Source organism: Pogona vitticeps, chromosome 1 (genome assembly GCF_051106095.1).
Source record: "Pogona vitticeps strain Pit_001003342236 chromosome 1, PviZW2.1, whole genome shotgun sequence".
Taxonomy (NCBI): domain Eukaryota; kingdom Metazoa; phylum Chordata; class Lepidosauria; order Squamata; family Agamidae; genus Pogona; species Pogona vitticeps.
In genome coordinates, this window is record NC_135783.1 from 305,826 (window position 1) to 439,193 (window position 133,368).

Below are 133,368 nucleotides of genomic sequence, written 5' to 3' on the forward strand. Positions count from 1 at the left end.
GGTTTGGGACCTCAATATTTGGCAGATCGTCTTCTCCCACCCAGATCTACCTGAATCATCTGATATAGCCAGCAGGGATGGCTGAGGGGTCTGACGCCGAGGGAGGCCCGGAAGGAAAAAACAAGAAACCAGGCCTTCTCGGCGGTGGCCCCTCGGCTGTGGAACACCCTACCAACAGAAATTCGGCTGGCACCCTCGCTGGGTGTTTTTAAAAGCCAGCTAAAAACTGGGCTATTCAAGCAGGCCTTCCCTCCAGCCAATTAAGTCTTTCTTATTTTTCTCCCCTTTTATGTCATGACATCTTGGTAATCTTCAAATTATCTGTTCAATTGTAATTCTAATTTTATAGTTTTATAATTTTATAATTTTGTATATTTTATATATTACTGTATACAGTATTGTTCTGTTTTATCAATGTAAGCCACCCCGAGTATACATGATCTAGAGGGGCGGGGTAAAAATCCAGTCAGTCAGTCAATCAATCAATCAATCAATCAATCAATCAATCAATCAATCAATCAATCAATCAATCAATCAATCAATCAACAACAACAACAAAACAACAACAACAATGACGACGACGACGACGACGATGATGATGGCTGGCCAGGTTTCCTTTGCCAGGGCGGATTATCTCACTTTCCAATCTAGATTGGAGAAGCAAAAATTGACCTCCAGCACCTGGACAGCCTCCCTGCACCTTGGAAATATCCTTTTTCATCCAACCTTGTAACCTCTCTGCAAAATAATAAATTGCTTTCCTGTCAGAACAATACAACAATGTAACCATGTATTTCCATAATTGCTATCTGTTGACCCACCCTGTTGTAAAATTCCATCCTTTCTATGATTCCCACTCAGATAAAATTTTGGATTCCTTTGTAACCCCATCCCTTCTGCCAATAGGTCACGAACCACCCATTTCTCCTCCCCTTCCCTTGTGTAACCAATGTTATAATAGTCCTGGTCTTCCTGTGCGTGGCACTGTTGTTCTTGCCTACACTTGGAGGCATGATTTCCATCACGCCTTTTATTTAGCTAAATAAAACAGCAATCATTTGAACTCTCTCTCGAGTCAAGATTTATTGGCGTTAAAGCTTTGACTCGCTATTCCAGTCGTCTAGGTCCTGGTTTCAACATATGGTGCCCAATATGAGGCTGTGAAAGGCTTGCTCTGTATGTTCCCAGGACAGCCCCACACAGCTGCTGGTCAGCATGTGGCCCCCATTTACCCAAACCTCCTCCTTAGGGAAGTAATTAGCCACCTGAAAACCCCTGAGGAAGTTGATTTCCCTCCCCTTTATATTTCCCCTGTGGTAAGACACCCCCCCCCTGCCACAGAACCCTCCACCACCACCCACTCTGGACCTCCAGTTGGGACCGGCAGTGAGTGTGCCCCTTCCTCCAGACCCCATCCCATCCTCATGAAGGTAACCAACCAGTTTTCCTGTCCCACTTAATCCTTATCCACCTCTCAGAGGGAACGGTATCCTTGCCTGGTTCAATCCGCACCTCTCCCCTCCCCACAACCTCTTATACCCTTTCTGGAAAGTCCTGACTCCCCTCTGGAAGTGATTTTCTGCACCGCACCGCAGGAATTCTTGATGGATCTATCTGTGGGAGGGGTGGTGAGAGAAATAGAGGAATCAGTGGTGTTTTTGCAAGTCCCTGTAAGGACAGGATGATTGAGTAAATGGTTATGGTAAAATAGTCAGTACATACTTTTTGTTAATTATTTAGCCAACACAAGGAATTTAAAGAAGTCATGAGAAACTGTAAGATGAAAGTACATATAAGGGAGGTACCCTATTGTACTGACAAGAACATTGAGCAAGTAGGCCTAGGAAAGAAGGAAGGAACTTAATGGGTCAGTTAGAATGACCACAGGGAGGTTAGGAAAAGGGAACATTAATACCAAATAAGGATAGAAATAAATAAGAGGCTGGGTCTAGGCAAAGAGAGGATTGGGGGATGTAGCGACTTCCTGTGATCAGTTTAGGCACACCAGATAGGCTGTATACCTTGGAGTACCTAATCAACTAACAAACTACAGAGGGACCCGGCAGCAGGGAATAGGGGATAAATATCATGCTCCCCGTTTTGATGGATGTGCCTACCCAGCAAGGACACCCGCTTTTGCAAAAGTGCTTTTTAATAAAGGAGAACTGCTTGCAATCGTAGTTGTCTGGTTAGTGCATTTAATTAACCAGGGTGTGAGCATTTCTCATAGGGGGGCCCACAGAAAATTCTTAGTGGACACAGGAGCCGTTTTCAGTGGGGTTAAAGATCCCACCGTTCTGTCCCTTGTCTCTTTCAACCCCACATTGAAGGGGTGGGGGGGCGCAGTCACCCCGTGCCTCAGTCTCCCCTTTTGTGTCTTCTCCTCTGAGGGACCCTCCGGGGAGCTTTCCTCTTGACTCTCTCTCCCGGGCTCCGTCCTCCTGGGAGGCCGACCGTTCGGAAGGCAGCCGCTGAGTCTCCTTGCTTTCTGGGCCGCCTGCTCCGAGGACCCTTGAATAAACTCGGGCCAAGAAGGGGAGCCTTCAGAGCAGGGCGTCCCAGGGCAGACCTTGCCTGCCCGAAATGGTCTGCTCGCTGGGAGTCCACCCCTGCCCTCAGGCGGGGCCCTAAGGAGAGGCTGCAGGAACTGGAGTGGTCAGGGGTAGGAAGGGGGCATGCTCTTCACATTTAGGGGTCCCCAGTCACCCCAATATATTGATTTCTAGAAGAAAACACCAGGGCTGTCTTGAGCAATCAGTCCTTTTCTACGCACTGACTCTTGGCCTCCTTCAGAGAACCCTCCCCCAAACCCTGACCGGCCCTGGACAGAAGGACAAACATCTACTCCCGGGGTTACAGCCAGCGTGAAGAGTTCTGCCCTGGGCCAGACCCACCGTTCACACTTGCAATAGCAGGCCTGTCTGAACTGTGGCCTCCGCCCCGTGTATTTTCTTCTTTATCTTTATATCCGTGATTTATATTTATAGGCAGAGGATAGATTGACTGCCATAAAGCAGCAATGACTGGAAATGACTTCTGATAAAAGTCAAGGAAGAACCTACCCAAGCAGGATTGCAGCTGAACACTAAGAAGATAAAAATCATGACTACAGACCAACTATACAACATGTAATACTGATATAAAAACAAAGAAGAAAAAGATGTGAGCAGGTTTTCCCTCTGGCTGTCGCGTCCCTAACGGCCACGTTAGGATTTCCCCGGTGATGCCTGGTCTCTCTCGCCGTCTTGTCCCTGGTTTTTCATCCTTTTACTTGCTGTTCAAGTGTTCCGTTCCCCCTAAGCAGTCGTTTTTGTTTCCCAATGGATGTTTCTGAATCTTCTTGCTTTCTGTTTTTCTGCCCTACCTGGGAAGGTGACCCCCCTCCCTCCGCCGTCAGACACCAAGATTTGTCTTCCCTCGCCTCATTTTTAGGGACTTTTTTCTTTTTTATAAGGTTGTGTTCTGAAGACGGGTCTCTAGCATTTCCCTCTGCCCTCCTTCGCCTTCGCTGGCTGTGGTTCTGGTTCCCTGGTGCTCTAACCGTTAGGATTCCCGGTTTCCACCCAGGCAGTCCAGGTGAACCGCCGGCCACGAACGATGCTCTGAGCAGGGCCAGGAAGGGGTGGGAGGTCCCTTGCGGCCTCTCTGACATACGACCTTAGTCGGCTCTCCACAGCCAGACTTCACGCCCCTTGTTTCCTGTCTCACTGCTAACGTACCTCCCCTTTCTGAATCGATCTGAATTGATCTCCGTCCTTCCCTGGAGCAGACCTGAGAGTAAGTGGCGGGTTTTTTGGAGGGGTTTTGTTTTTTTTTTTTTGGCCCCTGGTGCATTTTTGCGTGTTTTTTTGTTTTTATTCAAGTTGCGTTGGGTCTAGTACAGTACTGTGTTTACTGAGAGCCTGCCCGGCTCTCTTCAGCCCCTGGAGACACCTGCACGCCGACTCAGTCTGCCCGCGCTGTCGGTCATGCTTTCAAGCGGCTGATCACGTGTAACTGTTCGAACAGAGAAGTCAAAGGGCTCCTTCGCTTCCCCAGCCCACCCCAGATGGTCTTTAATCTGAACTTTTTGCCTTCCTGGAGCTGGACCCTTTGCTTCCATTCAGTTCGTTCTTGCAAATCCGTGTATTCCGGCTTCGTACCCTTAAGGTGCGAAGAGTGCAGCTCTTTTGGCTTCCGGCATTGGAATCCGAGGTGTCCCCAACCGCTTCCCTCTCCCGGCTTTCTTCGCCTCTTCTTGTGTTATTTTCCTCTTCCGCTTGTTGGGGCGAGAGAGATTGAGAAATATTTATGTTCTGTTTTTTCTCTCTCTCTCTTTGCCTGTTTAAAATTCTTGCCTGGTCTTTTTCTTCATTGTTTCAATCAATTATCACAACTTTTACCGTGTTTCGCCCGAATGCGGGAGAGGAACCTGGCGGCGAGAGCTCCGGGCGCCGCTCTCGTCCTTGGCTTCGCTCCGCTTCTTGTTTTCCCCTCTGCCGTAATCTGGAGAGCGGAGCCCCTTTCGAGGCATTGCCGGGCGCGCGCCCGCCCTCAGACCCTCAGCCCGGACAGAATCGGGCCGCTCCTGTTCGGGCGACTTTCTCCGCGTCTCCTTTGCTCCTCTGAGCCCTGTAGGAAGGGCTCCGGTTTCTTTCTGGCTTCTTCCTCCTTTTCGCCTTCCTGCTCATCAAAGCCATGTCTGTCCTGCATGCTTTCCAATCCAATTACTGTACTATTCTCTGCAAACCGCTTAAACTGTTACCGTGACACCACTCCGTTCCCTGTTATTCGTGTCGTCGCGGCCGAAGCCTCTCTTCCACCAGGACGCTTTCTGCCCTGTTTCGTGTTGCCACAGCTCCTTTTGGCCCCGTGTTTCTGGACCAGCTCCCCCGCTCAGCGCCCCAGATTGATGAGCCAAGTGGAGCCACAGCCCACGTGAGTCCTGCGCAAGGGACCGGTGGCTCCCCGTTCCGCTGGACAGGGTTTTCCCGGTGACGTTCTTTAATTCTGTCTCTTGAATGCTGGCAGCTGCTCTCACGGCCCCCTCGGTCCCAGTCCCCGCGGTGATGTTTCCTGATGTCTCTCTTTTCGCCCCCCTCTGACTTTCCCGAGGCTTTGGACAACTTTGCTTCATCTAGCCTGTCTCCTTGGTTCAGCGGTTCCCTGTCCGCGGCTTCGGGGGGGGGGGGCTCTCCTTCTCCCTCCTTCTCCTTCGTTCAGCGAGTCTTCTCCACTTTCTGTGTTTTTGCTCAGCCTGGTTACCCTCCGACCAGAGTCCTCTGCCTTCTCCGATATGCAGTTTTTCTTCTCAGGTCTGTCTTCTTCCCTTCCTTTCCGATCCTCCGCCCTCTTTTGCATCTCTCTACCTTTTCAGACTTGTCTGACTAGCTTCTTGCTCTTTTAATTAAAGAAAAACATAAAATGCGTGTACATAGGTACACACAATACTGCTAACCACCCCCACCCCCCGCCGTGCCACCATCACCTTCTCAGGCTTCATCGACTCTCTGGCTGAGGTCATGCCTGCTTGCTTACCTGCTCCGTCCTGTGCCTCATTCCAGCTCCCCTTTTACTCCTTTCCTGCCCCCCCCTTGACCACAGGATCTGCGCGATCCCCAGCAGCCCCAAATTTTGCCACACCCTTCCCAGGAAGGTCTCCTTCCCGCTCTGTGGGGTCTGTGGCCCAGTCGTTGGCCGGCCTTAAAGGTCATTCCATCCAGGAGGGATTGCAAGGATGGATTGAGTGCTCTTCGTTTATCACAGATTCCTCCTCCTCCTCCTCCTCCTCCTCCTCCTCCTCATTATTATTATTATTATTATTATTATTATTATTATTATTATTATTATTATTATTATTATTATTATTATTATTATTATTATTATTATTATTATTATTATTATTATTAAACTGTCAAAGGTCAGTTCCTCAGTTTTCTTTAGCTGGAGTCCCCTTAGAGGTACGGATAGTTTGCTTCCTTTTTCTCTTTCTACTCAGAGGCTCTGGCTCGTATTTCCTGCCTTCAGAACCACCTTTTGGTTCAAAGGGTTCTGAACATGGTACAAAAGTTTCTCTCTAGCCCCTGTTGAGTTAATATTTCTACACCAAAGTCTATTCTGTGTGTGTGTTTTCACCTTTTCCATTAAAAAAGAAAAAAGAAGAAAAGAGGGCAGAAACATGGTGCTCGGTTTCGAATCCTGCTTCCTTATTGCCCCTTCCCTTTCACGGAGATCCTTCAGTTATCTTTGGTTACTGGTCTGAGCTGCTGCACTGCTAAGCTCCTTGCTCTCAGTGGCCCAAACCAGTGGTTCTTAACCTTTGTTACTCGGATGTTTTTTGAACTGCAACTCCCAGAAACCCCAGCCAGCACAGTTGGTGGTGAAGGCTTCTGAGAGTTGCAGTCCAAAACTCCTGAGTAACCCAAGGTTAAGAACCAGTGGCCCAAACAATTGGCCATTACAAATGCTGCTTTAAAAAAAAGGAAAGGAAAGGAAAAGGTCCCTGGTGCTCAGCTTACAGGCCTTTTTTTCTGCAGCAGGCGGAAGAGTTCAAGTGTCTTTCCTTAAAAAGCAGAATCCAGCTCCCACTATGGCTGAGCTGCCTCCAGTCTGGAGAAGCACACCTGAGTTACAGCTGGCTGGTTTGCAGGCAAGACACCATCTGGAGGAGCTTCAATGATTACACTGTGACTCCTCACTTCTCTGCCCTCTCCAACATGAGGATTCCCATTTCAGGAGCCATGCACAAGGAATGGTCTACCCTTGGTGTTTGAGCACAGGTGTCAGTATCTTGTCCACCAACCTGTATGACTCTGAAGAATAAAGTGAAAATGGCAACAAATCAAGTGACCTCCATTCTGACCTCCATTCAAACCAAACCAGTGCGCACGGTCAAGAGGAGACTCCATGCACACTCCAGCATCATCTCTTCGCATGTTACATTTCCAAGACACCCAAGGTTGGGCCATTGCTGTGCCCTTGTAAAGTGTTTCAGAGATTGTTATTCTCAGGTTGCCTCTGTACTGCCAAAGGAACCCCTCCACCTGTGCCATGAGTCTGCCCTGGGACTTCCCACAACTTTTGCTGATGGCCAACACTGCTTTTAAGTGACTCAGAAGTTCCTGTTTCTCGCTGCCGTAAAGAGCCTCCTCCACCACCTGACAGGACCCCCACTATGTCTGAGACTGAGGCTCAAGCTGGGAGTGAGTAACTTCTGCTCCCCTCTGTCCCCACCGTTTTGGCCTCAAGACAGTCATTTACAGCCTAGGAAGTATCAACGCCAGGCTGGCAACAACACGGAGAGGTTTAGACGGACCTTGGAATGTGTCGCTCCTCTTCCGGAGCATCACCTTCTGAGGTCCCGTGACCCTCTAATCACCTGAACATCTCTTCACTTGGCTGCAACCCGGAAGCACCTCACTGGTTCCCACTGGCAAGGTCCTTCTTAAGTCCTGGGCTCAGAGGGAAGCAGCCAAACCCACCGAAGAGACAGCCATGAAAATTCCTTAAGCTTTGGGTGTGGTTACTGGTTTTTGCCATTACTCCTGTTAAAGTGCCTGACTGCCTGGTTAGATACTGGTTTAACTGGGACCTGATCAACATTCTGTTAATAGCTGTTGTGGGTTTTTCAGGCTCCTTGGCCGTGTTCTGAAGGCTGTTCTTCCTGACGTTTCGCCAGTCTCTGTGGCTGGCATCTTCAGAGGACAGAAGTAGCACTCCTGTCCTCTGAAGATGCCCATGGCCACAGAGACTGGTGAAACGTCGGGAAGAACAGCCTTCAGAACAAAGAGCCAAAGAGCCCGAAAACCCCACAACAACCATTAGATCCCGGCCATGAAAGCCTTCTCGAATACATTCTGTTGATATTTTGATCTCAAAATATATTAAATATAAATGTTGTACAGTTGAAAGTAAAATGGCTGAGTTTACCTGAGTCATGTACTGAGTGTATTCGGGTGTAGGTACCAAGGTTTAGGACTTGATGTTGTACAACCGTTGTACCTGATATAACTTTATGCAAGTAGAAAATGAAGTAATGTAAAGGGGACATTTTATCTGCTGTAAGTCAGATCACTTTTTTCTATGCTGTGTATTGTACCATGTCATGTTATGCTGCCATATGAATATCTATTCTCTCTGTATATTTGTAAATAAACTAAGTTGGTATTTTACTCTCTCATTGTTATAGTGTCTTTGCAACCTGATATCTCCTAACTCTGCTTATGTCCTGAGAATACATATTTAACCAAAATTCTCAACACATTCAAAGATTGTTATTCAAAGATCAGAAGCAGCAGTCACAATCCTGAATGGAATGGGAGGGTGGTTTCCTAATTGGTTTGTTGGCGTAAGTTGGTATATTTTAAATTTTCTGATAATGATTACCCTTACCTTACTAGGATTGTGTTTGCTTTCCAAAAGAAGCTACTGTTGCTTTATGGCAGTACTTACAAAGAGGGGAGCCTTGCCTGAGACTCCTGTCTTTTCCAACACAGACAGGCCAGGAGACAGGAAGTGCTACGTCATGCTATCAAGAGTACTTCTGTACCCCGTGTTGTTTGCTGTGTGGTACTGCAGTCATGTCCAGCCCTACATATGGTGGTGAAACGTATTCAAAGGAGTGTTCCATTCCCAAGTTGGGGATTGCATAGAGGACCCTTAAAGCTTGCAGATGGCGCCAAGAGAAATAGATTGTGTGCCAGTGCCTATGGGTTAATTAAGGGAGATGGCCTTAAGAGTCCTAGGCTGAGGACAAGAAAAAGGAAGCCTTTGCTCAAAGCAAAAAGAAGAGGAGGGATTGTGGGAACATTGTGGAATGTGTAAGGAAAACCATAGGCCTGGGTCAAGAGCAAAAGGCCGAAGAGACTCTTTGGTTGATGAAAAGCAACCTCTGTCAGCAGAACCATCCAGAAAGATGACTCTTGCTGAAGTTGACAACATTATTTAAGAAAGAGGCAGAGAGTTGACAAGCAGTAATTTTTTTTTCAAAAGGCATATTAATATATACTGTATAATGCTGGTGTCATTTAAAAACATCAGGAGAAAAAAGTGGGACTGTGGAATTGCTGAGGTCTGAACATGTCCGGACAGGTCTGGACAAGCCTAACCCGTCTGTTCCAAGCCTCTAACCTGTGTCCCGCCACCTTGGTCCAGCTGCCTTGGCAGGGGGGGGGGGTTCCTGCTAGACACCTGGGGGGACGGGACATTGTGCTGCCCTGTCTACCGACAGATGTTTTACTTTAAGCAAAGCTATCTACCGTTAGAAAGTCTGTGTGCTTAATAAGAGTCTTGAATTTCCTGGCAGATTTGGTGGAACAACCAGAGTACAAACATTTTCCTAACAGGAGGGAGGGGGAGGGGGGGCTGAAGCAGTCTTCCCGGGGGGTGGGTGGGCTCCCCCTCCCCCCATCGAAGCAACAGAAGGAGGCAGCCGGGAAGCGCTGCCGCCTCCAGACAGCAGACTCTGCCCACCCACTGCTCGTCTGGCCCTGGCAGCCGCCAGGGTTCTGGGGGGCAGGTGGGTGCAAAGCCAAGCCGCCGCCAAGCCTGCCAAGGCTCCAGGGAGTGGTTGGAGGCTGTTTGGGGGGGGGGGCTCCCGGGCGGAGAGTGGGGCGAAGAGGAGAGCCTGGGACACCCCCCGCAGAACCCAGCTGCCCCCCCCGGGGGGCCGGCGCTCAGACGGTCTTCGCCTCCCTCCGCAGATGATCCCACCCACGTCCTTCCACGGTGCCTTCCCCCCCCCCCCTTGCAGGTCCCTGCCCGCACCCACCCACAGGCCAGTCCTGGGCGGGGGAGAAATCCGCCCCTCTCTGCTGTGACAGCGCCTGCGGGTGCGGGTCCTACGGGTGCGGCGCTTCCTGACAGTCCCCACGAGGCAGACACTGCGGGGCAGGGCGGTGGGGGGGGTCCCCGGGCGGCAGGGAGGGGCGCTGCCTCACGTCCTGCTGCCGTCTCGCCCTTGATGCAGCGGCCACTGCGGGGCAGGGGGCGCCTCTGGCAGCCGATGAGAACTGGAGCCCCTCAGGAGGAAGAGGCAGAAGGGGTTCGATCCGCACGGACGCAGCCGCGAGAAAACGAGCTGGGAGAATCGAGGCCCTAGAGTCAGGAGGCGGGGGGGGGGAGTCGGCCCCCGACCAGCAAGAGATGCCGCGCCGCCTCCGCTTCCACATCCACGGCGGAACGGCGGACCAGCCGTCCGGGAGAAGGGGTAGCCGAGAGGAAGACCTAGGGGGAGAAACCGGCTCTCCGGTGGCAGAAGCCGGAAAGCGCCCTCTTGCCCCGGCCCTCCCTGAAAGAAGCCGCCAGCTCCCGCGGTGGCCCGGGGGACCGGGCAGGCACCGGAGACCTTGCGGGAATCGCGGAGGGCCGGGCAACGGTAGCGGTTGGCGAGTCAGAAGCCCCTGACCCGAGGAGGGAAGATGGGGGGGGGCTTGCCAGGGTCGGGTGTGCGGGGCGGGGGAGCGAGCGGGACGGTCTGGCGGCTGGAAACACCGGGACCGCAGGGAGGATCGTTCCCAAAGCCTGGAGGGCGCCCCCGAACGGGGCCCAGGAGCTGCAGGCGCTGGAGCGAAAGGATTTTGGGGCGAGGGGACGGTCGAGGAGGGAGCGGGGAAAGCGGGCGGCCAGGACGCGTCCGGGGCTCCCGAGCTGTGCTCGCCGGCCCTCCGGCCGGTTACCTCTTCAGGCGGAGGCTGCTGGCGCTGCGGCTGCCCCGGTTCTCCACCAGACGAGCCCTCTCCGAGGGATCCCCGCCGGTGCCCGCGGGGGGCTCCATCGCGCCGGGAAGGAAGGGTCGCCCGCGGCGCTGAGCTCGGCCGCCGGAAGCTCACTCGAAGGCGCGCCCGGAGCGCTCCATGGCAGGGGAAGAGTCGCTCCGTCGGATGATGCAGCTGTCCAAAGGACCGGCCAAGAGTAGGCGCGGGCGCGGGGGTGGGATGGGGATGGACCAAGTCAGGCCACGCCCTTCGTCACAGGCTCCTCCCCCTGCGGGCAACCGGGTACCACCTCCCACACCCCCATTCAACCGGCCTCAGGGCACGCAAAAGAGCCCCCTTCCCCGAGACTGGGAACCAGAGGATTCCCCGCGCCCAAAGGCGGAAGGGAGACGGTCCCGGGGCTCCGTCCAGGGTGGAAGCGAGATGTCCCTGCGCTGCTGCTTCTTGGGGAGGAGGGTCCCACGGACTCGCTGCAGAAGCCTGCCCGGCAGGCCAGGGACAGGGGTCGCACGCGAGAATCAGCCGGAGCCCTTAACAGCCCTCCCGCCAGGACCGCCAGGAGGGGAAGGGATGCAAGCCGGGCCGTTCCCGAGGAGACCGGGGCGCGCAGGTAGAGGGCGGCCGGGCGCCTCGGCTTCCGCCGGCTTCCAGTGCACCAGCAGCCGAGACAAGCTTCTGGCACTTCCGCTCCCGCTCCGCATCTGCCCTGGGAAGGGAGAAGAGGGGACGTGCCAGGAGGCAGCGGGAGACACCGGCGCCGCCCCCATCCCGAAGGCGAGGGCCCCTCAGCCTCCCAGACCGTCCAGTCCGCCTCTGTTTTTTTTTTTTTAAATTATTAATACAAAATAAACCTACTATTACACAAAAAACCCTATATAAAATACAAAACAATACAATACAATAAAATAGAATTACCCATGTGCACCCGGGGCGCTGCAAAGGAGGCCGGACTGCAGGCGGTCTGCCCGACGGCGGCTCGGAGCGCGGGCGGCCCGGGGCACGCGGAAGGCCGGTCTGGGGTGGATGGCAAAGACCCGGACCTCGAGCCCCGGCAAGGAGCGGGGACGCCGGCCGGCCGAGCCCCGTGCTAAGCATCAGAAACCGCGGGGGCTGAAGGATCGGAGCCGGCGGCGGGAGGCAGACGGAGCCGCCGCCGCCGCCGCCGCCGCCGCCTCCACTACCGGGCGCCCCTCCTCTGGGTCCACTGCCTTTCTGCCCCTCCCGGATGGCTTAGCGCTGAAGAACGGATGGCAGGGTGAAAGATGGCGGGGGCGGAGGTGCCCAGGGATCGCCCGGGCGGGGGTCTCTCGGGAAGTGCAGGAGAGAAACCGGGCCGGAGACCGCCAAAACCCAACCCGGGCTACTGCGGAGAAGGGAGCCGGTCGTCCCCCCTCCCTGCCCGGTCAGGGTCCTTGAGGCGAGCCGACATATTTTCCCGACTCACAAAGGGAGGTCGGTGGGGGCAGGCAGGAAGGCAGGGCAGGGCAGGGCGCGCCGTTGGGAGTGGGGGGGGCGGCGGGGGGGGCGCAGGTGAAGCCGAGCTGAGAATATGGTGACGCGCCAGAGCGAAACGATGCGGATTCCGGCGCCCTCCGAGATCCTGATTTCCAGACGCAATTCACGGAACATCTTGGCTGGAAGGTAGTGGATCGGGGAGAGGGAGGGGGAGGGGGGCACCCGGGGGGCACCCTTTCTTTCTTTCTTTCTTCCTGTGCTCAAGAACAGGTGCTGGCCTGCCGCATTTTCCTTCATAATTTCTCCCGCCCGAATAGCTTGCCTTTCCCCACAAAAACCCGGTGCGGCTTTCCTGCCTGGTTCTTGGGGCCCAGCTTTACAATCCTATGATTCCATGAAGAGGTTTAGGATCCCGGGAGCGCCATTTTATTCCGCTTGGCCATGGTGGGGCCATGATGTGACGGGGGCTCAAACCCCAAGCCTGAACGTGCCGGGAGTGTTTCTCTTAAACCTGGGCTGGCAGAGGATGCTTCCGCCAGGCGTGCGCTTTGGGGGGGGGGGGCGTGTGTGCGGGCGGCGAGGTGTTTGAGCAAACGGCAGCGAAGCCCCTATTCTTTCGGGAGAGACGTCTTGGCACGCTGGTTCCCAACTGGACTCATTCCCGGGGATATATAAAAGGGCGGGGGTTAGGGTTAGGGTTTATTCCAATAATAAAATAAACTGGAATGAATAAACTCCGCAAAGGATCCCACCCACTTCCTTAATGAAAGGTGTCCGGGAAAACAGCGCGGAGGAGACCTTCAAATAAACGCAGGATCCTGCAAAACCTCCCGGCGGCACCTCCAGCCGCTCCTCCCCCCCCGCTCCGAAAACAAAGAAACGGGGAGCCCCTGCTCTTCAGAGGCGACCCAAGCGGGGGTCCTTCCGCCTTGGCTTCGAAAACTGCTTTCTAAGACCGGACTTACTTATGCTGCCTTTCACTAGATATCTTGTTATATATGTCGAGGAAAGCGCTGGTGGGTAGAAGAGCCGCTGGCCAATGCTTTCCTCCAGTAAACGCCAGCGTGCCTTTCTCCCGGGGTGGGGGTGGGGGTGGGGCGCGCTGGATGCGCGTGGCTCTCCTCTGCCCTGCCCGAAAACCATTCGCCCGCCTTGAAGGAAGCTCAGCGCCCGGGGATGGGCGGCGGGCAGGGCCGGGGAGGCGGCGAGGGAGCTTCTTTCTCGTTTCCCTTTCTATAATGTAGTAAGAACAACTACTGAATGATGGGATTCATCATCATTCTTAAATGATTGTACTGGCTTTATAGAGGGTGGAGGGTTACGGTTCGTGGTTTATTGTCGCCTGTGTCTGTTTGCTTGCTTGCTTGCTTGCAAGCCCCTAAGAGTAGTGCTTTGCAGGAAATCGGCTGTATTTAAATTAAATTAAATTATAAATTAAATTAAAATAAAATAATGAAATCGTAGAATGGCAGGGCTGGAAAGGACCTCTCGGGGACCATGGAGTCTGGCCCTTAGGAAGCGCTTCCGGATGTTTAGTCGAAATCTCCTTTCTTGTACGGTCAAACCATTCTTTCTGGCCGCAGCCTCTTAAGCTGCGGAAAATAAGCCTCGGACCGAAGGAAGATGGCTCTCCGGCTGCCTTCTCCTCTCCGGGCTACACGTGTCTGGAGAACCATGAGGAAAAGGGTTGGCGGAGTCTCCCTGCTTTTCTCCGACGCCTTTGGATGCCGCCCTGGCTCTCTTGGCCGGGAGAAAGGGCAGCCGCCACCCGGCGAAAGCGACCGCCGCTCCTCTGCCCGGGGCCGGAGCGCCGCCGAGGCCAGCCTGCGGCGCCCCTTTGCTGGGCCCGAGGGAGACCTGGAGAGGACCCGCCGGCCTCAGCCTCGTTCCCAGGGGCAGGGCGCCCCGGCGGGCTGGCCGCGTTCAGCCGCAGCTCTGGACGGCGGTGGCCCTCCTCGCACCGAACGCGGCGTCTCGGCGCTGGGCCTGGGGAGCGGATCGGCGGGGAGGAAAGGAGGAGGGGGGGAGGAGGGCATCTCCCCCTCCCGCCGGAGCGAGTGCCGGCCTGCCTCAAGGCCAGACTGGCCCGGCGGGAAAAGGACGGAGGGGCCTGGGTCTTGGGGGGGGAACTGGGGAGCGGTCTCCCCCAGCGGCCTCCCTCGCCCGCGCCGCCCCTGCCGTTCTCGGGAAGGGAAGGGAAGGGTCCCGGCGAGAAGCGGAGGCAGCTCGGGCTGACGCCCCCCCCCTCCCCAAGCGGCTTCCGAAGGGCTCGTGGCCCCGGCGCGGCTCGTTTTGTTTTTTCAGGAGCCGAGGAAGCGCGCGTCTGCCTCCCTGCCGCCGGAGGAGCTCCGAGGAGAGGGCCCCCGGTGTTGGGCAGGCGGGAAGCGTGGCCGGAGCGCTGCAGAGAGAGGGGGGGACGCGCTCGGAGGCAGCGGCGAGAAGGTCCGCACACACCCTCGCCTCGGCTCCGGTGCCTGGGGAGGGGGGGAGGGGGGACAAGCAGGTGGAGCAGCTCCCTCCGGCTTCGGGAGGAAGGTGACCCGGAGGTAGCTTTCAACCCACACCGGCTCCCGGCCTGGAAGGATCAAGCCGAGCTCCTTGGAATAGCTTCCTTGGAATAACGGACTGATCCCTCTTCCCTGGGCGGAGGGATCGAGGGGCGGTTGAAGTAACGCCCGTCTCCTCCTCCTCCCTCCCTGGGCATCGAGCCTCAATTTTTCCTTCGCCGCTGACCAAAGAAAGAAAGAAAGAAAGAAAGAAAGAAAGAAAGAAAGAAAGAAAGAAAGAAAGAAAGAAAGAAAGAAAGAAAGAAAGAAAGAAAGAAAGAAAGAAACGGCGGCGGATAGCGGGGGGGGGATGGCGGTGGGGGAGGTCAGCCACAGTTGAAACAGGGGCGCCGAAAGGGATGGGAGGGGGTTCCACTGAATCCTGCTGGACCCTCCCTTCACTGTACCAACCACTCTGGCTGTCAGTCATTTACTAGAAGTCATTAAAAAACAAATCGGTCCGGAAAAGCCGTTGAAGAAGGTCTAAAGTGAGCTCCTGGCCGTGCGACAAAAAACGGGACCGAGATGGCAGCTGCCTCGCGAGGAAGCCTGCCAAGCGCCATGGATCTCAGAACCGGCCTTGACCAGGCCGTTTGTACGCCGTGATCTGTTCTCAGAATTGCTAGGCGGAATGGACGCGGGGAACGTGACCACGGACGACATTTGAAAAAGGGAAAGAAAAGACAGAAGCGCCTGAAATGTGGATTTGTCGCAGAAAGCAAAGAATTTCTTGGATAGAGACGAGCCACCAAGGAAAAGCGCCAAGGTGAATAATTACTGCGGCCCAAAATTATAGCGATCCTACAATGCAGAGAGACGGAACACTCGAGTCCAGTAACGGGAAACGAAAAATAAGGTAAAGGTTCCCCTTGACATTTAGTCCAGTCGTGTCCGACTCTAGGGGGCGGTGCTCATCCCCGTTTCCAAGCCGTAGAGCGAGCGTTGGTCCGCAGACAATCTGCCGTGGTCACATGGCCAGTGCGACTAGACACGGAAAGCCGTGACCTTCCCACCGAGGTGGTCCCTATTTATCATGCTTTCGAACAGCTAGGATGGCAGGAGCTAAGCCACGTCGGGCGGATTCGATGTCACCACGGCTGTTCTTCTGACCATGCAGCACAGAGGCTTCTGCGGTTTAACCCGCAGCGCCGCCACGTCCCTACAACGTACTGTACTGAGCAAATAAATGATGCGCTGGAAGGTGAAGACCTTCTTGGCTGAGGAACCTCGGAGGCCGGTCTGGGAAGCCGCAGAAGGGCCGCCGTGGTTCGGGACCGCGGTGTCCGAAGTTCGGAGAGTGGGCGGGGCAAGCAGTCCCCCCCCCCCCGGGAGGAGAGGACGGAGCAGGAGGCTCTGGAGAGAACCTCTTGCAAAAGTGTCATGTCTTACGTCTGAGGAAGTGGACCGTGTTCCACCAAAAGCTCATATTAAAATCTAACAGTCGGCCTTTAAGGTGCCACCACGTCTTTGCCTTCTTTATATTCAATTGTTCTTTTCTTTTTGACCTGACGTGCGAGGGCAGCCGGGGAGGGCTATGCCTCTTCTCCAAGGTCTGAAACCTGCCTGCACCTGCATTGCACGCCCCTCCACCGACCTCCATTCTGCTTCTGTCCCTCCTTTGACATTACGTTTCCTCCCCCACCCCGCTCCGTTGTGTTTCACTCCCCCCCCTTGGATGTCCTCTTTTTTAACCTCACCGCCTATATTGCTGACCTTTTTTTAAACAATGTTTTCTTCAGGTTGGCACGCTTCCAAAAGCTACCCATCGTCTGCTCATATTTATTTATACCTGCTGTTCCATTAGGAAAGCTCTCACTCCCTCATCCACAAAAAGGGGGAAACCAGTAAAATGAAATAATAACAATGTATTCGCCAAGACTTTCACGGCCAGGATCTAATGGTTGCAAACTATGGCAAGTCCTTAAAGAAATGGGAGTGCCTCACCACCTTATCTACCTCCTGAGAAACATATAGGTGGGACAGAAAGCAACAGTTAGAACTGGATATGGAACAACTGATTGGTTCAAAATTGGGAAAGGAGTACGACAAGGCTGTATATTGTCCCCCAGCTTATTCAATTTATATGCAGAATACATCATGCGGAAGGCTGGACTGGAGGAATCCCAAACCGGAATTAAGATTGCCGGAAGAAATATCAACAACCTCCGATATGCAGATGATACCACTCTGATGGCAGAAAGTGAGGAGGAATTAAGGGACCTTGTAATGAGGGTGAAAGAGGAGAGTGCAAAAAACAGTCTGAAATTCAACATCAAAAAAAACTAAGATCATGGCCACTGGTCCCATCTCCTCCTGGGAAATTGAAGGGGAAGATATGGATACAGTTACAGATTTTACTTTCTTGGGCTCCATGATCACTGCAGATGGAGACAGCAGCCACGAAATTAAAAGACACCTGCTTCTTAGGAGGAAAGCGATGACAAACCTTGACAGCATCTTAAAAAGCAGAGATATCACCTTGCCAACAAAAGTCTGCATAGTCAAAGCTATGGTTTTTCCTGTAGTGATGTATGGAAGTGAGAGCTGGACCACAAAGAAGGCTGACTGCCAAAGAATTGATGCTTTTGAATTGTGGTGCTGGAGGAGGCTCTTGAGAGTCCCCTGGACTGCAAGGAGAACAAACCTATCAATTCTAAAGGAAATCAACCCCGGGTGCTCATTGGAAGGACAGATCCTGAAGTTGAGGCTCCAGTACTTTGGCCATCTCATGAGAAGAGAAGACACCTTGGAAAAGACCTTGATGTTAGGAAAGTGTGAAGGCAAGAGGAGAAGGGGACGACCGAGGATGAGATGGCTGGACAGTGTCATCGAAGCAACTGACATGAATTTGACCCAACTCCGGGAGGCAGTGGAAGACAGGAAAAAGTCCATGGGGGTCACGAAGAGTCGGACACGACTAAACGACGACAAGCTGAATGTGAGACAAAATGTGAGCCAGCCGTATGATGTGGCTAAAAAAAAAAAAAAAAAAAAAAAAGGCCAATGCTATTTTAGGCTGCATTAACAGAAGTATAGTTTCCCAAATCCTGTGAGGTGCTATTTCCCCCTCTATTCAGCCCTGGTTAGGCCTCATCTGGAGTCCTGTGTTCAGTTCTGGTCACTACACTTCAAGAAGGATGCTGGACCAATTGGAACAAGTTCAGAGGGAAGGGCAACAAGGATGATGATCAGGGGGCTGGAAGCCAAGCCTTACGAGGAAAGGCTGAGGGAACAGGGCATGTTTGACCTTGAGAAAAGAAGACCGAGGGGAGATAGGAGAGCACTTTTCAAATATTTGAAAGGCTGTCATCCAGAGGAGGGGCAGGATCTGTTCTTGATCATCCCAGAGTGCAGGACAGGCAACAATGGGCTCAAGCTGGATATATTCAATAGAAATTTAGACAACCACCGGCCAGGTATCCTTTTGATTTGTTTTCCTGTACTGAGCATGGGGTTGGACTTGATGGCCTTACAGGCCCCTTTCAACCTCATGATTCTATGATACTTTGATTCTATGCATAGGAAAGCACAAGGCTAGGCTATTGGTTTGTTTGTTTGTTTTTAAACTATATTGCAAGCCACCTTGGCTTCTGGGAGAAAGGAAGCATGTAAACATATAAAAGTAACGGATAGACAATTGTATTGTTGTGAATCCCTCGCGATCCTGGTTTGTCCAGCGAGACCCTTCCCTCGAAGAGAGCCGCCGGGTTTTCGTCCTAGCTTGCTGGCGCAGCGTGAAGTGGGCATCCGGCCTTCTTCCCTCCTCGCGGCTCTGGTGGTCCCGACACTTCCACCCTCAGCGGCTCTCCCACCCGTGTCATTCAGCCCCAGAGGGGAAGCGGAGGTCGGTGCCGGGTGCCCAGTTCCTCCTGTGCAGCAGAGGCCATGCTGCGCGCTCCTGCCGATGCTGAGGCAGGATGACCCTGAAGCCCAAACTCAGCTTCTCATTGACCCACCCTGCCTTTTACGGCCGCCCCGCCCCCGCCAGAAAACTCCGCTTGCCGGTCTTGTAACGTTGGGCAACCCCCCCCTCCACGGTGATTATCCGACGGCAGCCCGTGCCAATAAGCGGCAGAACCCCCGCCGCCAGGCGACGCCAGGCCCGTCCGGGGCCAAACTCCGCGGCAGGCCGATCGCCACGGACCAGGAGGGCGGCGGGGGGGGAGGACCTCATGCAGGCGTTTCGGTCCCAGGCCGGGCGTGCATGGGCCGCGGGGGGGGGGCGCGAGACCCTCACTCGCCTGCGGCGGCAAGGGAGGGCTATCCTTCCTGGCCGCCTTTTGGCCACAGCCTTCGGCCGCGCCTTGCGGGGAAGACGCGAGAGAAAGCCCAGCCCCGCCTTCCGAAGCAGCCCCGTTCTTCTGACCGCGCTGCCGCCCCGGCCTCCGTCCCCGGAGAGAGGCGAGACCGCGGGGAGTTGGCGAAGGGAAGCGCACGCCGAGCCGCCAGCTTCGCCAGGGAGGCGAGGCCGAGGCGGCTTAGCCCGCTGCCCTCCTGCAGAGGATTCCCTCCCCGCCGGGAAAGCGCAGCCCCGTCGAGGGAAGGGTCCCGCGCTTCGGGAACCCGGCCCGCCACCCTTCGCCGTCCCGGCGGCGCTCGGCTCGCTCTGGTGCCCTTGCTGGGATACCCGGCGGAAGGAAGGAAGGAAGGAAGGAAGGAAGGAAGGAAGGAAGGAAGGAAGGAAGGAAGGAAGGGGATCTCCCTCTCCTTCCCTGCCCGCACCGCCGGCCCGACCTGGAGGAGGAGGACGCGGACCGCTTCTGGCAGAGTTGCGGGCCTTTTCGAGCAGCTTTCTCTAGCGGTGCAGCAGAAGATTCACAGAGATCCACAGCGCAGAATACTGTAGGTCGCTCACTCCTTTCCTCCGAAGCCAGCATTTTTACACTCTCAGTAACTGACTCTGAGGTATTAGGAGGAGGAGGAGAAAGAAGCACTCCTTGTGCTTTCCATGTTTGTGTTTTATGTTGCTCAAAGTGGCATTTGTTTTGTTTTCCATTTTAATATTTGTATACTTTCGTTATTAGCTTTAACATTGCCTTCTAGCGATGTTAACCACCGTTGTATGCTAATGGTTTACAATTTTCAATATTGTAAGCCACCTTGGGTCCTTTTCAAAGAGAAAAGAAATATTTTACATAAATAAATAAATTTAGAGTTCTGAACCGACCGAACAGCAAAGGACTGACTCTGTTGGAGATGTATGCAATTCAGCCTGCAAATGAATGCCCGGAGGTGGCTGCTGTGCTCCTCCCTTCTTTCGACCCCTTCACAAACTCCTTCTCTTTGGCAGGCCTCCCCCTCCCCCTCCCCCCCTCCCCGCAGCCGTTTACCGCCTTGGTTCCGAGGGTGCTTTTCTCTCCCTTCCAGCTGGGTCACCCAAGGCGTGGGTGCTTCTCTGTCTCATGCCCACCATACTTTCCTCCATCGTGTGGGCTGAGAGGGTCGCCTTCCCCGGGCAGGCGGGACTCGGCGCCCCCGGCTGGTCTGCCGAGGGGGGGGGACCCACACCCGGGGAGCGGAGGAGAGGAGAGGGGGGACCGCGAGTATTCAACGGCGCCCCCCCCCCAGCAATAAGGCCGGTTACTTTCTTTTAAAAAAAAATTATTAAGGAAAAAAATAATGACAATATTAACATAATTATATACTGTGCAAAAATATTCCCCCTGTGCCACCATCACCCTTGGGACTAACTAGGTAACCAAATACAGTACTATATACAGTATATCTTTAATCTCTTTTCACCCCATTGCACGCCAAAACTGGAAGCCCCGACCCTGGATCCAGTCCCTCCCTCCCTCCCTCCTCCTTGGCCGGCCCGGGAGGGGCAGAGGGAGGCCGAAGGATGAACCCTAACCCCCTCCACCCCGAGGGAGCTCGGAAGCTCCCCCTCCGGGCCGCGTCTCCGTCCCTCCCACTCTGCATTCTTTCTTCTGAGGCCTCCGGCCGCGGTGCGCGACGGGAAGTGTAGTTTGCCCTGGGCTACGGGGAGGGGGGCGGCGGGGAGGACGTCCGGCGCGCCAGGCGGCGTGGCGCGGCCCCGCCCACCGCGCCTTCCCGGCAGGCCCCGCGCGGCTCCAGGTGGACGAGGGGCGGGTGGCGGGAGCGCGACCGAGATGGCGGCTCCCGGCGGCGCGGCGGAGGCGGAGGCGAGGGCGGCGGCGTTGTTTCCGGGCGCGGGGCGGCGGGGCAACAGGTGAGCAGAGGGCGGGGGCGGGGGCGGGGGCGGGGGCGGGCGTCCTTCGAGGGGCCTCCCGCGGTCTCCTCCGGGCGGAGGCCGGAGCGCCGAGTCGAGCCGAGGCCGCTGTGCCTGGCTCCGCCCGGGGACGCTCTGCCCATGCTCGGGGGCACGCGCGGGGCGAGGGCGAGGGCGCCGTTGTCGTCCCGGGCCTGATGGCTTTGTGTCCCCAGCGGGGCCCGGCCCCCCGCCCTGGAGAGCCGCGCCTGCCGGCTGCCGCTCACGCCCTCCTCGCTCTCCCCGCGGAAGCGGACCACCAGCCAGTCCAAGACGGAGCCGCCGCTGCTGCGGACCAGCAAGCGCACCATCTACACGGCCGGGCGGCCCCCCTGGTACAACGAGGCCGGCACCCCCTTCAAGGAGGCCTTCGTCATCGGTGAGCGGAGGGGAGGGGAAGGGAAGGGAGGGGGGGTCCTCCGCCTGGGCAGCCGCTTCCTCCTCCCCCCGCCCCCGCCCGGGGAGGGATCCCCTATCGGTTACCCACCCCAACCCCAAGCCCCAAGGAGGGCCATGTCGAAAGAGCTTGCCCCCCCTCCCTGTCCCCGCAGGGAGACCGCTCTGCCCTGGCTGCATCACGGGGGTGGGGGTGGGGTGGGGGTGGGCTGCCTCCCCTGAAACAGAGGAGCCTGCAGACCCCACCCTGGACTGCAAGGGCAATGCGGGGTGGGCGGGTGGTCCTGGGCCTCCTGGCCAAGGAGAGAGAGAGAGAGAGAGAGAGAGAGACACACACACACACACACACACACACACACACACCCTGCAGTCTTCCACCCCTCAGAGAGAGAGAGAGAGAGAGAGAGAGAGAGAGAGAGAGACACACACACACACACACACACACACACACACACACACACACACACACACACACACACACACACACACACCCACACCCTGCAGTCTTCCACCCCTCTCTCTGCAGGTGGGACCCCAGGATGCCTCCCCAAGGCCCCTGGGTTTTCTCCGCTTGCCAGTTCTCTGCCTCTCGGGTCTGTCAGCCTGTGATTAGAGAGGGAAGCATAGCTTGGTCCTTCCCGAGAGCCCCCCCCCCCCCGCCGCCTTGCCCTGCCCTCTGGGTCTCCTCCAAAGGGGCAGGCACCAGGCATGCCTGGCGGCCATCCCTTCTCTGCCCCTCCCATCCCCTCCCCTCCCCGTGCCCACCTCCAGGCTTATGTGGCGGCAGCGCCTCCGGCAAGACCACCGTGGCCAACAAGATCATCGAGGCTCTGGACGTCCCCTGGGTGGTTCTCCTCTCCATGGACAGCTTCTACAAGGCAAGGGGCCTCCAAGGGTGATCGGCGGGGTGGGGGGGTGGGTGGTGGTGGTTCCCTGCTCCCTCCTCTCCCTCCAGCTCTTCCGAGGTGTTCCCGAGGAGGAGCGCTGCCCCCCCTGACCCAAGTGACCCCCATGGTGGCCCTCCCCTCTCTGGCGCTCTCCCAGGTACTGAACAAAGAGCAGCAGGAGGCGGCGGCTCGTCACGAGTACAACTTTGACCACCCGGATGCCTTTGATTTTGACCTCCTGATTGGCGTCCTGCGGAAGCTGAAGGAGGGCAAGAGCGTGAAGGTTCCCGTGTACGACTTCACCACTCACAGCCGGCGCAAGGAGTGGGTACGTCGGGGGGGATGGGACTCCCACGCCTCAGGGCCCCGGCTGTGAGGTCGTGTGGCCTCCCAAAGTGGGGTGCACTTGAACCCCCCCCCTTGGCCCGTGTCCTGCAGCAGGAGAGCAGAGTGCCGTTCGGTGCAGCCCAGGGTTGGATTGGGACCTTGTAGGATGACTCCCCTGGTGCCATCTTTACTACTCACTGGCAGAACAAGACAATCCCCTTGCAGGGTTTTTGTTTGTTCGTGTTTTAGTCTAGCAGTCTAGTAACAACTTGGGACAGGGGAAGAGGAAGGCGATGTGCTGCTGTCTAGGAGGAAAAAGTGCCTTTGATTCAGTGGCTGCTAATTTGCAAAGCCAACAAGCGGCTGGCAGGGGAGCCCAGGTTCTCTGCGTGGCCTGTAGGTGAAGGTGGTCTGGGTGTGTCTGTCTTTGGTGGGTTTCCTGCCGCTGGGACCGTTTGCCTGGATACGTTTCGGCCTGTTCCCTTTGCGTTCCTGTATTGTGAGAGGCGTGCCGGGATGGTTGAGGAAGACGGCGGCTCTGCTCTGTCTGCGAGGAAAGGCTCAGCATCTGGCGCTTGCAGGGTGCTTGGCCTTTGGAAGGAAGGGCAAGGTGGGGAGGTCTGGGCAAGGCCTCCCAGAGGAGCTCCCTTGGTGTGGTCTTTGGCCTGACACTGCCAGGAGGGGGGGGGGTTTCCCACCGTCACCACCACCACCACCGCCACGGGCTGGTTTGACATTTGCCTGCCCCGACCCTTCCCTCTTCTGATATCCTTCTCCTAAAGGTGGGCTGGCTAGGCAGGGGCTCAGGGTGGGGTGGGGGCCAAATCAAAGGCTTCCGAAAGGCAAGGTGGGTCCTGTGTGCTGGCCTTGAGGGATCCTCTGTGAGCGGGGGGGGGGGGGATCTTAAAAACCCCACACATCCCCCCCTCTCTCTTCCCTTCCCCCACCTTTGATCTCCGCTCAGGCTTGGTGTCTCTTTTCTGCCTGCCTGAAGTTTACAACAGGACCCTAAAGGGAATAGAGCCCTGGTTCCTGAATGTAATCGAAGGATATTTGGAACGTGAAACTGAGATTTCCCATGCATTTCATTCCATTCCATCTGTTGTTTCCTAACAAAGTGGAGGTGTCCCCTAAAGCTTACATTAAAATAGGTCTTTAAGGAGCCACATGTTTTTGTCCGTTTATTAAATTGTTTCTTTGGATTTTGCCTGATAACGTGTGGTTTCTGTTTGCCTCTTGGGACTGCAGGAGGCAGGGGTGGCCTAGCAGAGGCAGGGCCAGACTTTGTTTCCCCATAGGTTGGAGGCTGATCAGCTGCCCCTGACCCTCCTTTTCTCCTCTTTTGGCAGAAAACTATCTATGGGGCCAATGTGATTGTCTTCGAGGGGATCTTGGCTTTTGCCAACAAGGAGCTGTTGCAGGTACTTCGCTGAGCTGGGTGGGTTGCCTGGCCGGTCTTAGCTTGAGTCAGAATCCAAGGGAAGCCGCTGGGGCTGCCGACTGGGTGGGTGTCCGGGGGAGCCCAGGTGCCTGTGACCAGAGTATCCCCCCCCTTTTTCCTCTCTCACCTCCCCCCCCCGCCGTGCCCCCCCCCCCCCTCCGGTCCAATTGCAGCTCCTGGACATGAAGGTGTTTGTCGACACAGACTCCGACATCCGGCTGGTCCGGCGGCTGAAGCGCGACATCCTGGAGCGTGGCCGGGACGTGGCTGGCGTCATCAAGCAGTACAGCGTGTTTGTGAAGCCGGCCTTTGAGCAATACATCGAGCCCACGATGCAGGCTGCCGACATTGTCGTCCCCCGAGGTGAGCAGGGGAGGAAGGAGGGAGAGGAAGGCTTTCCCGCCTGGCCGCCGCTGCGTGTCCGTGGCCCTGCCTCCAGCCCCACTCTGGGATGCTCCCCACCATCACTGGAGCGCTTGAATTGGGGAAAAACCTCTCGTGGGACTCCCGTGGACGGTGTCCTTGTTGGTGTAGTTGCTGTGCTGGGGGTTCAGGGGTGAGGGAGTCATTGTGAGAGGCCATAAAGGAAGAGGGAGGGTTGATCCTTCTTTCCTTCCTCCCCTCTTCTTTTCCTTTCATCTTTTCCTTCCTTCCTTCTTTTCCTTCTTTCCCTCTTCTTTCTCTTTCTTTCTTCCTTCCTTCTTTTCCTTCCTTCCCTCTTCTTTCTTTCTCTTTCTTTCTTCCTTCCTTCTTGTCCTTCCTTCTTTCCTTCCCCTCCTAAGACTTTGACCCTCAAGTTGCCCTCCCTGCCAGTCTTGCTCTTTTAAAACTAATGGGGGCAGCAAGGAAGGGAGGCTTCCCATCTCCAATTCCTTCTGCAGGAGCAAAGGCCTCAAGGATGTGGTGGGGATTTGGGGGGGAGAGAAACCTTCCACCACCATCCCCCCCCTTTTTGGGGTGGCAAAGGAGGTGAGGAGGGGGGGTGCTTTCAGCAGGAAGACCCTTTAGTGGTGTAATGCCGTGCCCACAGATAAGGAGAGGGTGGCCATTCTCAGTAGGTGGGGGCAGTTCTTTGCATGCAGTGGAGATCTTGCACGTGCATTCTCAGGTCCCCCCCCCCCGCTTGTTTCCCCATCTCATTGGGGGTACCCGTTCCTGATGAAAGATTTCCAGCCTCTCCTCCCCTCCCTCCAATCTCTGTGTATTGGGAGGAGTTAGCCAGCGGATGATTGACAGCCGTTCACCCTTCCTTTCCTTCTTTTCTAGGGGGGGAGAACTTTGTCGCTCTGGACTTGATTGTCCAGCATGTGCACAGCCAGCTGGAGAAGGTGAGGAGGGGGGCCTTCCTGGGCCACAGGACACTCGCTTGCTTGCTCGCCCACCCAGGAGAGACTCCCCTGTGGCTGGTCACTTTTCCCTGGTTCCGGAAAGGCTGGTGCTTATTCCTCAGCCTTCCAGGCCAGAAGCTTGTCCCGTCTTTTGTCACCCTCTCTCCCGAGTCGGTCAGCCTTGGCCAAGGCTGCTAGGAAGCATCCCCGGGGGGGGGGGGGGGGAACTCTGCAGCCTGAACGTCACTCACTCTTGGCCCTGAATGCTGGTGTGGGCATACATTTGGGCACAGAGGGCCACAGGCTGGGCCGTGACTGGCTGTTCTGTGTTTTTCCTCTTCACCCTGTTACTCCCCCCTCCCCGGCCTCGCCTTGGTGTGACTTTTCTGCGTGTGCTGCTTCTGCCACTGCCCAGCGTGAAATCACAGTCAGGTAGGCTGGCTTCCTCTCCCTGCAAGGGACTGTGCTGCGTCCCACCACCCTCACTCCCTGCTTCCCTCTGTGAAAGTCCCTGCAGCAGGGGGGTGGGCTGGGCTTGGCAACTGCATCCCAGAAACTCTTGATCCCCCCCCCCCCGGCCTCATCCCAGACAAAGGGATTGCTCTCTGTTTCTTCAGGAGGGGCAGGTATGGCCCAGCACGGGAGGAGGAGCAGCCCTCCCCAGTTCCATGCTGGAATCTTCTTCAGGCCCACGGCCCCCTCTTGGTGCCAGGGGGGTGGGGAAGGGGGGGGGAAGGATCTTGCGCCTGGAGCTGGGCAGAAGCCCCGGAAGTGCCTTGTGGAAGGGGATTGTCGGTTCTTCTGCTGCCACGGGTCAGGAGAAGCAGACGAGCCTCCTGGTAGACCTTCTGCCAGAAACTGCTCGGAGGATGATTGCTCGGTCCCTTCCTTTCTGCCATGGAGATGGTTCTCCTCTCCACCTGTGCCCCTCGGTCTGTGGCAGGAGGCTGCGGCCTCTTGGCCTGCCGGCCGTGTCGGGGGACCTTTGGCTTCCTCGGGCTGTTCCTTGCCCCCTTCCTCGCTGCCTGTTGCCCTTCACGTGGAGCTGGGAGAGGGAGATGGCAGGGCAGAGCAAGGGTCCCTCCCTGCTCCTTCCAGGCACCGGAGCTGCTCCCACATGGGTGGGGTGGGGTGGGGGGTTTATATATGCAACAACCGATGTCCCTTCCTGTAATGGTCAGAGGGGCCAGGTACCATGAGGGGCCTGGCACCGTGACACGTCCCCCCCTTCTTGGGACAGCAAGGCTGCTGCTCCTCCTGGCGCTGGACTGGGCTGTTTTCCTGGCTCTCTGTGTGCATGCATGTGCGTCTGAGTGCATGTGGGAATTCAGCTTCTGGAGTTTCCAGGGTGAGCGACTCCCGTCGAGGGCTCCCTCTGGGCCCGCGTTTCCTCCTGGCGGGAGCAGAAAGGGCCGCTGCCTGAAGGGCGCCTTCACTCCCGGCTTCTCCGCAGAGCTGCCTTGGCCACAGCCCACCAGGGGCAGCCGCTGCCCAAGAGCCTGAGCGTCCTGGAGAGCACCCCACAGGTGCGTGGGATGCACACCATCATCAGGTGCGTGGCTGTCTGTGGCACAGGTGGAGGGAGGCCCTCTCTGTCTGGGCTCAGGGGGCTGCAGGAGGGCAGAGGGGGAGGGGACACCAGCACTGCCTGGGAACAGGTGGGTGGGTGGGGCTGGGAGTGTTGGCCGGGACTGGCCTTCAGGATCATCTTGGCCTTCGGCCTCTGCGTGCCTCCCCCGTCCAGGAACAAGGACACCAGCAGGGATGAGTTCATTTTCTACTCCAAGCGTCTGATGCGCCTGCTGATTGAACACGCCCTCTCCTTCCTGCCACTCAAGGTGCGCGTGACCTTCATGCGAGGGCGGCCCGGATGCTGCAGGAGGCCGTGGGTTAGGGTGGGGGAGGCGCTTGTGCTCCCTGGGGCGCTGGGTCAGGGTGGTGCTCAGGCATGCCTGGCCTTGCCACATCCCCCCCTCCAGGGTGGTCCCTTTCCTTGGCCCCCTCACTTCCCTCCCCTCCTTGGCTTTTGCAGCCAGTGACAGTGGAGACGCCGCAGGGCACGGTGTACGAGGGGAAGCGGTTCCACCGGCAGCGGGTGAGTGGGGACCCTCCTGGGTGGTCCTTGTCGGGAAAAGAGGGGCAGAGCGCGCAGGCTTGTGGGAGGAGCCCCCGGAGGAGTTCAAGGCAGAAGGGAAGCTGCCAGACAACTCTTCTGCCAGAAACCAGGGCCCTCCGGTCCTCTCCTGCTGAGCTTGCGCAGGGAAGTCCTCGCTTTGCCGAGCAGCACAGCTGGACTGCCTTCGTAACCCTTAAGCCTCGACTGCTTTCTCCTTCCTCAGATCACCGGGGTCTCCATCCTGCGGGCGGGCGAGACCATGGAGCAGGCCCTCACGGCGGTCTGCAAAGACATTCGCCTGGGCAAAATTCTTATCCAGACCAACCACGACACGGGGGAACCAGAGGTAGAGAGCGAAACGATGGGGCGGGTCTCTTGGGGTTCGGGGAGGGAGGAAGCGGCTCAGGAGGCCTGCGTGCTGGACCCGTCTCTCCTTTCTCTCTCCCCAGCTGCACTACCTGCGGCTGCCCAAGGAAATCAGCGAAGACTACGTCATTCTGATGGACAGCACAGTCTCAACCGGGGCGGCTGCCATGATGGCAGTGCGTGTGTTGTTGGTGCGTCAGGGTTGCCGCTGGGCTGGGCTGGGCTGGGGGGCCAGCGGATATTGGGGATGCCAGGTCTAGAGGGGAGGGGCTGCTTACAGGGGTGGATTCCCCCCCCCCCCAGGATCACGATGTGCAAGAGGACAAGATCTTCCTGCTGTCCCTGCTGATGGCGGAGATGGGCGTCCACTCCGTGGCCTATGCCTTCCCCCGCGTGCGTATCATCACCACCGCCGTGGACAAACAAGTCAACGAGGAGTTCCACATCATACCTGGCATTGGTGAGTCAGAGCAGCCCTGCTGAAAAGGCCACCTGCAGCAGCTGCTCCTGCTCCTGGCTGAGGTGGAGGGGGGGGCAGCGACCCCTGGCGGGGGGCGGGCAGGTGGGTTGGCCGGCCGGCAGGCACCCTTTCCTTCCCTGGTGGCATCGGCAGCATGTTCGCTTCATGTTTCTCCAGGGAACTTCGGAGACAGATACTTTGGCACCGACGGGCCCCTGCCCTGGTTTGAGAGCGACACCAGCATGGATTGCTGAGCGGGTCCTGGCGGGCAGGGCCTCCTCTCGGGGGCGGGGGGCAAGGGGGGCAGCTCCTTGCAGAGGGTGTGTCTGCTGCAGCGGCAAGGGTTTGTGGAGGCTGCTGCTGTCATGGCGGCCGCTGTGCCCTACCTAGCTCCTTGACCCAGAAGGGGTCAAGGCTAGGGAGAAGACGCTGCTGGTGACCCCTGCCGGCCCATCACCTCTTCCTGCTGGATATTTATTGGTATTTATTGGGGGGGGGGGCTCCCTGGCTGCTGGCCTTCATAGGGCTGGTTGGTGCGGGCAGGGCTGGCATGCTCTTTCCAGGTTGACCCCGCGGGAAGGGGCCGCTCCCATGACTGACTGAGTGGCTGCCCTTCTCCTCTGCCCACGGCCCGGCTCAGGGACGGAGCACGGAGGGTATCGCACGAGCCTCCCTGCCGGCCAGGCTCCCTGCCCTTCTCTGGGACTCCCTCCCTCCCCCCTCAGGAGCCCCTTGGGCCAAAACCCCCCAAATGGATCGCAAAGGTGTTCGGGACCACGAGGACGGCAAGACGGGCCCTTCCTCCAGAGGCCCGGGGGTGGGGGGGGTGGGGGTCGGCTTGCCCTTAGCCCAGCCTCAGGCTCAGGCTGGCCTGCTGCTTCCACTGCACAGCTGGCCCCCAGCTGCCCCCCCCCCGGCCCCCTTCCTCTTCCTCGGTACTGTACTTGGCTGCCTGCCTTGCTTTTTATATGTGACAATAAAGCTCTACAGCGCCTCTTGCTCGTTCCTTTCTGGGCTGCGTGGGGGTGTGGGTGTGGGTGTGTGGGTGTCCCCGAAGCAGCCGCAGGGACAGCCGGGCAGCAGAGGGGGGGCTGCCCCTCAAAGAGTCTGCCGCCCCCCCCTTCCCGCCGCCGCCGCCCTCCGGTTGCTCAGGAGAGCAGGCTCTTTGTGGCCTGGCCGGCCGTCGACCGCCGGGAGACGAGAGCCTCTGGGCCGGGACCGGGGAGGGTGGGTCGCGGGTGGGGAGCTCCTGGCGCTCTCCCGGGCGGCTAAGGGGCACGCGGTGGGGTTCCCGCTCCGGAGGGCGATGGCCTGCCGTCGCCGAAGCATGCGCAGAGCGCGCCGTGAAGCTCCGAAGCGGCTTCTGCGTGGGGGGGGGCGGGAGGGCGGACGGCTTCCCGGGCAGCCCTCGGCCAAAGTGCCGCCGCGACCGCTCCCGGTGTTGCAGGAAGGAAGCGGGCGGCGACTCGGGCTCCGCGGGGCTTCTCCTCTTCCCGCCCGGGCGGGTCCTCCCGAAGGAACCCGGAAGTCGCGCCCAACGGCGAGTCTACCGACAAGAAGTCTGTGGCCGGGTAAAAGGGGCGGCGCGCATGCTCGGAAGCGGAAGGCCCTGGTTGGGGCCGAAGCACTTCCGCGACTGCGCAGTGGCTGCCGCGTCCGGCCGGTCTGTCGGTGGGTCAGCCAGCCAGTCAGCGCCCGGCAACGGAGGAGGGAAGGAGGGAGGGGGAAGCGGGCCGGGAGCCAGCGAGGCCGCGGCCGGGAAGGTGAGCCCACGGAACCCCCCGCGGGGAGCGGGGCCACGCCAGAGGCGGCCTGTGACGTCATACCCCCACGCCCCGGGCCTTCCCTCGTCGCCTCTGCACGTCACGCGCGCCCCCCCCGGTGGCCGTTCCTGTCGCCGGAAGGAGGGGGGCGGTGGGGGGGGGAGAGAGAGCGCCTTCCCCCTCCCGCGCCCTCTGACCCCGCCTCCCCCCTTCCCCCCCCCCCGCGCGCGGGTCCTCCCTCGCAGGGCGGGCGTTCGTGCGGTTGAGGCCAAGCCGGGGCGGCCTCTGGGGTGGGGGGGGTTTTGGGTCGGTGGGGGGGGTTGGGTCGGTGGGCGGGGCCATCTTTCCAGACCAAAGGTCATCCACCTCGGGTCCTCTCGCTCTGCCCGGTGCGCGCGCGCCCGCGGAGGGGGGGGGGGTCAGAGCAACCTCGGGTGCCAGGCCGGGTGGGGGGCAGCCCAGAGTTTCCCCAGCGCCAGACCTGGAGGCGGGAGAAGCCCCCCCCCCCCACACCCGCTCCTGCCTTCCTCCCGGGTTCCTCTTCTGGGTTTAGGAAGGCAGGGGCGGCACCCTCCAGGAACGGTGGGTGGAGAAGGTGGGCATCCTGCTCCTGGTTTTGCTCTTTTGTGTGTGCGTGTGCGTGTGCGTGTGCGTGTGCATGCTCCTAGGTGATCCCCAGGCTCTGCTGCCAGAGCCCACCCCTTGTCTGGTAACAGTTTCCTTCTCTTGCTGTAGTTGGCTTCCTTTAGATCAAGATGGCAGACCCTACCCGGCCACAGCGGAAGATGTCGCGAGCCGGGGAGAGCCTGTATGGGGTCCTGGGCCTGGAGAAAGGGGCGTCGTCAGAAGACGTCAAGAAGGCCTACCGGTAGGTAGGGAATTTCCTAAGGAAACCGCCCGGCCCCAACCTTCCTGCGGTGCCAGAGTGCCAAGGTGCTTCTCATCTGAAGCTCTTGTGAGGACCCTACAGCGGGGGCAGAGATTAGATGGGGCAGGTGGAGGTTGGGGGAGGCAAGCAAGGAAACCCCTGTGCCAAGATGTTTGCATCCTGAGGTGTCCCCAGGAGGGGGGCTGGCACATGAGCCTCTTTTCAGCAGGGCTTATATGCTCGCCCACCCCCACGCACCCTCTCCTAAGGGAAGTGAGGTTCCTCTGTGTCTGTAGTCTGCACCTTGATGGGCGAAAGTAAACGCCAGCCACGCTGGAAGCAGAGCGGGAGAGAAAGGGACGGCCAGACTCTCCCCCCCAGGAGGCTCTTTCACGGCGTCTCCATTTGTTCAGAAATCTTGCCTGTCTGTTCCTTGACTGTGTGGTGCCCTTGCAAAAGAGGGGCGGAATCACATCACGCAGGCTGCACCTTTGGTGGTTTTGTTTACTATGGGCTTGGAAGCGGGGAGAAAAAGGGAACCTGTATTCTCTAAAGACGAGAAGCAGATTGTGGTAGCAGCGACTAAGAAATGTTGTCGTTGTGTTCCCTCTGGTCACTTAGCTCTTGGCAGCTCTATGAATGTGTGATCTCCCAAACGCTCTGCTCGCCATAGCCCTGCTCAGCTCTTGCAGATTCGAGCCTGTGCTTTCCTTTTGGCAGCCAGCCCATCGTCTATTTGGTCTTCCTCTTTTCCTGCTTCAGGTTTCTGCAAACGGAGGCGGCAGAGTAGGTTTCCTGTGCCTTTTTGCTTGTTTTCCTGCCTGCCTGCAACCTTTTTTCCCCTAGGAAATTGGCCCTGAAGTACCACCCGGACAAGAACCCGGACAACCCAGAAGCTGCAGAGAAGTTCAAGGAAATCAACAGTGCCCACACGACGCTCAATGATGAGAACAAGCGCCGCATCTACGACGCGTACGGGTCGATGGGCCTTTACGTCTCGGAGCAGTTCGGGGAGGAGAGCGTCAAGTACTACTTCCTCATGTCCAAGTGGTGGTTCAAGGTGCGTGGGGGTGGAGGTGGCTGGGCGCTCTTGGCTGGCAGGCGGGGGGGGGGGAGGGGGAAGGGATCCCCCTATAGCGGCCCTGGGCCCTGCCTCTCTGGGACCCGCAGTGGGGCCGCCACTGGGGGAGGCTGAGCTTTGCCTTTCTGCCCTGACGCCTCCAGCCGCTGATGGTGTGCTGCAGTCTCCTCACCTGCTGCTGTTGCTGTTGCTGCTGCTGCTTCTGTTGCGGGAAGTGCCGCCCCCCGGAGGAGGAGGAGGAGTCCTACAAGTACGTCAACCCAGAAGACTTGGAGGCTCAGATCCGTGCTGAGGATGGAGGTGAGTGAGGCTGGGGACTTGCTTGCTCCAGGGGTCGGAGGGGGAAGGCAGCAGAGGCAGCCGGGGTGGTGGTGGTGGTGGTGGTGGTGGTGGTGGTGGGGAGAATCTTACCCTTTCAGGGCCTGGAGGTGTGGCTCTCCCCACAACATTGCAGCTTCCGTTCGGGGGGGGAGGGGAGAGGGGACGAACTCCACCTCTATATGGCCACTGATTGACTTGGTGGCCCACCATGCATTCCAGGTGCCGATGCTATCCGTTTGCAGCCCACCCCCAGCACCTCCCTACACACCAGTGATGAAACTCAAAACCCCAAGCCGTGACCTTGTAAGTAAGGGGCGCCTTTTTTGCTCTGTGAGCCAGCTGGAGGTTGGGTAGGGCACATGATCAGACGGCAAGAGACTGGGCGGAGGAAGGGTCGGCCCAGAGAAGCTATGAGTCTGTGTCTCCAGCTGAGTCATGCACTCCCACAAGCCCCGACCCCCTCCTTTCAGAGCCAGGCCCTTGGTTATGGCCAAGGCCTTTCCCCGAACCGGGCTCGGCCTTTTGGGGGCTGCTTCTCCCCGCTGCAGGAGGAGCTCCTTGGCCAAGGAAGGAGCCGAGGGCCTGCTTTTGGGAACAGCCAGCCTCTTGGATGCCGCCCCTGCTCTGTTCCCCCTTCAACCCTTCCTCTTCAGGGCTACCCTTCCATCTCCTGGCTCTGGGGCGGCCCCTTTCCACGTCTGTCTTGCCAACGCCAGCCGTACTTTGTGCAGTCGCGCCGTCTGGCCTCCTCCTCCTCTGGTCAAAGTTTCTCCCTCTGCGTTCCTCGTATGCTCAGGGTGGGGCCAGGCGGCCTCTGCTTATTCTTGCTTCCTTGTCTTCCTTCCCCCAGAGTCCAGCTGCCGGTCACAGCACAGCCCCCCTTTTTCTACAGCCATTCCAGAGACATTCCGGACCCAAATTGCTGAGGAAGGCTTCCCACTGGACTCAGGGCAGAGAGTGCCCCCCCACTCAAAACTGGGGTGTCTTGCAGTATCTGCCCTGTGTGGCCAAACGGCACAATTTTTCTCAGGGAACACAGCCAAGGACTCGTCTGGATGGTGGAGCTGGCTGGCTTTGGGGGAAGATGGAGAGGCGGGCCGGGGTGTGTGGGGGCGGGGAGGCGCAGCTCGGCTCTTGGGTCCTGGTGCCCCGCTCCCTTCTGTGGGGCGGGGGGGAGGAGGGTCGCTTCTTTTGGGCTGGAGTAGGGTCTGCCCGTCGGCCTTTCTCCAGTCCGAGTGGGTGGGTGGGGAGAGTCAGGTGCATGGTTGTGCGGTGCTCCTCGCCCCTCCCTGCCACGCTGAGGGTTCCCTCCTGTAAGCCAGCCAGCCGTGGCATCTGCCAGGGCGAGAGGATGTACATCACATGGGCCAAGCCCTCCTCCTGGTGCCAAACAACTCCGGAGGGGCCAGCTCGAGGAGCGGAGAGAGGTCCCGGGGGCGCCCGCTCAGAGGACTGGCAGGACTGCCTACCGGCCTCTCCTGGTGCTCGGCTGCTCCAGTGGGCCTCGAGTGCTGTTGGGGAGCCAACCCCCCCCCCCTTTGGGCTCCCCTCACCCACGTCTACGGGGTGGCCCTCCAGAAGGGCCGCTTTTCACACTGTGACAACGGATTTTGTTAGAGACACATCAGCTCAATTAAACATTTCTGAAGGAAGGAGAGCTAGTGCCTGTCTGTTTCCCCCATGGGGGCGGAGGCGGGGGTTGGGGAGGCGTGGAGCTGTCGCGGGAGAGAAGGCCCAGGTCTGCTCCATGTTGGGGCCACTTGGCTTGCGAGACTCGGGCAACTTTGCCTCATAGCAGGAAGCCCCAACTTTGAAGCAGCTCATACGGGAAGGCCTTGGAGGGAGGGAATGGCCACCTGGACAGGAGCCGCCTGGGGGGGGGGAGGGCAGGGACGTGGCAGCCCAGAAAGGTGGCAAGGCATTGCATCCTGGCCACAGAAGGCCATAGTTCTGCTTCGTTCTGTGGCTTCTGGCTGTCCCATTTTAGAAAGGACTCTGGCAAACTGGAACGGCTCCATGGAAAAGTAAGCGGAAGCCGCCTCCTGTGAGGAAGAACGGGGAGCGCTCACTGTGCTTCTTCTTCTGAAGAAGAAGTTACGGGAAACTGTAATTGTGGTTTTCAGAAGCCTGTAGGGCTCAAATATCTCTGCCAACTGTGGAGCTGGTTCAGTCTTTCTTCAGAAATCGGTGCTAGAAAACTGGGAGCGAAAATTCCAGGCTAACAAAGCTTGGCTGGACATGATGAGAGCCAAAGGGGGGCCCTTCCTCAGCAGGGGGATGGCTTTTCTGGGTGGGAGGTGGGAGCAGCCTGTGGAGGGTTGTCTCTCAGGGTTGCTTGTAGCTGCACAGGAGAGGCGGCCCGGCGGCCCGGGGGGGGGGCGGGCTACATGGCCCCTGCGGACCTGTTGGAGCCTTGATTCTCCCGAGGGGCAAGCAACACTCATTTCCAGGGGGGTGCCTGCCCGGTGGCACCTCCCTGTGCACCTGCAAGGCTCAGGGGTGAGCAAGGAGCATCTGTGGACTGTGTCCTCTCGTTCAGGTGCCAGAGCTTAAATGCCGGAAGGATACAGGAGCCTTCGCAGCAGGCAGCGCTTCTTCTATGGGAGCGCCAAGCCCCAAAGAGGCTGGGCTGGCAAGGAGGGCAGCAGCAGGCTAGAAACGTTGAGAAGATTACCATTTCTGCCTCTCTGCGCCCCCAGGAGGATGGGTTGGCAACTCAGGTGTCTCTGGGGCCACCACCTCGGGGGAGGGAGAGACAAATGCTTCAGCATCGCTCTTTCTGTGGCTCCTGGGCCACCAAGAGAGAGAGAGAGAGAAGTGGCAAGCAGAGCACGGTGGGGCTCTGTCCAGAGCTGCCAAACCGTGTGGACGGAGGAGTCTTGTTTCCTCTTGGCGCCAACATAGGAAGAGAGCAGCCGGGCACCTCTGGGTCCAGGAGAAGGGCCCAGGGTGGTACGGATGGAGGACGAGGGGAGTGGAGCTACTGTTGCCTGAAAGGGGGGGGGGAGCGGTGAGAGGACTTAGTAGGAATTGGGAGGTCATGTTGTGCGCCCCCTCCAAACAATGATGGTCATTGCTGGGCGAGGGGGGAGCAACCCAACAGAGGACCAGTCGCGCACTGTTGGGTCTTCAGAGAACAGGGACAGGCGTGGATGTGAAAAACAAGTCCGTTCCTTCCCCCTCCTGTAGCGTTAACTGAAGGAAAGGCAAAAGTCTAGTCTCTGGGCAGGAAGCCTCAGTGGCACATCTCCAGACTGGGTGACGACCGACCGGAGTTGCGAGACCCAAGGGCTGGTGTGGTGCTTGGCGGCAGCAGCCTCTGGAGAAGGACAAGACCTTGGTCCGGGTCCTGGCGGCGTCCTCGTTGCTTCAGCCGGGCTGGTCTTTGGAATCCTGACTCTGAAAGTGATGAGCCGATCGGGCGATGGCACCTTCCAGCGTTTGCAGCATGGACCCGTGGCGGGCGACAGCCGATTGATTTCGGTTCCTCCAGAGGCCAGCATGCAAGTCAAGCAGCTGCTTTGAGGCAAGTCCTGTTGGGAAGGACTCTCCCTGAGAACGGAAGGCGCAGTGCAGCAGAACCTCCTCCCTTGAAAGGGGCTGGATCCTCAGTTTGAGCCCTTTTTCTTTCTCTCTCTAAGCAGAGGTGACCCAGCACAGGTGCTGTGCCAGAGGGTGGCAGATGCACTGGGAGCGGGGCTGGACTAGATCACCTCTGAGGTGCCTTCAGACTCCATCCTATGATCATGGTAACCGATTGGCCGTTTATTTATTAGCTGCTGTGTTTTCAACAGTGGTTGCACATTCGGCCCGGCCTTCGTAGGTGCCCCGACTGCCACGCTCCCTTCCCCTCTGCCAGGAACAAGGTCCTCTTTCCGGCTCTGCATTTGGTGTCCGGCCATGGAGGCCAAGGGCAGCAGCGGGGGGGGGGGGTTAGGGAGCTGACTGCCAAGCACCTCGTAATTTCTGGGACACCCCTCCAGCTCCCTCCTTTCTCCCCCCCTCCTTAGCACCCATCTCTTGTGTGGGGTCTGTTGTGCTTCGTGGCTCAGGCACTTCCCTTGCTTAGAAGCAAAAAGGAATGGGTCGGAGAGGGGCCTGCTCTGTGGCAATGGGCACCCAGTGGGGAGAAGCAGCGCAGGGGGCGGAATGTGGGGGTGGTCTGTAGGCTAACTCATGGTTTGAGAATAAAAGCACCTCCCCCCAAAAAAAAATGTTGCAGTGAGGACGGAGGGAGGAGAAGAGTGCTGTTGGTGTGGCAAGATTGCACCCCTCAAATGCCCCCCTGCTTAGGCAGAAGGGAGAGGATGTTCCTCGCCCTCCTGTCCAGGGGGGGGGGGAGGAAGGGGGGAGGGGGGGCTTATTAGGAGGATCTGCTGGCCACTGCAGGGGAAGCCAGCCAGCTCCTCTTCTCTGCCCTGTTTTCACTTTTCCCCCTTTTTGAGTGAATGTGCGTGACCTCCTGGGACATGACCTCCTGGGACATGACCTCCTGGGACAGTCCTGGGAGTTGCAAGAGGGGTAGCAGTGGTTCTCAGCTAGGGTGGGCAGATGGGTGCCTTTGCAGGATCTGTGCCACCGAGGAGGAAGTGGGTTGGAAAGGGCTGTGGTTCTGTTCTGCTGGGAAGGAATTGGGGCAGCGGGGGGTGGTGTGGGGGGGGGGAATGTGTCTCCAGAAGGGTTGTGGGTCAAGGAAGTGGCTCTGTGGGGATCATGACAAAGCCAGCAGGAGGGGGACATCCCGGTGGCCTGGGAATCCAGCCCCCGCCGTCCGTCCGTCCGTCCTCCACACTTTCTTCTCTGAATGCTTTCTCTGTGTTTTGCTCAAGAAGAGACAGCAGGTTCCACCCAGGATGAAGCCGTTCTCAGGACCCAAAGCATGCCTGTCAGTGACTCCCCCAGCCCAGCCAGGTCCCTCTCCTCACCGCTGGGGGGGGGAAGAAATCCTGGTTGGAAAGCGCCGTTGCTCTCTTGGAGCACAATGACTAAGTGTCACCTGATGCTGGCGACAGCTGCTGCCTTGCCCCCTCCCCACCGCCGCCCCTTTGCAGGGACAAAAATGGCATCTGGGATTCCATAGGGTCCATGTGACAGCCTAAAAATATCCCGGCCGGCCGGTCCAGGGCAGGGGGCGAGGGCTAGAGGCAGCTTCTTGAGCGGTGGTGGAGGGAGAGTCTGGCTGGGCAGGAGGGAGACCCCAAGGGAGGAAGGAGAGAAGTCAGGTGTGAAGAGTTAAAAGAGAGGAGCTGGGGACAGGCAGACACACAGACAGGTGGTCTCTGTGTGTGTGTGTGTGTGTGTGTTGGGGGCCAGAAGAAGCCTTTGGAGGAAGCGGAAGGGCGTGTGGGGTGCAGGGAGGTCATCCGTTGGAGTCCCTCGGAGCCAGTGGACGGGCCAGGGCCAGGGCATCCGCGGGGATGAACTTTGCCGTGGGTTTCAAGCCGATGCTGGGGACCTCGCAGAGCATGGACAACCTGGAGAAGCAGCTGATTTGCCCCATCTGCCTGGAGATGTTCACCAAGCCGGTCGTGATCCTGCCGTGTCAGCACAACCTCTGCCGCAAGTGTGCCAACGACATCTTCCAGGTGAGCCGTTAAGGGCCCCTCCCGCACTGGGCGAGAGCCACCTCTGGAGAGTGGGGGCCCAGTCTGGTCTGGATGGGCCCCAGCCTGTGATGTCTCCGGGGGGGGGGGCTCAGGTCACGGATGCCCCTGTGGTGAGTGGCTCAGACATCCCTTGAGATGGAAAAGGAGCCGTCGCACCCAGGGATAAAGGGGCCACGGACCTCCAGGTGGCGATGTGTGTGTGTGTGTGTGTGTTCACACCGTTCCCTTGTGCCCTGGTTGAAGAAGGAAGCTGGGATCCTGAGCACATACTTGGCCACAGCTTGACACTGAGATCTGCAGTGGTGAAGGTGGGGCAGGGCCGAGGGGGTCTCTGTCCAGTGGGGAGCTCTCGGGGAAGAGACTCGGGTCGCTGGGTTCGGGTGCTGCCAACTGAGCTGCCCGCCTCACCTTCTGGCCACACCTTCAAGGAATGCTCTGGGGAGGGTTGTCCAATCTCCCAGGGAGCGCTGCCTACACACCTTGGCCGCAGGTGGGCTACATGCTTCCTTGAGGTCTTGCCAGGCTCAGGACACACACACACACCTGCCAAAAACCTACCCCTTCAGAAAGCAATGCACGGCTGCACCGAGGAGGAGGTGTGTTCCACCTGTAAAAGGGGAGGGAGGGGCTCCCTGGTCTTTTTTAACACACACACACACACACACACACACACACACACACACACACACACACACACACACACACACGGATGATTTTCCAAACCAGAAGCAGACTTTCTGTGTTGTTCTTGTTCTTCTTGTTGTTGTTACAGTATTGTGTTTGGTGTTCTGGGGGCGCTGCAGGATTCTGAGGGCAGGACACCCGCCTCTGGCCCTTCCTGGTTCTTGAGCCCACAGTGAGCAAAAAAAACCCCTCAGCCTACAAAAGAAATTGTTCTTCAAAGGTTGCCTTCCAGACCCCCCCAATTGCTCGCTGCTGGACTCTCCCACAACATAAAGGCACCCCACTGGACCACCGCAGACACCCAGGTGTGGGGTCACACTGAGCCTACAGCAGCCTCAGTAGCCCTTGGCCCAAAAGCCCCTGGGCCAAACTCTCCACCTGCCCCCCCCAGTACTCACAGGATTTCGTAGTCACCCAGGTGTGCACACACACGTGTGTGTTAAGTGTGGGAGCTCACCATAGGCCAAAGAGCTGGGGGGGGGAATCTGAGGGGCATCTGCTTCTGCCCATGCAGTGCCCCTCGGCCTCCAGACCCCGGCCGGAGGGCGAGGCCCCTGCTGGCCATGAGTGTGGCCTCCTCCTCCTCCTCATTCTCCAGGACTGACTTCAGAGGCTTTGTGGGTGGGGGGCCCATTCCCGGGGGGGAGATGGGGGCAAACACAGTAAAGCTTCGGGGTAGCCTCTTCCAGCCCTTCAAAGGGATGGCCCTCTCATCTGTGCAAGTGAGGGTTGGGGGTGACCAAAGCGATAAGTGGGCTCATGTCACCACCTGGGGAAACCATCAGGAAAAGGACCGGGGCCAAGCCTCACGCAAGGCACCCTTGAGTCTTAGGGGCCCATCTAAAGAAAGGCTCCTGCAGCCCACGGTTTGCCTGGTTAGGGTCTCCAGACCTTAATCGGAACGCGGTCCTTTCCTTGCCCACATATGGAGGGGATGGAGAGGGTTAACAGGCGGCAGCGGCTACACACCCAGGGCTAAACTGTCCGCCCTATCCAAAAATCTAAATGGAGGAATAAAGACCTGGCATGCCAGTTCCTTCCCCCCCACCCCCCCGCCCCGCAGGCCATTTCAGTCCTATAGACAGGAGGGGGCTCCTCCAATCCCCTCCCCTCCACCTACCCAGCCATTCTTTTTTCACCTGAATTCTCCAGTCCCTTCAGCCAAATGAGGCCCTTTCTTAGGAAAGCTTCACTGAGATGGAGTCAGCCACAGAAGAGAAAAAGCTTGGTCTTTTCTCTCCCCCCCACCTTTATTTTGGCTTCTGCTGCTGCTGCCACCCACCGAGGGGCTCAGACGCCAGGCAGCTGCCGGCAGCAGCAGCAGGAGGCCCTTCTCCTAATATCTTGGGCCCCGGGCTGCTGAGGGCCTCCGAGAGCAAACCCACCACCTTGAGCCAAGACCAGAGGCCAATTGGAAGCCAGCACAGGTTAGACGGGCCGCCCCCCCCCCAACTAGGCGACCCCGTTCGGTTTCAGTAGAACAGGGGGTGTCCACACTGGGAAAGGGGATGCAGTCCACTCTCTGTGCTTAAAAGGGTCTACTCTTCAGCGGGATCCATTTCAACTCTCCCCTGAGCGATCCTTCCATTCACACTGGAGTTTGCAGTGCGAGTCAGTTCCATCCAGAGCAAGGCTGACCCCAAGCAAGAATTCTCCAGTTTACTCATAAGTAAAGAGGCTGCAGCCAGGGATAACTGCAGCATGAGGGGAAAAGGTGGGGGGGTGAAGGTTGGGGCCATGCAAGGGAGGTAAACCCACCCACCGGTTCCCCCTTCCCTTCTCCTCAGGTGGGGCTCTGGTGGGTTTAGACTTCCTTGTGGGGGCAGAACTCCTATGAGTCCACCTTCGCCCCCTTCCCTGCCTTCTTTCTTGGCCGTCATTCGCAGGCCGGAGCGACTTCCCTTGGTTGGTGTTGTTCAGTAAAAGAAGTGGCAAAGAACTCACCTGGCCTGGGATTAGAATTTCACTGCATTGATTAGGGAAATATTTTTAAAGAAGACGACGACGAAGATAGAGGAGGAGGGGGCTTCTCTGCCCTCGCTTTCAGGGCCACCCAATATGTCACAAGGGTTGTCACTGCAGTTAACACCGGCCGCCCCCCAGTGCCGTTTTGCTGAAAGGTACCTGTCTGCACAGACAATGAGCTATTTCGGACTGCTCTGCGTCTTGCCAAAAAGAATGCATGCCTGAGCCCTGTGCCAGAGAGGCGTGGGGCTGCTTTTAAAGGGGAAGGGTGGTCTTCCTAAGTAGAAACACAGGTGGATGGGGTGCTCCCCCCCCATCTAAACAGTGCCAACAGCGAGCTATATAAACAGTCTATAGGGCAGTGTGGACAGACTATAAAGGCTGCGGCAGTCTTTCCTGCAGGCGTTCAAACCCACTTTGTTTTCTCTGCTTCCTGGGGCAGTAAAACCAGGCAGAGCCACAGAGGCTGAGCTTAAAGTGAAAAAAGAAAGATGTTCTATTTGGAAAATACAATGATAGGAAAGCCTAAACCTTAATTGAAATAGCTGACCCTGTGTGAGGCTCGAGCATCGGACCCTGGGCAGGGACGGAGAGGGCCGGAAGTGGCAGACTCTTTCTCCCTAGAGAGCAGCTGTGGCCTCCTTCACAAACAAAGAGGCACTCTCTGCACACCTTGTTCAACAGGGTGAGGGGGAGAGCGGCCTTTCTTTGCCATCACCCCCCCCCACACCCCCACACCCCCTCACACACACACACACTGCAGCTGTTAAGGCTGCTGTTTGCTGCTCTAGGCGTGTCTGCCTTTGAAAAGGGCTTAAGTGAAGGATGGGGGGGGCAGACTCCCCTCAGTTGTGGGCTTTAGGAGCCCCGTAACTCCACACTCTTGACCTAACTCCATCAAATTCTGATTGGCTTCCAAATTCAACTGGTTTTGATCTGTCAAACCTGAAACGGCTCCATGCCAGAACAGCTGAAAGGGCCCCCCCTTTCCGGTCTGTTCCTGCCCAGAGCCTGAGATCCCACCAGAGGCCCTCTTGGGCCTGAGAGGAGCCAGAGAAGTTCAGGCCACGCTTCGAGGTGGCTTCTGCGTCCCATGGGGAGGGAAGCCACTCCAGACTTTCAAACGGCCGCGGATGTGCTGGGCTGTCTGCATGGTGCTGGGTTGGGTTGGGGGGGGTCTCTCTGCTACCTCCCTGTGGTTGCTTCAGTCCCATCTGCAGGTCTTTGGGGCAACGCCAAATGAGGAGCTCAGGCTTCTGGTCTCCAGCCCGCTCTCGGGCTTCCTCTGTCTCGCCCACAGGCCTCCAACCCCCTGTGGCAATCCCGCGGATCGACTTCTGTGTCCTCCGGTGGCCGATTCCGGTGCCCCTCCTGCCGGCATGAAGTGGTGCTGGACCGGCACGGCGTCTATGGGCTGCAGAGGAACCTCCTGGTGGAGAACATCATTGACATATACAAGCAAGAGTCCTCCCGGTGAGCAGCTGGCGGTGGAATGGGACCAGCCGCCTCCCTCCCTCAACTGCCCTGACCCTCCTCCCCCAACAGAGACCAGAGCAGGGGATCCACCTGCCCACTGATCACAGGAGCCCTCCTTGGGTCTGGCCCAGCCCTTTCCAGGGAAGGCTTGTCCATCCACAGCAGGCAGCTGTGCTGGGGCTCACCCAACCAGTCAGCCAAACGCAAGAGAAAAGGCAGACCATTCAGCCCCCGCTCCCCGCTCCAAGGAACGTTTCAGAGCAGCCCCCGTTGAGTTCCATGAGGTTGGGTGGCATAGGGTGGGGGCTTCTCCCTCTTTGGGCCCTCATTGTCCCTGAACCCTCACAAGCTCCTGCCAAATAAATTATTTTAGTCATGAAGATGCCACGTGGCCCAGGTGGCTTTGGCTGCAAGGTTATGCACCAGTGCAGGCCAGTCCCACCTTCTGGCCTAGGATCCGGTGCCGGTCTCTGACCAGCCATGGGGCCATCGGACTGGCCGCTGTTTCTTCTCCTGGGCAGACCTGGAACCCCTCAGCTCCCTTCTGCTGCAAGTCAGGGAGACACTCCACCTGTAACCCCGCCTGCTTAATCTGTGGTCTGACGTTCTCCCAGTTGAAAGGTGGGCACACAAGCATTCATTCCACAGTGCAAAGGGGTTTCCTCCTTTGTGAAGCTGTCCTACCCGCCCGCCCCCAATGATGCATGAGAGCTGCATCGGCTCAGGTATTTATTTATTTATTTAATTGTTTTTAAATATGTTTACCTCGCCTTTCTCCTTAAAAGGACCCAAGGCGGCTTACATCAGTTAAAAGACAATATAGAAGCTAAACAAGAGTGAGTACACAAATACTTAAAAGGACGAAACATATACAAATACCATACAAAAAAGAAAACATAAGCAACACCAAAACACATTCAAAGCAGGAAGGCCTAACCATCCATTTAAAACCCCACGCAGGCAGGCAGGCAGGCAGGCGGGCAGGCAGGCAGGCAGGCAGGCAGGCAGGCGGGCGGGCAGGCAGGCAGGCAGAAAGCTGGCCTGAAGAGAAAGCCCTGCCTGTGCCTGCTTGCCTGCAGTCATGCCCTTTCTTTTCTGCCACATGGTTTTGTTGTGGGGGATACCATACATTTTTCCAGCGTGCCATCATTTGCAACTTCTGGGGAAAGCTTTCCATTTACCTATTTACACATTCACCACCATTATCTGAAGCACCTTAAGCTTGTTTTCAGATTTATTCCTCTCTCTGGTAAGGCACTCCTTCAGTTTTGCAATAGCATCGCCCTTGTCTACATATCCAGTAGATCGTGGTGTAAGCTGAGAAATCCCCTGGAAACCTGACAAAATTATCTCCATTTGCTTCCTACCGTTGGAAACAAAGTTTATCATCATGAGTCAACGCTAGAGGGCGCTGCGTGGCTTTTCCTTGGACTGATGGCGAAGTCTCTCTTGATTCCCTTCTTTCGAAGCCAAATTTGGCCACTTCTGGTTCTGGGCATGATTCCGAGTTTACTCCTCTTACACGTAACTAAATGAAGATATATGTGCCTGTACTCATGTCCCAATGTCCTGGGAAGAGACTTGAAGCCGTTTTTGTGAAGGCATCTGTTGGCTTGAGCATGTCGTGAGAATGGCTGAGGGTCGGATTCCCAAAGATCTCCTGGATGGAGAATTAGTGCAGGGAAATCGCCCCAGAGGGAGACCACATCTGCGATACAAAGAGATCTGCAAGCGGGATCTGAAGGCCTTAGGAATGGACCTCAACCGATGGGAAACCTTGACCTCTGAGCGTTCAGCCTGGAGGCAGGCAGTGCATCACGGCCTCTCCCAATTTGAAGAGTCCCTTGTCCAGCAGGCCGAGGCAAAGAAGCAGTCTCGAAAGCAGCAAGGCCAGGGAGCTGGACAGGGGACAGATTGGATTTGTCTTCAGTGTGGAAGGGATGGTCACTCTCAAATTGGCCTTTTCAGCCACACTAGATGCTGTTCCAAGACCTCCATTCAGAGCACTTTACCATAGTCTCTCAAGACTGAAGGATGCCTAATCTATTCTAATCTGTTGCTACACATTGTTGCAATGTGTAACCTGTATAATTAAATTGTAAACCATCCAGAGAGTGCTTGAAGCACTATGGGGCAATATAGAAACAGCACACTTTGCTTTTGCTTTTGGTGGTGGTGGTGGTGGTTCATTTGCGCTGCCTTGGGAAGTAACACGGGATGGCACCTAAGTCTGTTTTCACTAAGCCATACAGAACCACATTTACAGAAATGCAGAACCTACAGACCACCTTGATAAAAAGTAAAGGCAACCACCAGGCTTTCTGACAGGCACCAAGGTATCTCTTTTGTGAATACTGCTGGGAAAATTCTGGCAAGAAGCCTTCTGAATTGCTTCAGAGAGAGACGCCCCCTGCCAGAAGGGCCGGAAGAGGAACTGTGGACATTGGACAGCCACACGCCAAAGTGCCGAGAGCAGCCAGCCAGCCAGCCTCCACATCATGTTCAGGGGTTGGGCTGAAGCTTTTGATACGTTATTACATGAAGAAGGTCAATAGGAAATCCTGAAACCATGCTGAGCTCCTGAGAAATCCACATATACCCTTCAAGAATTCCATGACAAAGCTTTGGATTCTCAACGCAAGATCATGTCATCCTCAACAACCTTTCCCCCTTACAAACGGTGTAAAACAAGGCTGTGTTTCTGCGCTGACATTTTTTTCTAGCCTTCTGTTTTCCACCATATTCTGAGCTGCTTGCAGGGAGGAAAATACTGGTGTCGACCTTCAATATGGAAAGTGGTTCAATCTGAGGCCTTGGCAGGCAGTAACTGAAATCTTCTTTTGCACAGAGTGAAGGCTCTTGTATACCGGATGATTTCATTCTCACTGCAGCCACTCTTCTAGATACACACAGAAATCATGGACGGTCTTTCTCTGCTTGTAACAGTTTTGGCCTGAGGGTCAATCCTAGTAAGACGGTGGTGATAGACCAACCTGCTCCAGTTATATTTTATGAAGCACCAGTCCTGAAGGTATACAAACACACCTTTTCTGCAGTGCTTCTTGTCAGCAGCATCCTCTCCCAGTGTGTTCTCCTTGACCATGAAGTGGCCTCATGAAACTCTAAAGCCAGCATTGCCTTCAGGAGAGGGCAGTCCTCTGTGTTGGAATTGATGTGGAATCAGTCTTTCTGTGAAGCACTGCTCTGTGCTCTCTGCTTTACTTTATACTACATACGGAAGCCCCATCTCTTTCATCTTACCTGTCTTTGGAAAATTCTCAGCATCAAACAGCAGGATACAGTCCCTAAATTCTTGACGTAAACAAAGATCACAAGCATTTTGGCAATCTTGAAACAACCACTTGGGTCAGATGGCCACGTCATGCAGGATGGCCACGTGCCTTCTATGGAGAGCTTGTTGCAGGTGCTCAGGGGCATGGCAGACCAAAGAAACTATTCAAGAATACACTGAAGACCAAAATTAACACGGAGCCTTTTATTTACTTTGCATCATTTATGTATAGGCTGCCTTTCTCTCATGTCAACTGGGAAGCGCTCACTCAAGGCTGAAGCGCTTGGTGAAAGGCTGCCAGACAAGGAGCTAAAGAATTCAAAATAAAAAGAATCAAGGATGCAGAAAGGAAGAGAGAGACTTAAGAAAGCAAGGGTGGAGCTTTTTGAGAGCCCAACAAGCCCAGGATCAGGCTCACTGGTCCCCACTGTTTCTGTGTCTTTCTGAAATCATGCCAGGCTGATTCATCAGCAGCGGGCCCACTGGCGTGCAACTGCTCAACCTTTAGCACCTGCATCTTCTCTCGCCCCCCCCTCACCAGATGGTGAACCGGATGGAGACAAAGGGTGAACTATTGTCATACAGAGGTTTGTCTCCGTTTGGACACCACATAATACAATCTTCATCATCAAATTCTGTTCTGGAAGCTTGCTTCACTTTTTTTTCCTGACAGAGAAAACATGTTAGTATAGATTGTTGTTGTTGTTTAGTTGTGCCCGACTCTTTGTGACCCCACGGACCAGAGCACACCAGGCCCTCCTGTCTTCCACTGCCTCCTGGAGTTGGGTCAAATTGATGTTTGACCCTGTCCATCGATCTCATCCTCTGTCGTCTCCTTCTCCTCTTGGCTTTAAACTTTCCCAACATCAAGGTCTTTTCCAAGGAGTCTTCTTATGAGATGGCCAAAGTACTGGAGCCTCAGCTTCAGGATCTGTCCTTCCAGTGAGCACTCAGGGTTGATTTCCTTCAGAATGGATAGGTTTGTTCTCTTTGCACTCCAGGGGACTCTCAAGAGCCTCCTCCAGCACCACAATTCAAAAGCATCAATTCTTCGGCGGTCAGCTTTCTTTATGGTCCAGCTCTCACTTCCATACGTCACTACAGGAAAAACCATAGCTTTGACTATTTGGACTTTTGTTGGCAAGGTGATGTCTCTGCTTTTTAAGATGCTGTCCAGGTTTGTCATCACTTTTCTCCCAAGAAGCAGGCGTCTTTTAATTTTGTGGCTGCTGTCTCCATCTACAGTGATCATGGAGCCCAAGAAATTAAAATCTGTCACTGCTTCCATATCTTTCCCTTCAATTTCCCAGGAGGTGATGGGACCAGTGGCCATGATCTTAATTTTTTTGATGTTGAGCTTCAGACCGTTTTTTGCACTCTCCTCTTTCACCCTCATTACAAGGTCCCTTAATTCCTCCTCACTTTCTGCCATCAGAGTGGTATCATCTGCATATCGGAGGTTGTTGATATTTCTTCCGGCAATCTTAATTCCGCCTTGGGATTCCTCCAGTCCAGTCTTCCGCATGATGTATTCTGCATATAAATTAAATAAACTGGGGACAATATACAGCCTTGTCGTACTCCTTTCCCAATTTTGAACCAATCAGTTGTTTCATATCCAGTTCTAACTGTTGCTTCCTGTCCCACATATAGATTTTTCAGGAGATAGATAAGATGGTCAGGCACTCCCATTTCTTTAATGACTTGCCATAGTTTGCTGTGGTCCACACAGTCAAAGGCTTTTGCATAGTCAATGAAGCAGAAGTAGATGTTTCTCTGGAACTCTCTGGCTTTCTCCATAATCCAGCACATGTTAGCAATTTGGTCTCTAGCTCCTCTGCCCGTTCGAAATCCAGCTTGGACTTCTGGGAGTTCTCGGTCCACATACTGCTGAAGCCTACCTTGTAGGATTTTGAGCATAACCTTGCTAGCATGTGAAATGAGTGCAATTGTACAATAGTTGGAGGATTCTTTGGCACTGCCTTTCTTTGGGATTGGGATGTAGCCTGATCTTTTCCAATCCTCTGGCCACTGCAGAGTTTTCCAAACATGCTGGAATATTGAGTGAAGCACCTTAACAATGTCACCTTTTAGGATTTTCAATAGTTCAACTGGAATGCCATCACCTCCACTGGCCTCCTTGTTAGCCATGCTGTCTAAAGCCCACTTGACTTCACTCTCCAGGTTGTCTCGCTCAAGGTCAGAAACCACAGTATCTGGGTTGTCCAGGACATTCAGATCGTTCTAGTATAATTCCTCCGTGTATTCTTGCCACCTCTTCTTGATGTCTTCTGCTACGAGATCCCTGCCATTTTTGTCCTTTGTCATGTCCATCTTTGCACAAAATGTTCTTTTAAAACCTCCAATTTTCTTGAACAGATCTCTGGTTTTTCCTTTTCTGTTATTTTCCTCTATTTCTTTGCACTGTTCATTTAAGAAGGCCCTCTTGTCTCTCCTTGCAATTCTTTGGAAGTCTGCATTCCATTTTCTGTAGCTTTCCCTATCTCCCTTGCATTTTGTTTCCCTTCTCTTCTCTGCTATTTGTAAGGCCTCGTTGGACAGCCACTTTGCTTTCTTGCCTTTCCTTTTCTTTGGGTTGGTTTTAGTTGTTGCCTCCTGTACAATAGTTATACTCAAATCTGGAGTATAAAGGCAATGAAAATCATTGCATTCACAGTCATATTTTCTGGTAATAAGGCTGTTCCTTTGCTCTCTACAGTTAGCACTTCCCCACTGGATTTAAAGGTGGGTAATACTTTTTACTGGACCACTGAAAAATCATACCAACTGCATGCTTTCATGGGGGAAAATCCACTTCTTCAGGCTTAACACAACTCCATCATGGATAGTGCACAAAGAATGTGGACATGGGTCCAAAAATGGTGGTATGTGCCTGAGGGGGTGGTCCCAGGCCCCTCAAGGCCATGTTGTCCAGCATCCTTGCAGCATGGTTTGGAATCTTTTACATCCTGCTCTCGAGAACAAAAGGCTGCGGATTTCCCTGTGATTTCTCTCTCTCTCTCTCTCTCTCTCTCTCTCCAGATCCCTTTAAATTTAAATGTGGTTTGTCCCTGTGTGTTGAATTTCCTGTTTTTCTGCATCCCTGTGTTTGCTCCTGATCCTCTGGCAGGATTCCCAGGGCTTCGGCATTTCCAGCCTCTCTGGCGCCACCTAGGGTCATCTTTGCTGAATTACTTGGCACTCTTGGCACATTCTTACTGTACTTTATTGTCATTTCTGGCAATTTCAGTTTCTTAGCTTTGCTATTAGACTCTCCAGTTCAATTTAATCTTCCTACAATAACACAGGATAATATGCAGACTCCTTCCAAATACGGCTCTATCAGATCCTACAAAAGTACATGACTAAGAATTGTTTCACCACAATCAACGCCAAAACATTTAACTTTTGTTGAGATATCTTGGTATCTCTATTGATATAATCAGTAATGGCTTATTCTTTGTCTGATTTTAAAAGCATCCATTCTCTAATAAGCTGCTTCTTCTTCTTCTTCTTCTTCTTCTTCTTCTTCTTCTTCTTCTTCTTCTTCTTCTTCTTCTTCTTCTTCTTCTTCTTCTTTTAAGATTCCAGATTTCCTTTGCCCTGCTTTACCCACAAATTGAATTAATAAGAGAATCAAAAACTGAATTTACAAGATGTCCGGGGTCTAGACTATCTTCTCTTCGCGGCTCCTGCAGGCTTCTTCTTCAGGGTTCTTTTGCAGTTACTTCAAATAAACCACAAGCTTGCAAAAAAAAAGGTCCTCATACCATTCTACGTAGAGAACAACTGGGCTAAATAAAAATGAGAGAGAGAGAGAATAACTGGGCAGTAAAGCGTAGGGCTTCTCCTTCTTCGTAGTCTCAGCAAATGCACACAGATGGGTCTCAGTGCGCTTGTGCAGAGACTCTCAGAAATTGCTAGAGCTTTTACGCATGTGCGCTAGGACCTCCCTCTGGTTGTGCTCAGCCCCCCCCCCCGGGGCACAGAGTGCCTCAGTTCCTTTTTTTTGCCGCTGCAGCAGCAGCAGCACCTCAGCTACAGAGCTATGCTGGTTTCTGAAAGTTTACTTACCTGCCATTCTGGTTCTTCGAGGGGTCCTCTGTGAATCCACACGTCCTGCCCGTCCTCCCTTCCGTCCGTCACCCCTTTCCTTTTTTCCTGCATGCTCAGCAGCGCCGGCTGTCCTTCGGAACTGAGGCACTCTGTGCCATGGGTGAGGCACGGGGGTCCTGATGGACACATGTCAAAGCTCTAGAAGTTTCCGAGAGTCTCTGTGCAAGCACTCTAAAACCCAAGTATGTAAATTCTCAGATGACCCCTCAAAGAACCAGTGACCGATCAGTAACCTCTCTTTTCTGGACTCCATTTTTGAAGAGTGGAGGAAGAAAAGTTTATTTAGACCAGCTTCTTTGAGCTCAGTGGGCTGGGAGGAGGGGGGTTGTGGTTCAAAGTGGTTTTTACTGTGCAAATCTAGCCTTTTTGACTATAGGGGAATGTTCACAAGGTGAGAGAACAGAAGAGGTTCCTCTCAGCAGCAGCAGCATTAGCAGCAGCACTCTAAGGGCTGTGCACCCTCGCAGTCTCCCCCCCCCCATGGCTGTTCATCCCCCATTAAAGCAGGTAGAAGCAGTGAATACAAACCCTTAAGACAGGAAAACCCCACCCCCCCACCCCCACCGGCCTGCTTCTGACTGGAGAAACCTGTGCCTTTGGAGGGAGGGAGCTGGGGAGAGGAGCCACAGAGCCAGGAAAGAGAAGGGAGGCTGCCAGACGGGGCCCTGGGGAGGAGATCTGCCTGGTGACAGGCAGGAGGAAGCCAAGGCCAGGGGGTCCAAAGGGTGGGTTCCCCCACTCTCCAGATCTGGGCTGGGCGGGAGCTTCCAGGCAGGGCTTGGGGGGGGGGTCCAGGCCAATACCTTTTGGGATATGTAAGTGACAGATGTGAGGCTGTAACCTCCAAAATAAATATTAAAGGGTTTACTTTGTTTGTTGGTTCATTTTGGGTGCTCTAAGCATCTTTGGACATGTGAGGGAGGGGTCCGGCTTCACAATGGCTTTATATGACTGTGGTGGCCAGTGTGTGTGTGTGTGTGTGTGTGTGTGAATCCTGGCCCCCACCCTATCCAGAAACCATTCAAAGCAGCCCGTGTGTGGACTCATCCCCTCTCCCTCCCTCCCTTCTCGTCCTCCCTGTGGGCCTCCAGACCTCTGCACACCAAGACGGAGCAGCAGCAGCAGCTGCTGTGTGAGGAGCACGAGGATGAGAAGATCAACATCTACTGCTTGACCTGCGAGACGCCCACCTGCTCCATGTGCAAAGTCTTCGGGGCCCACAAGGACTGTGAGGTGGCCCCCTTGTCCAATATCTACAAGCGGCAGAAGGTACTGCCAGGGCAGCCGGGTGACTTCCTGGGCCCTCTGCCCTATGTCTCTTGGAGGGGGCGGTGACCCCCACCCCCACCCCTGACCACTGGGATGGTTTCCCCTTCCATGTCTGACCTGCCTGCTGATGCCCAAGTCTCAGGTGCAGCTGGGCCGCCTGGTGGGTTCTGGAGAGAGTGACCCCAGGAACGGGGCAGTGCTTTGAAGAGCCCAGGGGCCATGAGGAGCCCCAGTGGGGAAGCCCCCCTGAGCCTCGGCCACCTTTCTTCCTGTGCCTCCAGCCCCCCCCCCCACATCATCTCTCTCTCTCTCTCTCCATCTCTCTCTCTCTGTGCACAGGGGGAGTTGAGTGATGGCATTGCCATGTTGGTGGCAGGGAACGACCGCATCCAGGCCATCATCACCCAGATGGAGGAGATCTGCAAAACCATCGAGGTGAGGCGAGGGAACTTAGGGTTGGGGACTCCCCTCTGTCTCTGGCTCAGCCTGGGGTGGGTGGGCGGCGGGGGGGTGTCTGCCAGGCATCCCAAGGGCTGGAGGTGGTTCCCTGGGCCACCAGCCACCCTCCTCCCTGGTTTGTCCTGAAAGGGGAGGGCTGGGGCTCGGAATCACCCCCCCAACCCTTGGGGGTCCTTCCCCCTCCCTCCCTCCCTCCCCCCCTTGCAGGACAACGCGCGGCGGCAGAAGCAGCACCTTTGCCTGCGCTTCGACTCCCTGTACAGCATCCTGGAGGAGCGCAAGAAGGAGCTGCTGCAGGAGATCGGGCGCGAGCAGGAGGAGAAGCTCCAGCGGGTGCGGGGGCTCATCCGCCAGTACGGGGACCACCTCGAGGTCTCCTCCAAGCTGGTCGAGTCGGCCATCCAGTCCATGGAGGAGCCCCAGATGGCCGTCTACCTCCAGGTGCCTGCCGGGCGGGGCGGCGGACCGGGCTGGGCGCCGCGCGCGAAGAAGCGGAGGAGGCGGCGGGCCAGCCCAGAGGACGCCCGGGCCGTCGGGGACGCGGCGGCGGCGGCGGCGGGGAGGGGCGGTTACAGACCTGGAGGCTTCTGATGGGGGGGGGAGCAAACCAGGGGCTGACGGGGCCTCTCTTCCCTTCCCTTCCTCTCCCTGCAGCAGTCGAAGGAGCTGATCAAGAAGTGAGTCCCCAGAGACGGAGGGGGCAAGTGCTTCGCCAAAGACAAACCCACCCGCCCCCGCGCGCGCTCCTTCATCCCGCGGGGGTTGGCCCAGGGAGGGAGGGAGACAGCTCCAGCCCCCGCGCTCCCCCTTGGTCGGCCTCCGCAGAGGAGGGAGGGGCAGGGGAGAGGCTCCCCTTCGGGAGGGGGCACCCCTGCGGCCCCCCTCCCGCCCGGCCACCTCTCCAGCTCTGGCTTCTCCCTGGGGGCGGGTGGGGGGGCTCTCCCTCCGCAGGATCACGGACATGTCCAAGGTGTCCATGAACAGCCGCCCGGAGCCCGGCTTCGAGAACCTGGACCGCTTCGCCGTCAGCGTCGACCACGTGGCCGAAATGCTGCGAACCATCGACTTCCAGACAGGTGCGGGCCGGCGGGCAGGTGCGGGCGGTCAGGGGCCCGGGAGAAGGGCTTCCGTCGGCCCACCTTCGCTGGGGCCCCAACCGGTCCCGAGAAGCCTCGCCGCGCTCTGCCCCGCCGCCCGGGCAGGGCGGTGCCCTCGGGCAAGGTGGGGACAGAAAGGGGGCGGGAGCGCTGGCGTTTCTTCGCTCCCTCCCCACCACATCCCCGCCACGACTCGGGTTTTTTGGTGCGGGGGGGGTACATTCTAAGTGGCAAGGCTGGGGCGTTTGGGATGATGCTGGAAGGAACCCCCACCCCCGTTTGCCGAACCGGGCGTGGGGTGACCCCCTACCCGGGGTTCCCCTCCCTTCCTGACCGGCTCCCCTTCCTGCCTCCCTCTCAGATCCTGCAGGGGAGGACGGGGAGCCGGAAGGGCCTGGCTCCGAGGGAGGGGGCGACGCAGGCGAGGAAGAACATCCGGAGGGGGCCGCTGGCGTGGAAGGTGAGTGGGGCCGGGAAGGGGAGGGAGAGGGCAGGAACTGGGTGCATGGCTGGCGCGGGGGGGGCAGCCTGGAGGAGCTTCCACGGGGCTCCGCGGATGGACGGGACTCCCTAGCGCCCGCCTGGGCAAGGAAGTCGTTCGCCAATTTAGAGAAGGGGAGAGGGGTGGGAGTGGGGGAGGGGGAGGGGAAACCTCCGTCCGCTCGAGGAATGGGAGGAGGGACAGAAACGGGGGCGAGCTGGTCCAGGAATCTCCTGTGGAAGTGATCCCCGGCCTTCCCCCCTCTCCCCCCTTGGTCTTCGGGCTCCGGCGCCGGGGGCCAAGAGGGCGCACCTCATCAAGACGGCGAGGCGCCTCGGAGCCCTGAGCCTTCCTCGCGGCCTCTTCTGGCCTTCCGCTCCGCTCCTCTTGTGGCGTGGAGCTCCGTAGGCTAAGGACTGCGCCTCAGGTGGAGCAGGCCCCTTCGGGGTCATACCACAGCTGCAGCCCTCCCGTTTCGCCGGGAACTCAACTGCCCGTTTCACGCCCTGCGGGTTGGGCTGCTCCCCTTCTCAGGACCCTGGAGAGTGGCCGGGCTCCGTCAGTCCCTGGCGGGCTTCTTCCTCCTTCACCCGCAGAAGCTTCGCATCCAAAGGAAGGCCAGATGAGGGAGGGAAGCCGAAGGGGGCTGCCCGGAAAGAAGGCCCTCCCAGCTTTGTACAAGTGCCAAGAGAAACTTTTGACAACCACCTGGCAGACATCCTTTGATTTGTATCCCTGCATCGAGCAGGGGCGTTGGGCTTGGTGACCCTTCCAGCTTCACTCTTCTATGATTCTTTCAAGTTCTTTTGTAATCTCCGGGCTTGGACCCTCGTTTCAAGCCCTTCCTCCTTGGCCCACCGGGGAGACAGGTGCGGGAGACTCCTGGGGGCTGGGCTCTCTCCGCCCGCCCCGGCGCTCCTCTCATCGCCGCTTAACCCTCTGCCCGCCCCGTCGGGCCACCCAGCCTCCAGGCTCTGCTCTCAGGCCTCTCTTTCTCCCGTTCCCTAGATGGAGAGAACCTGCCCAAATTCCGGCCCAAGACAGCAGGCTCTCCACGTGGTAAGTCCCCCCCCCAGCTCTGCTCCTACCCAGGGTGGGAGAGGAGGAGTTGAGCAGGGGAGGCGGGAGGGCAGGAATACGAGGCAGAGGCTGGCGGGGCGCGGAGGGGAATTCTTCCAAAAAAAGGAGGCCTGGCGCTTTTCCCCGGGCGCTGGGTGAAGACGGGATCCATCCTGCTGATTCACTTTGCCGCTCCAGGAGCTACAGCCAGCCCTCCCCGCGCCCTCACCTTCCTGTCGGTCACTATCCCAAATTGAAATGGGGGGGGTCTCACCAACAGGAGCAGCTGCAGATAGACCAGGGGGTGGGAGAAGCGGACTCCGCTCTGCCGATCCCGCTCCCTCCCCTAGAATAAAAAGGCTCTTCCTCAGGGGCACCCTATATCTGACCCCAAGGCAGGATCGGGCCTTTGGGGGGGCAGCTGTTCCCTGCGGCCGGCCCCATCGCCCCCTCTGGCCTTCCTTGGGGACCCTTTCACCTGGAGTCACGCCGCGGTCCTTCTGGCGCCGGATCCCGAAGGGCCAGCTACGGGGCGCTGCCGGCTTCTGAGGGCGCCTCTTGTCTCGCCCGCAGGCCAGCACTGAGGCGCGGCTGCCCAGACATCGGGAGAAGGAGCGGCGCCCCCCTTCCCCAGGGGTGGCCGAGGGGTGGCCGAAGCCGCTGCTGCCCCCACCCCTTCGCCGCCCCCTTGCTTTTGAGCTGCTGAGAAGAATAAAGCGGTCCCTTCTTTGCCGAAGGAATGTCGGGCAAATTCCTCTTTTTGTGGGACCCCAGCTTGGAGGGTGGGAGAAACCTGCCGGTGGGGCTTCGGGTGGTGAGGCAGCTTGACGGGGGGGGGGGCGAAGCGGAGGACCAGGGAGCCGGCGGCAAGCAGCCCCACTGACCACCACCCCGGTTTGTGTCCAGGAGAGAGGAGGCTGCGCAAGCGGGAGCTCAGCTACTTCGCCCCGCCTTGCGCCCGCCAAGTAGGCTCCCGCAAGGGCCCGGGGGCCCGTCGAGTTCCTCTGCAAACGCCTCCCTCCCTCAATGAGAAGGAAAAGTGTGTGTGTGTAGGGAAGAGGTGTGAGGGAGACGCGCAGCAGAAGCACAAGAGTAGACCATTGGTCTAGATGGGCGGGTTATAAATCTAATGAAATAAAAATTATTTTATACTCCCAAACAAGGGACTGGGAAGGAGGGTGTGTGTGTGTGTGAATGTGAGTGCGGGCAGCTTAAAGGGACCCCCGGGACGACTCCCCCCTCATTTCATTTCCACGCCTTCCTTTCTTCAGCGTGACCTTAGAGTAGACTGTGGGAGGGCAATGGGGGCGGCTCGCCTCCAATATTTCAAAGGGAGGCCACTCACCCCCGTCCCATCACGAGCCACCCTCGCTTCCGCCTCAAGGCACTTTCTCTCTCCCCCCCCCCCCCCGGCCTCCCTCTGCTTCGCGCAAGACCTCCGGCAGCGATCCCCGGGGTGCTCGCGGCCTTCCACACGGCCCTGGGTCTTGCAACCGTGGGCGCGGGCACGTGCAGGCCACCTTGCCGGCAGCCGGCCGAGCGAGTCGGCTCCCCTCCTTTTCTTAGCCTCGCCCCGAGGCCTTCATGCGGTGTGAGGGGAAGGAGGGGCGGGTGGGGGGGCAGAGCCTGCTTAGGCCAGAGGCTTAGAAGGGGCTCACGGCCGCAGGGACCGGCCGGCCCCTCGAGGGACGCCCAGAGCCGCGGCCGCCCCTTCCTCCCGCTCCCTTCTGCTGGGACGCCCCTGGACTTCATCCCAGTTCTGGAAGGCGGTCGGCAGAGGGTTCGCGAGAACATCCACGGACGCCTTTCGCGCTCTCGCCCGCGGCGCCTGGGGCGCTGGGGACCCGAACTCAGTTCCAGCAGCTGCGGGCGCCTCCCACCGCTGCCTTGCCCACCTTGGGCTGCGGCTCACCTCGCCCACCCACCCCCACGCCCCGTGTTTCCTTTGGGGGGGGAAGTGGAGGCAGTTTCTGACCCCCTCTCTCCCCCCCGCAGCAAACCGCTGCCCTCTCGTTCCCCCCGCCATCGCGCGCGCGCGGGGGGGGGAACCCTTGTGGTTGCTTTTAGCCTCCCTTGGAAGTCTGAGTGTGCCCCTTCCCGCCCGGGGCCCTGATCCCTCCTGGAGCCGGCTGTGCCCTCCTCCATCGGGGCCGCCGCCGCTTTTGCTGCCAGAGGTAGCAGCCTCGGCTGGAGCCGGTTTGGCAGCCCTGGGGCGGGGGGGGGGAGAGGCAATCTGGAGCTCATCCGGTGCCCTGATGGACTAGGGGCCGAAGCCCCACTTCGTCCCCCACCCTTTGCCCCGAGATGCGCTCCAGCCCGTTCAATGCGGGCGGAGGAAAAAGAAGGCAGCCTCTGAGCTCGAAACCCTGTCAAAAGCCCGAGGAGACTGACCCGTCGTTACGATGCCGCCGCACTCCCCGCGACGGTTGCGGCAGGGGTCTTACCTCTGAGGCGGCCACAACCTCCCTTCCCAAACAGCCCCCCCCCCCCCAAGTCTAGCAGTGCAAACCTCTACGGCCTTTTCGACCGAGGAGAGAACGCCTCCCCCAGCTGCAGCCGCCCCAAAGACTGATCCTGAATGCCGACCCGCGGGCAGCCCGGGCGCCCAGCTCCTTCCTTCTCCAGGGTCCCCCGAAGCTAAACCCCGCGCGCACTCAAACAAGTTGGCTTCCGAGATGTTTTATTTCGCAAACCCAGTGTCCCGTCCCGGCCTCTTCCCGGGCGCCGCGGCTCAGTTTCCCCCTCCCTCCCCCGGTCTCTCCACCGCGAAGGAAGCCCCCAGCTGCCCGGAGCAGGCGATCCGCCGGGGCTCGGCCTCACTTGCCCACCGAGTCCAGGAGGAGGCGGTTCTTTTCTGCCTGCGCCTGCTGGCTCTGCGCCCGGGAGATCTCCATCATCTGCCGGAGGAGGTGGAAGGTGAGGTCGATGGACAGGGGCGGGTCCTGACGCTTCTTCAGCCGGTCGCTCAGCTGGGCCAGGCGGCGGCGGCCGAATTCCCACGCGGGACTCGCCGGCGGCAAGTAGCCCACCAGCAGGGCCGCCACGTCGGGCCTCCTCGAACTGGGCAGGGCCCAGGGGGCGCGGGCGGGATCCTGCCCGCGCAGCCGCAGCTTCAGCCAGAGGCTCGCATCATCCTGGGCGCCGACGGCCAGGGCCGGCCGGCCTTGGAGGAGCACCTGGGAGAGCAAAAGGAGCGAAGCCGCAAGCACGGGCAGCCGCGCCCGCCTCATGCCGGGTGCGCGGGTTCTGCCCAGCGAAGCCCGCGGGGGATCGGCTGGAACCCCGACGCCCGCCAAGCCAAGCGGACCTTCCTCCCCTCACGGGAGACGGGGCGGAGCGGGGAGAGGCTGGCCAAGCCGCGGGGCCCGAAATCCTGCAAAGGGGAGGCGGTGGCTCGCCGGCTCCCCCAGTTCGGCCGTTCCGGCCCGACGGCGGAAGGCTGACCGGTTGCCGGGGGGACTCCCCGTCTGTCCGGGCCCTCCGCTCCGCTCCCCGCCCACTCCTTCGCCGCCCGAGGTGTCCTTGCCAACCGGCCGGGAAGGAGGAAGAGGAGGAAGGGTGCGCGGAGTCGCCGCCGCCGCCAGAGGCTTTATATAGCGAGAGGCAGAGCCGGCGGCGGGAACTCCACTGACGTCAGCGCGGGACACGGGCTGCTTGCCGATGGCGGTCCGAGCCCCTCGCGGGCCACCCCCCTCCGCTGCGTCGGGATCTCTGTGCCCCCCCCCGTCTGCGCGCGGAACCTCTAAGGTCCGTCCCCCCCCCCTCGAATCCAAGTCTGCCTCTTTCCGCCCCGGCCAGACTCCCCCTCTCCGGACCCGAGGTGGGGACCGCGCTCTCTCCAGCGCCGGCGCGCCTCTGTCCGAGGTGCTGAAGCCTGGGCTTCCACGCGGGGAGGGCAGGAGAGAGCGCGCACCCGCGGCGGAGGCAGGAGACGGTCCGGGAGCCGCTTTCCCGGGGCCAGTCCGCACGTCCAAGGTAAACGCCAAGAGCCACCGTGCCCTGCCCTCCCTTCTTCGGCTGTGGGAGCGGAGAAGCCTGACCGGCAGGTGGCCTTAGGCTACAAAGCCCCAGCAGCAGGAGGCCCGGAGGAGCCAGGAAACCGCCCTGCAAGCCAAGAGGGGCGATCCACGCGGGCCCGCAGAAATGCAAGGGCGAGGTAGCCTACGGGTGCCCCCTCCCCCGCCCCCGCAGCAATCATCTGACCAGACTGAAGCACTGGCTTCCACCCTGCTCCCTGCCTTAAGTGGTTAATTTACTGGGTCTGGTCTAGCTGGACCTGGCTCCGGCCTTCCTCCCCTCAGCCCGCAAAAGGGCTTTGCCCCTGGCCGGACTGCAGAGCAAACTGGGCAGGCAGTGGGTCAGGGGAGAGGCCCTCACGAACCCCTTGGTCGGAGCAGGGTCCCTGGTAGCTTCTGACCAGTTCCTCAGTGGGAAGAGCAAGGATGACCCTGGCAGGCCCCCCGCCTGGGGGTGGGGAGTGGAGCAGAGAGCCCAAAGGAGGGCCAGGGGACTCCTTCGGCCTCGCCAAGGTGTGTAGGAAACCCGGCCGAAGGCCTCCAGGCCCGCCTTCCGCTCACTCAGCGGCTTCTGGCGAAGGTCTGAGCGGGGAGCAATGGGGCCCCAAGAGGAAGGGTGCAAGAACTGAGGGAAGGCAACGCGGCGTTTGCAGCTGAGCCTCGGCGGTGGGAAAGGACCGTGGGCAAAGCAAACAGCCCCCCCCCCTCGGTCCAATCGCCTGGCCTCTGGGCAGGCCAACGTCAGTGGCACGGCGAGGCCAGGCAGCTGCGGAGACTGGGCAAAGGAAGCCACTGCGTGGCAGCCGCCCTCCTGTGGGAAGGTCAGGGAGGCCGCCCTGCCCAGCTCAGCTGACCCCTGCCTCCCACCGTTAGCATCTCCCTCACAAGGGCCCCACCGCTGGAGAAGCCCCCGGCCGGTCTTGGTCCTATTTCCCCGCCCCCCCCGGGCCCACAGAAGATGGAGCCTGCATTTGACCTGCACCAGAACTCCCTCCCCACCTGATCCTGAGGCGTTTACTCTCCTGGAGGCCTCCTGCACGCAACCCCTTCCTCAACCCCCATCCCGTGGGACAGCATGATAGGTACCTGGGGCCCTTCTGCTCCCCATCGCAGGAGCCCCCCTCCCTCCCTCCCTCCCTCCTGCGGCTGCCATGCAGAGATAACCTGCTTGTGGCTCTCTGGGCCGTGAACAATGCCCCCCCCTCCATGAATTCAGGGAAAACTGGAGAAGACAGCGCACATCCTGAGCCCTCTGGGCCATCCTGACCTCCCAAAGGTGTTCAGGGCGGCAACTGGCTCCCTCCCCAACTCCCCTCTCAGGGGCCCAGGGCACTAGAGGGGCCTGGAAGAAGCAGCACGGGGGGGGGGGCTATGGGGAGTGGGCTCCCCCCCGCACTCCTGAGAAGCACACTGTTGAGGGCAGAGGGGGCTCTGCATGCCAGCTGATGTTGCCAGAGACCCCCCAGGCCCTCGGGATGGTGTACAGGCTCTGGATCCCAGGGAGTGGGAGAGGCAGAAGCCAGCCTCCCCCACTAGTTGCCCACAGTGGGGGAGAAAAGAAAACGGGGGGGGGAGGGAGCTTGCTGCCAGGCCGGGGGGGGGCAAGAATGGCTCAGCCCCTCCCTCCCCTTGCCTGTTCACAGCTGGTTGGCCTTCCAGGAGAGGTAGGCATTCCAAACAATCGCGACACCCTGGACCACAGCCAGCCTGGAGGAGAGACAAGTGGGAGGGGGGGAGAGAGCAAAGGTCAGCCAGCTGAGATGGAGGGGGTGGGGGGGTGCTGCACCTCCACTGCTGGACCGGCAGAAGGAGGGCAGCTGCTTTTACCTGTGGTTCAAGGGGACAAAGTAGAAGTTGGCTACTTGCACCGCTGGCCAGATCTGGAAGAAAAGGAAGAGAGAGAGAGAGAGAGAGAGAGAGAGAGAGGTGTCAAGGGGAGCCTCCAAGGGGGTCCACAGAGCACCACCTTGAAGCAGCTCCCTCTTGGGCGCTCTCGGTGGGGTGAGGTGGTGGTGGGCTCATGCAAGGAAGCGAAGCCCAACACTGGCCTCTGGGACCCAAAAGAGGGAGGCTGACAGGCCAGAGCCCCCTCTCCATCCTCTCCCACCCCCTTGATGGCCGGGGGGGGGAGAGCACCCAAAGCTCCCTCTCTGCCCTCCTGCCAGGAGTGGGGGGGGAGGGGCACTCACGTAGTAGTTGGTGATCAGAGCATCCTTGTAGTCCTGAAAGAGAGCAGAAGAGGTGGTGGGGCTTGAGGGCCCAAGCAGGAGGAGGATGACGACACACACACAAACATACACACACAGCCTGGGACCAGCTGGTTGGGGCCACGACCCCTCGGGAGGTAGGAAGAGCGCCACAGAGAGAGAGGGAAGCTGCCGTGCTCGGGGCGGCCCCGGGGCCTTCTCTCCACATGCTGTTGCCCACCAGACCCAGCCCCCACGGGCAGTGGGAAGGGACGGTCAGAGCTCATTGTCCTGCAAAATCTGGAGGGCTGCAAGCTGTTATCCTCCTCCTCATCATCATCATCTTAGAACTGCAGAGCTGGAAGGGACCTCTGTCAAGGAGGCCCAGGTGGGGGAGTCAAACCCCCAACCCCAACCCCAAGCTCTGCAGCCAGAGACCCAGCTTCCCTGAGCACAGAGATGTGAGGTCTAGATCACCTCACTATGGAAGCATTCTCATTATCATCATCATCATCATCATCATCATCCAACTGCAAAGTTGGGAGGGGCCCTATGTATCTTGGAGTCTAGCCCCAGTCAAGGAGGTACAGGGGAGGAAGGGGGAATCGAACCCCCAACTTAGCCACAGGGACACCCCACTCGAGAGGCCCCTGGAAGGGGAAGGCCAGAATATCCCTCTTCTCCCAGCTGAACAGGGCTGGGCTTTTCCCCCCCTGTTCCAGACAGGAATTCTGCCTTCTTTCCTTTGGGGGCAAAGTGGGGGTGTGTGTAGCGGCAGCAGAGGCCCAGAGAGCAGCATCCAGAAACCCAATCTGGCCAGAATGCTGGCCCCAAAGCGGCACCAGCAAAGACGCAGCACCCCAAATGGAGGTCTTGGGGGGGGGGCAAGGCCACCCTAACTGCTGACCCCCAGGTAGGAGACGTCTTGGTTTAAATGGATCCCAGGGAGAGGCAGCTACATGAACATGGCAGGGCTCCGGCCCCAATTTGAGGGAGGGGGTTCCGCTACATTCCTTCCCTCGGATGACGAGGCCCTCGGAAGCGCCTCTTCCGTGACTCATCTCTGCAAACACGGCAGCCAGCGACGGTTTGGGTCCATGCGGGCAGCCAGCAAGCGAGCGAGCGAGCGAGCGAGCGAGCAAGCAAGCAAGCAAGCGTCTTGACTGGGCAAACAGAGAACAGCTCTGGCAAAGGCACCCGGGGGCTTGCTTGATGCAAGGGAGGGGAGGGGGCCTCAAGCCAGTTGGGGCCCCTCGGCCTGGCCAGCCAGCCGGCCAGCCTCGGGTGAGTCACCTGCACCGAGCAGCGGCAGGCAGGTGCCTCGCGCCGTGGGAGGCAGCAGGCAACGTGCCAAAGCCAGGGGAGGGCGGCCACCGAGGCTTTCCGGAGCAGGAGGAGAGCCCAGACCAAAGGGCTGCCTGGTCCAGGACTCTTTTAGTTTGGAGGCCCGGCAGGGAGCCAGGGAGCCCACGGACCGGGCAAGAGGCTGACACAGTCCCTCCTGCCCCCGCCAAGGGTGTACGTCAGTCTTCCCACATGCTCTGCAGGAAGAGATCCGTAGATCCTTCCTCTGGGAACTGGTCCCGGCCCTAGACTGGCTAGCATCTCTGCACCTTGTGGCAGAGAGTTCCTGGTTTCGCTGTCTACCTGGCAAAGGGCTGCCTTTTCTCTGGCCAGAACCTCTCAAGGTTCCTTTCGGTGGACGTACCCACTGGCGGGTGTCCTTCTGCCTGAGCACGGAGTGGAGGGGAAATCTTACGAGGAGCTCCCCGCACACCCACCCACCCACCCACCTACCCTTGCCTGCAGGCCCCTTGTGGTGTGGTGCGCCTGCTCTGGGTTGGAGATCAGCCGAGGGGGCTGCTTGCGTGGCTTCTCTCCCGTCGTACATGCAAGCAACAGGATCCTGTTTCCTGTTTCCTGCAGGTGGAATCTTCCACACCTCCCCCCCTGCCCCTCCCACTGCCCTTCTTCCCGGCCCTGGGAACAGCTCAGCAGACATTGTGCCAACCAGGAGGGGCCTCTGTCCCGCCAAGAAGGGCTTCGAGGAGGCTCGCAAGGAGGACGGAGGAGTCTGAAAGGTGAGCCAGACGAACCGAGGCCAAGGGAAGGAGGAGGGCCAGAGTCTTCGCAGAGGGACCTGGCCCAGGGGATCAGCCTGACCCAAAGGCAGCAGAAAAGCAGGGCAGCCCCCAAATGGCTGTGACTGCCGGCCGAGAGGTGCAAGGGTCTCCTTGACTCCGCTTCCTCTGGAAATGCCAGGTGTGTGTCCCCCCCCCCCCGCCGCCGCCCCTTCCCCAGCCCTGACAAATCCAGACATCCAGCCTCAGTGGGACTGTGGAGGAGCGAGGCCACGGCAAGCGGCCCCAGCCAGCCCCTGCCTCTGAGGTGCGCTTGCCCTGACTGGGGTGGCCCAGCAAGAGAAGGCAGGCTGCCCGAGGGCAATGCTGAGACCTAGACCCACGGCATCGACCCCCCCCAGCACCCACCCCGACAGGTGGTGAGATGCGGCCCTTCTGCCTGGAAATGGGGTGGGGAGCTCGGGGGGAGGAAGAATCTCAAGCCCCCCCACCCCCCCCAGGCAGCCGAGCAGCTCAGATACCAGAGGTGGCCGAGGAGAGAGAGAGAGAGTGTGTGTGGAGAAGGGCCACTTCCGCCCCCACGAGCGGGGAGCCAAGGCAGGAAGGGCTGGGGCTCACGTATGGAGCCGGGGGGGGGAGAGGAACTCCTGAGTATGCGCACCGCGGCCCCCCCTCCTTTCACAACACCCTCAGGCTCGCCACCGCCCTGCCCCACTGTTTGTGCCCACACTGGTGGCCAGGAGGCACCTCCGTAGGCTTTCCCATTCATGGCCTCGGGAGCTGGGCCCTCTCCAGCTGGGGGAATGGCAGTCGCTTCCTCGGGCTTTGGCTGGCAGCCCCCTCCCTCCTTCCCACACTGGCCTTTCCACCCAGGCCATGGGGTGCCCCACTCACCCGCTTGATCTTGCCCCAGTTCTCTTCCATGGACAACCCATTGAGCACCCCTGCCACAGCCAGAAAACAGCCCAGGAAGCAGGGAGCAAACCCACCCTGTCAGGGTGCGAGGGAGAGAGAGAGAGAGATGTGAGAAAGGGCAACCGCCTCCCTGGAAGCCAAGCAGGAAGGAAAGCCGGGGGGGGGGGGCTTTGAACAAGGTGCCCAGGAACACCGAAGGGACCCTTGCAGGTCTCCTGCCATGGGCACAGCCACCCTCACGAGAGGCGGGGGGGGGGTCAAGGGCTTGGCCAGACCCACCACAGCCTGTGGGAGCCTCCAGGCATCCCCACCCCCACCCCTGGGATCTCTCTGACCTGGTCAAGCAGCATCTTCTGGAGCGCAGCCGCCCGAGTCCTGCCAGGCACCAGGTGGTCCAGCACCTGGTACCATCCTCCAATGACTGGGCCCTGCAGGGGACGAAGGAAGGGTAGGAAACAGATGGGATTACACTTGGACAAGGGGAGCCCCCCCCCCAGTTTTCTTGCCTTCCTGTGCCCAGGCATACTGGGGAGGCCAGAACCTTCCAAAGGACAGAGGCCACGCCGGCCCCAAGGAGAGGGCCAGGACTGGTCCAGGCTGCTCAGGTTGCCCCCCCTCCCCCCCCGCTCACCACAAAGCAAAAGCCGATGGCCATCATCTTCAGAGTCCGGCGCCCACTATGTCCAGCGAGCCCCCGCCTCTCCACCACCTGCTGTGAGATGACGTCTCCAGCACCCACCAAAGTCCCTGCCGAAAAACAACCCTTGAACTGATGTGAATCCAGGAGCGCACGTGCCTGAGAAAGGAAACAGCTGGCCAACAGCTGGATCTGGGGGCGCTTCTGTCCCAGGCGTGCCGTGCGGGGCTTCCCTCCCGTGCTGCAGTTTGCTCGCTCGCTCGCTTGCGGCCTCTGCCATCCTGAACTGGCAAATCCTGGCCTTCGCTCGCCTGAGACAGCCAGGCTGAGACCCAAAGGACACTCGGCCCCCCAGCTCCATTTTCACAGCAACACCTGGAATCCAGAGTTTGGGCACTGGAGGCCGCAGCAAACTCTGGCTTAGGGAGGTGGGATGTCAGATGATCCTCCCTCCACCGTTAAGCCCTGGCACGAGGTGATTCCTGAGGCGCTTCAGTGCCTCTGGCTGTCCAGGGAAGGCTCCCCCTCGGACCAAACAGCCTCCTATATGAACAGGCAGCTTTCTTTTTGACGAGCCCACCTCCAGGCTCCAGTCGCAGACATGCCTCTGGATGCTGGCCAGCTAGAGGCCTTTCACCTGTCAGCTGATAATGGGCTATCACACGAGTTAACAGGATGGGCTTGATGAAGATCAATGCCCAAAGAGGCCATTCTCCTGGGGATACATTGGGAGTTATCCAGCCTAAGCAAAGTGAAACTCTGGAATGGCCTGCCACAAGATGTAGGGGTGGCCTCCAACTTGTGGGAAACTTCTGCTTGAAGGTTGTAGCCACTTTCTGTTCCAGTGACATACATACACTCCTGGCTGCCAGCAGGTGGCGTAACCCCTTCTTCTGCCCTTTCCCTTAGAGGTAGAGCATAAGATCAAAGGGTTATTTTAGCCAATCCTAATAACAATTAGGTAGCTAGTATCCTATCTGTCTCACTCACAACATACTATGTAAATCATGCTAAGTCAATAAAAGAGCTCTCAGGGCGTTGCCAGTAGGCTCTGCTGGGTTGGACACCCGCTGTTGACTCCTCTGTTCTCCCTCTAAGGCAATTAGCCTTCCGTTGTTCCGTGATCACCCACATTGAATGACTTTAAAGGAAAACTCATCAAATTAACCTGTGGTGAACGGCTAATAGTCAGCACTTGATTGCTTTGATGTATAACTCTGAACAACAAACTACTAGTATTAGGACAGAATATGGAGACATAAAGGTTTCCTGCAGGCCAAGGTGTTCAGACAAGGGTGCATTTTATCCCCTAATCTGTTCAATTGGTACACAGAACATATCATACAGAAAGCCAGACTACATTCAGATGAAGGAGGAGTGAAAACTGGTGGAAGAAACTTCAGTAATTTAAGATATGCATATGACACCATCTAACCGGAAGAAAATAAGTTGTGACTTGAAACAACTTTTAGAGAAACTGAGAGAAGAAAGTGCCAAAGCAGGACTGCAGTTGAACATGAAGAAGACCAAAATCATGACTACAGAAGAACTACACGACTTTAATGCCAACAGTAAAGAAACTGAAATAGTTACAGATTTTCTGTACTTTAGTTCAAACATGAATCCAGATGGAAACTGCAACGAAGAAATCTGAAGAAGGCTGATACCAGGAAGGGCAGCAGTGAAAGAGTTGGAAAAGATCATGAAATGTAAGGAGATGTAAGGAGACCAAGACCAAGATCATCCACACGCTTTATGGATGATCTTGGTCTTTCTACTTACCATGTACGGGTGTGTTACAGTTAAGAAAGCCAACAGGGAAAAAAATGCTTTATTTGAAGTGTGGTCCTGGACAAGAGCTTTGTGGATACCCCGAACTGCCAGAAAAATGAACAAGTGGGTCCTAGATGAAATCAAGCCTAAACTCTCTCTGCAAGTAAAAATGCCGAAACGGAGACTGTCATAGTTTGGCAACACTTGATGGAAAAGACAATAATGCTGGGAAAAGCTGAAGGAAGTAGGAAAAGAGGAAGACCAAATATGAGATGGACCAGCTCAATACAGGAACTACAGTCTTGAGTTTGCAAGACATGAGCAGAGTAGCTAAGAATGAGACCTTCTGGAAGTCACTCATTCATAGGGTCACCATAAAACAAAAGAGATCTGACGGCCCAGAAAACAAGGAATCCGAGCGAGTGCTGCTTCAGGTACCGGTTGCTGTGGGGTGCCCTGAGGCCAGCTGCCGGGAGAAGACGATGCTGGACTAGAGAGGCCCCCTTTGTTTGGAGGCCGCTTTGGGGCTCCCCCTGCCTTGAAGGGAAGAGGCAGCAGGAAAGGCAAAAGGCAGCACCGTTTTGATCTCTGCTTAAGGCTCACACCCCAAAAGCCCTTTCCTCCCAGTTCCCCCCACCCCACTCGGAGCCAGTTCCTGCCCATCCTAAGGGCACAGGGTGATGAGTGTACGTGTGTGTGTGTGTGTGTGTGTGTGCCCCTGCCTCACCAGTCCCGTCTGCAGCCAACAACAGGGTAGCCTCTGGCTCGTGGGAGATCTCCTGAGTTCAGGTGCAAATCTGACGCTCTGCAGAAGATGGTGGGAGTCCCCGTTAGGACTGGTAAGAAACCCCACCAGAGAGAATCAGGACAAGTCTCTCCCCACCCCACCCCCCCGGCAAGAAGAAGGTTCTGCACAAAACCCTCAAAAGGGAGGGTGCCAGAAACTAAAGAAGAGGCCAAAGACAAGCCCGCCAGTCTCCTGCTCCCCAGCCAGCACATCTCCCTCCAGGGTATCCGGTGTGTGTGCCCATGCAATGCCCCCCCCCAATTCTGCCTGGGTGGGAGACTCAGTCCCAAAGAGGCTTGAGGGATCCCCCTCCCTTGGACAGAGCGCTGGGCACACCGCGGTCTGCCGTCATCATGTGGACCGGGTGCCTTCCCCCTCTCCTTCCTCAGGAACTCAAGTGATGCTGGCAGCCAAGTCCCCCACCCCAGTTCCTCTCATTCATTCATCTCCACAGCCAGCGGGGGGGGGGGGGGAGGCTGCAGACGTGTATGAGGGTGCACCTGAATGACGCAGCTGGCAGCAATGCCAGTGCAAGGGGATGAAGGGGGTCGCTCTGCGCCAGCCACGCCAGAGGCTGACGCTTCCCTGGGCAATGACTTCACCTACCGGGAACTCTGGGGGGTTGCCAGCTCTGAAGCGAGTGGGGGGGGCAAACGCTATCACACCTGATGGACGACCGAGGACAGGAGGAGAAAAGAAGGTGGGGGGGCGCATCGGAATGAGCGCAGAGGCTGGGCCAGAAAACCCTCCCTTGGCAACACTAGAAGCAACAAGCAACAAGCAGCAGCACCACCTCCACCTCCACCCCGGCAGAGAGGCAGCAGCAGCCTGGCCTGCCCCACACCCTGCAAGCTTTGCGGCAGCCTCTCCCCACACCAGTTTCGGCAAAGGGCAACGTCCCCACCCCACTGCTGCCCCGATGCACCCAAGGGATGAATTTGGGTGAGGACAAACCAGCTTATTATTCTCACCGCGTGCTCAGTATCTGCATCAGGTGTCCAGACATGGAAGAAGCATGTAAAGAATGATGCTCCCATCGTACGCGCCAGGTGTCAATGTCTGCCAGTTTGCTGAGCTCTCAGAAGACACAGCGGGGCCTGCCTGCCTGCTCTGTCCATAGATAAATTCACGCACTGGAGGGACTGTGGGTGACCCCAGTTCTTGTCTGTTCCTCAGGCAACTTGGAATTAGACTGAGATAAGGACTTAACCCAAGTGAGATCCTCTAAGGAGGCCCTCCAACCAACCTCCCTCTGCAGGTCAGCCCCTTCAAAGGGAAGACAAACAGACAGACAGACAGGTGGCCTGGGCAGAACCATGGCTTCCTTAGCACTCGCCAAGAGAGGCTGCAGACGAGAGGTGCCTCTCCTTCTCTGGCAACACCAGCCCATGTTGCCCCCACTGAGCAAGAGGCTGTACTTCTCTCTCTCTCTCTCTCTCTCCCATTCAAAAGAGGGATTTTCTGAAAATCTGCCATAGTTGATGATGCCATCAGCCTTATATGGCACAAGTTGAAGCAACCGGATTTCAGCTACTGAATCAGTGGGAAGTTGGTAAGTCAGCAGTTATGTGAGTTTCGTTAATTCAGTGGGTCTGCTCTAGTTGGGACAAACAGTTTGGTTTAAGGCTTTGAATTCCCATTTGTCCTTTTCATCTTGAGTTGTGACTATCCTATAAACCATCCTGGGAATTCTACTGAATCTTGACCCCTCCCTAATGACGTGCAGTAAGCTTTTGTTGTAAGCTGCCCAGAGACCTTTGGGTAATGTGGGCGGCATACAAGTTAAATAAATAAATAAATAGACAGAAAGAGCTGTGGATGCCATAGCAGTGCAGAAAGGTTCTGAGGATGCCCCAGGTGAAGAGGGCATACCCAGCACAGGGCCCCCCTTCCCCTCCGTGGCCCGCCAGAGGCTGCTGGGAGGGTTGGTGGCCCTCCCATTGGCCAGCCCTTGAGGCCACCCCTGCTTGCCCATGGAGGGGACCCATGGACCTGGAGACCGCTCCAAGGGGCAGTGACTATCTTTAGGGCCATTTAATTCTTTCCAGAGGCTGAAGCAGAGCACTGGCTTCACTTCCTGTGCCCTCCAGTACGCCCGACATATCCTCAGCAAGAACTGAATGTTTAGGTGAGGTGAGGCAGGCAACACCCACCTACACGTATCAGACCCGAAGAGCCCACGATCAGGTTCCTTGAAGCCTACCTACGGAGAGCTGCCTTCAAGGCCTGGCTTGCGAACCCCAGCCAGGAAAACCCTCGGAGTGTCTGGCACGACAGGCATATGGGCCTTTCAGTGGTGGCCCCACTTTGGGAGAACCTGCTGCAACTGAAAACTGATAGTCGTCACTCTTACAGATAGTAAAAGCCTGTTTATTTCCCATTGCCTATTGGTATCTTAAGAATCTCCCCTGAATGGCTGCTACTGACGGTCGTGGTGCCATCCCCGGAAAGTTCAGTTGAGTTTTACGGTGGAAACGCAAGCTTTAGTTCCGGCTATTGGGGTTTTCTCTCGTATTGTCACAAACTGCTCTGTTCACAGATGGCCACAAGTGGCTCTTAGACGGTGGGAGAACAAGTTCTGGGAAGACTCTCAGGACAAGAACCAACGAAGTTTCCCCGGGACAGGGGCTGGCGCACCGAAGCGCCCTGGGGATCCTCGTCCTCGCTCCGTCCCCGGCTTAGCTTCATGGCAAAGGATCGTCCACTCGACGGGGCGAGGCGGGACCGGGCGGGGGTGCCTGTGTGGAGGAGGGGCCGCCGTTTCCGGAGGAGGAAAGGCTGGGGTTCCTGCAGCGCTTGGCCCCCGGGCCGTGAGAGACGCCAAAGGGTGGCCGGCGAGCATCGCAACACGCTCACCTGGGACGGGGGCAAAGGACCGGACCGGACCGGGTGTGTGTGTCTGTGTGTGTGTGTCTTTGTGTAAGAGAGAGAGAGAGAGAGAGAGAGAGGCTTTCCTCCCTCTCAGCCACACAAGGGGCGCTGCTCCGGGTCCAACTGCCTGCCCCACGCCGTCTTCCCTGCAAGGGCTACCAGGGAGCCATCCCGGTCTCCTCGAAGCCCCCCCAGGTAGGCCTCCGCTACACCCTGAGCAGGGCGGCGGGGAGGACGAGGAGGAAGGGGGCTGTGGGGGGGGGGAAGAGGGGCGGCCTGCCGTCCAGCCTGCCTTGCCCGCCTGAGCGCTTCGCCGCCTCCTCCTCCTCCTCCTCCTCCTCTTACCGGCAGTCAGGATCTGCACCTTCCACGGGTGCCGGGCCATCGCTCGCTGGTAGGCTCTCCACAGGGACGCCATCCCCGCCGCTGCGGCGGCCCCAAGGGCAGGATCACGCCCGGGGCCAGGCGCTCCCGCTCACGATTCCAGACGGTCCCCCTCCCCCGCACAGGCGGAAACTGGGCCGGTGAAGGATTTTCTTGCCCGCGGGAACTCCTACCCACGAGACGGGGCCCGAGGGAGGGCAGCTCACCGCCCACCACGTGGTCCCGCATGGGCTCGACGCCAAAAGATGACGTCACGGCCCGCCCGTGAATGACTGGCTCAGGAAGGGGGCTGGCCGCACGGCGTCACAGCTGTAGAACTACAAAGGATAGAGGGATACGTGGGGTGCTCCTTCCGGGTCTCCCCGGCGCTCCATCTCTGCAGCTCACCTTTCGGCTCAGGAGGGGCCAAGGTGGGGAGGGGGTCGCCGGGGACGCAGCCGTCGGGGGGAGGGGCTGGCGTGGCGGGCAAGAAAAGGGCCGTGTGTGTGTGTGTGTGTGTGTGTGCGTGCTTCCGGGGGGGGGGGGAAGGCGCACCGCGAAGGGCTGCCCCGGGACTCTGCCACTGTCGCCCCCCCCGCCTCCTTCTCCCCCCCCCCGGGGGCTGGGAGCCAAAGGAGCTGAACCCCAGAGCGTGGTCAGAGGGGATGCGGAGACACTCCCCCCCCCGGCTCGGCCTTCGCCCATCCTTTAACGTTTGCCCCCAGGACCAGCCTGGGAGGGATCCCCAAGGCTGTCTAGTCCAGCCCCCCTCAAGTGGAGCAGGGGATCCCTCAGGGCAGGCTCCTGTAGGAATCCCCCCCCCCGGATCATTTGAACCCCTCCCCTCCCTTCCCTGCAGGCCCCGAGAACAGGTTGTGCTCCACTAATTTTATTTTATTAAAAAAAGAAGGAAGGTCGGAAGCCGCTTCATCCGCGGATCTGAGCAGAAAAATAACAACAGCTGGCAGCTCCTTCTCAAAGGGCAGCCAGCAGAGTTACGGAGGGATGGGTCGCCCTCCCCGCCCCACGCAAAACAGGGGCAGCTGAAGGGGGGCGGGAGGGGCAGCACGTGCCAGACGTGGCCAGGATCTGATCCCAGGAGAAAACGACCCTGGCTCTTCAGCCGGAAGGACCACCACCGCAAGGCGAAGACACCAGCCGGGGAGAAGGCAGGAAGGCGTCCGCGTCCATTCCAGAGAGAGTGACCCAGCCCTCCCCCGCCCCACATCTGCCTGGACGCCCTTGGGTCCCCGGTGGTGGGCATACGCCCGGCAGGATGGCACCAAACAGGAGCCGGCCGTCAGCCCTGCCGTCGGGAGCGCTCCGTCTGGGCCGGTGTCAGTAGCGCCCGAGCACGGTGGCCAAGAGGGCCATGCGGACGTACATCCCGTTCTCTGCCTGCCGGAAATAGGCTGCCCGAGGATCCGAGTCCACCTCGACACTGGAAGGAGAAGAGAGAGAGGAATTGGGGGGGGGGGTTGCCTCCATCCCTCCCCAGGCAGCAGCCCTGTCCACCCCCCCTCCTTTCGACCAGGGTGGAGGCCCTGGGCCCCCTCCCCCTCCCCCTCCCCTCCCCTCCCCTCCAAAGCCACCCAGGGCCAAGAGCTGTGCTCCCCACCTCCCCAAGGACCCCTCCCCTCTGGCAGCTGGTTTTTGTCTTCAAGTAGACGAAGAGCTCTCAAAGGAAGGGAGGGGAGGATAAAAGTGTGTCTTAGTGAAGCGCTACACACAGACACACGCACACATTATAAACTCAGGGGACAGGCCCATCCGAATGAAGCCCCCAGCCATCGCCCCTCCCCCTTCGCACCTGATCTCATTGACCCGCGGCATGGGGTGCATGACCACCATCCTCTTCTTGGCCCGTGTCATGATGTGCGGCGTCAAGATGAACTGCCCGAAACACTGAGGAGGGAGACGGAGCAGGAGGGTTTGAGCGGCTGACCCCTCCTCCCTGGCAGTGGGGGGCGGGCAGGGGCACCCCCAACCCCCGTCGTCTTTCCACAGGGAGCACAGAGGGGGTGTGGTGGTGCAGGATGGAGAGAGAGAGAGAGAGAGAGAGAGAGAGGAGCCTCCGCAGGGCTTCCGACAGCCTCAGCAAACCCCCAATGGCTCCCAGGGATTCGAAGCTGCTCGGGAGTCTCTTCCTACGGAAAAAGGGAACGGTCTCCCGACCTTGGGCAGGGTGGGTGTGTATTGGGGGGGCAGCATCTAAACCCCAGGCCCTGCCCATGAGCCCCACAGAGCCCCTGGCCAATGGGTGGGGCTCTCCAGGCGGGTGAGGAGGCCCCGGGGGTGGGGGGGTGGGGGCCACTGTTCGAAAGAGAAAGTGCCGGGGGTGGGTGGGGGGGTGTCTGTCCTCTGGCCCTCCTAGGCAAAAGCACTCAAGGCAGGCCCCCTCCTTCACAATTTGGGGTGGGCTTTCCATTCTGGTCTCGCAACCTGACTTCCCCCCTTTGGCTCCTTGGACGATGGCCTGGGAAATCCCCCCACAAAGCTCCCCTTTGTCCATCATTCGTCCATGCTGGAAACTGAGCAACCTCAGGGTAGATACAGGCTTCTGACCTGTCTGCCTCCCCCCCCCACCTGCTACCCCGGTCTTCTCGGGCCCCCGGAAAGGGCCCTTTGCAAACCCCAACGGGGCCATGGGAGGGCCCAAGGACCACACTCTGCTCTGCTGGGTGAGGCTGGAGAGCCTCCCCGTCCCACCAGGGGCCACTGGACAGTGTGCCCAGGGGTCACCCCGAGAGGCCTTTCCTCCTGTTCCCTTCAGGGGGCAGCTTCCAAAGAGTGCTTGCTAAACCCCCCCCCACACACACACTCACCGCTTCGTACTCCTGGACGGTGGCAAAGCGCTCCTTCTGGATGCGGGTCATGTAGAGGACGTCCGTGTCCGGCAGGGCCTCTTCGATGCTCTCAAACTCTTCCTGGAAAAGGCCAGAGCCGTCAGCGGGTTGGGGGGCGCAGGGGGAAGCCGAGAGGCAAAAGCCGCCCCCCGCTCCCCGCACAGGCCCTCCCTCCTCACCTGTCCCCCTCCTCACCTGCTTGACCCCTTTTGAAGCCACGAAGTGAACGATCTCGGGCGGCATGCCCAGGCTGGGAGGCGTGACGTAGCGCAAGCTGACCCGGTAGAGGGTCAGGAGGCGGGCCAGGGAGTGCACCGTGCGTCCGTGCTTCAGGTCGCCCACCATGGTGATCTGTGGAAGGTGGCACAGCCATGAGGCGGGAGAAGGAAAGGAAGGGTGAGGGCCAAGGGGTCAAGGGCCTCAGGTGGCCAGCCTTTTGGGGGCGGGTGCCCTACCGTCATGCCATTGACTGTGCCCAGCTCCTCGCGGATGGTGAAGATGTCCAGCAGCGCCTGGGTGGGGTGCTCCCCGACTCCGTCCCCGGCATTGATCACAGGTTTGCGGCAGTGCTTGGCAGCAAGCTGGGAGGGGGAGGGGGAGGGGGGCACAAGACGGAGGGAGGGTCAGCCTCTGCCTCATCAGGGCTGACTCCCCCCCCCCCGCGCCAGCCGCAAGGCCCCTTACAGCCTCTGTGGGGTAGCGGAGCCAGGGATCTCGGGGTGGACGCCCCTGACTGCTCTGATGAGCAGGGTCTGAGACGTCCCCCTCCCTCAGGCCCCCCTGCTCCCTCCAAGAAAGGGACTTTTCAGGAACAGCCTGCTGTAGGTATTTTATTTATTTAAATTTTTACCCCAGTCCACTACTCTTGGCGGCTTACCACATCACACCACTGTTACATAACAGCACTGATGTTACCTGTCTGTCATGGGTTTGGAGGGAAAGTTCCATCCTATGGGGAGTGGAAGGCGGGACATCAGGAGGAGGGGCTGTACTGTATAAATATGTGATGCCTGTGTGGTGAAGAGGAGATGCTGAGACAGACTGTGAGACACTGGGTTGGGACGAAGCAGCAGCTGGGGAAGAAGAAGCTGTTGTGGGAGTCTGGGTGTCTGACAGGGTACTACTGTGTGTCAGAGTACCAACCTGATAAGTTCAGGTGTCTGTGGGTTAGCCAGAACTGATGGGTTCAGGGTCTGTGCTTTAAGTTAAAGGTTCTAGGTGAACCAAACTGTATGCTTGTGTGTGTGAGAATAAGCCACGTTACTTTATTTTATTCACCTGATTGTTTTATTTACCCTGTTTGTATTTAAAATAAACCTTATTCTTTTGTTGTTTAAAAATCCATCCCTGGTCTGTGTGACTTATTATAGGGAATGGTTGGTGGCAGCTTAGTAACTGTGTGATAGATCCCAGTAGGTCTGGGTTTGTCACATTGATTGGTGTCCAGCGTGTGGGATACGACTGGTCCAGTTGTCCAGCGGTCCAGCAAAGCCTTGGCAAGTGTGCCCAGAGCAAGGGGGATCTAGTCAGGGACAGTCTGAGGCGCGTAGGTAATCTTCTAGGTGTACCTCACGGGGAGGTGCGCTAGTAGAAGAACGTGCCAACTGGGGAGACTTAGATTAAGGTGCTCTGAGGCAGCCTAGTTTTGGCGGGAAAACGCTGAGGCAAAACTGCGTAGCAACAGCGAGCTAGCTTGCCAGCTGAGAGGCCCAGCAGAGGGGGGTAGGCTCTGACTCGATACTGTTGCAAGTAGTGCTGAAGAACAGCAGCAGTCTCTAGGGAGAGCTGGTTCTGAGGCAAGAAGGAAAAAAAGTGGTCGTTTTATTTTGAGGCTTGACTTTTTAAAGCAGCCTGTTCTGAGGGGGGGTATGCCCTTGACTCGAAGCCAAGTAGCAGACATGAGTGAAGTGAAAGACCCCCAGATTGACCAAGGTTCTGAGGATGAATTTGGCTCAGTGCAAGGTGACAGCACAGGAGAGCAGAACCCAGAACTTAGAAAATTGATCCTAGCCCAACAGCATGAACTGAGGGTGAGGGAAATGGAGGAAAGATTAGAGAGAGAGAAAATGGCATTTGAATTAGAGCGAGAGAGAGAGAGAATGGAGAGAGAAGAAAGAATGGAGAGAGAGAAGATGGCGTTTGAATTAAGAAAACTGGAACTGATGAACCAGAACAATAATAATAATAGGGATTCTGAGGGAGGCCAACTGTCTAAGGCTGACCTGAAGAAATTCCCTGTGTACCACAAGGGAGATTGTCCTGAGGTGTTCTTTTCCTTAGTGGAAAGAGCGTTTGTGGACTTCTCAGTGAGGGAAACTGAGAAGATGACCATCATGCGGTCTTTAATCAGTGGTAGCCTGGCTGAGGTTTATGCCGAGATGCCTGAGGAATTGATGAAAGATTTTGCAGAGTTTAAAAAACTGGTGTTTGCAAGACATGGGATAAATGCAGAGCAGCTGAGACAAAGATTCAGGTCCCTTACCAAGAAGCCAGAACAGACTTTTACCCAAGTGGGGGCCCAATTGGTGAGGCTGCTTGAGAAATGGCTATCGCAGGAGGGAATAGAGACCTATGAGCAGCTTAAAGACTTGATAGCCCTGGAACAGTTCTATTCAGTCCTGCAGGGGGAATTGAAATTCCAGGTGAGGGAAAGGAAACCGAAATCTGTGGCAGCAGCCGCAGAGATCGCAGATTTTATCTCCCAAATAAGAAAGCCCTTGGGTGAGGGGAAATCTGTAGGTAAACCCAAAGAAACCTACAGCAAGTACTCTCAGGGACCAGGGAAAAGCCAGCAAGGGGGAGGGGCCCATGGTGAAGGGAAGCCCTCAGACATGAAACCAAGACCTCAGATTTTGGAGGGAAAACCAAAACAAGATGAGAGAGAATCAAAATATACCAGAAAATGCTATTTCTGTCAGGGAAAGGGTCATCTAATCTCAGAGTGTGAGAAATTAAAGCAGCTAAAAGGAATGGTGCCTCAGAATTCTAGTGGGACCAAGCCAAAAGCTGTGTTCTGTGTCCAGAAAGAGCAAAGCTCATTGTCACAGAGGGAGCCTGTTGCCATGACTACTCAGTCTGGAACAGCTACCTCTGCTGATCAGGCTGAGGAAAATGGTCCTCTTGGGGAGGTAAAGCGCTGCTTGCTGGTAAAAACAGATTCTCAGTTGTTTGAGACAGCAGGGGTGGACGTAGGAATACTTGACCGTCAGTATAGGGGGCTGCGGGACACTTGTTCCCAGGTAACCCTGTGCCATCCAGATATTATTCCTAGGGAGTTTATAATCCCAAATGAGAGCATGAAGGTGGCAGGGATTGAGGGGCAGATAATCTCTCTGCCAGTAGCAGAGGTACCTGTCAACTTTCAAGGCTGGAGGGGAGATTGGCGGATAGCGATTTCATCGACTCTGCCAGCAGCCGTGCTCGTGGGAAATGACCTGGCTGAACATGTGAAACGGGTGCTAGTGATTACACGCTCACAAGCCACCACAGGGACAGTTCAGGGGGGTAATGATGAGCCAGAGACGGAAGCAGGTGGGGGAAGTTCAGAAGCTGTGGTGGAAACCTTAACCACAGACAGCAGATTTGGACAGGAGCAAAAGGCAGACGCCACTCTCCAAAAGTGTTTTGAACAGGTGACTGACGCCCAGCTAACACCTGAGACCCCAGTGAGATTTCTGGAGAAAAAGGGGATTTTATATAGAGAAACCCTGAGGAATATCTCAAAAGGGGGAGATGGGATCAGAAGTCAGCTGGTGGTACCTGAAAAGTATCGCCCCATGATCTTACAAAGGGGGCACTCTGACATGTTTGCTGCACACTTAGGAGTGAACAAAACACAGCAGAGAATCACACAGAATTTCTACTGGCCTGACATAGGGAAGCAGATCAGGGAGTTCTGTAAACAATGTGATGTGTGTCAAAGGCAGGGGAATAACCGCGACAGGACTAAAGCAAAGTTGTGCCCTTTGCCTGTAATTGACACTCCGTTTAAATGCATAGGGGTGGATATTGTGGGACCTTTGCCCAAGGCCACAAAGAGGGGGAACAGGTTCATCCTAACAATTGTGGACCATGCCACAAGGTATCCTGAAGCCATACCCCTGACTAACATTGAAACTAACACAGTGGCCGATGCTTTGGTGGGGTATATGTCCAGGATGGGATTTGCCTCAGAGATAATCACAGATTTGGGCGCATCGTTCACATCAAAGCTCATGAAACGCTTATGGCAGATCTGTGGAATTAAGCACAAGGAAACCACTGCTTATCATCCTGAAAGCAATGGGTTAACTGAGAAGTTCAATGGGACTCTAATGCGCATGATTAGGGCTTACTTGGCAGAGAATCCAAACAATTGGGACCAGAAGCTGCAATCCCTTTTGTTTGCTTATCGATCAGTGCCACAAGCCAGTACCGGGTTTAGTCCATTTGAACTTCTATTTGGGAGACGGGTGAAAGGGCCCCTTGATTTGATCAAACAAAATTGGGAGCAGATCACCCAGGATGACCCACAAGACGTTGTGACTTACATAGACACCTTGATGAATGACCTAAAGCGAAATCTAGAGCTGGCAGCAGAAAACCTGCAAGCGCAGAAGGTCAAACAGAAAACATGGTATGACCGCAAAGCTAGAGAGAGGCACTTTGACCCAGGGGAGGAAGTGCTCTGGCTTAGGCCCTGCAGAGAGAATAAACTGCAGCTCAAATGGGCAGGACCATATAGGGTCATTTCCAAGATGTCAGACCTGAACTACCTAATAGAGCAGGAGGAGAACCAAGCAAGGAGGGTGGTTCATGTGAATGCCCTAAAACCCTACTACAGAGGGGAACAGAGGGTTTTATTCGCGATAAAAGCAGCTGAGAGTGAGGAAGCTGAATTACCCTTCTGGGAGGGTAGAGGGGAAGTAAAATATAACCCAGAGGAGGTAAAGATCAGTCCTGCACTCACCCAAGACCAGCAGCAAGAACTAAAAATGCTGCTTAGTAAATATCAACAGGTATTTTCCAACAAGCCGGGGATAGTGAAGGGAGTGATGCATCGGATCCACACAGGGGATGCACCCCCGCAGGCAGTATCCCCATACCGAGTAACGGGACCCTATAGGGACAAGGTGCGGAAGGAGCTGGACGAAATGCTGAGGGAGAACATAATCGTCCCCTCTTCTAGTCCGTGGTCCTCTCCGATAGTCCTTGTGGACAAGCCTGATGGGAGCATTAGGTTTTGTGTTGATTACAGGAAATTAAACCGTGTAACCACTCCTGATGCCTACCCAATGCCCAGGCTAGACAACCTGATTGAAACCATAGGGGGTTGTCGGTTCATCTCATCATTGGACCTGGTAAAGGGATATTGGCAATTAAGAATTGATCCCAGGGATCAAGAAAAGACTGCCTTTTGTAGCCCTTTTGGTCTCTATGAGTTTCGAGTCCTGAGCTTTGGTCTCAGAAATGCACCAGCCACATTCCAAAGGCTGATGGACCAGACCTTGGCAGGACTCAGTGACTTTACAGTGGCCTACATTGACGACATAGGGATCTTCAGTAATACCTGGGAAGATCACCTGATACACCTGGAGTTAGTGCTGCAGAGGTTAAGTGCAGCAGGGCTAACAGTAAAGGCCAGCAAGTGTCAGCTGGGTAGCCCAGAAATAAAATACTTGGGTCACATAGTAGGGGGAGGAATGATAAAACCCCTGGAGGCCAAAATAGAAGCTGTTCGTGATTGGCCTAGACCCAACACCAAGAAAAAAGTCAAATCATTTCTTGGGTTGGTGGGCTACTACAGAAAGTTCATCCCGAGGTTTAGCGAGATTGCGGCTCCGCTGACCGATCTGACGAGGAAGAAGGCTGATGACCGCATCCCGTGGACCAGCGACTGTGAGGCGGCGTTCCAGAGGTTAAAGGAGGCGTTAATCAACTATCCTGTCCTGCGTGCTCCAGACTTCGACCGGGAGTTCATCATCTACACCGATGCGTCTAACAGCGGGGTAGGAGCAGTTCTGTGCCAGGAGGATGAGAATGGTGACCAGCATCCAGTGTCCTACCTGAGTAGGAAACTTCAAAAAGGTGAGAGACATTTGGCAACCGTGGAGAAGGAGTGTTTGGCCATAGTCTACGCGATCCAGAAGGCCAAGCCTTACATCTGGGGAAGACATTTTATTCTGTGTACTGACCATTCACCATTGCAATGGTTAAAGACGATGAAAACCCACAATAGCAAACTTATGAGGTGGGCTTTGAACTTACAGGACTATGACTTTGGAGTGAAGGTGGTCAGAGGGTCAGTGAACTGTGTTGCTGACGCCTTATCAAGAAGACCTGAAGACTGAAGACGGCGAAAGAACATGGACTATATGTATATAATGAAAACAAAAAGTTAAAATGTACCTGGTTTTAAATTGGTTTGTATTAATAAAGGTAAATGGATGTAATGTAAATGATAAATGTTTAAATGCCTAATTGAAATGTTTAACTTAGAATGTAAGTATAAATAAGTAAGTATGGTATGTATAACTGTTGTTGTGTATTTTATTCAGGTTGTTTTTTGGTGAAAAGCACGTTAGCTTTCCCCCTACAAAACAACTTATAAAGAGGGGAGGTGTTACATAACAGCACTGATGTTACCTGTCTGTCATGGGTTTGGAGGGAAAGTTCCATCCTATGGGGAGTGGAAGGCGGGACATCAGGAGGAGGGGCTGTACTGTATAAATATGTGATGCCTGTGTGGTGAAGAGGAGATGCTGAGACAGACTGTGAGACACTGGGTTGGGACGAAGCAGCAGCTGGGGAAGAAGAAGCTGTTGTGGGAGTCTGGGTGTCTGACAGGGTACTACTGTGTGTCAGAGTACCAACCTGATAAGTTCAGGTGTCTGTGGGTTAGCCAGAACTGATGGGTTCAGGGTCTGTGCTTTAAGTTAAAGGTTCTAGGTGAACCAAACTGTATGCTTGTGTGTGTGAGAATAAGCCACGTTACTTTATTTTATTCACCTGATTGTTTTATTTACCCTGTTTGTATTTAAAATAAACCTTATTCTTTTGTTGTTTAAAAATCCATCCCTGGTCTGTGTGACTTATTATAGGGAATGGTTGGTGGCAGCTTAGTAACTGTGTGATAGATCCCAGTAGGTCTGGGTTTGTCACAACCACAAACATAAATAAAATCCAATAATACAAATTAAAAGAGCAAACAGAAGAGACCCAATCTCGCCCACACCTGCTGCTATGCAGGCTTCTGGAAGATGGATGAGTCACTGTGAGTCAAAATCAGTTTGATGGTCATCACCATCATCATCATCATCATTACTACTACCGCTACTGTTGTTATTGATCTTAAATGGACACTTAAGAGCCATTATGGTTACAAAAGCCAGCTCCTCGCCTGTCGACAGAGCTGCCTGCATTTTTGGATTGTATTTATTTGGAGGGCAGTTACAAGGATGGTCCAAATTTGCCACTGCTCAGCCGTCAGCAGCTACGACGGCCCCCTTTTACGCTCTGCTCCCTGCCCAGGAACGACAGACTCATATAATGCATATAAGGGCAGGGCTCAGATCCAGCTGTGTAACCTCTCGCTCCCGTCCCCAAACAGCTGGATTCAGCAGATCAAGCCGCCTCTCCTCCACTCTCCACCCACTTCTACTCAGTTTTGGCTCAGCGGCCGATGCCAAAGGTGAGGTGGCCAGCTGGAGGGCTGGACGGTCCAAAGAACATAAGGACCAAGCAGCCAACCAGGATCGTGGTGTCAAATCCCCCTGCTTAAAAGCCAAGGGAGCCATGAGCCCAAAGAGCCTTGTGGCACAGCAGTTAAACTGCAGTCCTGCAGCCAAGACTTTGCTCACGACTAGAGATGGCGGCACTCGTATTCGTATGCGAAGCCACTCAAGCAGCCTTGCGTGGAGACTCCTCCTCCCTCCCTCTGCCAGGAGCGCGGGGGTGTGTGTGCAATGTGTAGCCTGCACAATTCAACTGTAAACCACCCAGAGAGTGATTTAAGCACCATGGGGCAGTATATAAGCAGCATGTCTTGCTTTGCTTTGCATCTCTTAGGAAGCCGCCAAAAACGGCGGGGGGGGGGGAGGGGGACCTAGCCCATCTGAATCAGCCAGATGGCTTTCAACTCTGCCCACAGACCACATTCTTCTAAGGCTTACTTGGCTTTTATTGGTTTGGGAACCATTCCTAGAGGCTGGACTCCCCCAGGTGTCTCCCCCCTGGTACTCCACCCCCACCCCCCGCCCCCCATCCTTACCTCCACAGCCCCTGGCTGGGGGTGCCTCAGGACCAGGACGTCCGCATAGCAGCTCATGGTTTGGACCGAATCGGCCAAGGACTCCCCTTTCTGGCAGGACGAGGTGGCCTCTGAGAAGGAGAGGACGGAGCCCCCCAGGCGACACATGGCGGCCGCGAAGGAGCTGCTGGTCCGGGTGCTCGCCTCGTAGAACATGGAGGCCATCACCTTTCCCTGCGCCAAAGGAGATTGGGGCTGAGTGCCGTGGTGCCCCCTCTGCCCGCCCGCCCGCCCGGCCCCTGGCTCAGCGGTTCCCCCCACCTTGAGGATCTCCAAGGCCCGTTCCTTCTGCACCATCATGCGGAGGTTGTGCGCAATGTTCAGCAGGTGGGAGAGCTGCAGCCAAAGAGAGAAGGGTTCTCAGGGTGTGGGCTGGAACACCCTCGCCCCCCCCCAAAGGGTCCAGGGAAAGCCAAGGGAGCCTGTGCCTACCTGGCCCTTGGTGAACTGCTTGACCGTCAGGACATGCTGCCCAACCAGGGGGTGGAGGAAGGGGGAGGGCTGGGGGTGCGGCAGGCTCTGGGGGGATGCCTGCCTGGGCGAGGGGCCTGCCAGGTACAGGGGGCCGTCCTGGATCATGGACACATCTGCTGGGGGGGGAGAGAGGGAGAGAGCAGTCACACAAGGAGAAAGGGAAGGAGCCCCTTTGCCTCCCGATTAGCCCCAAGGTAGGGTGGGGTGGGGTGGGGTTGCCAGGAGGAAGGGCTGCCTCCCCACCCAAGCTGTGACCCAGCAAGGGCGGCCCAGGAAGAGAGACCTCACCTGCCTCCGGGGCCCTTTTCACAACTTTCTCCCTGAGATCAGCAGCTGCTTAAAGGAAGGGGCAAGAAGCACAGAGGTTAGAGACTGGGGAGGGGGGGATCCCGGGGGGGATCCATCCCATCCCCTCCCCTCTCCTCCCATCCTAACCCTTTCGCCCACTATGAGACGGAGTCCGTTCCACAGAACAGCCTCTCCACCCCCCACCCCCTGCTGCCCTGTCTACTTTCAGGCTTCACCTGGCAGCCCGGGGTCCGAGGCCCGGTGGATGCGGGGGGCCAAGTAGAAGCGGGCATCACTGGCCAGAGCCGCTCGCCGGGGACTGGCCGCTCGGCTTCGCAAGGCCTCCATCTGGACAGGGGGGTGGGGGCGTTCTGGAGTCTGCAAGAAGGGGAGAGGGGTGGGTTACAAGCACTGGTGGGGTGGGGTTGGGGGTTCGGGACTAGGACGCACAACCTTCAGGCCAGAAGCATTCGGCCTGATATGCCCCCTCTCCCCCTCCCAGCCCCCACCTTCGCTTCCCTGCTCCAGGAACAGCAGGTGTGGGCCCCTCGGCAAAAGAGCCTCCCTGAGCGCTCTTATTCCCCCCTCCCAGATCAGGGTGGAGGAGGGGGTGCCCCCACCTGGGGAGCCTGGCGCCAGCCCTACCTTGAGGATCTCTTTGGCCGGGGCTGGGAGCGGTGGTGCTGCGCACGGCCACTTCCGCACATCTTGCCCGTAGCCCGGGGGCACAAGAACCTGCAGAACGCAAGAAGAGCAGCAGCAGTGGACAAACCTGTCTGGCCCCCGCCCACCCGCCCGCCCACCCTCTCCAGGCAGAAAGAGACGGCCCCGAGGCAAGAGCAGTCACGCCTCCGCCACTGCCACGCTTCCCCCCGCCCCCCCCGATGCAGCCCCTCCCACTCACCTGGCCATCTATGTAGGCCACCTCCCCACGGAGGATGACACGGCGCACCATCCCTTTCACACGCATCCCTTCGAAGGGCGTCCACCGGGACTTGCTGAAGGCCGTGTGAGCCGGCACCAGCCATTCCTGCTCCAGGTCCACCTGCCGGAGGGAGAAACGCTGATGAGCCCAGGAGGCCGGCCAGACCCACTTCGGGGGTGGGGGTGTGGGGGGGGTCAGAGTTGGAATGTGCCCAGAAAGGCAAAAAAGCAAAGCATGCAGCTTATATACTGGGCCCTGAGCAGTTAAAGCACTCTCGACATGGTTTACAATTTAATTGTGCAGGCTACACATTGCACACACGCACACACAGACAAACACACCCGACAACGAGCTGGGTACTCAATTGACCAACCTCAGAAGGAGGGAAACCAGAGTGAACCTTGAGTCGGCTCCGTGGGATCGAATCCAGGCCGCGAGCAGAGTTTTGGTTGCAGTGCTGCACTTTCGCCACTGTGCCCCGAGGACCTTATACGGTGCCCTCTCTGCTCCCGCAAGCTCACCTCGATGTAGGTGTCCTCCTGAACAGGCAGCCCGAAGATCCGCCGGGGGTTCTCGTAAAGGCGCTGGACCACGTCCTCCACCGTGAGGCGCCCCTCGGAGACGGCCGTCAGCAGAAGGGGCAGCATGGTCTCCAAGCCGGGGAAGCCCGGAGGGGGGTCCTTCCCCAGCTTCTCCTCCAGAGTATGGGGTGCTGGAGGGACAGCAGGAGAGGAGGAGACCGACTCGTGGGGGGCAGAGGAGCGGGGGGACCCTCCCCCTGCAGCCCCTCCCCCCTGCAGCCCATGCCCACAGGCGCCAGGCCTTCCTCCATTAGGAAACCCCAGAACCAGCCCCCTCCCCGCCTGCAGCCCACAGCCGCCAAAGGGGCTCCGTAGGAGGAGACCCACGCCAAGCCACCGCCGGCTGTGCCCCGGGGCCAGGGTGGCCTTACCGTGGTCAGTGGCAAAGCAGTCCACGGTGTCCAGGTTCTCCCACAGGGCCTCCATATCCTCCCGGGTGCCCAGCATGGGCCGCACCTGGCCGCGGCCCTCCCCGATGCGCCCCAAGTCTTCCTGGCACAGGAAGAGGTGGTGGGGGGCCACCTCGCAAGTCACCGCAATGCCCTTCTGCTTGGCTGCCTTGATGATCAGGATCTGGGGGGGAGGGGAGGGGAGGGGAGGGGAGGGGAGGGAGCTAGCAAGACCTCTCCTGGGGCCTGCCAGGGCCTGCCTTGCTACCCGCCACAGCACCGTCGAGGCTACAATGCCCGGCTAGTCCTCAGTGGCAGCGGCAGGGGAGGCTCTCCCGGCCACTCCTGCACCCACCGCTCCTGCCGCAGGAGAGCCCCCCCCCCACCGGCGCCCCCCCAGTCCTCAAAAGCCCGCCTCCTGCCATGCTCACCTCCTCCTTGCGGGCCACGTGGCAGATATGGACCGGGCGCTGGTACAGCTGGGCCACCATCAGGATGGCGGCCACCGTCTGCTTCTCGGCGTGAGCCACAATGGGAAGGTGCTTGGGCCATTTCTCAAAGTGCTGCAAAGGGTCGCCCGGGGGCAGGAATTGCCAAGAAACGAGGGAAGAACACATGGATCTTCTTCTTCTTCTCACATGAGGAGGAGGGAAGGAGGGCCACCCAGGGCAGGGCAGCAGCCGCTTCTCCCCCCCCCCCGGGCCTCGTAGGAGACGTTGCCTCAGGGCTCGGGAAGGAAAAACCCAGCTGGAGGGGGAGCAGCTCAGAGGGCAGTGCCCAGCCAGCGCCCACTCCTCCCCGCCGCCCCCCCCCAGCCCTGGGCAAACACCCACCTCCATCCAGAGAGAAACGTTGTCCATCTTGAGGTCAGAGAAGGTGTCGTTCAGGTACATCTTGAGGCCGGCGGCAGCTCCAGCCAGCGTCCCGAGGGAGCCGGCGTTGTCAGAAGAAGCGCCCAGGTAAAGGGCAAAATCGCAGCGGGCGCCGGCCTCGGCCAACTGAACACGGGGGCGAAAGGGTTAGGGCAAGAAGAGAGAAACCACCGCCCTATGGAACCAGAGGAAGGCAGCGGACCTGTTTTTTAGATCGGGCCCTCAGGGGCCATCCTCCCACACACACACAGATCCAGGTGCCCCCCCCCACAGGAAAGCCTAGGGCACGCCCCCCCTCCCCTCACACCTTCCCACGGGTGTCTCTCCACAAGGACAAGAGAGAAGCACGGCAGGTTTCCAGGAGGGCCTTTGGCTCACAAGGTCCAGCCCTGGAGAGAACGGGGCCACCCAGGAAGCCATCAAGAGGACTGGGGGGAGCAAACCTGGTTGCCCGCAAGCCCGTCCCCTCCTCTGCCCGCCCCCACTCAGCCGGTCACTCAGCCACGTGCTGGATCATGGGAAGCCCCCAAACCATCTGCAAGGCCACCATTCCCCTCACCGGCATCAGCCTGGAGGAGTCGGTGGTGGCAGAGGAGACGGGCCCAGGCCCCACCTTCCTCCCAGGGGGCTCTCAGGGGCCAGGGGCAAACCAGAGGGCACCCGCCAGTGGGCGCGCTACTGCCCCCCCCGCCCCGCCGCTCTGCCCAGACCTTCAGCTCCCCTTTGCCGGCTCTTACCTTCTGTGCCAGAGCCAAGGAGCCGGCGTCAAGGACCGCAGGGGAGGTGTTGGGCATGGCACACACCAGGGTGATGCCCCCCGCCAGAGCGGCTGCCGTGCCGCTGGCAAAGTCCTCCTTGTGCGTGGCCCCCGGTTCCCGCAGGTGCACGTGGACGTCGATCAACCCTAGAAGGGAAGCCGCCGACGGTCAGCGCAGAGGGAGTGGGGCCTGCTCCTGCCACCATCTGCGCTCGCCCTCCCAGAGAAGCACGCCAGGGCCACGGCTAGCCCCCCTCCGATCCATCCCCATCCAGCAACAGACTGAGCATTTTCCACACCTTTACCACACGTGGCGACAGGTGCCCACTCAGAAAGTAGAGGGTGTGAGGGCCGAGACCCTCTCGCTTGATGGTGCCTGTGTGTGTGAGTGTGTGAGTGTGTAGGGGAGGGAGGGGTCTCTGTGCCTTCCCACTGCCCCCTCCCCCAGAAGCAAGCCCCCCTGCACCGGGATTGAAGACGAAGCCCCCGTCACCGCTGCCATCCAGACGACCTGCCCAGATGGGGTGATTCGGGGCTCGGCCGTGGCATAGCTTTGGTGTTGTTTCACTGTTCAACCGCTTCTTCATGTGGAGGTTAAACCACTGAAGTCTCCTCTAATGTAGGGAGATGGAGGGGTGGGGGTGGGGGCTAGCTGAGAAAGGGAGGCGGCAATCCACGCGGGGCAATCCCAAACTCCTCAGCCTGGCCCTCGGCAGGTGGCGGCTGAACCTTGGTCCCCAAGGCAGGAGGGAGGGAGGGTTAGGGTTAGGGGTCCTCCACGGGGGGGGGGCACTCTCCTGCTCACATGCCCACAGAGAGAGAGAGAGAACCTGCTGCGCTCCCAAAGAGAGAGAGAAAGTTCACGCCAGCCCTGGCCTGACAAAGGCCCAGCTGGGCACAACGGATGGGGTGGGACCCCTCCACACCCTCCCCTCCAGCCCCCACCGAGCCCCTACCTGGCAAACGGATGAGCTTCTGGGAGGTCATGCAATCCACGTGCATCTTCAAGGGAGGGGGGCCCCCTATCTGGCCAAGGGCCTGTGGGAGAAACAGAAAGGAAAGGTGAGGGGTCGTGGCCGGCAGAGACGCCTCTCTCCCTGACCCCCCCCCCGCTGACCCCCCGCCTGCTCCCCGCCTTTCACCTCCACAAAGAGCTTGGTGCACTTGATGTCGATGATGAGGGGGACGGAGTAGTCCACGGCCAGGCGCCGGGTGCGGTAGCCCTTGGTGACGAAGGAGGAGAGCCGCCGGCCCCCCGAGTTGCGCATGGAGAGGTTGATCACCAGGTCAAAGTGGTTCTCGGCCAGGTAGTCCAAGATGCTGCGCTGCGGGTTCTCCTTGCAGGGCACCTCGCCCGCCTCTGCCTCCTCAAAGTGCCAGTCGACCGCCTTCACCTGGCACCAAAAGGTGGGGGGGGGGGATTGGGGGAGAAAGAGCGTTCAGACCTGGCAGCCCACCATTCCCTCCACCCCCTTCCAGGCCCCAGGACATTAGGGGAGTCACCCACTGCTGGGAGGGAGGGTCATCCCTCCTCTGGCCGAGGGCATGAACCATCGGGCGCCACCCCCTCCCAAGCCAGGCCCCTTCCGGGGTCTAGAAGGAAAGCAACCCAAGCCCCCCCGACGCCTTGCCCATCTTCCCTCCCTTGGCCCCCACCACGCGGGTCCCGGCCATGCGTCCGGCTGCCCCCCCTGCCTCCCCAGCCCATCCCACCCCCCAGAGGCCCTGGAAGGAGCCTTTCCGGATCCCCTCCCGGCCCACCTTGATGCCATGCTCCGTGTAGAAGTCGGCCGTGCCCAAGCTGGCGTAGAGGCTGTAGCCCAGGCTCTCCAGGGTGCGGACCGTCGAGAGCAGCTCGCTCTTGTTCTGGGAAGGGAAGATCAGGCGGGAAGCGGGGGAGAGTCTCCCTTGCCTTCGCCAAGCAAGCAGGCTTGCCAGGCGACGTCCCCCCACCCCACCCCGGCCCAAAGAGCCTTTACACGCCACCCCTGCCCAGTAGTACCAAAAGGATATTCCCCACCCCATATCCAGGCAGGTGGGGCAGGGAGTCCCCTCCCGCGCTGCCCCAGAGCAAACCCCACCCTCTCCTCGTGGGGCCCACCCCTGCCCAAAATCCCAGACTCCTGGTGCCCCCCGCCAGGACAGGCCGGGCACAGCGGCCTCAATGACCTGCACCCTCCTGTTTCCCTTGGGGAGCCGGATCCAGCCCGCTGAGTGGGTGGAGGACATGGGCAAAAGGCAGGGGCCGGTTTGCGGTGGGACTCGGAGCGTGCCCCCCCGGGCTTCCCAGACAGGGGTGGGACTCCGAACTTGAAGGAGACCCTCTTCCCACGCACCACCGGATCAGGGCCTCCCCCCGCCCGGCGCCGCAGCCCCACCTTGTAGCTCCCGATGGTGAGCAGGATGTTCTTTTTGGGTATCTTGAAGCCGGTGCTGAGCATGGCCTTGAGGTAGGCCTCGCAGCGGTTCTCTCCGAAGCAGGCCACCTCCCCCGTGCTGGTCATCTCCACGCCCAGGACCACGTCGGCCCCCGCCAGCCGGGAGAAGGAGAACTGGGGGACCTGGGGAGGAGAGGTGGAGGGGGGGTGAGCTGGGGAGGAGAGGTGGAGGGAGGCAGGCGGGCAGGCAGGAGGCCACGGCCCCACCAGGGCTCACCCCCCCCACCCCACCCCCAGCCACAGCACTCACCTTGACCCCCACCACGCCGGTCCCGGCCATGAGTCCGACAGGCTCCACCTCCTCCCCCATGATCACCTGCGTGGCCAAGGCCACCAGGTCCACGCCCAGCGTCTTGGAGACGAAGGGGAAGGAGCGCGAGACCCGCACGTTGCACTCGATCACCTTCAGCTGGTCGTCCTGCAGAGAAGAGCGGAGGGTCAGCAGGTGGCTCCCCCCTCCCCCCCCACCGGGGTCCCTGCCCCCCCTGCCCAATCCCCTTCACATGGCCCGCCCCACTTCAGGCTCTAGGGCAAAGGACTCCACTGCCTCAACCCCTCCACCGCCTTGCGTGGCAGTCCACGCTAAATGGGGAGAACCAAGCAGCCCCCCCATCCCCTGGTGCATGGCTCCCCCGCTGCCGCTCCCCCACTCCCACCCCGCCCCACCCCACTCTCTCTCTCTCTCCCACCCCCGCCCCCAATACCTTGGCGATCAGCTGCAGGTTGAAGGGCCCCGTGACCTGCAGCTCCTGCCCGATGGCGTGGACAATGGCCTTGATCCGCTCCAGGGTCTTGGGCGTGATGTCCTGGGGCGGCGTCACCAGCGTGGCATCTCCCGAGTGCACGCCAGCGTTCTCCACGTGCTCAGAGATGGCAATGGCCACCACCTGCCCGTCACAGGCCACGGCATCCACGTCGATCTCCTGCAGCAAGCCACGGCCAAGCCCCTCAGCCTCTCGCCCCACCTGTGCCCGTTGCGTCCCCTTCTGGGCACGGCCCCCGCCGGCCCACAAATACAACCCCCACCCGACCAGCTTTTGCACTGGCAGGGAAAGCCTATGGCGTTCCTTCCACATCTGTGGGTCCAGCTCCCTCCCTCCAACCTAATTTGCCTCTGCACACTAGCCATAACCCTCTGCACGCGCCCCCCCTCCCCCAAGGCGGGGCCAGAGAACGGGTTCTGCTCAAGGGCCACCGCCCCCTCCGCCTCTTCCCACCTTGGGTCAAAAACCAGCCCGGGATGCCTGTGGGGGCCTCCTCAGCAGGAGGAAGAAGACCGGAAGGCGCTCCCCAAAGCCTCAGACGGGAAGCCCTCCCCTCCCCTCCCCTCCCCTCCCGCCCCGTCTTCCTTGCGCGTGTAGAGGGACGGGGAGCTCCGAGGCCTCTCTGGGAAGCAGGCACCCAAGAGCCACCGGGCAGAACGTTTTCTTGAAAGTTTCCTAGAAAGCTCAGATCTTTTAAACAGAAAATTTCATTCCTTTCAAAAAAAAAACAAAACAAAACAAAACAAGCCAGGCTGTTTCACAGAATTCATTACGAACGATGGATGGATGGAATTTACTTCCCTCTGAAACTAAGGGGCGAAAGAGGTGGCAGGGACCACAGCAACATTTAGGAGCTAATGGTCCCCTTGTAGAGGACTTGTTAAACTTTGCTGGGGGGGGGGGGCGCATGGCCAGCACACTCCTCTTCCCCCCCCTCGGTGGGGCCTAAAATGCGCCTATCCCCTTTTAAGCAAACAAACCATTATATATATAGACCTTGGGATGCAGAGCTAAAGACCACGATACTAACTAAAGCACTTCTCCAAATGTAGATACTGTGCTTACACATTACCTCTTTTCCTAATAAAGTATTCAGCCAACGTAAATCTAATACACAGGCTAGATCAAACCATGCTTGATTTAGTGCTTAGATTTTTTTTTAGAAGGTGTGCAGTTCCAAATTCTGGAAGACTCGCCTTTCTGCACCCACTCACGAGGCGGGCAGCTGCCAAGCCCCACAAAGACCTGGCGCCCCAGGTTCTCCGGGACGCAAGGAAGAGGCTCCAGGGGTAGCGGGCGAAGGCGGGAGGGCAGGGGTTGCACCCAGCTTGCCACTCGCTTCGTCAGAAGCGGCCTTCTGAGGGCCTACCCTTCTCAGGCAAACCTTCCTGGCACAGCTCATGCCCACCTTCTGGAAGCCTCTTTGCTCTTCTGCAGCTTCCCAAGCGTCGACTCCTGCGCAGGCCGAAGGAAAGGCTCCAAGACCAAACCCATTCCCAGGGGCTCAGATGGTCCGGCCGGAGCCCTTGTCTCTTCTCTCCCAGGCCCAGCGTGTCTCCCCCCCCACCTGCCCAGGCTTTCTTGAGAGCAGCACAAGCCACAGGGCAGAGTTTCCACACCCCTCCTTGCCCCCCTGCCCCCCCAACCCACCTTGGCCTCCTGGATGAACTTAGAGATGACCACCGGCTGCTCCTTGGAGACGGCGACGGCGTTGCTCAGGAAGCGCTCCAGGTCGCTGTCGGAATAGGCCACGTTCATGGCGGCCCCGCTGAGGACGTACGAGGGCCGCACCACGCAGGGGTAGCCCACTTTGCAGCAGAACTGCTTGGCCGACTGCCGGGGAGACACAGGGTCGGGGTGGGGGGTCAGAGGCGACTTTGGGCAGAGGATTAGCCCACCCCTCGGGCCTCCCCCCTTCAGCCTTTCCTCCGCCTTCACACAAGGAAGACTCCCCGAGACCCCTTGAAGCCCCAAAGCGACTCACGCAGAAGGCACCAGGGGGGTGGGGGTGGGGGGTGGAGAAGGCAGGGCTGGGGCCGAGCCTCCAGGTCTGGTGGGGGCACTGTCAAGCGGAGAGGCGGCCTCTCTCAAAGGCATAGCGTCGGAGGGCGGGGTGGGGGGTGCCCCAGAGATCTTCCACCCCTCATAGGCAGTGGCAGCCCCACGGCGGGCTCTGATGCCACGGAGGGGTTTGCCAGGGAGGGGGCTTGCTCGGTGCCCGCCTCCCCCCAGGGCGGGAGGGGGGCGCGCACCTCTCGGCTCACCTCCATGTCCGAGAGCTCCTTCCAGAGGGGCTGGCTGATGCTGATGGTGTCCAGGAGTCGGGAGAACTTGAAGCGGTTCTCGGCCGAGTCGATGGCCTCCGGGGAGGTGCCCAGGATGCGGCACTGCTGGCGGTGCAGGGCCATGGCGATGTTGTTGGGCAGCTGGCCCCCCATGGACAGGATCACGCCCTCGGGGTTCTCCAGCTCGTAGATGTCCATCACCACCTGCCGGAGGGGAGGAGGGCCCCCGCCGGGTGAGGGCCCCTTTGGCCCTGCCATCGAGGAGGGGGCAGGGAAATCCCCCCCCCCGAAACACCTTGCTCCCTCTCTCGGCCTGAGCAAGAGCAGAGGCATCTTCCCCCCCCCCCACTCCTGGTCCCCCGCCCGGCCTGGGCCTTCACTGTAAGGCTGGCCCCCTTCTCCCCCCCCAACCACCATCTGTGTCATACAAACCAAGCAGCCAGAAGGGAGGACCCACAACCACCTCGCACTCGCAGCAGCCGATCGAAGGCAGTCACCCCTCCCCCCGCCATGGAGGAGCCCCAGGGGTCCCCCGCCCAGGGCCTTCGCTGGAGGGTCTCCACAGCCACCCCTCGGGGATGCTGCTGCTACCGGGGGGGGGGGGGAGGATGGGGGGGGCAGGACGGGGGGGGCGTCTACAGGGGCCTTTAGGGCTCACAAATGCCCTCATTTACCAGATGCCCCGGACGCCCGCGCAGCAGCCTTGCCTTTCATCCCAAAACTTGAGCAGCTGATCCGACCCCCCACTGACCACACCAGCTTTGAGGGCCTTCTCCCCCTCCACCCCCCCATCGGCCAGGAGCCCCCCCCCCCCCCCGAGGCCCACCTCAAAGGACATCTCATCAAAGTAGAGCCGGTCACACGTGTCGTAGTCGGTGCTCACGGTCTCCGGGTTGTAGTTCACCATGATGGTTTTGTAGCCCATCTGCCACGGGAGAGGCCGAGGGAAGAGAAGAGGGTCGTTCCTTTGCTCCCCGCTGCCACCCCCCCCTCAGCCTTGCCTTTGAGATGGGCAGCACAAGGGGACAAACAGGAAGCCCCTGAACCCCGCCCCCCCCAGCCCTGTAAAAGCAGCGTGGGTGAGTCCACGCAGAGGGGTACGCCGTCCACCTGGAACATCCTTTGAGGGCTTGGCATTTGTGGGGGGGGGCTCCCTGCTAAGGTCCCCCCCCCGGCCTTCTGCTACCAGGCAAAGGGGGCATCAGACATCACCCAGGAAGCTCGAAAAGGGTCCCCACCAGGCAGGCAGCCCCATGGAGCAAGGGGTCACAGGAACACAGAAGATTAGGCCTCCCCCCCCCCCCTTAGGCCTCTCCACCCAGGGTAGCTGGACGTCAGCCCTGGCAGGACAAAGCAGCTGGGGGGGGGGGGTGAGGCCCCCACCCGTCCCCGAGGGGCCCACCTTGCGCAGCTCCCGGATGCACCCCACGGCGCACCAGTCGAACTCCACGCTGCTGCCGATGCGGTAGACGCCGGAGCCGATGACCATGACGTGGGGCTCCCGGAAGGCCAGGTCGTGCTCAGTCCCGTTGTAGCTCAGGTAGAGGTAGTTGGTCTGGGCCGGCCATTCGGCGGCCACCGTGTCGATCTGCTTCACCACCGGCAGGATCTTCAGGTCACGGGCGCATCTTCCGCACCGCCAGCTCTGTGCTGGAGACGCCACAGCCCTGTTTCAGTTTCGGCCACAGCAGAGAAGGGCCAGCAGGGCACGGAGGCTCCTCAAGATCTCACGGCCGCAGCGCCTCCTGGGCCTCAGAGGGCAAAGCAAGGCGCTGGCTCTGATGGAGAGCTAGCTCCCCCCCCCATCACTACAGGTGGGGGCCACAGACTACCATCCCCAGCATGCTGTGTGTCCAAAGAGGCAGCCACATCTCGGCTGGGCCAGGCCAGACCTTCGCCTGCTCCCAGGCACCCCCCCCCCTCAGCTTTCTCTGTCCGGCCCTCGCCCGCCCAGGCCAAAGGAGGGGGCTCCCTGCGGAGGAAATGCCCCCCTCCTCCAGGGACGAAGGACCACAGTGACGCAGGGCCCGCCACCCCACCCCGCCCCACCCCACCCCGTGCAAGCGACCTCCCTGCATGTACCTGAGCACTGCCTGGGCCACCTGCTTGTCCGAGAAGCCCAGCTGCTTGGCCAGCTTGAGCACAGGAGGCGGCATGGTGCCCGGCTCGGCCTGGCGATAGGACTCCAGGCGCAGAGCGTGGTCCGTGATGTTCTTCATCTTGTGCAGGAACCAGCGGTCAATCTTGGTGAGCTCGTAGAGGCGCTCGATGGAGTAGCCGGCCCACAGAGCGGCGGCCAGCACGAAGATGCGCTTGTCCGTGGGGGGTCTCCAGCTCCTGCAGGCAGAAGCCGAGGAGGGAAGAGGAGGCAGACGTCAGCAGCAACAGGTGGGAGTGAGGGAGGCTGCCAGCGCCTGCGCCAGCGCCCTGGGAGTTCAGCCCACCGGGTCCGCCCACGCCTACCATGTCCGAGGCCGGCTTCACGGTTGTGGTCAAAGCCCAGGCAGTTCTCATCCACCATGCGCAGAGCCTTCTGGAAGGCCCTCCTCAAAGTTCCTCCCGATGGCCATGACCTCCCCTGTGTGTGTGTGTGTGTGTGTGTGTGAGAGAGAGAGAGAGATGGGAGGAAGGAATGGAGAAGAGAGAAGGGCTGGGAATTAAGTGATCTTTGCACACCTTCTTTACACAATTAACTGGGCAGACCAAGCAGCCATGTGCCACGGGGTGAGGCTGCCAAGGGGCAAGCAGGAAGAACCTCCCCCCGTAAGCAGAGGGAGGCCCAGACCACAAACCACCAGCCCATCCGGAACGGTCCGAGGGGCCATCCCGTGTCTGTCTGGGGTCCTGGGGGGGGCAGCGGCAGCACCCACGGGCAGCCTCTGGGCCGGCTTCCTTCGGCCCCCCGAGCCAGAAAGGGCCGGCAACCCACAAAAGCCTCAGCGCGAAGGAGAGGCGCCCCACAGGCTGGCCAGAATGGCATGGTCTCCTTCCTGCTTGCACTTCTGCCCGCATCCTTTCCACCCATCATCTCAAGGCAGCGTTGGTGGCTCCCCCCCCCCCCGCCCCATTGGTCCACCAAACAACAGCTCAACCAGATAAACCAGGCTGAGATACTGCAGCGGGCCCAAGACACACACACAGACACAGACACAGACACAGACACACACACACACACACACACACACACACACACACACACACACACACACACGGTGAGCATCATGACTAAGGGAGAACGAGATCCCTTACTCTAACCACTCTACCATCTGGCTCTCCGGCAGGGTCACCGTGTGCTAGACCATGTGGGGCAGGCCTTCCCGGGCTCGGCCACTCACCCACGCTCTTCATGGAGCTGCCGATCTTGGTGCTGACACGCAGGAACTTGCTGAGGTCCCAGCGCGGGATCTTGACCACACAGTAATCCAGGCTGGGCTCAAAGCAAGCGGTGGTGGAGTTGGTGACCGAGTTCCTGGTGGAGGCAGGAGGGGAGGGAAAGGGAGAGGGGAGGGTCAGCAGAGGGTCATCGCTGAGCACCCTCCTTCCCTCTCTAGGGCCCAACGGAGGGCTCACAAAATCTGCGGAGGAACCCTTTTGCTCCCCAAGGGCTAAAGGCTCTCTCTCTCTCTCTATATATATATATATACATACATACATACAGAGAGAGAGAGAGAGAGACCCCAAAATGCTCTTCCGCTGTTTCGCCTGCCAAGACGGAGCGGCACTCTCAGGGGAAGGAGTCATAGAGAGAGAAGATCCTGCCTGGCCTTAGGGGTCCTCAGGCTCTTGGCCCCTCTGCCCAGCACCCTCTGTGCTCAGGTCACTCCCCCCCATCTGCCTCCCCCCCCCGCCTTCCCCGGCCGTGTGCCTCTCTTGCTATCCGCAGGCAAGGAAGCAAAACCCCAGCAACCCAGCAGAGGGCGGAAGGCGCTCGGCCCCTCCAAGGCGGGAGCAGCGAGAGCGGGAAACCCCCGGAGATCCAGCCTTGATGTAGGTCTCATGGGAAAGGGGGGGGCGGACTGGGGATTCCCTCACACACACCCCCCAGGACGGGTGGTGGAGAACAAAGAAAAGATCAGCAGAGGGCTGTGAAGCGTGGAGGAAAGGGGCCTCTGGGGCAAATCCCACCGGCAGCAAAGGAAGGGGATGCGCACGCGCACAGAGAGGGCCCCGTGGGCAGCAGGGGCCTCTTCCCCAGGACAGCGTGCCAGGAAGGCCAAGCCGCACCAACGGGTGGTGGACCCACCCACCACCCCGACCCACCTCCTCTCTCCGATACCGACGTCCAAACTCCCTCTCTCTGTGTGTGTGTGTGTGTGTGTGTGTGTGTGTGTGTGTGTGTGTGTGTGTGTGTGTGTGTGTGTGTGTGTGTGTGTGTGTGTGTGTGTGTGTGTGTGTGTGTGTGTGTGTGAGAGAGAGAGAGAGAGAGAGAGAGAGAGAGAGAGAGAGAGAGAGAGAGAGAGAGAGAGAGAGAGAGAGAGAGAGAGAGAGAGAGCCGGAGGCCTCTTGCCGCCAGGATGCTCGAGGGGGCAACCCTTCCCCCCCCGACTCCCAGTCCGCCACGGCCCTTACCTGAGGACTGGCAGTGGGATGCCCAAGGCTAGCTTGGCAGCCACGTAGGCCAAGGGGTAGCCCGTGGCCTTGCTAGCCAGCGCCGAACTCCGCGACAGCCGGGCGTTCACCTCAATGATGTAGTACTGCAGGAGCAAGAAAAGACAAGCGGCCGGCATCCGCCGTTCAGCGGCGCGTCTGTCCGGAGAGAGCCGGCTTGCTCCCCAGGAAGGGCCAGTGCTTGACAGGAGCGCCCGAACCCCGCAGGCAGGCAGGCAGGCAGGCAGGCAGGCAGGCAGGCGGGCAGGTGGTCCCGGGTTCCCTGCTTGGCAGTGCCCTCCACAGGCAGGACTGGGAAGGGACCCCCTTGCGCAGCCCTCCCCCTGAAGAAGCCCTGCTCCTCCTCGGGGCCTCCCAGGGCACAAGGAAGACGGGCACCTCCCGGTGGACTCCAGACGGCTGACGGCAGGTGGGGGAGCTTTCCCTAATCCCAAAAGTTAAGGAACCCGCTCTCTTGGAAGCGCACTCGGGAGGAAACAACCTTGGCTCCCCCTGTCATTCGGCTAATCAATAATCACTTATCTCTCAGCCTCGGTTGGGAGTGTTAAGAGGCTGCCCTCTGTACCTCAGGGACAGAACTGGATCCGCTCCTACGGGGTTTCATTCGTGCAGGTGTTTGCCTGCTGAACCCCCACCCACCTGATGTGGATCGAGCCCCAACTGGCAGCTCTAATAAGGGGCAAAGTCGACCATCCTTCCAGCCTCAGCCTGCCTCCTCCCTGCCGGGAGGCTCTGCAGAGCTGCAGACGCTGAGGGTCCGGTCCCGTGCAAAGCCCACCTGCTCTGACAGAAGTGCAAGCCCCTCGACGCAGCCAGTGCGCTTCTCCACCACCTGTGAAGACGCCCAAGTTTGGGGGGGGAGGAGAGGAGGATCTGGCAACCACCCTCCACCTCCCTGGCCCTTGCCGTCCCCTTGGGGTCTCACCTGCTCCGATTCAGGGTTTAGCGCGTACTGGACGTTGCACTCGCCGACAATGCCCAAGTGCCGGACCACCTTGATGGCCGTGGTGCGCAGGAGGTTATACTCCCGGTCGTTGAGGGTCTGGCTGGGGGCCACCACGATGGACTCCCCCGTGTGGATGCCCAGCGGGTCCAAGTTCTCCATGTTGCACACCTGTGACGGGTGGGTAAGCGGAAGGAGCAAGAGAGATCAGGGAGGGCTCCCGTCGCGGCTCTACCCACAAAGAGACAGACAGAGAGGTCCCCAGGCCACCAGATCACCGGGGAGGGTGTGTGTGTCTCATCCTGCCCCTCCTACCACAGGAGAAGGTTCGCAGTCCCGCAAGCCAGAGGGCTCCGTGTCTATCCCAGCCACGCTCACAACGGGTGAGCCCAAGGGTGTCTCACAACATTTTCTTCTAGACAGATGGACATTTTGCACCTGCAGAAGGTTGTGGCTCAATCCCTAACCCCTACCCCACCCCCCACCCCCAGGGAAGATGCAGAATCCCAAAGGGGAACGGTACCCCACACACACACACACACACACAGAGCCACCCCCACCCAGCCCTCCGATTTTGGAAAAGAAGCCTATCTAGGAAAGGATCTTGCCTGGGATCCCAGAGAGCCTTTGCATCATGGTCTCCTGATGCTGCTGCTGCTGCTGCTGCTGCTGCCAGTCAGAGCCGGCAAGACAGGGCCTGATGGGCCAAGGAAGGGCCTGACACGGGAGAAGGGACGAGGGAGGGGAGGAGCCGAAGAGGGGGGGGCAGCTGGGAAGAGCTTTCCTTTGGCAGGACTGGCCATGGGCTGCAGGCCAAGGAGCCACTTTTCCCTGGTGGCCAGAGGAGGGCCAGGAGGGCCAACGTGGGGCAGGATCAGAGCCGAGGCGGCCTTTCATGCCGTGCTTTGCTGTGCCTTCTTTCTGCTCCTTTAGTGGCCGGCCAAAAGCCCAAAGAGGGAGCCGCCCAGAGCAGCCCCCAGGGCAGCAGCACTTGCCTGCTCAGGGTCCCCGCCCCTCCCAATGGCTGAGACACCACAGTCTGCAGGCTTTGCCCCCCCCGACTCCCTCCGCCAGCTGTTTGGTGCAGGGGCTTCTGTCTGATCCTTCCTCCCCACCCGCAGGATTCACAGCATTCCCCATGGCCTCTCTTCTGGGAGGTGCAGAGAAAGAGAGGTGGAGCCGCCCCCACCCATCGAAAAGGGAGCTGGGGGGGGGAGTGAAGGAAAATAAAGAGCTTCTCCAGCTCAGCAGTCTTGCCAAAAAAAAAAAAAAACAAAAAAAAAACCCACCAACTGCGGGGGGGGGGGGGCAAAAGGCAGCTCCCTAGTCTTCTCTGTCCCTCCCACTCTCCGGGAGAGACACCAGCAAGGGGGGGCCCTCCAACACCCACCGCCCTGAACCGTCTGAGGTCCGTCCGGTGGGCTCTGGCAAGGCTGCGCTCTGGCCCCCGCCCCCCAGTTCCATGGGGTTTTCCCCCCCTGCCTCACCCCCCGCCACGGCCCCAGCCTTTACCGTGATGCAGTTGTCATAGGCGTCCCGCACGACCTCGTATTCGATCTCCTTCCAGCCCTTGAGCGACTTGTCCACCAGCACTTGCGAGGTGTGCGCCAAGGCCTGCCCTACCAGGGCCGTCAGCTCCTCCCGCCCGTTGGCGAAGCCGGAGCCCAGCCCGCCCAGCGCGTAGGCAGAGCGCACCAGCACGGGGTAGCCAAGCCGATCGGCCGCTGCTTGGGCCTTTGGGAGGGGGAGGAGAAGAAAAAGCCAACCACTCAGAGATGCGGTCAGGCCCTGTGAAAGGGGGGGGGTGGCTCGCCCTCTCTGGGCCAGCAGGCCCAAACAGCCCCCGTCCTGCTGCTCTGTGGCAGAAAACCGGGGTTGCTAAAGAGGGGGGCACACACACCTCTCCCTCCCTCCCCCCAGCTGCAGGCAGCCCTTAGACTCTGAGGTGGGCCCAGATGGCGCGTCCGGGCAACCCTCCCCACGCTCTGTGCCTTCTCTGCTTGTGCTCAGCAGGAGGGCTCCTCCCTGACCCTCCACCCAAAGCAGCTCAGGCTCTTACAGCCTTCACTCAGCCCCCATCAGGATGCAGCCCTCCCACCGGATCTCCTACCAGGCCCGGCCCGGCCACTCCAGGACGCCGCATTTTCTAAAGGGACTCAACCCAAAAGCCCAGGGAAGTAGTGGCCGCAGTGACATGGTGGAGTGGGGCCGCTCTGCCCCCATACCTGTTCGACGGAGCACGCGGCCTCGCTGGGCGCCACATGCTCCCCAATCTCCTCCATCTTCTCCACAAAGACTTTGCGGTCCTCCGTCATCTCAATGGAAGCCACGGGGGTGCCCAGGACTCGCACGCTGTACCGCTCCAGCACGCCACCTTTGGTCAGCTCCACGCCACAGTTCAGGGCGGTCTGGCCCCCAAACGTCAGTAAGACCCCGTCGGGGCGCTCGTTCTTGATCACCTGAGCCCGAGGGGAAAGAGGGAGAGGGGTGAGGGGAGCGCCCCTCCCGGGCCCATTCCAAAGGGGAAGCCAAAGAGGTCCCGATGCCCTCTGGTGGCACGCAAGACCACGGAACGGACCCCCGTGATGGTCCAGCAAACCTTCTGCTTGGTTAGGTACCAGCAAAACCTTCTGCTTCTTCATGGACAGGATGGGCAAACAGCAATCAAAACAGAAGGGGCAAGGAGAGGCACGGGGAGGGTCCTGGTTGGGGCGCAACACCCCATCATGTTTGATCAGCTGGAATGACACTCAGGCGCTGGACAGGGTATGTGAGAGAGGGGGGTGAAGAAAAAGCAACACGAGCAAAACAAGAGGCCTCCAGACCTAACTTCCAGCCCATCCCCACAACACAGAAACAAAAAGATTTGTTCACAGAATCATGACGTTGGAGGGGGCCTCTAAGGCCACAGAGTCCAACCCTCTGCTCAAGGCAGGAATCCCAATCAAAGGACATCTGCCAGGTGGTTATCTTCAACTTTCTCTTGAAGGCCCCCGGTCTTGGAGCGCTCAGCACCTTGTGCAATCGATTCCACTGTCATACTGCTCTAACAGTTTGGACGTTTTTTTCTGATATTCAGCCTAAATCTGGGTTCCTGTCGCTTGAGCCCATTCTCACATGTCCTGAACTCTGGGTTGATCGAGATCTTGTCCCTCCTCCCTACGATAGCCTTTCAAATATTTGAAACATGCTATTGTATCTCCCCTCCCTCTTCTTTTCTCAAGGCTGAGCTCCTTCAACGCCCAGTTCTTTCATGCTTTCCTCTGCTCCAGAATTTTCCAAGGGAAAAAATCAGTCAACCAAGACAAGGAATTCCTTAGAAGGGACGTATGTGGCAGAATTTGCCTCCTAACAGATATCACGATAACCGAAATCCCCCACCATGCTTCCAAAGAGGCCCCGGGGTGCAGGAGCCGACCGCCCCTCCCTCCGCCTATCCCGGTGTGACCCAGCCACCCAAGAGCCAAGAGGCAGCCAGGAGGGAGGCTCACCTGGGTTACGTAGTCTGGGGTGATGGGCAAGAAGTAGACCTTGTCGGCCAGGCCCTTGGAGGTCTGCACGGTGGCGATGTTGGGGTTGATCAGCACCGTCTGGATGTTCTCGTCTTTCAGAGCTTTGATGGCCTGCGGGTGGAGTGGGAGGTGTGGGGAAGAGGCCGAAAGAATATTCCCTGAGAGACAGACGCAGCCCCAGGCGGAGACACAAAGCCCCTCCCAAAGGCCCAGCCCCAGCCCCGGAGACGAAACCGTCAGGAGCGGAAGCGGGATCCGCGCCGAGGAGGAGCGCTGGGTAGAGCCGGGTTTCGCCCTGGCCGTTCCTCAGCTCCTCACCAGCTCTCCCTTCTGCAGCACGCCCTGGAGAAAACAGAGTCTCCTTCCCCCCCCCCACAAGGGGGAAACCCCTCCTCCTCTCTACACAACCATGGCCTGTGACTGACACGACGTGGAGGTGAGATGGCCTGGGGGCCCCCACCTCCAGTCCAAAGGATGCCCCTCAGCACTTTGCTGGCTCCTTGACCCCCCTCCCTCCCCCTGAAGGGCCCCAGATCTCTCCTCCCTTGACACCCCCTCCCTCCATCGGCACCCCTCCCTCACCTGGGAGCCGGAGTAGTCAAACTCTCCCGCCTGTCCGATGGAGAGGCCCCCCGAACCCAGGATGAGCACTTTACGAGGGCGGCCTGCGGGGCTGGCGGGCGGACTCTGGGACGGGCGCAGGTATCGCTGGAGCCGCTCGCAGACTGGTGTGGGGAGAAAGTGGAGGGGCGTCCTCAGTCAAGTCACTCGGCCCATCCATTTCCCCCCCCCGGGCATGAGACTGGCAAACCCCCTACAATGTGAGTGTTTGTCTGTGTGCGTGGGGGGGGGAACAATGGCTCTCCCCAGCTATGCAGCAGAGGCCAGGAGGCAGGGCCAGGGAGGCCGCCCCCTCCCCCCCCGCGAGACCCCCACCTGTCTTGGTGTTTGCTCCTCCAGCCATGCTGTCTTTCACCGTCTCCAGAAAAACATCAAAGAGGCCCTCAAGGTCCGTCGGCCCAGCGCTGTGCTCCGGGTGGAACTGCACGCTGGGGGGGGGAGAAAAGAGGGGTGAAAAGGGGAGGAACAATGGGACCCAAACCTCCCCCACCTCCTAAAGCAGCTCCCCCTAGCCAGTTCCAGGTCGAGGGTCTGGAAACCAGCCCTGCGAGGGAGGGAGGAAGGAAGAAAAAGATAGGGAAGGGAGAGAGAGAAAGGAAGGAAGAATTGGGAAAAGTTGGGAGCATTTAGCCTGGAAAAGAGAAGGCTGAAGGGGGAGCCAGCTCCCCAGATATGAAGGGAGAATGGGGGTGGGGGGGGCAAGGACCTCCTGCAGGGATTCTGGCCCGGAGCCACAGAACCAAGTGCCAAGAACAGCCGCCTTGACTGAACATGGTTGGGGGGGAGGGGGGGAAGAGCAGCCTTCCACAAGGTAAAAGCAGCTCAAGATAGATGTCAACCCCTTGGGGTGGGGAAGGCAGGAAATACCCCCACCCCAGGCCCACCCCCAGGGCTGCTCCCACCTGAAGAAGGGCTTCGAGGTGTGGACAAGCCCCTCGTTGGAGAGGTCGTTGGCGTTAGTGAAGAGGGGGGCCCAGCCGGCCGGCAGGCTGCCCGGCTCCACCGCAAAGCCGTGGTTCTGGGAGGTGATGAAGCAGCGCTGGGAGCCCTCGTGGAGGCAAGGCTGGTTGTGGCCCCGATTCCCGTACCTGCAGGGAAGAAGCAGAAGTGAAGGCTCGCGCGGGGAGTCCTGAACCTGGCTCAGAGGAAAAAAGACAAACCCAAGACCAGGCTCGCTCGGTCCGCCTCCGATGGGGGCCACTGGGCTTCCTCGGAAAGGGACGACCAGTGGGGCGGGGGGGCAGCCATGGCCCTCTCACCCCCTCCAGCACCCGAAGCAGCTGGGAAGATGCGCCCCCGTCCCCGGCCAGAGAGATGGCTGCAAGCAACCACCACGGCTACAGCAGGAGCAAGGCGCTTTGGCTCAGCACCTGCCGAGGAGCCCCCGTCCCGCCCCGCCCCACCCCGCGAGGAGGCACTCACTTCATCTTGTAGGTCTTGGCCCCGATGGCCAGCGCCAGCAGCTGGTGGCCCAAGCAGATGCCAAAGACAGGCTTCGGGGAGGGCAGCTCCAGGACCGCCCGCAGCTGAGCGATGGTCGTTTGGCAGAGCTGGGGGTCCCCCGGGCCGTTGCTGACAAAAAGCCCGTCAAACTCTGGGGACAGGAGAAAGAGAGCGGCGTCAGGCCAACCGGGGGGGGGCCTCCCTCCCTCCCTCGGAACTGGAGGCACCCCCGCAAGAAAAGGAAAGGGGAGAAACAAACCCTCCCCCAGGCTCTCAGGCCCTCTCTTCGACTCACCCGCGCTATCCAGGGGGTGATCGCACGGCACCACCGTGACGGCGGCGCCCCGCTCGCACAGGCACCGGATCTGGTTGTATTTCAGGCCACAATCTACGGCCGTGATCCTCACAGACCCCCCCGGGTTGAACAGACGGGGTTCCTGCGGGGCAGGAAGGCAGAGAGAAGATCTGGGGGGGGGGGAGGATCCCACAGGTGCAGGTGGGGGAGACTAGGCAGCCCCAGGAAACAGGACGCAGCCACACCCGCCTGCGGGGAGGCCCTTCTAGCCAGGCTCGGCTCCTGCCAAAAAAGAAGCCCAGCCCCCCCCCGCCAGCAAGCCCCACTGACCCAGAGCAAGGATGAAGGGAAGGGCAACGCCTGGGAAGCTCAGGATCGCCAACAATGTTTGGGTCACCAGGGAGGAAAGGCACTTCCTGAAAAGTCCCTGCGTTCCCCTCAAACCCCTCCCAGGAGTGGAGGGTCGCCGGGAAACACACACACACACCCCGCGCGTGCGCACGCTCCACCTTCAGGTGGCAGGCAAATGTCGGAGCAACACTTTTGGGCGGGACGGAGCCATTTGGCACAACAGGCCCCCAAAGCGGCACTCGCACCCCCACCTCAGCCCTTCAGGCCCCTCGGTGCTGGGCCCCCTCCCAGTTGCCCCAGCCCCACCTACTTGGACGGAGACCTCCTTGACCAGGTGCCTCTGGTTTGGGTCCTCAAAGGGCAGGTGGGCGTGGCGGAGGCCGTCCAGCGCCACTCGGCCCAGAAGGGACCCCTTCTCCCGGATCCTCTTGGTCAGCGCTCGAGTGTCCACGCCTGCCCGCGGAAAGACACACACACACCCGTTGAACCTCTGAATGCAAGGAAGGACCCTCTGGTGCCACCCGCCAAGGAGCTGTCCTACGCCCCCACCCCCCAACCTCCATGAATACACACAGCCCACCTCAGACTGTTCCCCCCCTCTCTGTGCACTTCCCGCGGGGGAGGCTCCGGGCCAAGGCCTCCCAAGCCCGGGCGTTTGGAACGTTCCACCTGGCCTGCTCAGCCAGGGCTCCTCCATGACCGCCTACGGCCAGCTGCTCCTCGGCCGGTGGGCTCTGCCTTCTTCCCACCTCCAGCCCCCCATCAGGCAACCTTCTGCCTCCGCTTTCCAGAATACGCGGGAATCCTCTCCATTGACCCTTCTAGCCGGACAGACTGCTTGACCCCAATCGCGTCCATCTCTGGGCACTGCGGGGCCCTTTCAGCGGCTCAAGCGAGGCGCTGAGCGGCCAGACGAGCAACATTCCTGCGGGTGACCAGAAGTGCCTCCTCTGCCCCTAGGGCTCTGGAGCAGCCTGGAACCCCCTCAGGGGTGTGTGGGATTCCAGCCACCCCTGGCAAAGGGGCAACCCCACGAGGGGTCTCCGGGCTGCCTCCTCCTCCTCCTCCGTCCTACTAGTGGGCAGCAGGGAGAATAACGCTGGCTCCGAGACAAGGGTGCCCTTGCAAGCCCACCTCCTGGCCTACAAGAAAAGTCGGAGGCTCTTCCGTCCCGAGAGAGAGCCAAGCAGAGCGGGGCAAAGGCCACCCCCTCCCCCCAAAAGCCAGAAGACGAGGATGACAGCAGGCAGGTGATTCCGGGGCCTCTCTGAGACCGATTTTTCATTAGTTTTGCTCGGGGGGGGGGAGGCTACTTCCAGGGGCACCTATGGGTGACACCCCCCCACCCCTCTAAGCACTCTGCAACTAAGGTGGCAACCCCAGCACATTTAGGAAGGGAGAGGCCACAGCTTGGCAGAGTGGGCAAGGGAGGGGCTCCGTGAACTGGCCAGATCTTCCATCTGTTGCACCGCCGTCTCCCTCCCCATCACCCTGAGGCTGACCCACCTCCAGGCCCCACCACCATCACCACTGCTCTTGGCGACCCCTTACCTTCCAGGCCAGGGACCCCCTTCTCCTGCAGCCACTGGTCAAGGGAGCGAGTGGCGCTCCAGTGGCTAGGGTTCCGGGAACACTCGCCCACGATCAGGGCAGCCACGTGGATACGGCTGGACTCAAACCACTAGAGATGGAAGGCACCACAATTAAACAAACAAGGAAACCATGTGGGATCAGGCTTCTTCTGCCAGAGAAAAGAAAACATCCCCCTTGGCCTGCTGCTGCTGCTGAACTACATCTCCCATCGGCCCCAGCCACCACACAGCCAACAGAGGAGGGGAACAGTGGGCCAGAGCAACCCTAACCCCTCCCAGACCCAGGGTAGCTGCCTTCCCCAGAAAGGGGCCCTCCAGATCTCTCTTGGACTACAACTCCCAGAATCCTCTGTTCACACCCCGGATGTGCCAGGGAGGTGTGACCTCCTTGCCTCCCCCTCTCCCCTTGGGCAACAAGCGCCCACAGCCCCTGACCAACCAGGAAGAGGGATGCCCTGTACGCAGGACTGGCACGGACCCCCCCTCCGCGGCCCTGGCACCCTTCCTCGCGGCCTCCTGGCTGCCTGGACTTACCCGGCTGATGCCATACTTGTCCAACTCGTCCGGTGGGACCCCATAGTTCCCGACAAGGGGATACGTCAGGACCAGGATCTGAGATTTGTAGGAGGGATCCGTGAGGGCCTCCGGATAGCCCACCATGCCCGTCTGGAACACTGCAGGCCAAGGGGAAAAGCCAGGGCCGCCTCCATCAGCACCAGGCACCTTGCCAAACGGCCCAGCAACGATGAACTCTGCCCCACCCCTAGGGGTGCTGGGGGGATGGGGCAAAGCCCCCCCCAATCAGCCTGGAAGCCTCGAAGCCAAACTGCACAAAGCGTGCCAAGCATGAGCTGCGGCCCCCGCAAGGCATCTGAGCCTCTGACTGCAGCTGAAGGGCAGGCTGGCACCCTCTGCCCGGCCCTCTGTAAGCAGAAGTGCCGCACCAGGGGCTTCCAGGCGAGTATCATCAGATGCCCTCGGTCACCCCCTTCCTTCCCTGCAGGAACAGCCCAAGAAACATGAGAGAGACAGAAGGGGGGGGTGGAGGGTTGCCACCAGCTGCCCCACCTTCCCAAAATCCCAGTCCAGAAATCTCACCTGAACCACCCCCACCCCCCCCCAAAGACTGTTTCTGCCCATGGCAGAAGTCCACACGGCCCAATACCCCGGGCAGAGCAAGGTCCTACCCCCCCCCATCGCAATGAACCACAGAGGTTTGGGGGAGGAACGCCCAGCACCAGTGCTGTGCTGGGTGGATGCTCCATAAGATAAACAGGTGCGCACAGGGCGCATCACGCCGCACGGAGGGCGCTCAGCAAGGCGCTCCTGGAGCTGCGCTCCGGTCCCCTCGCTGGCAACGGAGCTGCGAAGGCAGAGGGGGGGCACATGCTCTCTCTCACACGCACCCCCATCTCAAAGAACACTGATGCTCCCCTGAAGGGGGGTGGGGGGAGAGGGGAGATGTGGCAGGGGCTTCCTGGGGCTGAGTTCGAGTTCCCAAGCTCCTGGTATCCTTCTCAGGCTGCCCCCCCCCGCTCCATCAGCTCCCTCCCAAGGCCGAAGGTCCAGCCTGGTCTGGCCGGGCAGAAGGAGGGCTTCCAGCCCACCAGCCCTAAGGGGTGCGCTAACTAAGAAAGAGCCCTCCCCTCCCGTGGGCTGGCCTGCCTATCCCCCCCCCGCTAATCAGAACCTCAAAACTTTAAAGGACCCCCCCTCAAAGTGGGGGTCACCTTGGGACCTCCCGGCCAGATCTCTAAGTGGGGCTTCCTGGCGCTCCAAGGGGCGCCCCCGGCCAACCAAGGGGTGGTGGTGGTGGTGGCGGGGGGGGGGGCTCCTCTGGCCCTCCCCTCGGGAAAGAGCCCGTCCCGGGGAGAGGCCGGCGGGGAGCCCGAGGCCGGTTTCGGCTTTCCCGGGGGGGGGGGAGAGGGGGCGTCTTGGGCAAGCCCCGCTCCTCCTCCTCCCCCCCCGGCTCTCACGCCCCTTCTTCGGCCGCGGCGCTCTCGGCGGCCAGGCCAGGCCAAAGCCCCCTCCCGCCCCTGGCCCGGCCCGGGCGGGAAGGGAAGGCCGGGCAGGCAGGCGGGGGTCGGTCTCTCCCTCCCTCCCGGTGCCCACTCACCCACTTCTCCGGAGGCCGGGAGGGCGGCGGCGGCGGCTCCGAAGAGGCGGCCGCGCAGCACCGTCCCGTCCTCCAGCACCAGGCTGCCCATGGCGCGCTCGCTCGCTGGCTCGGCCCGGCGCCCGTCCGCACGCCCGCACCCACGTGGGAAGAGGAGGAAGAGGAGGAGGGAGGAAGGGAGGGAGGGAGGCGGTGCGCGGCGCCCAGCGGGGGCCTCCTCGGTCTGCCGCCGGGAGGAGAGAAAGGAAGGGCGGGCGGGCGGGCGAGGCGGCCAAGAAGGAGCCAGGGAGGGAGGGAGAGGGAGGCGGTGCGCGGCGGCGAAGGAGGCGGCGGAGGCAAAGGCGAGGGGGCCGCGACCGCGACTGCCGCCGGCCTCCCGGAGCGAGGAGGGCGAGGCGGGGCCTCGCTCGAGGGCGGCGCGGGAGGAAATGACCTGCCGCCGCCGCCGCCGCCGAGGGGGGGCCGGGACCAGGAGGGGAGGGGCGGAGAGGAGGCCCCTCCCACTCCTCCCCCTCCCCCCCTTTCTCCTCTGCCCTCCCCTCCGGTCCGAGCGGGAGGGAGGGGGCGGGTCTGGGGTCCCCGGGCGGGGGGGGTGGAGGAACAGCCGCCCCCCCCGCCCCCCCAACACCCACCCCCCGAGCGACACGCCGGTCTTTTCCCGAGGAACGGCCCCCCGTCCCTTCAGCTCCACGCGGGGGGGGGCGCGGGACTTGGTGCCGGAGACTCCCCCTCGCCGTCGAAGGCGGAGCGCTTAACCGGCGGGCCCGCAACCGGCCTTACAGTGTGGGGGGGCCGCGGGGGGGCCTTCAACAGCGGTGCAGCGGGCCTGGCGCCGGAGGGCGGGGCGGGGCGGTGCCCCCCGGGGGGGGGACTCGGAGGAGCCCAGCAGAGACCCGGGCAGAGGACACGAGGCCGGCCAGGCCGGGGGACGGGGATGGGGGGGCGCCCTTTCCGTGCCCGGGATGGTCTTGGAGGTGTCCTTCTTGTCCAGAAAAACGCCCCCCCCTTCCACCCTGCCCTCCACCTGCCCCCCTTCTTGCTTCGCCACCCTCGAAGGTCCCCCGCCTCCCACCGCCAGAGAAAGAAATCCTGCACAGGCGGGGGCTGACCTCCAGGTGGGGGTGGGGGGGCAGCCCTTCTGCAGTGCTTTCGGGGCCCCAGCCTGGGCTCCCGGCCTCGCCCCTTCTGCCTGCTATTTATTAGCGTCCGCATCCCTGCCCGGCTCCAGATCCAGCCCTGTCTGACCCAGGCAGCCCCAGGCGATCCTGGCGCCCAACCGGGGAGGGCCCCTGGATCTGGGCTCTTGTGTCCCAAAGAGGTGCCAAGAGGGGACCCGATGCCTGTTTAGGGAAGGGCGGCCCCCAGGGGTCTCGGCCTCCTCTCCCAACCCAGGCTGCGGCCAGCCTCCCCTGCTGCCTCTGGGCGACCCTGGCTGTAGACAGACCCCAGAGGGCATGCCTTGATGCCCACCAAGGTTCTCCCTCGCGCCCCCCCCTCCGGGGCTGTGGCCTTGGGCCATGCTGGGCAAGGATCTTTGACCCCATGGCGGGCTTTGAGTAAGGGCTCCTCTGCGCTGCCTCTGCTCGCTCGCTCGTGGAGACAATCCTCCCAAAAGCGACCAGACACCCTTTCCCTGACCGCACGGTGGGGCCTTCCAAGAACCGAGAGAAGTCACGGGCGGCTGGTTCATCCCTGCCAGCCACAGGGAGGGAGGGAGGGAGGGAGGGAGGGAGGGGCAAACCGTTCCCCAGAAAGAGAGAGAGAGAGAGAGAGAGAGCGCGCATTCAAGCACCTTATGCTCAGGACTGCACAAAAGCTTTTGCTATAGAAACCATAAATTAAACTCTGCATTCAAGCAGTTATTCCCAGCTTCACATCTGCTGGCCTCGGGGTGAGATCTAGGGAGCCGGAGGGCCCTCTACCCTTCAGGTGGTTGAGGGTGAAGTTCTAGGCAGGGCGATTTAGGCGGAGAGGAGACCCTCGGGCAGCCGAAGGTAGGAGAAAAGCCGGGGAGGGCAGCCAAGCCCACCGTTTGGGGAAATGAACCACCAGAGCCTGGGTGTGCAGGAGGGAATATTTCTGTGTCTTTGGCTGCGCATGGAAGAGGCCATCGGTCAAACTGCTCAGGGAAAGTGGGCTACGGCATATGGAGGCCAGGAAGGGGTCTTGCATGTCCGTGGCCCCTTATGAGACCCCGAGGCTTCGTTTGGTTGGGACCAGCTGCCTGGCCACCCAAATGGACGGCTGCTGACCAGCACCAGGCCTTCGGACACACATGGACATTAGACATCAGGAAAGTCTAGCTGGCCACGTCCAGGGGCAGAACTGCCACAAGCCACTGGGATCAAGCCCCGACTGGAGTAGCTGCCCCTGGCTGGGTCACTCCTTGGCCCACCCCGACACAGGCCCATACAACTGGTCTCGCTTTCTTGTTACACACATCAGACTTTATTACAAACATTTCCAAAGGGTTAACAGCAAACCGTGTTGTGAAAATGTCTCTCCTCCCCAGTCCTCTTGCTGAACTTGGCTGGGAGGCGGTGGTGGGAGGTTGCAGGCCAAAACGGGCACGTCCACCCACACTAGGGCTCTCTGCCCCCCAGAGAGGGGGGAGCCTGAAACAGACCCCTTGCGGCTGCCTGGGAAGGTTCCGGGCCACGGACGGTCGCCTTCTGGACCCCTGGAGGCTACCAGTCGGGAAGGCCAAAGCGGCCGCAGAGAGGAGACACCGCCCTCCGTCTCCTCCTCCCCCCCTTGGCGGCACCTACGAGGTCTTGGCTTTGCGCCGCTGGGTGACCCAGAGCAGGATGGAGAGGATGGCTGTGGCAGCGCCGAGAGTCCCCAGAAACAGCAGATAAGGGAAGGAGCCCTAGACGGAAAGACAGACAGGTCGGCCGGAGCTTGGCTCTGGGGAGGGCTTCAGATGCTCTGCAGGCTTCCTTGGTGCCCAGAACAAGCCGTCTCTCTGGCGACTCCAGGGAAGGACTGGCACCCCCTCCCCAAGCATCCCCCCCCCCAGGCTCCAGCCTTGGCTCACCTGGCGCAGGCACTTGTAGCCGTGGTACGGGCTCATGCACAGGCACTGGAACAAGCCGGGCCCGTCCGGGGTGCACAGGGAGGCCTCTGGGCACAGCCAGACTGTAGGTGCAAGACAGGGAAGGGTGAGCAGGGCAGCCGTGTGTTCTCCCCCCCCCCCGGCTGGGCCTCTTCCCTCTCGTGCTGCAGGAAGCCACTCCCGCCAAGCACACCCCCTTCGGCCCTGCCTGCACCCCACCCTGCCGGCCTGCTCTGTGCCGTCTCCTCCCTTTGGATGGCCTAGGCAGAGGCACGGCTGGCCTGTGCAGTCAGGGCGGCCGGCGGGGCCTTCCCTGGGGGGCGCTAGGGGCCGAGATCGCCGCCCTCCCGCTTCCCCCTCCTTAGTCCACAGCTCCAGGGGCTTTGCCTCTTCCCGGCAGCCACCGATCCTAACCCAGCCCTCGCTTTGCCTCTCAGGACTTGGGCTCCTTGGTCTTTGCTGCCTGCACGGCGCCTGATTCTTGCTGGGCCAAAGGAGCCTTGAGTGGCAAGCTCAGGGGTGCTCTCCTCTCAGAATAACCGGGGCCAGCTAGCCATGGGCTGGTGCCACGTGCAAAGGCCCTGCCCAGCACAAGGCCAGGGATCCGGCACAGCCCCCACCCACCCACCCCAGTTCTGTGAGGTCGGAGCAGGCAAACGTGCTCGGCAGGAAGAGCACAGGGGCAAGAGACGTCCCGGGTGGTTTGTGTTGGTCAGCCAGCATCCTTTCCCTCCTCCTGCCCCAGGGCAGCCCCAGGGTGGCACAGCGGCCTGCCACTCAGTAACGCCAGGGGATGAGGGCCAACGAAGCTGGGGATCTCCTCCAGGACTACCGTTCTGGGACTCTAGGAGAGGCAGAGAAAAGGGCGGGCACTCCACTCTGCAGGAACCTGTGGGCCAACTCCAGGCGCGCTGTGCTCGGCCACTCCCCACCCCTGCCTCGGCCAAAGGGAAGGAGGCAGGTTGGCGCCTCTCTCCTGCTCCCTCTTGGGCTCCTGGGCAGACCTCATCCTACAGACTCTGCGCACTGCAAGGTTATAGTAGAACGTGTCAGGAAGGGAGGACGGGGGCTCCCTGGGGTGAATGCTCCCCTTCAACCGTCCTTGCCCTGCTGCAGGTTCCCCCCCTCCCCCCGGAGCCCCTGCCGGCTGTCTCCCTACCCAGCCCAGCTGAGCCATTGCACGGATTCCTCTGGCCTTGACAACTCCGGCTGCTCCCTTGGACACGCATGTTCTCCCATCCTTTGCTGCCCCCCGGGCAGTCCAGGTGCCGAGGCAAAGCCCTGGGGACCCAAAAAAATCCTGTCAGAGGCTGGCAAGAGATGGCGGCCAGTCCTGACCAGGCCCACCCCCCCCACCAAGGACCCCCCCTGCCGCTTCCACAGCCTGCCCCAGGGGACCTGATCCTGGACTGGGAGGGGCAGCCACCCACTCAGACTTACAGGGTCTGCAGCTGGGTGAATCCTCGGAAAGCATCCTCGGGAAGATCCCGCAGTGGATTACCCGTGAGATCGCTGTGTTTAGAAACGAGAGAGAAGAGAGAAGTCACCCATCGGCCTTCCAGGCCCTGCCTTGCCCTTCTCTGCCAGCCAGCCAGCCAGGCAGCACCGCTTCCTGGGACTTCCCAGACAGGCGTATCAAGGGCTGAGTCTTCCCGGAGAGTGTAAAGATGGCCATTCAATGTACAGACCAGGACAAAAAGCTTGAACGTAGATGTTAAGCCCTCCCTCCCAACGGTTCACTGGATGACTGGGGGCAGCCAGAAAGGCTTGCCTGAACACCAGATGTTGCAGGGGAACCAACAGACGCCTAGACCGGACCAGACCCAAGACGTCACCGCTCAGTTCTCAGGCCTTCGACAAGTCTACAATCATGGCCTGACCACACTGACCTGCTCCTTCTCTTGCCCCCCACCAGCTGAGAGACAGAAGCACATTGCCCCTGCCACCGGGGGGGGGGGGAGAATACACAGCCTGACTAAAAGCCCCCACCTGTGTCTCTACTTGCTGAATGTACCTCCAAGCAGAGGCACAGATCCTACCCCACGGAGGTGTCCTCTGAGAGGGAAGGGCTAAATGCCTTTTCAAGTGCAGCCCCTCCCCCCGAGCTGCTTTCTGACCCACCCATGCTCTCTCTGCGTCCCTCTGAACCAAGGATCCCAAAGAGGTCTCCCACTGCAGCCAGAAAGCCCTGTGTGCCCCATGGAAGAAGCGACCCAGCCCAAGGAGTGGATGGGACTCACATGATAACAGCAGTTCTAGCCTCCTGGAAGCCGGAGCAGAGTGTGGTCAGTGAGCAGTTCCCCAAGTCCAGCCTAGAGGAGAAGAGGGGGGAGGGGCTCCATCAGCCATCAACCCTGGCAAGGGTTGACCCTCTCCTGTCCATTCCACCCTGGACCACCCAGGTCTGGCTTTACCTCCGAGGAATAACATGGAGAGCATCATTTTCACCTAAGGTGGTGGGGGTGGTGCATACATTTCCTGACAGAGGCATAAAAGCGACCCCCTCCCTTTAGGCTCTGGCATCTCATTTTTTTGCCCAGCCTTTGGCACACCCACCTGGACAAGGGCCAGGCAATGCCCGCGGGGGCGCGGAGGCACCAAGGGGGACATTCAGAGGGGTTTGGCCGCACCAGAGTGAATACAGCCCAGCCGGAAGGACAAAGTGCCCCCAAAGCCCAGACCCCCCCCCCCCGCCTTTGATGGCCGCCTCCCTGCCACGCCACCGGCAATCCCTGGAGCCCAAGGTCCTCATCAGCCCGACAGCCTCCTTCGGGACTGCAGCCCAGGTGGCGGGGGGGGGGGCGGCGGGGGCGGCAGCACAAGACCAGCGAGCGACATGGGCAGGCGCCCCTCTCCTTTTCCGCCACAAAAAAGAAGCAGGCGCGTGCAATGGTCTAAGCTCCGCCTCAGACCGCCGGGCACGCGCGGCTCCTCTTCAGACGTGCAACGAGAGGCCCAGCCGGCGGGCGGGCGGGCGGCGACCCGCAGCCCCTCGACGGCCCCTTCCAGAGGCGCCGGTCGCCCGAGTCTCGGCTAAGCCGCCCCGACTGACCGACGGACCGCTGCCCTTCCGAGGCGGGGCCCGGGAACGGCACTCACCCCACCACCACCACCACGGCCTCCTGCTCCGGCGCCCCGTCCACGCAGCAGCGGCCCCGCAGCTCCGCCCCGGTCCGGTTGCCGCAGAAGGCGGCCACGGCGGAGCCCTCCGGCGCCGGCCCCGCGCAGCAGCCCTCGCCGCAGACCTAAGGCGAGAGGAAGAGGCGGGAGGCCGGCCGGTCAGGCAGGCCGGCAGGCAGGCAGGCAAGCGACCCACCCACCTACCCACCCACCGAGCCCACCGCTCACCTGGCCCGGGGGCGGCGCTGCTCCCGGCTCCGCGGCCGCGGCGGCCACCAGGAAGCCCAGGAGCAGCCGCGGAACTCGATGCCCGCCGGGCGAAGCCATGGCGCCTCACGTGACTGTGGTGCCGGGCGGTCACATGACTCCGAAGAAATTCCCCAGTTCCCCCCCCTTCCCGAGGCGCGGGCGCCCCCTACGGACCACCGCCGGAATGCTCATCGCCCCCCTCTCAGTCCTCCAGACGACACGTGTTCCCACGTGCTGGCATATAGCCTTTCCCCTTCAAAAAATACATGCTCCAAATAAAAATTCCATACATCTTTGAAATCGTTGTTGTTGCTGTTGTTTAGTCGTGTCCAACTCTTCGTGACCCCCTGGACCAGAGCACGCCAGGCCCTCCTATCTTCCACCGCCTCCCGGAGTTGTGTCAAATTCATGTTGGTTGCTTCGATGACACTGTCCAACCATCCCATCCTCGGTCGTCCCCTTCTCCTCTTGCCTTCACACTTTCCCAACATCAAAGTCTTTTCCAAGGAGTCTTCTCTTCTCATGAGATGGCCAAAGTACTGGAGCCTCAGCTTCAGGATCTGTCCTTCCAATGAGCACTCGGGGTTGATTTCCTTTAGAATTGATAGGTTTGTTCTCTTTGCAGTCCAGGGAACTCTCAAGAGCCTCCTCCAGCACCACAATTCAAAGGCATCAATTCTTCGGCGGTCTGCTTTCTTTATGGTCCAGCTCTCACTTCCATACATCACGACAGGAAAAACCATAGCTTTAACTATTCGGACTTTTGTTGGCAAGGTGATGTCTCTGCTTTTTAAGATGCTGTCTAGGTTTGTCATTGCTTTCCTCCCAAGAAGCAGGCGTCTTTTAATTTCGGGGCTGCTGTCTCCATCTGCAGTGATCATGGAGCCCAAGAAAGTAAAATCTGTCACTGCCTCCATATCTTCCCCTTCTATTTCCCAGGAGGTGATGGGACCAGTGGCCATGATCTTAGTTTTTTTGATGTTGAGTTTCAGACCGTTTTTTGCACTCTCCTCTTTCACCCTCATTACAAGGTCCCTTAATTCCTCCTCACTTTCTGCCATCAGAGTGGTATCATCTGCATATCGGAGGTTGTTGATATTTCTTCCTGCAATCTTAATTCCATCTTGGGATTCCTCCAGTCCAGCCTTCCGCATGATGTATTCTGCATATAAGTTAAATAAGCAGGGTGACAATATACAGCCTTGTCGTACTCCTTTCCCAATTTCGGGGCTGCTGTCACCATCTGCAGTGATCATGGAACCCAAGAAAGTAAAATCTGGCTCCATATCTTCCCCTTCGATTTGCCAGGAGGTGATGGGACCAGTGGCCATGATCTTAGTTTTTTTTTTGATGTACAGCTTCAGACCGTTTTTTGCGCTCTCCTCTTTCACCCTCTTTAAGAGGTACTTTAATCCTACATCTCTTTTTCTCCAAGCACAGTGGATGGCATTCTGTGCATATGCAGTATTTTTCTTTGCAGCATCGGATTTTCCTTTCACCTCCAGGAGCGTACGCAGCTGAGCGTCCTTTCGGCTTTGGCCCAACCACTTCATTCGCTCTAGAGCTACTTTTCCTTGTCCTCCGCTCTTCCTCAGTAGCATGTTGGACGGCTTCCGACGTGAGGGTCCCATGTTCCAGTGTCATATCTTTTAGCCTTTTGTTTCCATCCATGGGATTTTCTTAGCAAAGCTACTGGACTGACATTGCCAATTCCTACTCCAGGTGGATTGCATTTAGTCGGAACTCTCCACTATGACCTGTCCATCTTGGGTGTCCCTGCACAGCACAGCCCATAGCTTCTCTGAGTGACTCAAGCCCCTTTCCCATGATAAGGCAGCAATCCATGAAGGGGAATTATAGTACTGATTAAAATAATTGGATTACTGTGATGTTGAAAGGTCTGCCTTGGATTTGTATTGAAATCGTTCTATCATTTTTGAGATTGTATCCCAGGACAGTACAGCTTCTCCCACTCTTTTGTTGACTGTGAGGGCTACTCCATTTCTTCCACAGGATTCTTGCCCACAATAGTAGATATGAGAGATGAAATCACTAGCCTTTGCCATTCCCTTTCCTATATTCATTTCACATGTTAACGTTAATAGCTAAGATCCACATTTTTTACACCAGTCTCCAGATTAATTTCTCATTTTTCCAGTTCTTTGCAAATATTAATCTTGCTATTATGACTATTATAACAACAAACTCTTCCTGTTTTCTCTGTGTTCTCAGCTTACATCCATGTAAAAGACACCCCTCAATTTTCTGTGTAATGATTATAGGAAAAAGTAGTACCTTATATGTGGATAAATATGGTAATTTTATCTGTTTAACCATTATTCCTGCTACTTCTTCCTAGCTCCATGTTTCTTGTGCACCCTTTAACACTCCCTATGTACGACATAAAGAAACCTAACTTTACTGCCCCTAAAACGGCTGTGCTGCTGTTCCCAGAAAGCCACGGGTGCAAGTTCCAGCATGGCTGGCCGCTGCTGGTCCTGGCAGGAACACCCCAACAGGGCCCACACCCTTGGAAGGCTTTGAGCAAAGCCTGGGTATGTGTAGCCCTTGCAGGAGCTCATAAAACACCTGCCAAGGACCTACCCTTGTGGGGCGGGGCGGGGGTGGGGGCCGCCTCTAGGGCAGGGCGTTCTGGGGGAAAGAGGACGCCTCCGCTCAGTGGTTCCCAATTTTGGGCGACCCACGTGAGTGTTCCTGGATTGCCACTCCCAGGAACTGCAGCCAGCCCAGCGGGTGGTGAAGGCTTTTGGGAATGGCTCTCCAAAGTGGCGCTGCGAGGGACGTGGTGGCGCTGCGGGCTAAACCGCAGAAGCCTGTGTTGCAGGGTCAGAAGACCAGCAGTCATAAAATCGAATCCACACGACGGAGTGAGCGCCCGTCGCTTGTCCCAGCTCCCGCCAACCTAGCGGTTCGAAAGCATGCAAATGCAAGTAGATAAATAGGGACCACCACGGTGGGAAGGTAAACAGCGTTCCGTGTCTAAGTCGCACTGGCCATGTGACCACGGAAGATTATCTTCGGACAAAACGCTGGCTCTATGGCTTGGAAACGAGGATGAGCAAAGCGCCCTAGAGTCGAACACGACTGGACAAAAATTGACAAGGGGAACCTTTACCTGGGTTGCCCAAGGTTGGGATCCACGGCCTCGGCTGTTCTGCCCCAAGTGGCGGGGGGGGGGAGGAGGAGGAGGAGGAGGGAGAGGCGGGTGAGACCAAAGGGCGATGGATGGCATGCTGGCTGGGGTTCCCACTTGCTGCTGTTGGAGCAGAAATGTAGAGCTGGAAGAGACATTTTCGGCCAGAGAGTCCAGGGTCCTCCCAGTGCAGGATGGGGGTGATGCAAGAGACTCGGCTGCGCTCACTGCTTCAGAAATGGGGAAGCAGCCTTCGAAATGCACCAAGCTCTGGTCACCCAGGTCTGTGCCGGTTTCCACCCCCAACTCCCCCTGGCCTCGCTTATGGATGAACAGCTTTTAGAGTTGCTTGCTGGCTCCCGGAAAAAGCTTGCAGACCATTCCCCGGCTCCCTCTTGCCGCCTTGCTGCCTTCTTATGTGAATAGCAGATCATGCGAAACTCCCCCCCCCCTTGTTTCGCATTAGATTTCAATGAAGGCAGAGTGCAGATTGGTGGAAGGAGCTTCAGTAATAGAAGGCAGACAGTGGGCAGGAAACAGCAACGACTTTAAAGGAATAAAACCGAAAAGAAGTTGAACATGGACAAAACAGAGACAATGCCTAGAGAACAATACAAGCTACAAAGCTGTAAGGATGAGTTCCTGGGGATCAAGGCCCAAATCATCCCTTCTGTGAGAGCTTGCTGAGCCTCACCGGACATTGGCCCTTCCTCCTGACCCAGGTGGGAACAGAGGATGCTGCCGGACCCCCAGCCCTCCGTATGGCAAGGGGCGGGGAGGTCCTGGGCGGGAAGGCGGCGGACCTTGGGGCCCCGGTGGGGGCTTGTCCAGGAAGGCCAGGGCCGCCCAGGAAGGGACTGCGGGAGGTGGGGCTCCCCCTTTTGGGGGCTGGGCCTCGGGAAAGGTGGGGCTCCGCGGTCCATGCTGTGGTCCATGGCGCCGCCTGGAAGCAGGACTCCTGGGTGGCCCCTTGCAGGGCGTGGGAAGGATGCGTGGCCGCGGGGGTCTGGCCAGGGAGGGAGGCGCCAGCCACGGACGGGGAGGCCCCGCGTGCCTTTCTGCCTCTGTCTGTGGGCACCGTCTGGCAGAGCTCAAGGCATTCCCGCCCCCTCCAAGAAGGGGAAAGCTCTGGAAGGAAGGGTGACGGAGGGAGTTTGGGAGGGATCGCCCGCAGAGGAGAAGGCGGAGGAGAGCCGATGGGACGAGGATGCACCCTCTTCCGGTCTGGGAAGGGACCTCGCGTGCAAGGCGGAGCAGGCGCCTGTCCCTGCAGCTCCGGCGGGGACGGGAGGATCCGGGGGGGAAAAGGCGGCGCCCAAAGCAGGAGAGGAAGAGCTTCTCGACAGGCGAGGCACAAGCTGCTCGCTCGCCCGTGGAACAGACGGCCTGCCCCGAGGTTTCCGGACGGGCGGTGAGGCGGCGCTGGGTGGCCGGCCTGCCCGGGCAGGAAAGGGCGCGTAGGGGGGGGGGGGGGGTTCCCTAGTCTCCTTGGCCACGCCCCCCACGCCGCCAGGGAGCGAGCGGGCCAGGCGTTCCCATGGCGGCGGCGGCGTCCTGCCCGGCTCTTGCGTCACGTGTGTGCGCGCGCCGGCCAGGGGGCGGGGCCTGCCCTTGGCACTCTCAGCCCCTTCGCCGCCGCTCTCAGTCAGAGCCGGGCGGCACGCGGGGCAGGTCGGGCGGGCGCCGCTTTCCACGGGCTGGCGGTGAGTGGGAAGCCCGGCCGGCCGGTTGGCTAGCGGGCGGGCAGGCAGGGAGAGAGAGGAAAAGGGCTGGGAGGGAAGGAGGTTGCAGCTGCCATGGCCGGCCTTTCCCGGGGACGCGGCACATGCTCAGAGGCGCTCTTGTGTGCCAGGGGGTGCAACCCGCGGTGCCCCTTCCACTCCTCCCCTCCCTCTCCGCGTGGCCCGCGGGCTCGGGGGGGGGGGAGGAGGAGGAGGAGGAGGAGGAAGGCCGCTTGGGTGGGTGGCAGAGAGGCTCGGGAGCCGAAGGGGCCGCCGCCGCCGCCGCCGCATCCCCACGCGCGCCCGCCCGCCCGGGACACGTGCCCCGGCTTGGCGGGTCCGCCTCGCCTTCCCCTCTCGCCTCATCCGCCGCCGCCCCCCCCCCCCGCGCCGGTGTCTGCTCCTCTCTTGAAGGGCTATTCAACAGGTGCAGCTCCTCCGCAGGTGGGCCCCTCTCCCCTGCCACGTAATATTCTGAGTATCGAGGCGCGAAGCGGCGGGGGGGGCGGGCGGACACACGGTCTCCTCCGGCTCTCATCTCCCCGGAGCCTCCGGGCTGGGAGAGGTGGTAGCCGGCCGGACGCCCGCCCGCCCGCCTGCCCGCCTGCCCGCCTGCCTGCCTTCCGTCTCTCCCTCCCTCCGTCCTTCCGCCTTCCCGGCCGGCCGGCCGTCGGCCGAGCTGGACAGGTCCGCCTGGCCCGGTGGTTGCTCCCCTCGGCAGAGGAGCGGGCCTCCCGGTCTCCCCGGCCGGCCTCCCCGCCGTGACCCTTGATTCCTCGGAGCCAGGAGTTCGGACTGTGCCCTGGAGTCGCCCGCTCGCCCGCCCGCCCGCCTCTTGAGGAGCCCTTGGCAACCGCCCCCCTCCGTCCGGCTGGCTTCCTTCGCGAGGTGGGGAGTACCCGTCGGACGGGGAGGGGGCAGAGGGGCACATGCCCCCCCTTCAGCCGCACCCCCACCCCGAGCAAGGCGGGGGGGTCGTGCCCAGGAGGAGGGCCAGGGCCCTTCTGCCGGCGGAGGGGCAGCCCACCTCCCGCACTCCCTCAGGGCCCGGTAAAGCCCCTGCCCCGGGCTGCCCCCCTCCCCTCATACACCACCACCACCACCCCCCCCCCGGCGCTCCAAGCCTGCTTCCCTTCGGCTCCGGACAGGCTCGCAGGGTGGCCCTCAACAGCCCCGGCGCGTGACCAGAAGGCAGCCTGGACAAGGGGCAGGGGGGCCGGTAGGATGTGTGTGTGTGCGCGCCCGCGCGTGTGCATGCATGCGTGGGGGGGGGCGGGCTGGCCGGCTCTGCTCTGGCAGGCAAGTGCAGGCAAGAGGAAGAAGAGCGGGAGGGGGAGAGGAGGAGGAGGAGGAGGAGGAGGAGGAGGAGGGGCGCCTTCCAGGGCTGGGGCCCTCCCCCCCCCCCCGCCGCCTGGGATGGGGCTCAGGTGGGGGCCCAGATCCTCACACCCACACCACCACCCGGTCCCGTCCCTGCCCTGCCCAGCTCTTAATCTCCTGCCCTGCCTCTGGTGAAGGTTGTGTGTGTGTGTGTGTGTGTGTGTGTGTGTGTGTGTGACACTGCTGGGAGGCTCTGATGCCCTTGGATGAAGGGCAGGATGGAGCTGGGGGGCCGGAACAGACCCAGGAAAGCCTCAAAGTATTTCCATTCCCCCCCCCCATGAAGATCAGCTGAAGTGGGCTGCACAGGAGCTCTGCTCTGCTCTGGGCATGTGCTGATGGGGAGGGGTGGGGGGGCTGAGGGTGAAAAGCTGCAGCTCCTCCGCTGAGTTGAGGGGATGCTGGTTTGTGGGCTGCTGGGAGCATCTTGCTTGGGGAGTGGGGTGAAAGACGGGGGGGGGGAGAGAGATGGAAGTGGCCCTCCAGCCCATCGCTCCTCCAAGAGGCATGCTCTGCCTAGCTGACACAGACATGATGCCTCCCCCCTGCACTGGCACTGACAGGGGCTGTCCTGCTCTCCAGAGGCTGGCCTTGGCCCAGGAGAGGGTCCAGGACGGTGGGGTGGGGGAAAGGCCGCTTAAGCCCAGGGGTCCAGCAGCTCCCCATGCCCTCCTGCGCAGACAAGGCCAGCGGGAAGGGAAGGGAAGGGGTGGCCGGAGGGGGTGCGTTTCTCACCCCCCCCGTGGGGCAGGGCAGGAGCCCTTGGCCGAGGGTCCTTCACGTGGTCTTTCCTTCTGGAGGCCCCCCCCGGTCCCCTCCAGGCCACCCACCCCTCTCTTTCGGTGTGGGCAAGCCCATGCCTGCCTGGCTGCTGTGGCCTTAATCCCAGAAAGTATGCGCTCCCTCTGCTCCCAAGGCCAGGAGCAGGGGACCATCCCGGGGCCTCCCTCCCTCCCCCCCCCCCTGTTTCAGGATAAGCCGGCTTCCCCACTGGCACTCCCTCCCTCCCCTGGGCTCCTTTTTTGGGTGCAGCCTCACCGCCAGAAGACGCGTGCAGCTTAATTTCCTTTCCCCCCCCCCAGCCATCCCTCCTTCCCTCCCTCCCTCCCTCCTTCTGGAGTGAATAACTTCTCACACGCTTGGCCTTGCCCAGGCACCTCTCTCGGTGTGGATGGGGGGCCGGGTGGGTCCTTTCCAGCCCTGGGTGGGCTTTGGGGAACACTCTGCCCGGCAGCTCCTCCACCTCCAGCCCTTCCTCGTTCCCCAGCGAGGCCCACTTTGCTCCCGGTGGGCTCTTCGGTGGCTGGAAGGGCTTGCTTGGGTCTCGGGCGTGGGCCAGCTTTGTGGCCAGAAGGCTCAGCGGCCTTTCTCTCGGCCCCCGTCCGAGATTAGCCAGTTGGTGGTGGGTCTGGGGCTCCACAGACACCGCCCCCCCCCAAATTGTGTTTCTGGACATGATTGGAAATCCATGTCTTGTTCGGGGTTCCAAACACGGCCGGGAAGGGCCTGCGAAGCCCTCCCTGTTCCGGAAAGCTGCTTTTCATAGCTGGGAAGAGCATTTGAGGCGGAGGAGGAGGAGGAGGAAAGGGTGCCCTCGATGCTCTTCGCAGGCGCCTCATGAAAACACGAACCATCCTGAAATGTGAGCAGAAGAACAAAAAGACTCCAAGGGCTTTTGTGCTTTGTCCTGGCGCACTCTTGGTCCTAGGAGCCCTCTGGGTGTGGGTGGGTGGGTGGGGGTGTATGTTTTTTCGTGGGGTGGGGGGAGGAAGGTATTCCAGGGTTTTCTTGCTGTTCTTGGCCTTCCCTTGATTGTGGTGCCTGGAGAGGCTTCAAGGTCACTCAGAGGCACCCTCAGAGTCCTTGGCGGAGGACCAGCCCCCCCCCAAATGTGCTGGCTTGTGAAACTTCATTTTGCCATGTTTAGGCTCGTGCGTGCGCAGGACAGAGAGAAGGAGGCACATGCTACCCACAAAAGGAACCCCCCTCTGCTTTAGGATGATCGGTGGGGGGGAAGAGTAGCTGGATAAAAACTGAATGGGAAGCAATGGTTCTAAATTTTATTTGCTTTCCACATTATTTCTATCCCACATTTCCCCTCAAAAGAGCCCCAAAGCAGCAATTTTAGGTTTGCCTACAAGAGCATCTCTCAGCAGATGCAAAGACAATGCAGCCTTGTCTTGCGTGGCCTGATCCTGATGCCTGGGCATGCTGCTGCGAAGGCCCCTCTTGAGCCCTTTCTAAGAGGAAAAGGGCAAGAAGCTGGGGTCCTGGCTTTACTCCACTTGGCACAGGAGCTCCAGGGGGTCTGGCCCCTGATCTTTGTGTGTGTGTGTGTGGGGGGGGAAACAGGCTTTGGGGGTGTGTGTGATGTCTTGCTCTTTGTCTAGCCCTTTGGAGCCCTGCTTAAGCCCCTCTGTTGTGGGGGTCAGAGTTGCACGGGAGGTTGTGGGGAAGGAGCGCCGGGTCTAATCTAGGGCTGCCTCCTGCCTGCAGCTAGATGAGTCCTTTCGCCCACATCACGGCCTGAAAGCCGGTGGCCCTTTCCAGACAAGGTGGTTTTGCTCCCTGCTGCGCTCTCTGCCCCCCCAAGACAAAACGCTAGGGGCTTTGGGGGAGCAGGAGGGCGGCTTCCCTTCGTTTGCCCATCCAGGGCAGGCTCCCTTGGGGGGCAGAGGGGAGCCAGGGACAGGGAGGGCCTTCCTCCTCTGCTCCCCTTTGAGCCCTCCCGGCCTTCTGCCTTGCCTCTGCTGGACGTTGGCCCTTGCGCGCTAGTCCTCCTCCTCCACCCCCAACAGCCTCCCCAGGGACAGGCGCTGAGCCTCCTCCCGGGCAGGGAACTTTGCCGGCTGGCCCAGAGACGCAGGGTTCAGTCTGGTTTTCTGTGGAGAAGTGTTCTGTGGCGCAAGCGCCCACCTGGAGTTGCAGGTGGGCCCCCCCCGGGCCTCCGTTGAGACCCCCTCACCTGTCACTTGTGTGAAGGAGCCCGGATGATGGTGACTCAGGCCCCTGCCTGCCCACTGGGACACGCCGGGGGGCTGGCCCCTGCCTCCAGGGCCTGGGAAGGTTGAGGACGGAGGGTGGGGGGCTTCCACCAGGGGCCCCTCGGGGTCCCCCTCTGAGGCCTCTTTCTGACCCGGTCGCCCTGAGGAAAGAGGAAAGCGCCCGGAGCGCGCTCTGCCCTCTCAGGGGTGTCTGTGTGTCTTGGCCTGGTGAGCCACGGAGGAGAAGGCGTTGCCGTGCCTGGCTGACCTCCAGCCGCGCCGTATGCGGAGCCCCCCCCCCAAGCGCCATTGCTGTTCTTGGGCTGCTGGGAGTGTGTGCTTTGGCCAGGCAGGCCAGCAGTGCCCCCCCCGTCCTGGAATGGCACTCTGTGTGTGTGTGTGTGTGTGTGTGTTGAGGGGGTGCGGTTTTCCTTTGGAACTCGCCCCCAGGCATCAGTGTTGAGGGCCCAAAGTGCAGTGGGCCTGAAGGAGTGACCGGGGGTTGTCGGGCTGGCCGCACACACACACACACCCATAGCTGGGCTTGGCCACTCCTGGCTGGTCCAAGAAGGCTCCTCTCTGGCCCCAGAGGCTCTGAGCGCCTCCACCGCACGGCTGGGAAGAGAGGTCGGCAGAGGCGTCTCCGAGGGTCTGTGCTGGCTTCTCCCCCCAGAGTCTGGAAAGAAGACCCCCTTGGGGAGGGGAGCCGCTGCTTCTCGACTCACCATCCCCCCCCTCTTTTTTCCAGGTTGGCTCTCGGTGGTCCTGGCGGCCTCAGCAGACGCCTGGATGTGGCGGGCACTTGATGAGCTGGCTGTGGGTTGGCCCTGCTCGGAGGGCTGAGTGGTTGGCCTTCCATTCCGCTGGCCAGCTGGGCAGGGGTGTCTCCCCAAAGACTGTTGGGTCGTGCCCTCTCACTGGCACAGCCGGGCTCCCCGGCAGGACCCGGGCAGCTGCACATCTCCCAGAAGGGGCTGTGGCAGCGCCATGTCGGCCAGTAAGTTTGGCGTGGCCGACTATGCCATTTTCGCTTTGCTGCTGGTGTTCTCGGCCGGCATTGGGCTGTTCCACGCGCTGAGCGGCGGCAAGCAGCGCACGGTCCAGGAGTTCTTGCTCGCGAACCGCAGCATGAGTTTCTTGCCGGTGGCCCTCTCCCTGCTGGCCACCTTCCAGTCGGCCGTGGCCATCCTGGGCGTCCCCGCTGAGATCTTCCGCTTTGGGACAGAGTACTGGTTCCTCGGCTGCAGCTACTTCCTGGGGCTCCTGATTCCGGCCCACATCTTCATCCCCGTCTTCTACCGCCTGCGGCTCACCAGCACCTACGAGGTGAGTGGCTGGATGTGGGCCTGGAACCTGGGGTGATGGCGGAAAAACTGGTGCCCAAATGGCCCAGGGAAGGAGCAGGCATCCTCTGACACCCCCCCCCCCATTTTACAGAGTTGTAATGGGGAACGGGCTGTTATTTTCTTACCCCCACCCCAGCCCTCAAGATGATGTTCCGGCCGAGTGCCCAGAAAAAGGTGGGAATGCCTGCATGGAAGTGTGGCCATGGAGACAGTGGGGGGGGGGGCAGCTGGGTGGAGAATGGGGGCCCTCTCAGTGGCCCTGCCATGCTGCCTGGCCAGCTGCGCCGCGCGCCCCTGCACTTCCCTCTGTGCTTCAGGATCTCTGAAGGAAGCAAGCGGGCTTTGCCCTTTTCTTGAGCGGGAAGCTACCGGGTGGCTCTCCCTTAGGGCGAGGGAGGGGAGGGGGCGAGGGGGTTGAAGGCGGGCGAGGCTCTGCTGAGAGAGCTCTGAGGGGCTTGCCTGGAGCGCCAAGCCAAGGTTTGTTCAGCACTTGAACACACAACCCTACACAGATGTGGTGGCCTGATCCGGTCTGTTTCGGCACCTCAGGACTGCCCTGCCATGGAACGGAACTGCAGGCTCTGCGGGGCTGACCACCCTCACGGTCCTTGAGGAACTGTGGGGGAAAGCAGAGTTGAGCGGGGGGGGGAGGCTCTCTGATGCCCTGTGCCCTCCCTGCCTCTGGCTGACTGCCCAGCTGCCGCTTCCAAGCCCCTCGGACAGCCCTCCCTCTGTGTGTGTTCTCTCGGCTGGTGAGCAGCCGTGATGTGGGGTGCCTTTGATGTCTGCAGGTGGAGCCTGCGTGCCGTGCTGGTCCAGGCTCTGCCAGTTGTTGTGAGCGTGCGCGCACATGTGTGCAGAAACACTGCCCCAGCATGCTGGGGTTCCGCAGGGGAACACAGAGGGGGGTCGTCTATGGAATGGGCATAGCTGTGGGGCAGATTCCACCCAGGAGAACGGCTTTTCCAGTGTGGGGTCCCAGAGCAGCTAGCTCACGGCCTCCGCTCCCCCCGCCCCATCTTGCACCCACTGAGCAGAAGGTTTGGCCAGAGCATTTCCTCCTGACCCCCCCCCCCGCTTGCGGCGCTAACACTCCCTCTTTGCTGCCTTCCAGTACCTGGAGCTGCGTTTCAACAAGGTGGTGAGGGTCTGTGGGACGGCCACCTTCATCTTCCAGATGGTGAGTAGCGAGGGTCCCTCCTGGGCTGGAGCGACGGGGGGGGGCTCCTTTCCCCCCCTCCCCCGTGCCTCTGCTCCCCTGCTTATCCTGCCTGGTCCTGCGTTGGCCAGCCAGGGGTCTCAGGAAGACACCACAGCAGGACCTGGTGTGTGCATGTGTGTGTGTGTGTGTGTGTGTGTGTGAGTGAGTGAGTGAGTGAGTGAGTGAGTGAGTGAGTGAGTGAGTGAGTGAGTGAGTGAGTGAGTGAGTGAGGCTGTGCCTCCTTCTCTGCTACCCCCCCCCCCGGTTTTCTGTCCCATCTCCTGTTGAACCGTTCTCTTCCTCTACAACACAAGCACCTCTTCATGCCATCCCTATCCACGCCCATGTGCGCGCACGCACGCACGCACACACACACACACACACACACACACACACACACACACACACACACACTTGCTCGTTCCCTTCCTTTTTGCCTCTCTTTTGAGGGTCTTGCCTGGGCCCCTCCCCTCTCAGCCTAGAGAAGCCCCTTTCCAGCCACGGCCCCAGAACCGCTTCTGCTCCCTTGGGGGACCCTCCTCGGCCCGGGTGGGCTGCTCTCCTGCCTGAAGCCCCAGGGAGGAGCCCCAGCTGCCGGTCAGAGCTGGCCACGCTGGCTCTGGCGGTCTGGGGGCCTCGTTGGCGGGAAGGGGGGGCTCTCTCTCTTGGCTTGCCCATCATCCCACGGGCCGCTCGCAGCTGAAGGAGGGGGGAGCCAGGCCTGGCAAAGCAACCGCAGGGCTGTCTTTCTCCCCACAGGTGGTGTACATGGGGGTGGTCCTCTACGCCCCCGCCCTGGCTCTCAATGCAGGTGAGTAGTAGGGGCTGATCGGGGGGGGGCTGAGCAAGGGGGGGGAGAGGGAGCACCGATCCTCTCACAAGGGCTTCCTTTTGTGCTTAGGGGGGAGGGAGTGGCTCTTTGCATGGACTGCTCCCCCCCCCACCCTGATTCCATGCCTGGTTCCAGGTGGAGGTGGCCAGGCTCTCGAGAGGGGCCGGAACCCGATTTGCCCCGGTGGCAGAGAGGTCTGTGCCTTCCCTGCCCCACAAGGCTTCTTTCTGCTTCACTGCAGTGACCCATTTTGACCTCTGGATCTCTGTGCTGACCATTGGCCTGGTCTGCACTTTCTACACTGCTGTGGTACGTGTTCTTCGCCCCATCTGTCTGTGGTGGAAGAGGCATTTCCCCCCCCCTCTCCATATGACCTCCACCCTCCACCCCCCCCCATGCCTCTCTCCTGGCATGATGGGACCTCCCTCCCCCCCCTTGTGCTTTGGGGCCCATGGGGTCCGGTGCCCAGGAATCCTGCTGTTCCCCCCCCGCTGACCAGCCCTCCCGCTTTCCCTCCATAGGGCGGGCTTCGCGCAGTCATCTGGACCGATGTCTTCCAGACGTTTGTCATGTTTGCAGGACAGGTGGCCGTCATCGTGGTGGGCACCATCAAGGTCGGCGGCATGGGGCGTGTTTGGCAGCTGGCATCAAAGGAAGGCAGAGTGTCTGGCATCGAGTGAGTGTGGGACCAGTGGGCCCAGGCAGCCCCGTCCTGGCAGTGGGTGAAGCCCCCTCCCAGGCCCCCTCCCGGGCCCCCTCCCGGGCTCCCCGGATTTGCTCACCTGCTCCAGAGGCAGCCGCTTTTGGCAGGGGGGGAGCCCATGTTTTTGCCACCCGTGACCTTGTGCTCCTTCCCTCTTCTCCTTCTCCTTCTCCCTCCTCCTTCTCCCTCCACAGCCTGGACCCCGACCCGTACGAGCGGCACACCTTCTGGTCCCTGGCCTTTGGGGGCGTCTTCATGATGCTGTCTCTCTTTGGGGTGAACCAGGCCCAAGTCCAGCGGTACCTGAGCTCCCGCACGGAGCGCCAGGCTGTGCTGTGAGTGAGTGGGGCGGGCTCAGAGAGGGTGTAGGGCAGAACCGGATTGGGGGGGCTGGTTTGCGCCCCCGGCTAACGGGGCCCTGTTCCCCTTGTTTCCCCCCCCCACCAGTTCCTGCTATGCCGTCTTCCCCTGCCAGCAGATCGTTCTCTGCCTCAGCTGCCTCACCGGGCTGGTCATGTTCGCCTTCTACCAGGAGCACCCCCTCTCCCCGGAGCAGAGCAGAGCCAAGCCCGACCAGGTCTGTTGGACTCCCGTCTCCCACTCCCAAAGCACTCCCGGCCTCTATCCGGGTGCCATGGCCGGCTCTGCCGTTGGCCAGAGTGGGGCGGCCGATCTGGGGCGCTGGCAGGCTGTCTCCTGCAAGCATCTCGGGCGCAGGTGGGAGAATCTGGACGGTAAACCCATTTGCTCCCCTGCCCTGAGCACTGGGATGCCTTGAGCCAGATGTGTCCTGGGGGGGCAGATTAGTGGGCAGAGACCTGTCTTGGTCCCCTTGTTCCTCTGCCTGCCCCCCCCACCGCGCTGGTGGACGTGAGAGGCCAGGACCCACCTCCAAGGGAGTGGGTGGTCTGGGAGGAGTTTGCACCTGTGTGTTGTGGGGGTGGGGAGGGGGCTGTGGCCCTCATGCTGGAGATGTGGCCCCGGCTTTCCCCCTGATGCTCCAGGCTGTCATAGAAGCACAGAGTAGCGGAGTTGGAGGGGGACTCTAAGGCCATCCAGTCCAACCCCCTGTCCTTGCTCGAGGCAGGCATCCAGACCAAAGGACATCGGCCAGGTGGTTGTCTTTAAGTTTCTCTTGAAGGCCTCCCCCCACGTGGGAGCACTGCTCACCTGTGAGGGTTGATAGTGAATATTGGAGCAGTCACTCTCCCAGGTGCCAATGGCCGGGGGGGGGGATGCCTTTCAACCACCCACCCCAGGCACGCTGGATCAGGGCCGCGCTTGTGTCTCTGCCGTGCAGATGGTCCTCTACTTTGTGATGGATGTGCTCCAGGAGGTGCCCGGCCTCCCCGGTCTCTTTGTGGCCTGCCTCTTCAGCGGCTCTCTGAGGTGAGCCCCCCCTCCCCGGCTGGTCCCTTTCCTCCCAGCACTCTAGAGCAGCAACCCCTGACGCGCGCCCACCCTCCCACCCACCGCTCCCTCCCTGCACCCTCTTCCTCTCTTGTCTCGGCAGCACCATCTCCTCGGCCTTCAACTCCTTGGCCACCGTGACCATGGAGGACCTGATCCGCCCTTATGTGTCCAGCCTCCCTGAGGGACGCGCCACTCTCTACTCCAAGCTGTTGGGTGAGTTGTGCCGGGGGGGGGGCTGGAGGCATGGGTGGAGACTCCCCCACCTCAGTTCTTGGGGCACCTGCTCGGCAGACTCACCCCTGATCTGATTTGACCATAAGCCGTCTCCCCCTCTCCCCCCCCAGCTCTGGGCTACGGCCTCCTCTGCTTGGGCATGGCTTATGTCTCCTCCATGATGGGCCCAGTGCTGCAGGTAAGGAAGGGGTGTGGCCCTGTCCCCCGTGCGCAGGTGTGGGTGTGGGACAACCCCCCCAGAGGTTAGTCCGTGTATCTAGGTAGGCCCTGGATGCAAACGTCAGGGCTGCGCTGGCATGGAGGGAGTAGCATTGGGTGTGTGAAGCCTTTGTGGGCACCGGGGGTGGGTGGGTCACAAGGAGTTCTTGATGTGCAAAACACCCACCCACCAACCCCCCACTGGGGGCCCCTGGCTGTCACTGCCCCCCCATTCCACCTTCTCCTCCTTCCTTTCCAGGCTGCCTTCAGCATCTTCGGCATGGTCGGGGGGCCCTTGCTGGGACTCTTCTGCCTTGGCATGTTCTTCCCTTGTGCCAACGCGACGGTGGGTGTTCCCTCCTTCTTGCCAGAGGGAGCGGCTGCTCCTTCCTTCCCAACAGATTCTTCGGGTGGAGGTGGGAGGGGGAGATGGCTCTTCCAGGGCCTCCTTGGGCTGGGTGTGCGCCTGCAGGAAGAGGATGGGTGCCCGGGGTGGCATTTCATTTGCCTTCCTCGTGTGCCCAAGGGAGTCCTGGGGAGGGGGGGATGGGAGTCCTGGGGAGGGGGGGTGGCTTGAGCCCTTGGCTGCCTCCCCCTTCGGCCCTTTTGGAGGGCCACAAAAGGTTCCTCACACTCTGCACACACACACACACACACCCTTTCTGCGGCCAGGGTGCTGTGGCTGGCTTGGTGGCTGGGCTCGCCATGGCCTTCTGGGTCGGCATCGGGAGCTTCGTGGTCAACATGCAAAGTGCGGCCCCGGCCCCCGCCCTCCCTCCGCTGGATGGAAACCTGACGACGGCCATCATGACGACATTGCTTACCTCGCCACCACCCCCAAAGAGGTAAAAGCGAGCGCAGGGAATTCCCACCCAGGACATGCTGGACTGAGGAACCCGGCGGGCAGAGTGGGCAGGACAGGACAGGACAGGAGGGGGTTTGCCGGTTGCAGGGCGACACTCTGAGCTAGCGACGGCTTGCAAGGCCCTAAGCGGTCTGCCCACCCACCCCAGACTCAGGTGCAGGCTTCTGCTTGGTCTGGCCAGAGGGACGGCGTGTGTGCTGTTCTGGGGCAGGCCAAGAGTGGGGAGCCCTTCAGCTCCATTTGGCCTCTCCAACTTCTTCCTGGGTCTCTGTCCTCAGAAGGCCTGGCCTCCCTATGTGTCTGTAGCAAACTCCCAGGGGCCGGTTCAACTGATGCTGAGAAGCCCCCTCCTCAGGCAGAAAGAACACACACACACTCTACCTCTGCACACACTCACACACGTGCTTTGCCTCTTCCATGGGTCTCGTACTGTAATGTTTTGTTCTCCCCAGTTCACCAAATCTTTCCGATATTTGTTTAACCAGCTGGGGATGTTTGACTGCTGTGATGATGTGCCTTATGCTGCAAGGGATTTTGATGCGTGTGCACACACACACACACACACACACACACTAACACAGAGAGACAGTGACTTCACATGGCTTTTTGTCTTGGTGAGTCATGGTGCGTCACTCACGCTTCCCTGTGCAAAGTCCCATCGGCTGGAGCGGCTTTCTGAGGTTTTGAGGTCCTCCTTCTTCCTCTGCTTCCCGCCTCAGCCCAGCCGCCACCTCCTCCCTGCTGCCGCCTGAGTCCTCACTCCTCACCTACCTTGCTCTACAGGATCTTTCTAGGGCAGGGGGAAACACCCACTCTTCCAACACGCCCCCCCCACCAGTCCTCCAGAAAGATTTCTTTACAGCTGTTCTTTCAAGTAAAAAAGGGAACACAGCACACCCTTGCCTCCTTTCATTGGGCCAGAAGATTTTTAAAAAATTATTTGGGGATGGTGGTTTCCCAGGAGTATTGAGAGCGCTTAAAACGTGAAACCTCCCCCCTTCCAAGTTCCCCAGAGGGGGCCAGGGGAATTTCTGAGCCAATGTTCCTTCAAAGAAATTTGAAATGTTTATAGGGATGCTGGACCCTGTCTCGGGACCCTGGCGGCCACTTGCAGCCGTGGGCTGAGTGAGTCCCCTTCCTTCCAGAACGGTTCCGGGACCCAGTTTGGAGGAGCAGCTGGGCATGCGTGTGCGTGCGTGCGTGCGTGTGTGTGTGTGTGTGTGTGTGTGTGTGTGTGTGTGGCGTCACAGGTTGGAGAGGGTGAGGCAGGAGTTCCCTGGTTCGAGACTGTCCTTGACTCCATCCCTCCCAGTTCCTGCTGGAGGGCCTTTGGTGGCCGTGCGGAGAGGCGGAGGCCCTCTTCCTTCAGCCCCCGCGTGACTGCAGGGGCCTGGAAAACCGGGGCCAGGCGACGGATGCCAGGTGGCCAGGCTGGGGACGTCCCTTAGGAGGAGGAGGAGGTGAGGGAAAGCTGAGGACCCTTCCTTGTCCAGGGGTGAGGATCGCGGTGAGATTCCATGAGGCACCTGCCAAGGACCCAGCAGATCCCTGAGAATCTGCCTCAGGCAGTGTCGAGCTGTGGCAAGAGCCTCGTGGCGCCCTGGCTCGAGGGCTGACCTGCAGCCCAAAACTGGGCTCTCTCGACCTGGAGGTTCAACCCCAGGCCGCCGGCTCAAGGTTGACTCGGCCTCTTCTGCCCTTCTGAGGTCGGTAAAATGAGCTCTTGGCTTGCGGGGATGGTGGGGGGGGGCGCACGTGCAATATGTATTCCCTGCATCATTCACTTGTAAACCGCCTGGAGAGTGCTTGAAGCGCTGGGGGGGGGCGGTCCAGAAGCAGCGCGCTTTGCTTTTGGGTCTCTCTTGCTTCGAGCTGCCAACGTGAATGGGCGGTCATCGATCTCCAGAGTCCCAGGATATGCATGTTCTGCCTGACGGTGCTGCCGCTGAACTTGCACACAGAGCAGGGGCTGTGCCCGTCAGCTACGGCCCTCCTGCCACCTGGCTTGCCATCTCATGTAGTGGTCAGCTGGGAGACAGAGAGAGAGAGAGAGAGAGAGAGAGAGAGAGATGGGCACATGGCAGGCAGGACTGCTTTCCTGCTGCTCGTGCGCTCCAGCCCATGAGTCTTTGGTAGCCCACGACCTCTGAGGGTCAGCTGGAGGCAGTCGGCTTGCGGCCACGGATGGGCCCACTGTCCTTCCTCAAGTCCCCAAGAGCCTCGTGTTACCTTAAAGGTGAACCATTCTTGTGTGGCAGAAGCTTGCCTGAACCGCAGCCACGGTGAGGTGCTGGCGGGGCTCCCGCCCCCTCCCTGGTGGCCACCCCGTGTGTGCTGACCCAAAAGGAAAACTGCCCCCGAGCCCCTTGGCTCAATTTGGAGTTCCCCTTTTGCTCGTGAACTTGGGCTCCTCTTCCTGGCACATCCCTTTTACTAGGCCAGGCAAAGAGCCAGAGTTTGCCCGCTGCTGAAAGGCTGCCCTTTCTAAAGCTGTCGTGGCACCAGGGGTGAAAGAAGAGGCAGCCCGGATTTGCTCCTTGCTTGGGGTTTTTTAGGGGTCTGAGAGAAATGTCACCTTCCCTTGGATTTGTATTGCGTTCAGGACCACCTTTTTCTCATTTTGGGAGGGAGCAAGGGCTGTTTTCGGGACATAATCTTGATTCTGTGGTCCCCTGCTGGCCAATGCAATGTGTGAGATGTTATTTTCTAATTGCTAATCCCCCCCTGCCAAAATAGAGAGGGTTTATTAAAAAAAACCCATGTATTTAAGGGAGGGGAAACCTAACAGATTTTTTAAAAATGAATATTGCAGATTGTCTTGTGGTTGCAGCTGGAATATCTTTTACTTTACTTCTTTCTTATGGTTTAAGTGTAGTCCTTTATGTTCCCATATAGACGAATGCTGACTTTTACACGATTTTCACAAAAACACTCTGTATTTTCATGGCTTCTTCAAAAAGAGGCCTTCCTCAGCACAGCTCTTAGACCCAGGCTTCACTCTAACTGAGCAACAGGCTGTCTCCCCTCAGGCGGCGTCTTTAAAACAAACCGACCTCACGAAATGTGATGAAGGAACAGCCTTCTCTCTGTTGGCATCTTGAGAGGCAGGCAGCGATTCCAGTGGATTGGACCACCTCCGTTCCATCCTCACAGGGGCTACTGTGGGTCAGGAAGAAGGTCCAGGTCCTCAGGGTCGCTTGCTACAAGAGCTGCCAATTAAAACAGGGGGGGGGGGCACTGATAAGGAAAGGCAGCACCAGCCACCCAGCTATGCTTCCCTTCTGAATAGCAGCCCCAGTGAACCCTCAAGTGTTTACCCAAAGAGAAAGTGGGGTGTGGGTGCAAGGTGGGGAGGATGGAAAGCAGGATTTGGCCTTCCTCTGACAGCAGGGTGTGTGTGTGTGTGTCGCAGAGAAAAATATATATATATATATATATATATATATATATATATATATATATATATATATATATATATATATATATATATATATATATATATATATATATAGCTCCTAACTCTCTTCTCTCTCTTTTTATCTCTGCGATGGTGGCCTCTCCAGGCCCACGGGGCTACGGAAGTTCTACAACCTGTCATATATGTGGTACAGTGCGCACAACTCCACCACCGTCATTGTTGTGGGGCTGCTGGTCAGCCTGCTTACAGGTACGTGGGGGGGGGGGTGGAAGAGGATTCCACCAGAAGTGCTCTTTATAGGTAGGCCTGATAGAGGGGGAGAGGGCCAGGGTGAGGACGAAAAGCATTGGCCACTAGCTTGCGCTGCCCCCAGGCCTTGCCAGGGGTGGGGGTGGGGGGTGGCAGGGAGGAAGGTACCCCACAAGTCCTGGATAGAAAGTCAGGCCAAAAGAAGAAGACAAAATCTAACTGCTCTGTTTTAATGAGAATGTTTGTGGGCAAGCCCCGTTCCTTGGGCACAGATAGATGTGGGTAGAAAGTGGGACCTGAACGGCTGGAGTGAAGGGAGATGCTCAGCTCAGGTGCAGGTGGGGGAGGAAGGAGGCTCAGAACAGGAGTGTGGTGGGGGGAATTTCTTCCCCCCCCCCCTTGGCAGCCTCAGATCTGCCTTCCGGGCCCCGGGTCCTCTGCCCTGCTTGAGGCCCTGGGAAGCCAGATGCCGACGACGGGGACAACGTGGTGCCCCTTTCCTCCCCCTCCCCTGGGTCACGCTGCCACCTCCTCCTCCTCCCCGCACAGGCCCCACACGGGGAGAGGACGTGAACCCTCGCACCATCTTCCCCGTGCTGCCACGCCTGCTGTGCTGTTTGCCTAAAAGATACCACGACCGACTGCGCTGTGGGGTCCGTGACCCTGACAAGGTGAGGCATTGGTGCGGTGCTGTGTGTGCATAGGTGTGTGTGTCTGTGAGGGGGCTCTTGGATGTTCTCTGAAGCCCCCCAGTATACACACTGGGCATCCACGGGAAGGGCTGCTCCCTCTCCTCCTTCTCCCCCCTCCTCCTGTGGCTCGCAGGTGTCAGGCAGTGTATAGAATGAATAGAATAAAACTTTATTATGGTCTAAGGCCAGCCACAAATAAAACATCAAAATATATAATATATTCTATTCTGTTCTATTGTCAGGCAGTGTTCAAGGGCCCCTGGAGCAGGGAAGGGGTGGGCCCAATCCATCACCACCGGCACCATCCGCTTCCTACTCCCCTCTCCGGGACAGGATGGGGTGGAACAGGAGCAAGCGGGAGCTTCCGCAGGCCAGCTTCGTCCTGACCCTCTGCTGGCGAGAGATGGGGGAGGAGAGCCCAGCTCCAAGGGGACCCCCCCCCCCCGTCCTGGCTCAGTGGGCAGAAAAGGGCAGGGCTTCCCCTCAGGGCCAGGATGGGGGGGGCTGGGGCCCCCTCCTCCTCCTACCCAGTCGTCCCGTGGAAGACTCGCAGCTGTGAGGTGGGCTTGGGGGTGGGGGGCGGACGCCGTCCAGTAGGAGGGACCTGCGGAGCCCCGTGGGGAGGGGGCTGCCTCAGCATCGAGGGACCGGCTGCGCCCAGAGCAGCGTTTCAGAGACTGACCGGCCCTCTCTTGCCCCTCCTCAGGATGGCAGCGACGGCCACGACGCCGGCTCTCTGGCCACAGAGAAAAC

At 59.4% G+C, this 133,368-nt stretch overlaps 8 protein-coding genes across 16 annotated transcripts in view; 4 read left to right on the forward strand and 4 right to left on the reverse strand.

Annotated features, from left to right (window-relative positions):
* Window positions 1-20,738: 20,738 nt before the first annotated feature.
* LOC110086994 (uridine-cytidine kinase-like 1) lies at window positions 20,739-30,876 on the forward strand. 4 transcript variants are annotated; one of them, XM_072985430.2, is made up of 15 exons: window positions 20,739-20,888; window positions 21,104-21,306; window positions 22,017-22,201; window positions 22,368-22,538; window positions 23,887-23,958; window positions 24,152-24,341; window positions 25,245-25,306; window positions 25,722-25,738; window positions 26,760-26,858; window positions 27,051-27,144; window positions 27,339-27,401; window positions 27,646-27,768; window positions 27,872-27,979; window positions 28,092-28,248; window positions 28,426-29,242. In XM_072985430.2, exons 1-15 carry the CDS (start codon window positions 20,809-20,811, stop codon window positions 28,500-28,502), a joined length of 1,701 nt encoding a protein of 566 aa, XP_072841531.2. In that variant the 5' UTR covers window positions 20,739-20,808; the 3' UTR covers window positions 28,503-29,242. The 4 variants fall into 4 exon arrangements, with proteins under 4 accessions (XP_072841531.2, XP_072841536.1, XP_072841533.2 ...); XM_072985435.2 differs by having other exon boundaries at window positions 22,095-22,201; XM_072985432.2 differs by lacking the exons at window positions 20,739-20,888; window positions 21,104-21,306; window positions 28,426-29,242 and adding an exon at window positions 30,747-30,876 and having other exon boundaries at window positions 21,549-22,201.
* Window positions 30,747-33,933, forward strand: DNAJC5G (DnaJ heat shock protein family (Hsp40) member C5 gamma). The gene is made up of 5 exons (XM_072985449.2): window positions 30,747-30,879; window positions 31,726-31,939; window positions 32,104-32,260; window positions 32,501-32,584; window positions 33,132-33,933. The coding sequence occupies exons 1-4, from the start codon at window positions 30,767-30,769 to the stop codon at window positions 32,578-32,580; spliced, it is 564 nt and encodes a 187-aa protein (XP_072841550.1). The 5' UTR covers window positions 30,747-30,766; the 3' UTR covers window positions 32,581-32,584; window positions 33,132-33,933.
* A 3,035-nt stretch (window positions 33,934-36,968) lies between these two features.
* Window positions 36,969-54,521, forward strand: TRIM54 (tripartite motif containing 54). Its single transcript, XM_020808265.3, has 10 exons — window positions 36,969-37,866; window positions 41,837-42,009; window positions 50,512-50,689; window positions 51,029-51,124; window positions 51,356-51,589; window positions 51,803-51,825; window positions 52,100-52,224; window positions 52,607-52,705; window positions 53,735-53,785; window positions 54,359-54,521. The coding sequence occupies exons 1-10, from the start codon at window positions 37,699-37,701 to the stop codon at window positions 54,367-54,369; spliced, it is 1,158 nt and encodes a 385-aa protein (XP_020663924.2). The 5' UTR covers window positions 36,969-37,698; the 3' UTR covers window positions 54,370-54,521.
* A 1,927-nt stretch (window positions 54,522-56,448) lies between these two features.
* UCN (urocortin) lies at window positions 56,449-57,015 on the reverse strand. Its single transcript, XM_020808310.3, has one exon. The coding sequence runs from the start codon at window positions 57,013-57,015 to the stop codon at window positions 56,602-56,604; it is 414 nt and encodes a 137-aa protein (XP_020663969.2). The 3' UTR covers window positions 56,449-56,601.
* Window positions 57,016-58,989: 1,974 nt separating this feature from the next.
* Window positions 58,990-69,663, reverse strand: MPV17 (mitochondrial inner membrane protein MPV17). 2 transcript variants are annotated; one of them, XM_072985456.2, is made up of 7 exons: window positions 69,397-69,663; window positions 63,615-63,730; window positions 63,319-63,411; window positions 62,963-63,058; window positions 59,991-60,023; window positions 59,629-59,681; window positions 59,372-59,508 (listed from the first exon to the last, which is right to left on the reverse strand). In XM_072985456.2, exons 1-7 carry the CDS (start codon window positions 69,467-69,469, stop codon window positions 59,439-59,441), a joined length of 534 nt encoding a protein of 177 aa, XP_072841557.1. In that variant the 5' UTR covers window positions 69,470-69,663; the 3' UTR covers window positions 59,372-59,438. The 2 variants fall into 2 exon arrangements, with proteins under 2 accessions (XP_072841563.1, XP_072841557.1); XM_072985462.2 differs by lacking the exon at window positions 62,963-63,058 and having other exon boundaries at window positions 58,990-59,508.
* A 624-nt stretch (window positions 69,664-70,287) lies between these two features.
* On the reverse strand, window positions 70,288-106,226 carry CAD (carbamoyl-phosphate synthetase 2, aspartate transcarbamylase, and dihydroorotase). Its single transcript, XM_072985475.2, is given in 48 exon segments — window positions 70,288-70,855; window positions 71,225-71,319; window positions 72,240-72,341; window positions 72,456-72,611; window positions 72,716-72,841; window positions 80,509-80,721; window positions 80,809-80,883; window positions 80,980-81,137; window positions 81,310-81,354; window positions 81,546-81,687; window positions 81,955-82,044; window positions 82,214-82,354; window positions 82,756-82,946; window positions 83,187-83,388; window positions 83,636-83,767; window positions 84,038-84,202; window positions 84,814-84,980; window positions 85,790-85,871; window positions 85,976-86,227; window positions 86,595-86,699; window positions 87,212-87,394; window positions 87,522-87,689; window positions 87,976-88,194; window positions 89,686-89,868; window positions 90,300-90,524; window positions 91,147-91,245; window positions 91,723-91,941; window positions 91,943-91,970; window positions 92,403-92,644; window positions 92,646-92,657; window positions 92,784-92,807; window positions 92,809-92,862; window positions 92,864-92,898; window positions 93,656-93,789; window positions 94,890-95,014; window positions 95,854-96,042; window positions 97,384-97,605; window positions 98,097-98,330; window positions 99,363-99,494; window positions 99,966-100,108; window positions 100,320-100,432; window positions 100,907-101,092; window positions 101,427-101,598; window positions 101,743-101,884; window positions 102,404-102,546; window positions 103,645-103,774; window positions 104,220-104,359; window positions 105,802-106,226. Coding segments are annotated over 48 exon segments (6,729 nt in total). The 5' UTR covers window positions 105,893-106,226; the 3' UTR covers window positions 70,288-70,752.
* Window positions 106,227-108,226: 2,000 nt separating this feature from the next.
* Window positions 108,227-112,361, reverse strand: ATRAID (all-trans retinoic acid induced differentiation factor). 3 transcript variants are annotated; one of them, XM_078381190.1, is made up of 8 exons: window positions 112,205-112,361; window positions 111,960-112,101; window positions 111,097-111,169; window positions 110,297-110,368; window positions 110,016-110,137; window positions 109,485-109,700; window positions 108,839-108,939; window positions 108,227-108,670 (listed from the first exon to the last, which is right to left on the reverse strand). In XM_078381190.1, the coding sequence occupies exons 1-8, from the start codon at window positions 112,301-112,303 to the stop codon at window positions 108,566-108,568; spliced, it is 930 nt and encodes a 309-aa protein (XP_078237316.1). In that variant the 5' UTR covers window positions 112,304-112,361; the 3' UTR covers window positions 108,227-108,565. The 3 variants fall into 3 exon arrangements, with proteins under 3 accessions (XP_078237316.1, XP_078237315.1, XP_072841590.2); XM_078381189.1 differs by having other exon boundaries at window positions 111,097-111,168; window positions 111,956-112,101; XM_072985489.2 differs by lacking the exon at window positions 109,485-109,700 and having other exon boundaries at window positions 111,097-111,168; window positions 111,956-112,101; window positions 112,205-112,360.
* Window positions 112,362-116,161: 3,800 nt separating this feature from the next.
* Window positions 116,162-133,368, forward strand: part of SLC5A6 (solute carrier family 5 member 6) — a 20,048-nt gene continuing 2,841 nt past the window's right edge. Inside the window, exons 1-16 of one of the 3 annotated variants that reach the window (XM_072985506.2) lie at window positions 116,162-117,082; window positions 122,213-122,790; window positions 123,925-123,990; window positions 124,771-124,822; window positions 125,085-125,152; window positions 125,365-125,519; window positions 125,741-125,881; window positions 125,994-126,123; window positions 126,847-126,935; window positions 127,060-127,172; window positions 127,304-127,371; window positions 127,651-127,737; window positions 128,064-128,236; window positions 131,820-131,923; window positions 132,473-132,594; window positions 133,322-133,368. The exon at window positions 133,322-133,368 is cut by the window's right edge and continues 2,841 nt beyond it. In XM_072985506.2, coding sequence (XP_072841607.2) covers window positions 122,452-122,790; window positions 123,925-123,990; window positions 124,771-124,822; window positions 125,085-125,152; window positions 125,365-125,519; window positions 125,741-125,881; window positions 125,994-126,123; window positions 126,847-126,935; window positions 127,060-127,172; window positions 127,304-127,371; window positions 127,651-127,737; window positions 128,064-128,236; window positions 131,820-131,923; window positions 132,473-132,594; window positions 133,322-133,368 — 1,754 coding nt within the window. In that variant the 5' untranslated portion in view covers window positions 116,162-117,082; window positions 122,213-122,451. Of the gene's footprint in view, window positions 117,083-122,212; window positions 122,791-123,924; window positions 123,991-124,770; window positions 124,823-124,978; window positions 125,153-125,364; window positions 125,520-125,740; window positions 125,882-125,993; window positions 126,124-126,846; window positions 126,936-127,059; window positions 127,173-127,303; window positions 127,372-127,650; window positions 127,738-128,063; window positions 128,237-131,819; window positions 131,924-132,472; window positions 132,595-133,321 lie in introns of those variants that run through there. The other 2 variants (XM_078381126.1, XM_072985511.2) reach the window with 2 other exon arrangements.

Bases quoted from the DNA above. Each gene is read 5' to 3' on its own strand.
- LOC110086994 (XM_078381037.1), top strand. From the start codon at position 21,587: ATGCGGGGTGGGCGGGTGGTCCTGGGCCTCCTGGCCAAGGAGAGAGAG. The intron at 24,342-25,244 runs GTGAGCAGGGGA...CTTCTTTTCTAG, and splicing joins CGACATTGTCGTCCCCCGAG to GGGGGGAGAACTTTGTCGCT. The intron at 27,402-27,645 runs GTGAGTGGGGAC...CTCCTTCCTCAG, and splicing joins AGCGGTTCCACCGGCAGCGG to ATCACCGGGGTCTCCATCCT.
- DNAJC5G (XM_072985449.2), top strand. From the start codon at position 30,767: ATGGCAGACCCTACCCGGCCACAGCGGAAGATGTCGCGAGCCGGGGAG. The intron at 31,940-32,103 runs GTGCGTGGGGGT...TGACGCCTCCAG, and splicing joins TGTCCAAGTGGTGGTTCAAG to CCGCTGATGGTGTGCTGCAG. The intron at 32,261-32,500 runs GTGAGTGAGGCT...CATGCATTCCAG, and splicing joins GATCCGTGCTGAGGATGGAG to GTGCCGATGCTATCCGTTTG.
- TRIM54 (XM_020808265.3), top strand. From the start codon at position 37,699: ATGAACTTTGCCGTGGGTTTCAAGCCGATGCTGGGGACCTCGCAGAGC. The intron at 42,010-50,511 runs GTGAGCAGCTGG...GTGGGCCTCCAG, and splicing joins TACAAGCAAGAGTCCTCCCG to ACCTCTGCACACCAAGACGG. The intron at 51,125-51,355 runs GTGAGGCGAGGG...CCCCCCTTGCAG, and splicing joins AGATCTGCAAAACCATCGAG to GACAACGCGCGGCGGCAGAA.
- UCN (XM_020808310.3), bottom strand. From the start codon at position 57,015: ATGAGGCGGGCGCGGCTGCCCGTGCTTGCGGCTTCGCTCCTTTTGCTC.
- MPV17 (XM_072985456.2), bottom strand. From the start codon at position 69,469: ATGGCGTCCCTGTGGAGAGCCTACCAGCGAGCGATGGCCCGGCACCCG. The intron at 63,412-63,614 runs GTGAGCGGGGGG...CGTCCCCTGCAG, and splicing joins CCATCGGCTTTTGCTTTGTG to GGCCCAGTCATTGGAGGATG. The intron at 60,024-62,962 runs GTGAGTGGGGCA...GCTCTCTTTCAG, and splicing joins ACTGGGGCAAGATCAAGCGG to GACTACAAGGATGCTCTGAT.
- ATRAID (XM_078381189.1), bottom strand. From the start codon at position 112,303: ATGGCTTCGCCCGGCGGGCATCGAGTTCCGCGGCTGCTCCTGGGCTTC. The intron at 110,369-111,096 runs GTGAGTCCCATC...TTCTAAACACAG, and splicing joins GCTAGAACTGCTGTTATCAT to CGATCTCACGGGTAATCCAC. The intron at 110,138-110,296 runs GTAAGTCTGAGT...TTGGGTCCCCAG, and splicing joins TTCACCCAGCTGCAGACCCT to GGCTTTGCCTCGGCACCTGG.